This window comes from Tubulanus polymorphus, chromosome 6 (genome assembly GCF_964204645.1).
Source record: "Tubulanus polymorphus chromosome 6, tnTubPoly1.2, whole genome shotgun sequence".
NCBI classification, from domain to species: Eukaryota; Metazoa; Nemertea; class Palaeonemertea; order Tubulaniformes; family Tubulanidae; genus Tubulanus; species Tubulanus polymorphus.
The window spans coordinates 5,468,832-5,613,010 of NC_134030.1; the positions used below are offsets into that span (position 1 = coordinate 5,468,832).

Here is a 144,179-nt window from a genome sequence, read left to right on the forward strand (position 1 = left end):
GGCGCACATAAATTTCGTGTTAATGCCTATAAGTCGTTTATTTATGCGCTCTTATATTTTCGCGCCACGTTTTAATGGACGCGGCCGTCTACGGACCGGTGCGTAAATTGCCATCTCGATGCCGTGAATGCGCGCATTAACGAGCCGACAACACCCGATTCAAGAGCGCCGGGAAGGATGATTCAATACGCGCCGAACCCGGGGCGGTTCGAGGCCTCGGAAGAAACAGCTTTATTGTGCAGATCAAAGGCGCCGACGACTGGTTAAACACGCTGCCAGTCTAAACAGCTTTGTGTTGTTTCAATGGCTTCGTTCAAAATAATAATTCACGGCAATAAAACTATCAAGTCGGGCCACTATTTTCGACACTCGGGCGAACGCCCGTCTGAATGACAGTTTCTTTTCTGTGTGATCCCGAGTGTAATTGGGTAGAAAGAACCCTCTCGTTCGAGGCAGACAAATGCTCCTGTCAAAAGATTCAGCTTATTATCTGAACGATGAATAAATGAGCTCGAACATCAAAGAGACGCCGACAACCAGTTCCCGTCGACGCATCGTGCACTAAAAGACACCAGAGAATATTAAGGCTTTTTCGCGTATCGAAATTAGAAATTGGCAAAGCAACAAAAATCTGCAATGATTTTACAGTATTACTAGCTTAATTCGGATTCTTCAATCATTTCACTCGGGTGACATTTTTGCTCCATTTAACCTGGTAACATGTAGACTATTATTCATAATTTGGGTTCAGCTCCACAGTTCTGAGTTAAGATTTGACTCTGGGTTAACTCATTGAAAATGAACTTAATGTAACGCTCAGAGTTAACTCTAACTCACAACTGTGGAACTTGGATTTGACTTAATTCGGAGAAATCTGGGCAGGCCCTATACAATGAGTTATACCGTATTCCAAAACGTCTTCAAAGAAAGGATGAAACATTTAAATTCAAATAAACAGTCGTTGTTCGAGTATATCGTGTTCAATTCTTATAAACCGCTCTTTTCAATACAATTCGATCCGTTTTAAATTTTAGCTGTTTTCGGTAGAATTACTTGCATCAATAAGACGTGATATGAGATAAATGCGCATTAGATTTGCTCGCGCAAAGAGCGCGTCATCAATCTAGTTGAACAATTTGCGAGGAAGCTAAGAGTCTACGATGGGACTTTTCAGCGATGGCGGCATCCGCGCGGCATTTACTGGAAAACCTGATTATCTCAAAAATCAATAGACAAATGGGTCGTTAATCGATATTCGATAGTGACGAAGGATGCCATCATCGGCTGGTGTCCATCGGCGAGCCGCGATCACAAACAGCTAAAAAATTCGGTCGGTCCTCGAAAAAATCGATGATCGAAAATCCGGACTCGGAAAAAATCGAGAAACCGAAGTCGAAAAATGATGACGCGTATATCAACACCGCCTTGGTCTGTGTGACATACGCTGATCGGGCGAATTGAGCCCTGACGGATGAGCGCACCAGTTCTGGTAGACACATGAGAGCAACTGAGGTCACCGCAACATCCATAATAAGGGCATTATCGACGCGGCAAGCCTTTGATCTGAACGAGCGTCATCACTCATATCGTAGACTGAGTACAGATTCGCATGAAAGCCGCGTTGAGCCGTATTAATGTTCGCCGTGTTAGTAAGTTGCAGTAAGTTGCGGATTAATGAATAAAGAAAATATATATTTTCTCAGGCGACGTCGCTTTAGCGCGACGTCGTCGTGTCAAACCGAGCTCGAGGGAAGGGAAAAATTCGCCGACGGGACCTGTCGCCCTACCTGGCGATAGAAAATTTAACTACAAAGTTCACCTGCGCGCGGCGAGGCGCGGGAATTGCGAAAACAATTTCGCCAGGAAAAAATCTTTTCAATAGCAATTTTTAGAATTTACGTCAGCTAAAGGGAAGGGTTACTCTGTCATTGTTTACCCATTGAATAAGAATAAAAAATTGTGTTTATTATCTATAGTTTACCAGTTTAAAAAGGCTGCATACATAACATATAGAAGTCAGATAAAGCGACATGAATTTGAAAGAACAAATAAATCGTTTAACATCGCTTTTTCTAGGAAAATATTTTGAAGAAGGCGTATGTTATTAGTCAGTTTTTCGGCATCTTTTATGAAAAAGCCAGCCTATACAGGCTTACAAGACAAATACGAAAAAAGAGAAAAATACATTGATTGAATATACATTACGGCGGTGCATTTATGAGTAAGGTTTATCGAACTCCTAACTAATTTCAGGGCCATGTTTCACCAAAAGGTTAAACTCTTGAATTGGATTTGATTTTTTCATTGATCCGGTTTATCGATTTAGGAGCGAACTGGACACAGAAATCAAACAAATGAGACATTATTCGCTTTGATATCGTTCACTAAACCAACTGCATAAAGTCCCGTGGTTTTTAGTGGAATTTCTTTGCTGATATCGAGTGTTTTATGGCCGCTCGGTCGTCAGATTGAGCGGCGAAAGAGAAAGAAAATGTGAGACTGGGAGATGACATCGTCAACGCGCAATAAAAACACAAAATATATGATAATGGCTAAGAGCTTTAACGGCCGATATGAAAGCGATCATAATAGACTAGTGGCGACAGGTGACAAATCGCGCTTGTCACCGAGAACATCAAGTAAACTTTAACTATGACCGATATTAATTACCGTATGACTTCGCTCTCGTAAAATACAACGTCACGACAGCCTATCAGGGTTGTTACGTATAAGAACGAGTTCGGTTCTTCGACGGGATGGGATTACTATATGCGACAAAGTCATGAAAGCCGTGTTTTCGTCGTCGTCGGTATAAGTTTGTTATGATAATCGTTATTTTTTTTCCGTCGAAGTCGACCGACCGACTCTCTACTACGGCTGTTAGGCGGTCTACTTCCTCGGTAAAAAGCGCCGGCGGTGTCGTGGCTGATGATCAGCATTACGTAAGCAAAAGGAAATCGTGTGGCGAACATGGCCGAACAAAAGCATCGAAGTTTGGTAAGTTCAGTAAGTTACGATTTATAATTAACTTGAATAGGTGGCTAAGGATATCCCTCAGTTTTGTTGGTATATGGAATTAGGTATTTCTCGACTCTTACGAACTCAAATGACATGCAAATCATAGCCAGATTAGACGCGGTTGTCAGCCACATCTCAACCAGTGCCAACTTTATATCAAACCCCGTGCTAACAATTTCTCATTATCAAACAAAACAACGGGGTGTCGAAAAGGCGTCGGTAGGTAAGGCTACTTGTCAAGCCATGTCAGTTTATTTGATGGATCGATTGTGAAATAGCGTGTAAAAAGCTCGGAATGATTACTTCGTTTAACATGACAGAAATTGACAGAAATTGACAGATCCCACTCAGTATACGTGTATTTTTGAACGTGATCACCGGTGAATAATATGTATAGGCCTGCACATGAAACATTGGGCGTAGTCAAGAGCCGGGGTTCAGAACAATTCCGCTAATGCCTTTTCTTTAAAGGCCGACTCAAATGGAGGTCCAAAAACCCACCGGTTGGTACCTGAGATTTGCAGTGCAGGCCACATCCCACTAGCAACTAGCAAGTGGTAGCCGGCGAGTATTCAGGTCATTATAACCTTTTAAACTTAACTCATTTCATCTCATCTCAATATTTAGGAGGAGGGCCTTCAGATTCCTTCTAATACCACATAGCCTACATACATTGTTTACAATTTAAACTCAAATTTTCCAGGTCCGCTTTCCAAAAATATGAAAAGTGATTATTTATGGTAAACGTATCGGGTTTCAAACCTGGTCGCAATAGCTTGAACGCTGAGAAGTTTCTTTTTTTTCTACTTTTTTCACGGAGATCACTATCATTTTAGTAAACGCTGACGCCATGTCATGTTATTTTTCTCCATCGATATTCTGATTGTCATGAAATCCGATCTGTCAAATAGCGACAGGCCCAACACAGCTGCACGCATGCGCTGTAACAGTGCATGGCTTTACCGGTCGGTATTCGACCTAAGCAATCTTTTTCCCGTGAAAACTTTCAAACTGTTGATTCAAACCCTTACCTATTTTCTCAAATTCTCGGGCGTTTACCTCGATTCTTGTAGGGTTCCTCATCTTCATATACACTGGGCATTTGCGAATGTCAGAAAAAGTGGACGGCTTCGAGTCACTTCGTAAACGAACCTAATTGATTAATCCACGACCTGTTATAGTCCAGAGCCTCGCGCGTGTAGAGAAGTTACTGAAGACAAACATGCATCGTGTTTATGTTGCATCTTATACATACTTAGCACATGTAAAATATTACATCTATCTATATCTAGAGATGAAATTGGGTCAAACTCTACGCGGACATTCGCGATATCAAACGGTCAATGATCGGCATAGCTGATGTATACACTCCGTGTAGCCGCATACCGTCACTTCATAATTACTAAAAATGAGATGAAGATACTTCCATTATGATAGTTAAGTATCGTATCATTTGTGCATGTATTTCTTCAAGTTAGATCAGTTTCAACGGTAGTGTATATTCAAAGGATCATTTTGTGAAGTGAATTTACGGTAGCCTATAGCTTTTCAGTAACTACTTTCCAACTTCTTGGACCCAAAGCCATTGTTATTGTTAAGTTTTAAAGTCGACAGTTCACTGTGGTTCAGACAATGGTCGTAAAATATTTTTCACACGTCTTGACTGATCTTCAGTCGAAATTGTTCAGTTTGGCACAATTGGAATTCATCAATTAAGAAAGTTCATCCAGTTATAGCCGCTGAGTTAGTTGTACATCTTCCGATCAACCTGTATAGACATTTATAGGCATTTATATTTTTGCTTTCCCTTGAAAAAATTTGGAAATAGTTGAAATTAGTTCATTAGATACCATTAGTTTATCCAAATCTCATCTCAGACACAACTTGGCTCCTACCGTAAATCCAAATCTTATCACAGATGGGGTCCTATCGTAAACTCCCCTTTAGGAGTTCATGATGGCCTGTTACGGTTCTCGACACTTGTATATACACGATGTATTGTTATGGGCCTGCCGTCTTGATGTTGCCCCTTGAGGCTAGAATCGTACTTCACGCATTATGAACATAAGACGTTCTATGTCTCACGGTAAGTCAGGCCAGTCACCACATGTTAGTCGGGCTATAGCCTAATAAAAATACGTTTCAGATATAGTTATACGGAGAATTCGTCTTGTCGTCCAGTCGTTTGGTTTACCGTTGGTCCGGTGTCTTGGGCATATTTTTGACCTTGTCATCCTTGGCGAAACAAAAATTGGCGAAACAAACAATACAGAAAATTAAATTGAAATGAAATTTTAGCGACTTTTTTAACATAAAGACTCCAATTTTTAATCGATTTGTGTCTCAGCTGACCAGTGGTTAGTTAATTTTTTTACTCGTTGCTGGACTCCGCTGATCTGTAAGACGAGGGGGCGTAATGCTAGGTTTCAGTAGATTAAACAGAAGTGGCCATCAAGCGCGCTGGCAAACCGTTAATTCTGTTTAAAAATCGCGACAAAGCCCATAATTTTGCGTGATTGTCGTTTATGTGTTTTGAACCTAGCGCCTTGATTGGCCCGCGCGTTCCATGTGATCGCGAATGCCTAAAAATAATGCCTCATATCGGTACATTACGAGCACACTAAATCATAGAATAATTGCCACAAAGATACCACGAGGAATAATAATCTACTTGTTTTATGTTTCCTGTCGGCGGCGGCCGTGATCGGCTCATTTCTACCGCGCAAATCTAGCATTCTTGCCGAGGATTATCTAGAGTACAATCACCGTGTTGTCTCTCATCACACAACGTGTGCTAAACGTATCACCCTCGCTTATTACGGCATCTATGCGCCTGATTTTACCGGCGCTCATTTCTGCTCTATGGAGCTCTTTATTTTTCACTCGTCCAATCGCATCGATACTGATTTTTCTTCAGACGATATGCGGCGATATCGCTCGGAAAATGATGGTTGGGTTTTTTTTGCAGGGTGGCTGCCGGATCGGAGAAGCGATTAGTTATCAATTACGAGTGCCGTCAAGTGGAATATAACGTAATAATCGGATGTTATCTGGAGATGTGCGGCTATATTTTTGAAACGGGGGGAGGAATATCGGATATCGCGATCTGTTGGATGTATTCGTTCGTGTCGGATTCGAAACTGGATTTACGAGTTCGACCAATGGAGACCAGCGCCAGATTTGCACCTTACATCCTGGGTCACTCGCCATTGGTCGACAAGTCGGATTATACGCGTCGAAGAAACCGAAAGATGACGTCATCGACCACCTATCCCTGGGGTAAGTTCCAAACTTAAATTCGATACTTGTAAAAAGCGAAACTTTTGAGATTTCGATGTTGTTTTCAGCGTTTAGTTTCTACGAATTTCGCCGGCGATTAATCGATTCGCAATTCAAATGTCGGCGCCAATATTACAAACGCGTCATGCAGCCTGGCGTCCTGCATTTGCATATCGGATTTTGTATCCAATATGGCGGCGGTGACTAGTCTGGTACTGTAGTCGGCAATTATTGTTTTCGAGACGCAATTTTCGACGGCTATTTACAGTCCCAAGAGGTATGGTAATACGGCAATTAATTACCGGATGTTTTCATCGATTAGCTACTGATAATTGCCACGTACTGGCCTTACCGCGGCCATTAGTCTGAAAGGTTTTCGGACGTGCGTCGCATATCTTATCGATCGAAAGTCTATCGAACGTTTATTCCTTTCGGAAATTTATTTCTTGTTCCGTTGTCGTAGTTTTAGTTATTTCTAATTTTGCTCGTTCTTTAGAGAGAGAAAAAATACGAACTTCTTTTCGTGACCTGATTTTAATTATTTATTCAACATCTGCGGGTTAGTAACTTTACTTGTGGGGTGCGGGTCGACACTTGACCCAGATCACGTTTTATCGCTTTGATGTTTCCCATCCCCTGATACAGACACGTTTATTGCCCAATAAATCGCCGGCTACCGAACGCATTTTGACGGCTACAGGCCAACTGAGTGCGCAATAAATTCACCCGCTGTCTCGGTCGCGCCGAAGCCGCGTTGATTTACCGCCACAACCTCGCTTTCGCGTCGGCGGCCATATTGCCTATTCTCCTTATAAGGCACCGACAAAAGAAGCCGATGCCGACGCTTAATGACTAACTTATGCGGCTCTTTGTTGTTGTCAATGGAAACGAACACTTTATATGCAAAAATCGTAACTAAGAAAGGTCGCCGCTTTGACCCGACGAGATCCTAACAGCTCTGGTATATTTATGATGTTAAACAGTTGCTATCTGGTTCGTTTTTGATGTTTTCGATAATTTATATCCGTACTTCCGTTTAGTTTTTACGACGCGCACAGTGTTTAGAAAATAACAACTGCGGCGCTATTAACCTTTGAATTATATTTCGGCTTACGAAATTTGAATATTGTTACCAAGGCGATGCCCGTCTATCGTGCGAGTCATTGGATCGTCGGTTAAGTTATGCGGCGAAAACATGTTTTATTTCAGATATTTTTATGTAAAAACGGCCGGGTTAATTATGACAGTGTATTCCATACTTATACCGTATGTTATATCTCGCCCTCGTCCGTGCAAACTTTATATGTAACGTGACGGTCTAATTTAATTCATCGCGATTTCTGTCGTTTATAACTATAAATCTAAGGCGGACAGGCGCTCGCTTCACTTCAAAAGAAACGACTCGCGTTATGAATACGTTTTTCCAAAGACGATCTACATTATCAATTTTTCATAGTCAAAGATCATACGCGCCGCCTCGGTCGCTCGCAACAATTTGTAACCAGTCAATTTTAGCATTTGTATCTCAACGCCGTCGAGACCGCGACGAAAATCGTAGAAAAAAAGAAAAATTCTCTGAGTTTAAAGTTGAGAAATATTCTCTTAATGCATTGTGTTATATAAGTTTTTCAAAAATTCTTAAGTTGAACTAGATACGAATTATAATCTATGGCTAGGTGAAGAAAATTTGATTAAAAAGTGAAATACATTGGCCATTATTTAGTAAAATATCTTATATATTGAACTACGTATTGTGTGTGTTAGGTTAAATTTTGTCGCAATTTGAAGGAAATAGAGACATAATATATACATTTCTCATGGCTGTTTTCGTTAATCCTTACACGAATCATTGTCCAGTAAACGAATTATAGAATCGCAAATTATTGTGTAAACCTTGACTTGATTCGTTTATCGATGCATCGACGCTTAGGTTTGACAAATTTGTAGTAAAATAGAATGACGAAAAATATCTGAAAATTCGGCTTTATATGTTACAGTGTTCAAACGCGATAACGTATTCGCGAATATAAGAATGAAAATGTCCACTGATATATCACATTTTTGTCGGCGATTATTAATGCGTGTTTGATTCTATTTGGGTTGCGCAAGGGATTCAAAGCCAAGAAAAAAAGTCGAGTAACAATTAACGTCATGTCGTAGATTATCACGGCATGGACTTCGTTACATTCTATAACGATGACTAGGGCGATGGGAGTTTGAAAGGTCAGTATTTTAACCCGATCTGGGCGGCTAACAGATCGTTACGCAGTTAATACGTTCATTTATATCGACGGCTCTAACGAGGGTTAATTAGCGATTTCTTTACGCGTGGTCAGTGAATGTGTCACTATGACGGATGTTGCTAATCCGGCCCGATTTTCCTAACTCACGCCGTCGTCTCTCGCCCGATCGGTGCAGTAATATACTCGGAAACTTCCAGAGCTCATTTCGCTAATAGTCGGACATATTTGTCATGCGTTTTACCCCGTTTTCCCCTGTCAAGCGTTGGCCCCGGACGATTTGTTTCGACCCCTCGATGATGGGTTCATTTTTCACGAAGGCTTTCGTGACTGATGGTCGTAATAAAACGAGTATTCGGTCCGTGTTATCATCTCCACCGGCCTTGGCAGAAACCGATGTCATAATACCAACATCGATTTACCATCCAAACAAATACAGTAATCATTTCATGGCAAATATTTGAATGAGCGAATTTTTCTTCGATAATTGTCCCGGAAGTGCTTATAAAAATCTAGCGCCGCCTATGGGATATATCTCAAACTAGCGCGCGATCGGCGGCTTCCTTTGATCTGATACATCTGGTGGTGAAAACACGATCATAATCAATCACCAGGCACGGCTCAAGACAGAAAATCGATTGTTCCATCTTTTGATATATCAATAATCGCGCGTCATCTGAAAAGAACTGATCTGCGGTTTCTGAACAGATGTGACTATCACGCGTACGCGTTCCGACGCTGTTTTTTTTTTAATGGTGACTCCGACAATTGACGGTGTCGCCACCTGTTGCCATATGACACAAACGAATAAAAACAAAAAATTTGCAATATACAAAAAAAGACATTTCTCGAAAGAAAGCAAATAACTTTAAGATTAGTACTCAGTGTTTACGAACTACACTTTGTATTGGTTATTTCATGGTATAGTATATTGAATGTTCGAACTTTTGAACTTGCGTCAATGAGACATTTTTAAAAGAATTTTTTTTCAAACTAGTTTGTATATGTTTTATCCAGAATGGTGTATCAAATAATATCATTACTAGGACACAAAGATATAGGCCCTAATATAATTTGTCTTTGGGTTCTCATGGACGCGATTGTTCATTTTACTCTTTTGACGATTCTAAAAGAAAGTACGAAATTGAAAATTTGCATGTTTATCGCATTACCCTGCTACAGTAGACATGTGATATACTCTTAATATCACGGGATATACAGTTCAAAAGACAAACAAGATAAAATTGGAAGTCTTTTGTCCAAACTAAGACTGATCTCAAATTTATGGGGCCATAAACATCACCGTCGGGCCGCCCACAATTAAATAATTCCATTTAACAACAGACGTAGAATAATGTGTTTTCTCAAAATACATAAATATTACCGGTCAGCGTGCCTTATGGCGGTGAAGTTAACTTACTGACGCCTTTTCTAATAGTGAATCGGGGTCTTCCTGGTCTCCAAAGAGGCTGCGGTCATTTCTTCGGAATATATATAAATATGTGCAATCTTATAAAGGAATTTCGAATCGGAAACGGTAAGAGTTTATCAGAATTTCATGTTTTTCGGTGGATGGTGATAATGCATTTAGGTAGAACGTTAAACATATTAGTGTCAATGATACTATAGGGATAATCGGTGTTAAAGTTCTTGCTTTCGAGGTTATCTTTACTATTCACGCGGATGCAACAGAAACTTTTCCTACGGATATCATTTCATAAGTTCATAATGTCCATAATTTTTGGTGTAATAACATATATAGTCGCCGCTTTATCGATTATACATGTATACCGACTGTACCAAATGACAAGAACGTGTATTAGCTATATACAATTCAATAATTCATCGGTATGCATTCGCAATTTACTTTGATGTTATTTATAGTCGGTTTCTGACGATTTTACGACATTTTTATGGCCGCGTGGTCTGGCAACTTGTACATGGTCCGACACCGATACTGTGTTACTGTCAATACGTTAGCAGACACAGCAAATATGCAAGCACGTTATTGATAGGATATGTTCGGACATAACGAAACATTTTTAGAATATTTACATTTACAATATGTGTCTCATTGCAGTGGATACAATATTGAAGGTAATTATATCAATACCGCACATTCTCAATTTATTGTGGTTACTGATTCAAGATTCTGATTCTTGCTACAAAAAACCTCAGAAAACAAGACTGCCTCTCATTAACTAACTATGTAATGAATAGCGTCGTTAATTAGTTTTTTCTAATGGGTATTTTACTACTTAGCAATTCACGATCTAGTGACCTTGGCATTTGTTGTACAGCGGATCCATAAAACAGAGCAGTGTAAATATTTCCAGCGTTGATAAGCAGTGAGTGATACAGCGCAATTTGCCGATATTTAGCGCTATTTCTCTTCACTGGCTGCTGAACTATCGGCTGAACTGTCGTGCTTCCTAGAGGCGGTCGTTGTACGGACACAAAGACTCGGTCATTTTAGCGCTGGGTGCAGTTAAAGGATGTCGGGGTTGTTTGCCGGACACGTGAGAGACGACTGATCTTTTCGCCACGTTGACAGAAACGATTTTGACACGAAACGGTTTCGGCCGTTCGGAGCAGCCGACCGCCAAGATTTGCGCACGAGCATCTACCCTGTAGATCCGAATTTGTGTATATATTTTCTCATACAAATTCGTGCCTACGGAGAGTCTGCTCGTGTGGCTGAACAACTCACGACTGTGTCTTCGAAGATGGCAGTGAAGAAAGATCTAGCCTTCCCTAACCTCGACGATTACCGTGCTCTGATTTCGAAGGTCTTACCGAATTCGCGTGTACCCCGAACCTTATCCCGCTCCAAATGTTCCCCGAGAACCCAATCGTCGCTAAAACAGTGGCTTCTTTTTTCATGCATTATGCTAATTACCGTCGGCGTATCGTTCACGGTGAACTGTCGAGATCCATCGCCATCTATCCACAAATCGTAGAACTGACGACGAGGAAGAAAATCTTGTTAGTTCTCAGTTTTGTCGCTTTACCGGAACGGTGGCGCTAGTGGCTAGTTTCGCGGGTTATCGTTTCGTTTTTCGCGGCACGTTTTGTTGCTGCTAATTTCGAGGCCATTAAAATTCACAATTGAGTAAAGAAAGTAAAGTTTGATGACTGCAGGTGCGTGTCGCACGTGTAATCGCTCGACAGATCTCGACAATTTCCATTTGTTAAATGCGATTATTTGCTGATGTTCGCGACACAAAAGTGTAATTACTGAAATTGAGCCCTTATCAGGGATGTAATCGTTGTTTCTTTTTTAATCTGAAAGCTTTTTTGTCGGGACCGTCCAGGAATATCCATAGAATGATAAACAAATTATTCATATTTCCAATTTATTAATAATGATAATAATAAATCCGTAGACTCAAATATATTTTCACTAATCGTCAAAATATAATATCTCATGAATAACAAAAGTCGAAATAATTCATACAAATAGCTTTTGTGTTTGTAAGATTCAAAATCCCCGTGACAGGTGATAAGCTTACTGAGAAACCATCTTTTAGCTTTTAGCTTGGTGGATTCTTAGGCAGTTAAAAACATTTTGAGCGATTTTACGATCGTTTAAAACATTATTCGCATTAAAAACAAGTTTCACGCATTCGATGGATCGAATTATTTGAAAAATATACATGATCACGTTTCGTAGCATTTCTCGAAGTGAAAGAATCGGAGAAAGTCCCCGTTTCGCTTTGACATGTGTTCCGTGACCGAGGGAAATTTGTAAGACGGATATCTTACTAAATGATCGTACATGATCGAATAAGGAAAAAAATACGTCGTAAACATAAATCAAACTTCCAGATGGTCGTATATGATAATAGTATCGGGAAGAGCTGAGCTATCGTGACACCTTTATTCCCCGGTTGCCTTAATGTCTTGCCCACCGGCACTTAAGAGCACGCACGTTTTAAAGGCTTTATTTTTTTTCAATTTTGTTGTCAATTTAATTCGTACCGAATCCTTGCCATCGAAAGGGCTGTAATTCAAAATCTTTTTCCGTAGATATTATATGAAAAGAAATATGAAAATTCTTTGATAAGTTTTTAGATACGTATATACTGTAAAATCCCACAATACAAAAAGAAGAAATGTCTGAAAGATTTCCTTGAAATGTAGTTTTTCGATTTTATTCCAACTAATAGTCATCTTCAGGGGCCAGTTGCTCATAAATTGGTTAAAGATAACCGGCGGATAAATGCCATACTATAACGATGAACTTTCATTTCGATGTCAACTATCGACTGTATAAATCTAAACAACTTTTGAGCGACTGGGGCCCCTTCTTGACTACAAAGTTACAAATTTAAAAAAAAGGTTTTTCAAATATAGACATTTTATCCAATTTTCCGTGCGTTTTTTTTTTACTTGAAGTATACAACTTTTTAGTGAAAAGAGCATCTTTTTCTCGGCTCGTTTTTAAATTCGGTGTCGCGCGAAACCACCCGGTGACACAACGCGCCAACAACGCGATCAATCTGGATTTACGCGAATAATTTTCAGACGGGAACCCGTTGTAAATCGCTGATCCGTTTATTCGCTATTTATTATCAGCTGAAAACTGGCGATAAGCCGTCTCCTTATGGTTATAAGTCATTTCACTGATTTTCGAATTCGCAATAATAAATCGGCAAAATCTAATGGGGATATTATGATTAAGGGTCGAACGACGATGACGGCATTGGCTCGGAGTCGCGCTGCGAACATGACGGAGAAAGTGAAGATTATAAGATAAACACAGTGACCCCAAACCCGCCTATTTTTCATAAATGCTTCTTAATCAAATAGACTTTGGCGTCGAGTTGTTCTGATGTGTCATCAACCGTAAGACATTGAGACAATACGAAAAACTGGCGTGAAAAATGTCTTTAAAAGTTATCGAAAGATAGTAATAATGACTTTTGTAATATAAGAAAAACATGATTAAAAATAGATATAATAATAAAAACGCAACTATCACAATCTTCATGATGATAATGAGTTGTGATAGTTGCGTTTTTATTATTATTTAACTATCTGGATACTCTTCCGAAATTATATAAAGATAGATATGTTTGAAAATCATTTCTTCTGATGCGACAATTTAGAATTTTTTATTTTGCCCACGCATTGTAATCAGCGGATCAATCTAAATTCGCAAATTAACTTCGTAATTGTAAGAATCGTAATTAAGGTTCATTTTTGCTCCCCGACGCGGCGCTTCTGAATAGAATTCAAAATGAAAAAAAAAACGACGAAGTACCTAGGCGGGCGTTTCGTGCCGAAGTGATCAACGAAACTACGACGGTTAGAGAGCCTAATCAATCTAGTCGAAGTAATTAAATCTTGCATTCATCGTGCAGTAAAAAAAATAAATCAAACGAACGCGTTAACGAAATTAAATGGTAAATTCATCAGATTTTACCGTTCACGTCCATTAGAGGCGAATACGGTAATCTCGTAATTGGGAATTCGAAAGTTTGAAAAAAAAGTCCTGAAAATTTAATTTCGCTGTCGAAACGCCGGGTTTACCTGAATACAGGAAGCAAAGAAGTGAGAAGTAGCAAAAATATAAGTAATAAAAAAAACATTCAAGTAACGCTAGACGAATTAAGAAATATAGATATATGTAAAAGGTGAATGAGACGAACGTTATTGCCAACTGAATTTTAACCGTGAAATATTTGCATCTTCGAATTTAGAACTATCTTGTTACGAGATTTAACTGTTTTAAAACAAAAATCATAAAAATATGATTCCAGAATTATTTCCGTGATTCTTTGATTCTCGATCGCAAAATGATGCTAGTTTTTTTTTTTGTCGCGGCGCTATATCGTGCGGTGTCAGTGGGTGGTAGGATTTATGTTCGAAGTCATCGCGACGAGAGCCGATTCTTATCAGAAAGTTGATTTCTTTGCCCCCGCTGTTCGGAACACTTGATTAGAATCGGATATTTTCGCTTCAAATTAATATAAATGGAGGCAATTTAGAGAGTAACCTTCGTGGATGTGCCGGTGTTAAAGGTTGAAATATCGCTTCCATGTTGTTATGTAATGTTGTCGGACTTAATGCTCGAATAATTATATCGTAGTCTTCAATTTAACGACGACAGTTGCCGCACTCCGGGGAGACTTTCCGGGCTTTCACTTGGCTTCCTGAAAATTATAAATGAAATAGATTACTGCCCCGATTTAAAAAGGAAAACACATATTTCAATTTCTAATCGTCGGTGTTGCTGTCACGCACCAGGAGTTAAAGGGATTTCTTGTTGAACTTCTTTCTTATCGCAGCTAAACTTAGCATTAATTTCAATTAAATCTGTAAGTTTGAATTAGGTTTTAAATGACCGTCTTTGTGGTTGGCATTTGACTTTAAAGAAATCGGCGAAGCTTTTTCGTAATAACGTCGTAAATAATATTGTAATAAACGTTATAATACTGAATTAAAACGAAGGCGAAAGATTTAACTGCTCGTTTCGAGTCTCCCCTCGGAAAACGAACCTAGAATTTTGTTCTGGCTTCTGTATTTCAACTGAACATTTTTGAGGGTGATATTATTTCATTGCGAACTGTTATTCTATAGTTTTTATACACCGCCTAGATACAACAACCGGCAAAATACTCGCACGTTTCGAAGGAATTATTTTCAATTCGCTCTATACGATAATTAATACGTTTTTACGTCGCATTGATAAATCGATTGGTAATTTTTCAGACTGTCTCTTTCTCTCTATTTCTATCTCTTGGTCATTTCTTGTGTGAAGTCGCAACATTCGAAATAAATTACGACTAACTGCTGTTCGCCGAGTTTAAAATTTCTATTTCCGCTATTCAACAAAAGGCACCGCTTAACTGTCTTCGTTTGAATGGAATAAAAGATGCGTTTTCTACGCTCGCATAAGTATGCTTATAAATTGGTAGTGGCTGTTTGTGTCGTCGTCGTCGTCTATGCGCGCTTTGATCTGGGTTACTATAGCATATACTCAAAGATGCGGCCGTTCAAGAGTCAATTCATGCTTTGAAAAGTGCTGTCCAAAAATCAGCAGTTATTAATGAACGTGGTGCGTAATTTAGCAAATCTATTGACGACGCTGTCAACCGAAGTTCGGAGATCTAAAGCGGCCGCCAGCGCCTCGCCGTGTTCTCTACAGCGCTACGAAACTCGACCTATTCGTTGGTGAGGCTTTGTAACGGCATAGAATATTTTATTTTATTAATGATATAACTGTTGACAGTGTATACGGAAAGATGTTAATTCATAGTAATTTGCATATAGCACGTTGGTGCTTCGGTTTCTTTTTAATTTCGGAAGGCAAGAACATTCGTAATGCCCGATTTCCAGCCTATGAAAATGTTCATTATTTTTGCTGCATAGATGCTAGGATGGAAATGATACTAATTCAAAATACAAAGTTTCCATCTGTTCATTCTACAGTCCAGTTCTTCCTGGATAATGAAAAATTAATTGAGACGAAAATGTGTACATTTTCTGCATTTTCAGTTATAGAAATGTTGTTTGCGATGTGAATATCTTTGAGTACAATCGTAACTAAAATACTGTCAAATGTTGTTTGGAGTTTTCGCAAATTCTTCTCTTCAGATTTTTCCAGTAATTTCGAGATTATGTGACAAGCGTTGCTAAAAATATTCGCCGCGCGAATGAAATCCTTTGAAGTATTTTTTTTTCTTGCGCGTATACAGTAATGAGCCTGGACTGGCAAAGATAATGTAACCGGCCGTTACAGTGACACTGAGTAAATTAATGTGACCCATTAGTTAGTGTTGGCGCACCTGCCTGCCAGACACACACACTTTATCGGTCAACATCGTATAGAAAACCCACCTTTCCACCGCTGCAGGAGTTCGATAAGACCGAAGCGCAGATTGTTAAAAAAAAAACTTTTTCATCTAATTTCTGGTTTCATGAATTTCTTAAATCCACCGAGAACTTCATTTCTCCCGCAATATATAAATCCTAATGCATTGCTTCTGTTTACGAAGCTTTTCGCGAGCAACCCCAAATTGGATTTTAGAATTGATAACCTATCTTATAAACTCAATTAGATACTAAAATTGGATGTTGCACTTATTGAGAAAAAAAACGCTTGCGAATTTCAAAAGTACGAACAAATATGGAAAGATAATTTGTTTCCGCAAATTGGAACGATTTGCATCAGCATTTTAAAAATTCTAAATATGAAAATAAATCGTGACATAGATCGAAGAGATATAGTTAGTTGTTATTTGATTTACCCTGATCTGATAGTTCCATATGATAAATGACTCGGAGCAAAGCGGCCACGAAAAGAATTTAAACGTGTACGAAAATATTGAAAATGTCACATTCGTATTCATTATTTTTCTCTTCGGAAAGAACTGATAATTGAACAATTCGCGCCGAATCTTGGTGATATTTCTCGGTCGTATATTTCGAGGCTTTGAAATCTTCGGATTAAACAATAATTTGAAAACGGTTTTCAATCTATATACATGACACCCAGTGGTCTATCAGTAGATGTTCAAATATTCTACTATTTAATTTCCGTATATGTAAACACCTCTGGGTCTCTTCTAGAGATATAATTACTTTCACCATGGATGTATAAACTAGTTTTTAAGTCCACGTTATCCTTTATTGGCAAGAGCCATTCAAAGCGCCAATCACACCTAGGTGGTGCCCTGAAATATGCCTCCATATGTGCTGAAATGACCCAGCCTACAAACAGTCAGTTGCTTATGAGTGACAATTAAAATGTCCACGGGCCAGTTGAACAGAAGTTAGTGAGTGGCGATTAAAATTGCATTGTAATCATGGCATTTAACGATCACTAGACTCTAAACAAGTTTTAACCATTTATACCATAGTGTTGCCACGGTTTGTCCGACTTTAACCAACTTTTGAGCAACTGGCCCCCGGTGTCGTGTTTCGTAGGGTTAAAGTTGCAGTTCCCGCCGACACGCGTCGTGAGTCGCTGGCCGTTATACAATATACTGTACGGGTCGTTGGAGGCAATTTACACATTAGTTTACATCACAATAAACACGGCTTTGTGCTGCTCGGAAATCAATTCGAATGAAACTGCTAAGTGGGTAATTAACGTGACCCGTGATATAAACAAAATAAATCATCTGAAAACAACTCTTTTTTAGATATTTCAATCTCGATGACTTAATTGAACACTCGGGACGCTGTTTTATAGCGAACGTAATAAGAAATCGTCGCCGGCATCGCCGCTATTCCCGCGCAGGTTAATTACCTTTCAATATCGAGGAGGAATTCTCCGCAAATAAATGATACCCGCGTATATCCCCGCGAAAGAATCTGAACTGTGATAGATATTGCGAGTCAAGATTTCTTGAATATGCGAGTAACGGTCATTCTAACGGTCATTCTAGATGGGGCTACACGAAATTGAGTATTAAGCTCTTCTCGAATTGCTGTGAAAGAAATTTGGTTTGTCATGTTCTAATCCTTAAAAGAACAAACAGTTTCATAATTTCTGATACATCTTTCCCGATCCTACAAACAACATCATTTTAAAACATTACATTTTCGGCAATTTTTCCGAGACTCGATCTCGTATTCGAAATAACGACTCGCCGCCGTCGTAATGAAAGCCGTGCAGCGGGCGTGAGATCAGTGAGGTGCATATTTTCCACTCATAGCTGATCATTAGTCATTCTCATCTCGCCGACCGATTTGTTCATTGTGTGTTTTCTCGTCGAATGATAAGAGGCGGCGAACATCAAAGGCAGACGTTTTTGTGCTCCCGGTGGCGGCTTTTCGGTTACTTTTGAAACGATTCGAGAATAAGAATAGCGTACACGAATAGAATACGCACAAAATACAACACGGATCGGTATACAATATACGCAATATACGTGTGTCCCAGTCATTTGCATCTTTCATTTCGTCTAATCAAAAGAAGTTAGTGTACATTGTAGTAAACTTTCAGTGCGGACAACAGCTTTAGTTTTTCTTGACAACGGACTTTTTAATCAGACCGTCCCCGGTACGCGGTGTCTTCGCCAGAACGTATCTGGACGTCGGCCGATCGTTTATCCGGTGTCGCCTTCGCCAGAATTGATTGGTATTTACATCAAATATTTGCTGATACTTTGTCATCGATACATTTCAATGAGCTGTTTGGCGGCCGCACTGCTGGTCGCGTATTCTGACCTGGTGTTGTGTCGACGGACAGACAGACTGAGGCCAGTTCTTTGTCTCATCTGTGATACACTTATATTTGTCAAGTGGTCTATATATATATATACTGGTGAACAAAAAGTGCCGCAGTTTATACATAAATGACACTCGGTTTGTCCAGATTTCGACCTTTCATCTTACCCGCAAAATTACGATTTATTGGCGTTTGTCATTTCTAAATCATTCGCGGCTGATTCGCAGTCATTTCAATTATTTCAAAGTATATATTCCCACCTGACGATGGCTGGGAGTGGACAGTCGAAACGTTGTTACTAACAAAAATTCAAAATTAGCAGATTTCGTACTTTTTCGTTTATATTGTGATATTCTATTGCATTTTCTGGTTTTATTCTATGCGCTGTACGTACTCTGCAGTATAAATTCTATTACATTTTTCTATTCGCTTATTACGACTACGAAGTTAGTTCGAGTAAAGCAGGGCTAACAGGACGAACAGGGACTTCCTTTGCTTCGTCGAAAGAGGCAAAACTAAACAGTTTTCGCAGAGTTAAGGTCAAGGTCGCGCCGAATACAATAATAACCCTACGTCATTATGGAAACGTTATGTTTATGATATGAGTGAGATTGCTAGGAACGTGCGTTGCACCTTTCGCGTACTGATTATCAATCAAGACCGGCCATAAAAACGTCAGTCCACGAGGGCTAGTCTGCTATCCATCCAGCTTTATAGACCCGCTGTGCTGAACAATGATACGTTTTAGTGTCCTTTCGTTCATTTCAATTAAGTTGATTAAACTCTTTCTCTATCAATGGGAATCTAGATTTTAGAACGATTTTAGAAAAGAGCGTTATTTATCATCATTTTTTGCGACATATTTCGAGATTTCGATGAGTCAATATTGAACATATTCGACACCGATACCGACACTGAAGTCGCGCATGAAAATGCCGCAAGCGAAACTGTTCATATTTGCGACGGCGCTATCGGTGCTGGTTAGTTGTTCCTGGACGAGGTAGTTTGTCAAGTTATGGTCGAGATAAAATTTTACGCGGGTTACGTTGACAAATTATTTTGCCGCCTGTTGCGTCCAATAACGTAAAGTCACTCGTATCGATTTGTGTTATTAATTTCACGGATATGATAACATCATTACACCGTATTATATGTCCATTTGTTTCTTTCGCCTCGCACATGTTTTTCGACGTGGACCGAGCCGCAAACGCGTCCAATCTGATTGCCATCGGCACGATGTGAATTAATTTCTTTTTACGCAACTGCCAACTTGACTCGTGCAGGAAATATCGGTCTTCCTGTTGGCATAGCAAAGCATCGCGTATGATCACAAGCCACCGTGTAATATTGAAATCACTGCTTGATTTAGTGTTTGTTTCTTATCTTGTTCCTTTTTGAAATACAACAATCTGTTGAATTTTAAAAATGTTGTTACTCGGAATCTTAGATATTATGACATTTTTTCTTTAAGTCTACCAACACAACAGATTTTATTGCGGCTTAGTCGGAGTTGAAATACGATCGTAAGCGATATCCAATTGAATAGTTGCGTATATAATTCTATTATTACGTTGTACTTTCCCCGCATAGATCATACTTACTAACAAAGATATTATCGATAATAACGCATATATGTCATCGAGATTTTGAATACGTTTTAAGAGCGATTTTATGCATAAATTAGAAATAGGCATCTTGATTGGGACGGGTAACTACGGGACACACGTGACTTTGACAAGCCGTCGCAGCCTTTAAGCCGGACTCGAGCCGATCTTGAAACACTGTCGCCAAACGCCAACCGCCGAGCGAAGTGTTCAAATCGAGAACTAGAAGTTTAGAGGAAATTCGAAAATGTTATAGTGCTGTGCGGTACGCGTGGATATAACAGATAAATCTCTTTTGCATCATAAATCGTGCCGGAGCAATATAAATCGCAAAAACCATAAAACTAACACAAACGATACGATCTCAATGAACGGTTGACTTTTATTATGGCATCCGTGACACATTTATGACCTGATTCGAGATAAAAGCGGCGTATATGAGATATTAGTATCGTCTGCGTATATCTACGAAGCGCTGCGAGCTCTTTTTGCCATTAACTTCGGATTCATTTCATTTTCTACGTTTGCGGATGGATTTTAAGCAAATTTAACTGTTTTCGTCGCGCGCCGCTTACACTTAACCTTCGTTTTGCCGCAAAAAGCGCGTTTCAAGAAGGTCAAAGCTGTCAATGCGTGATTGATGCGCTCGGGTCAAATTTAATCGTTTCCATTGGTTGATTTATGCACGTGACTACGTAAATCTACATGTGGGGGCGTGGTTATGTTAACTCGACAACGACAAGTAGAGAGAAAAATTATTCCTACTCAATACCGTCAAAATTAATGACCATGAGTGGGTTTTTGATGAACTCTACTCCGTACGCGGATCCTAAATTTCCACCGAGTGAAGAATATTCGCACCACAACTATATCCATAATCAAGGACCGGAGTATTTTCGGCAACAAGGGGAAAGTAATCCGTATAGCTATTCGCATCATGCGGAGAATGTTGTTGGAGGCGGCCAGTATCAGGAGGATGTGAAGGATTCGTACGGCGCGATGCCAGGCAACTATGGCTGCTATATGCACGGTTTAAACGGGCTGCCCAGGATGCCTGGACCGGACGGTATGTCGATGAACTGTAACATGGCCATGGGCGGCATGAACATGGAAAATCAAAATCCGCAGTCGTGTGTGCAGGGTAGCAATCAACCCGTAATCTACCCGTGGATGACCAAGGTTCACTCCGGTAATTCAGGTATGTAAAGATTTTTCTACACCTCTTCTTACCGAGGGCTCCCGGTTCCTTATGTGTGCTCCTGGCACCTCCATCGCCTTCTATACGTTCAAACGCACGCGTCAGGGGAAATTTATGTCCATTATGGGCCATAAAATACATTTTACTGGGGCATTTTTTCACCTCGAAGCTAGTTACATAATTACAGAGGCCATAATCGTAAATCACCCCCATCAAATGGCTTTCGACACAATGACGGGACCGCGTCTAGGCTATAAAAACGTACTTGATCGGTACCATCGAAATGTATGACAATTTGTTTTAGATAGTGTCATTGTTTTGTCCCGTTTATGCATAGTTGATAGCTGGGTATATACGATGCATACACAGACGGAGGCCGCTGTGTTACGCTGTATGCGCGACAGCGAGATCATTAAAAAACGTTTAATCGGAAAGAAATTAACCCCCAGTGAATAACGAAATGAAGACTGTCAGTATTTTTTAAGCCTACGATTTGTTGTAAATTTATTTGTAAAACTGGGACTGGTGGAGTACATGAGTAAGTGGGATGCTGGTGTAATGGCGGTGCTATGCGGGTGACTTGTGTGAGTAAGACTTTTACGCAGGAGCTGCAATCAGCGGTTGTTATAAACCACCGAACTATCAGCTGTAATTACATTCAATATTGGGCATTTAAAATCGAATTCATTTTCTGCTACACAGCATAAATGCACAACGGTCTGATTCGCTTGAATAACACTCTTTACCAGTAATCTGTTTGAAAAGTTTGCGCATTTTCTCGTTACTGTTCAAGATTGAACGCCTTCTCAGCAACTACGAAACGCAGAAATGCCGGCTGTTGGGATTTAGTAGTTAATGCTTTTAAACTTGGTCCACGCAGTTTAGGGCTTGAATGGATTTTTAAAATCTGCATTGTTGCTTCTTTTGGAGTTTTCTATCCTGGCGTTGAGTAAACAAGCTCATTAATTTTAGAATTTACTTTCGTCACATCTGCCGATGAAAGGATGAAAATGTCCTCCGTGTGCAGCTGCCTCTGTACGTTATGACATTTTCGGGGTCTGTAATTATTGTTGATGACAGTCGCCGACGGATTAGCGGGACCCGGTTTTCTTACTTACTCTAACGGTTCAATATCGCATATATATATATATATGTATCATACGTTCGTTTGAATAGGTTAACGCTTAAAAGGTATAATAATGATAACGCTTAAAAGGTATTAGGCTGGCGCAAATGTTGGAATCATATGTTCGCCACGTGAAAAGATTCCGAATCAGCTGTTGTTTTATCGACGAAAAAGGCACAGACAATCCGGGATAATCGACAATCAAAACGCAATAAGGCACGACAGATCCCGATATTGATTGATGTCGATGATGTAGTGGTATCCCGAAATGACGTAGTAGGTATGACGTAACAATACGGTAGTTTAAACGTCTTTTTGGATATCCGAATTCGAGACGTGATCATAGATAGAATTCATATCATCTATTATTCGGTATATATAGAATGCAGACTACTAACCGGGCTTGCCCCGCGCTGCATATAGTTTTCCGATATTTTCGTATGTCACCATATGTTATATCGTGGAATATAGAGGGTAATAACCATAAGACGAAACACTCTGTCCGTGTTGTAACAACGACATAAAAAAATCCCACACTAAGAATAAGAAATTGAGTCTGAAATGTTACTTTTACCCATTAGTTTATTCATCTTAACTGAAGTTTACATTCCCATCGTTAATTCAACGTTTCGACTATGTCCCGATAGTCATCTTCGGGAATACTAATCTTGTGACAAAAATGTGAAGCTTATGTACAATCCAATCTCTTCAGGGAAACATTTCGGTCTCTATATTCCGTTCTTAATGTGGGATTTTTATATAATAGGGGGTCATTCAACCGCAATTCTTTCATTCAGCATCTACCGGCGAACTAGATTTTTTCAATGTCCATTCTTCTCAAATGATGCGATGCATTCTCGTATTGCCACCATCCCGTGCGTCTCTCCCTCTTTACATTTCCCATTTCCGGATTTCTCATCTTCTGTTTACGTCTTGCGCGGCGCCGGGATCCGAGCGGCGGTACGCTACGTGCACGGTTGAAACATCAAAGCAAAGCCGCCTTGTACACGCTTCCACATTAGTGTTTTATTGCAGGCTCATTATAACCTCATCAAACTTTGTTATGACACCGCTTGACCCAAAAAATATCCCCGAGCACAGTAAGCCATTCAACGAGTAAAATGATCATAATTTTATTGCCTGGAATGGCCATTGAAAGACCGGCTCATTAATCTGTTAGTACCGTTATACACCGGGACAGATTGAAAAGCTAAAAGATCAACGTCTCATAAACGATCCCAGAATATGAGAGGTCTGATCCTGCAGTTTATCAAAAACACACCAACGCCGATCTTGATATCGATTACCCGCGCACATATACGTGGAAAAAATATGTATATGCTTTTAATCGTTCGTGGGAAAGTCGACAGCAACTTGTTGACAGGTTTGACGCGGTTTGATGTTGATGAATGACCCTCCCGAACATCAAAGCTTCCGTGTGATACCTGCGTAATGCTGGAAACACTCGCAGTAGTTTCATACTGACCTGATTTACAGGAATGTGCAGTATATACTCTGGAGGAAAGCTGCAGAAATACTGAACACATTTTTAATTCGCGTTGTCAGAGTCCCAACTTTTCATTGCGAGCGTCGTTGTGGGTTAGCCATAGTCTTGTGGGATTGCCAGATCATCGCAATAACCCTAATGGAACCAACCCATTACAGTAGACTCCGCTCGAGTCGGATCAACTCGGATATTCTACGGAATGTTTCGTTAGAACATTATTAATGAAATACATAATATCCAACTAAGGATATCGGCAAACTCGGAGACATTTTTACGGTGCCAAAAGGTCCGACTCGAGTGGAGTCGACTGTAAATATCGATCAAGTTCAACAAAGTGACGCGTATAACCCCGAACACCGGGTGATGTAATTAAAGAATTTATAGCTGCAATTCGAAGACATTACCGACTGGAAGAAACGATATCTTAATCCTTTCGGGCATACACGCACGTGCAGCGTGAAATAGAATAATAATCGCCCTTTCAATATAGAAACAAAATAGAGACGTATTACACTACGTATAGCTATAACACAACTCGTGATAAGAGGCCATAAACTATATCAACTACACCGAGATATTATTGATTCCGCTGTTATTGCGTTGATATTATTGTCGCTGATTCAACATTTTCATCATTAAATATTTATGAGTCGGATGAGATTCACAGGTTTTAGGATTATCCGATTGCCCGCGTAGATTTGTCTGATAAACCGCTTTTGTCGTTGCGAGGATTTTTCCGTCGTCTTTTCTCTAAGCACGAGGTGCCTGGATATAGGAATACTCGGCGGGTAAAATCAACACTTGGTGGCAATATGCGAGTCCATTCTTCGATCGATTCAATCAAGAAAAAAATGTTCTCAAAACATAGATTTTATTTACACCTCACCTAACCTAATCTTGTATGTGGCACGTTGAGTGTGTGGGTTGACGTGTCCATGTAATTTCATTTCATTGAGAAATATATACACCCTAAATTTTGATTTCTTATAACGATATGGTTGCGCGCAAAGATTCGATCTCGGAACCTCTTTCTCTGATCTTTTCAGATCGTCCCACCACATCCATTCGGCCACGTTCACCCATTGATTAACGCCATGCTTGACCAAAACTCATCGGGGTCATACCGAATTCATCGAGAGACTAAGGAATCCCCGCTGCTGACGTCATTCGTCTGGAAGGGAAGCCTCAAATCAATGAAACACTCCGTCTGCGTTGTAACGATATAAGATCATATCCCACAATATGAAAGAAAGACAAATTCTAAAAAGTCTCGTAAGACTTTTCTACTTTATCCTAATAGTCATCTTCGGGAATACTGTTCGGTGGCTGTCGAGACTAAATTGACACTTACATTTAGTTATTCACACGAGGCCATGAACTCTTGATACGTATTTAAAGCCTCATTGATGATAATCTGGCTCTCATTTCACTGCGGCAACAGGTGTATTTTTTCTCGTTCGGGAGATCGAAATGAATTTACAATTGAAGCTATACGTATTTTCCGTACATCCTTTAATTGCTTCTGGTGACATGTCGTCATGATTGATCAGTACGATTCTCTACACCGAAGCCGCGTCAAATCGGACAGTTCTCATATTAGTTCACGTCGACTCTTCGTCAAACAAAGAAAATATTCGCTCCGCCATATTTGAAAAGTGTCAACGGCGGCTTAGACTATTGGCGATTATTTTTTATTTCGGAATGCGCTGAAAAGCCGCGGATTAACCGAAAAACCCCTTATTGAACCGTCGTTACATTATTGTCTTTCAATTGAGGTCGATTTCGCATGTGGATTATTTCCGGGGTTTCGACCTGTTAGAAGGCTGGCTGTCGATGCATGCGTTCACTTCGGTTACGTTAGTTTTCAATAACCGAAGATGTGCGAGTCATTCCCGCGTGATATGACTGAGTTATGGATCTCCGTAACAACTTAATGTAGAAAAAAACACTACAGGACACAAATCTCTCCTTTGTTCGATTGTGTAACGTCACTTCCATAACCGGACACCGGACTTTTTTACGTTTTCCTCCAAAAATATAATTAATGATATAATTAGTAAGGGATTATTCAGATCACGCGTGGGTCGGTCTAAGCCCCGGTTCGATAAGTGTCCTTTATGATGACCCGATCCCCGAGGAGTTATCTTCACTTGACCGACGGCTCGCCCGTTAATGCGATGATGAATATTTCAGTCCCTCGGAACAATAGCAATTTGTCGACGACGACCGGCGCTTAATTCAAGTCCAGTGTCCGGCCCATTATACGATACCTCTTCAGACCTGTCGACATGTGATCGTAAAAAATCACCGACGACGCCGGTCATCTCAGGAACTAATACAGATTAAATCAGGTCGTCGACGTTAATTCAATTAAAAGAAATCGTATTTACATTTACGAGCAATTTGATACACTGTTCCCATGTCATAACTCTATCTGTCATGCGTTTCCTGTAATATTGAGTACATCGGTCTAAAATGCATGATTCTCGAAATTCCTTGCTGTAGATTTTGAAGGAAAAGACTTTTCAGCGGACGAGACAAACCTGATGTGGATTATAGAGTTATAATCATTACGCCTACACAGTCTGTTACGCTTCACGCCGTTCTAGTCATGGGTGGTTAAGTTGCAGTACTTTTCACTGCGTTCGCCGCGCCGCCGCTATACGTCGGCGCAAGCTCCGCTTTAAGAAGACCCAGTCAGACGTACATAACAACCCCATACGGCAACGATATCAAAAGAAACGAGGAAATCTGTTCCCGAGATATTGTGTCATTTCGTGTCGCCGGGTGTTTTGATTAATACTTCAAGAACTCAGCCCCCTGATCGTTTCGACCGAATCGTTTCCAATTTAGCGAGCTGCACACGTTCATGCCCGATTTGAAAGTCGATACAAAATTCAGATCCAATCGGAATTGTCGGTGTGATGATTAATTTTGGACGATATTTCTATGCAAATCGCGATTGTTGTTTTGACAGTATTTCTGCACGATAAGTTATATTATAGTACATGTATTTAGTATTTTCGCCTAGCGTTACTTGATAAATGTAAAATTAATTCAAATTTCACACTTTGCAATCTGTTTCGTCGTTCTACGTGCAACGTATATATCTTATCGTTTGGCGCAAGCGACAATAAGAAATCTGGTGTTGTAGCTAAATTGCAATTTGGTCACACGTTTCTCGATTACAATACAAAACCTAATTTTCGCTTTTGTAGATTTCATAAACTGGTATATTCATAAATAAGCACTTTCCATTTCTGAATACAGAAGTATATCGTCGGTTTTCCGGACTGTTCTGAAACGGGAAATAATTGACACCGAACCGATTCTGCGTCCACAATTACGATGAGATCGTGAATAACAAGCATGTTTATCTAGCACTGCTTCTGGTCGTATGACAAATGTCCAACCGACAGGCGCACAATGTCTTCTGTGGACTGCGCGATGATTAGTGACTTACGGAATTTAACAATTTCAGACGCACGATTTCGAATTTTACAATGCAGCTTTCGAAAACAAATGGACGAAGTCGGATTATATGTCAGATTATTAATGCCTTCTTTGCGTGCTAATTGGGCGAGGTTCAATTCGTGGTCTAACGGTCCCTTGTCGTGGTTTTGTCTTCTTCAATTTTAATCATAATGACTCAATATTTGAAATACGTGCATGAAATTAAGGCTCGTTCTAAGATCTGGCCATTGATAGCCACAATACAGTTTTGCACGATCTCGATCATGTAAACATGGTCGGACATTCTATAGTTTCGCTTACCGTCGTTTTCTGATCGGATAATTAAAGTCAATCGCGGAACAGTGGAACTATTTCAACCTTGGACTAATCATGAAGAGAAAAATTTCGACAATTATCAAGGAAAGCTAACAGAGCTTTTACGTTTCCACTCAACTTTATGAGCTATTTGCAAGACTTTGTTGACAATGACTCGCAGAATTGGTTGAAACGTCGATGCCTCCTTGTTTTTTTCTTCGTGATATTGTTATGTTTTTTTCTGCAATCGAAATATAGGCAGTCACTTTGTCAATGGAAACCAAAGCTGTTTATTTCTATGTATATAATGTATACACGATGATGGCCCTATTCGTGGCCAAACTGTCACACATGCAACTTGAATGACTGGTTGGAAACTTCATTTTTAGCGTCTTATTTTCTTTCGGCACTGATAAAGCTGATAGGTCTCGGGTTTGTTGAGCCAAGCTGTTGACGATACTACAATAGCGGCACTCTTGATGGCGGCAGCTTTGATCGTTTCCTTATTAACGGAATCATCTATCCAGATCTATGGGCTGTGTTGGCATGCGCCAGTTGTATACGATACGATCACGAGCAGATTATGGTCCCGCAACAATAGTTGCTTTCTCGCAGACGTGTGAAAAAATGCTGATATTATGAGCTTATCGTCACGAGATATCTCGGCCTGCAGCGAGATCACTCATGTACTACAAGATCTCAACGGGAGATGGTCATATCGATATAAAGAACCCATGGTAGTGACCTGGTTGTGAGTTAGAATTAACTCTCTGAATTGAATAAAGTTGGTTCATTTTCAACGAATTAACTCTCGAGTCAATTTATAACTCAAAACTGTGGAACTGAGTCTTTGAAAAATATCATAGGTCATTGTATGCTTTGCCTGCGGGTCTTCGCATTAGGCTCCACATTCGGCGGTGAAGCCCTAATAAATGTACTTGACTAATGTTAACATTTCACCCCATCCAAACGAAAAACAAGGTATATAATAGTTCGGCCCAGAAGGATTGACCCCATCCACCGTCTTCTTTGGTAATGAGGGTTTATACCATGTGCTGAATTACATTTTTTGCAAATAAAACTCTAACTGCCAAAATAAGTTCTTTAACAATTCCCCGAAGGATTAACCCCTCCCACTGTCTCCTATTGAATTCGGAGGGCTCCATTTAGTGAATTACCTTCCCGCCGGTAAATCTGTAGCCAAACCGATCAAAGGATGACGTCACGATACATTGTCACCGACTGACAACGGGACGAGGATAATAGTAACGAATGATGATCCGTTAGTTGGCGACTTATGTTCTCGTGTTTTCGGTGATTATCATTGTGTGCACAGCACGAACCGTGTTAGTAACCACATCAATGAGATCGCGACACGAGATCACGTAATTAATTATCATCGAGTATGGCCATGCTTGAATCCCCGGTGATTCATTATTTGTCCTGAAAATACTATCTATCCCCCGTAGACGGTTTATCATCTATCCGTCGGTGCAATCTTTTTTTGTGCCCGCTCGTCATGACACTACAGACGCGCTTTTTCACAAATAAACTATTTTCCGGTTAAGTCAGTTCAATGATCATCACGATTTGTGTGACAAATTTTAAAATCATATACCGAGCAACACTATGGGCATTATCAGTTATGAATACGTTTCATGTTTCCTTGAACTTCTTACGTCAGAGGCTAGAAAGAAAAAATCGCTCGCCTCAAGGGTTCGAGCCCCAACAAAATCCAAATTCCGAGGGTTTATTAAAGGAATTCGATACGTGTATCTAAAATGTTGTCATTCATTTTATTTTTTGTTTTCAGACGGCCACAGTAAGAGAACGCGAACCGCCTATACTCGCCATCAAATTTTAGAACTCGAAAAAGAATTCCATTACAACCGTTACCTAACTCGCCGACGGAGGATCGAAATCGCGCACTTACTCACGTTGTCCGAGCGACAAGTAAAAATATGGTTCCAAAATCGACGCATGAAATGGAAAAAGGAACACAAATTACCGAACACTAAAATGCGTTTAACGGACACGACGGACCTGCGGCCGCCGCAACTTACGGATTTATCAGTGGTCAGCTGCGGTCCCCCGGACCATCGAACAGCCTTGACTACTTGACATTCGTTTCATTTCAAAGAGATAATAATATTTATTATGTCATCAACTTCATTGTCATCATCATCGTCATTTGTGATCTCGGGTAACCAGTGACCTGTATGTGTATATATCGTATATATATATATATATATATATATATATATGTAAAAAATATATGTATAAGTTATTAAAAACTAAAAAAACGATCGTCTGTGAATTCGTGCGTGTAGTGTATCTCGTAGAATATAGATGGCGTTCCGCGTAATGCGTGGTTCGAGTTGAAGAAGCCATCATTTTAGGCGCATACGTAGAACTAATCGGCGATTTCATCGATATGAAATTCAATGTGTACATATATGTTGTCCGTGTGTTTTACTAGCTCGAAGCTGAGTACAAGTTGGTTGATAAAGTGTCCAATGAAGAATGATAAACGCTGTCTCAAACCGCGCACGACGAAGGCATCGCTGTGCCTGGTTGGTGTCCGCGCGCGAAAGAAACTGTTCGTTTCGCGTGTATTACGCTGAAAATCGTGATTTTATGTACTGATGAATGTAGCGATAAAAGCCCGGACGAAAAACGATAACATCTGCACGGTGACGTTTCTCGATATGACTCGGCGCCGTCGTCACTGGGGTTCGCGTGTGACTCCACACCACTTACGCGCGCGCTTTCCCCGAAGACTACTTAGGCTTAATAGAACATATATATATATACAATAACATAAAGATGGCTATCTGGGGGCTATATCATTCAGATTCAGAAAACATTGCTAACGTACTTACGTATGATAAAACCTATAGCGTCACAAATATTTTTTACAATGGTTGAACTGAAGATAGTTTTTTATTTTTGGCTATGACCTGTAGGACCAGGTCCCCATAGATACGCAATACTTTCATTTTTTTTCATCATTCTTCAAACAGTATATTTCGCTTTTGAAACTGTGCTGCTTACTCTTTGTGTCATTCGGTTTTCGCACATTTAGCGGATTATCTCGTCGAGCGCTTGTCGTGAAAAACAGCGCTGCACTGATCTAGCTGCGAGCAGGCTAATCCCTATATCCAGCATCGACTTCTAAAATACCTAAATCCTCTTTATATATACACTTAATATGGCTTAAAAGATCAGGGTGTAAAATGTATAGAATTTAGTCTAGATTTTACTGATTTCCGAGATGTTAAATTAGTTGACTTTATTTTCGCAGATTTTATATGTTACGTCCTATAGGGTACGATAGTTATCCGTTTTGCATTTAGATTATTTCGGATCCACTTCTCTGACACTAGCTGCGTAATCTACTTCTATCGTGTATTTTATCATACTTTTTTTTCATTGGGAATGTATAGTCAGTTTTTCAGATGTTTGTCACGTTGCTGCTCTCAAGCCACGGCACCTATAGAGTCGTCATATTTAGCAATACATGACCAGGAACATGGGTCGAATGTCGTAATGTGGTTAACTTTTTTCAGTGTTCAGTGAAAACCTAAGAAATAGAATTTATGCACTCGGATGACGTTAATGAACTCTAGCAATTTCTACCCATGCTGTGGCTTGGTATTTGATAGTTTATAGAATAAATGAAATTCGTCGTTCTCCCATATCTCGGAAAATCTTTCACGCTTTTCTCGCTGAAATATTCGATTTGAATTCATTTCTATTTACTTTTCTACTTGGCGACGGCGGCCCTCATTCGTGGCTGGTTATAATTTCAATTGAGGGAAAAATTGTTATTTTATTTCCATTTCTTTTTCTAAATTGCCCCCTCCCTCTCCCTTTTATTGATGTCATTTTTCATAATTTTCGTTTCATCTTTAAACCAAATATACCGGCTGAAAAATATATTTGAACGGGCGAGTGCGAACTTCAAAATCAATCATCGCATTTGATGTGTGAAGTAGTTGTTCTTATTTGATTTTCGTGAGGCCGAATATTCATTCGGTGTCGCTCTGTCAGTGGCTCCGTATTGTTGGCGGAACATGTTATGTCCAAACTTTTCGCGAGGCAATAAATTTTATGATATAATAATACATGTAATTCACGTTGATGCAGCGTCCGTGTACTCCCTGTTTCTGAATCATGTCGCCGTTGTATATTTACGGTAGACTTCGCCAAAGTCGGATCTTCTGGGACCGTAAAACGTGTCCGGCTTGAGTGATATCCGAGTTGGATATTATGTATTTCATAAAAAGTATCGCAAAAATATCTAAAAGAAACATCTGAGTTGAGAGGTTATCCGAGTTGATCGGATCCGACTTGGGCGGAGTCTACTGACGCGTAAGCGCGGACATGACCTGACTACGACTACTTCGTATTTGAGAGTAGTTTCTACTATTTTTAAGAGCTCAACCTACTCCTGAAAATATCCTCGAACTTCTAGTTCATTTTCAATTAAACTACTACTATATTTGTGATGTCAAATTCCTTTCATCTTTTGGTGAAAACTATTATATACGATTTGAGATATCAGGAAGCCTGGTCTGATGCACGTATAAACTAGAGAACACCATACTCGAGTCCATTGTGCATGCGATGTGAAATACATACCCGAATATAACGAGTGATTAGTGCCCTGTCGAGAAATTACCTTGCTTAGGAATAATCTGTGGACCATCGAGGTCAACACTCTAAGCGAAACATACTTTGTTTAACCGTTTGAGCGCCCTTACTGTAAGATTGGGTGTGGTGGTTGAGCCTAAGATTGGGTGTGGTGGTTGAGCCTAGTGCAGTGATGTGTATATTTATCAGTTAGTCAGTGCTCTGAAGGGAACTGGCGATTGGGAAATATGTAATCTCATTCCAAAACAAAATATGTCGCAACATCGATTTTTTTTTCAAATATATCGTGGTTTTTAGGAGTAAATATAGATTTTAATGTCAAGTCAATGTTTACAAAAATAAATATGTTTATACAAAAATATTCGAGTGTTCGTATGCTGTTTTTCTCTAGTTGAGGATTTTCTACACGAGAGTTGATGACGTAACACTAATGAGCAACAATGACGTCAGCCAGGGTTTCATGAGAAAGTTTAAGCTTAAAACAGTTAAGTTCGAATTGTTGTCCTCGGCGAAAACATCGTCACAAACAGCAACTAAACCAAAAATTTGAGTTTCGTAACCTAGTACTCTCTAATGCACCCTGAACGTCACAACACAGCATCAGCCTGCTGGCCTTACCCCCGGGATAGCTAAAATCAAGTCGAGTAGTGAACGCCCGACCCATCCAGACCCTGACCTCTATTGAACTTCTGACTGGTCGCAACCGGAAAAGCATATAGCTGCACCGGATATCGAGGTTGAGAAGTGTGTCTATTGTCCATATCGGTAAATTATCATTATACAAGTTATCACGGTCTTAGTCGTCGGAAACGCTAGTTTTATTACCGCGTTCAAGTCGTGATTGTGAATTTATTTGTAATTTTCTATGGCGCTGCTGGTTCAGTGTGATTCATGTGGAGGGTCTCGTCGCGGTGAGAGGTTAGATACGTTATCTATGTGTATTTGAGTTTGGTCATCGATTCGATACAGAACGCATATTATACTCCCTTAGAGAATATCGATAAAATCTGAGTTGAGTTTCAACTCGAGCTATCCTAATCGTTCGTATTTCGAATTGAGTTATAATCCTTCGGCCATGGAATCATTTTTATTAGGCAAATATTTGGTTAAACCATCTTATTCCATGGTTAAACCACGATCCGCGAAACAACTGCAAACCGAAAAACATTACTGTTTTCAAACATTTATAGGCATCCTGAATACCTTTAGGAAATCTATTTGCAAGATGTAGCGTTGAAAACCTAATACTTATATGCATACGAACATGATTTGGCTTCCGGGGCGTCTTGGAAACATGAAAAAAGCTGTGGTTTATGCGTTGGATTTTACGATGGAACAAACATTTTTTCTTAAAACATATCATTACTATGGAACAAAGCTTTTTAGTTATATTTGGAATTGGGCACGAGCAAGCTGTCAAACTGCGCACGCTGTTATTCCCACAGTGAACTCTTCATGAGACAGCGGTTTCCTTTGATGTCATTAGAAACAAGAAAAATTGAAATCCGTGCGCGAAATAATTAATCAAGACCGGTTTTGTTTTGTGGTCGGAAACACTATCATTCAAGGAGAGTCGTTTTGCATTTGAATACGTCCAGACCTCGGTCCAATCAGGGTGATCATTATTAGAATATCGACTCGTTTATTGCAGTTCCGAGCGCTTTACCGCCTCTTTTTGTGCGGACCTTTCGAACTGAAGATAAATAATCGTTATATTTATCACGTTTCGCGTCGTTAGAATTAATGCGTATTAATAAAGGTCATCCCCGGTGAGTCTGAGTCGCTAAATCCATCGACGTTGAAATGAAGTTCACTTTACCAGCATTTGGACTTCGACGCTGCATTCAGTCTCCCCTTTGTCTTTGTCCATTTAGAACCATATTCAAAGATTGAAAGTAAAAACCATGAACAATTTTTTATCATTCACGAATTTGCTGAAAATTTCGCGCTCTTAACAACTGTTTGTGTGGGACGGCATAAAGGAAAGTAACTGCCAAAATAGATAGGATTGATCTTGAATGATCTTATTCCTATACAAGTGTCTCCCTATTATAGCACTACAGGTATATCAGATTTCTCCGTCTAAAAGTGTTGGAGCTGTCAACTGGTTCTGGATCCAATTCCACAGAGATTATTTGTAAAATTTGACTCTAAAGTTAAAACATTGAAAATGAACTGATTTTCAGAGTAAACCTTTACTCACAACTGTGAAACCGGGCCCCGATTTTCAGCATTTTGTTGCTATTCTGATTTCATTTACTCGATGTGTACAGAAATATGAGATATGTTACTGATGGTGTTAAAGTTGCTCGCTGATTAATTTTCTTTCATACGTTTATACTTCAATTAAGTCTTCCTGAAAACAATTCAACTCGTTACTGATCTGTCCATAGGTTGATAGCTCTATAGCGTTGAAACAAACCCCCGAGAAAAGTGTCTTCAAATCATTTCGAGACGGCGCTAACGTCATCCCTTATTGTCGATATTTCTATATTCGTGCGCCCTGATATGATTGATGTTTGTTAGAATAAAACGAAGGGCGATACTTCGCGAAGGGGATCGCGGCGGCCGATTTATCTTACTTGAGTGCGGTTTCCACCCATTAGATGGTAAAATACGACTTCAAAGGTGCCGCAGCTTTCACCGGAATATTTCTCAATTCCAATATGAATTTTAACATGCTGACGCGCCGGAATGAAGATACGAATATCGGTCATATCAATGTTTATACACATTTCTGAGATGAGCGTCTTTCCGTGAAAGAATCGGTCACTGTTTAAACCCATTTCTGAGGCTTCTCGTGAACAAAAATTATTTCCTAGTCATATGTGACCGTCAATTTGTTATCGTTATAAATTGAGAATTGTTCGATCGAAACCGATACATTTCTGTTGATGGCATAATTTGCATTGATATGTATCAAAAGCAACAGAAAATCCATGAATTCTTTGCCAATATTCTATCAATCTATCTACCACTTGAAGGACACTGAAAACAAGGGCTTGTTATTTGGATGAAATTTTGAGAAAATCTACGCTCCCGTTTTAGCCATGTGGGAACATGATTCCGAATTCATGGATATTCAAAATGTGTTTTTTTTGTGTGTGAATGAAATCGCGTGAATTCGCAAATATCATTCTTGTCGAATTACGTCGTGAATACATTAATTTTAGATATAAATCGTGTACCACGTGATCTGAATTGTACGAGTGTTACTTGTGTTATGTAAAGCGTGTTTGCGCGGAAACAATCGACCCGCTCATTGCGCGGGAACTCTATCCGAGATGGGCGCGAAAAAAATAAATGTCGTTCGTCGGTGTTGGATTGAGATTACACACTCAGTGGTATAGGTGCTTTTTATACTCACTTGCCAGTAGCGGTGCGACGTGGCGGAATTAGGCGGTAGGATTTCCTCGAAAAAAATCATTCTCCCTCGAAGGATGAATTAAATCAACAACTGAATTCATATCAACGATATTAGGGTGAATTTTATTGTTTTTTTTTTTCTTAATCGCTGGCTCATTTTACAAATGCTGTCATTTTTATTTTGCCTCATAAAGGCAGATGATGCAATAACAAGTGTGCTTTTTCATGTGGAGCTTATGAGAGACTGGACGAATATCTTCGAGGAGACATTCGGACCGAGGATTGAATCTGGGAGACCGAGGAGGTTGACTCACTTAGGTTCGGTGTCGGATAAATGATCACATGATTCATTATGTATTTTTCGCCGAATTTATTCGATGGGGTGACACGCTGTGGGTGGAACTAGCAATCGCCGATTAAAGGTTCGGTGATAATATCGAGCATGTTTGATTGACCATGCTCAATCTTGTATTTATATGGTTTCGGGGTCCACGAGTCTGACTAGAATGCATCGAACGTATATTTTCGGCATTTGATCAATCTGGTTCGTATATATCTGCAACAATTTGATTTGCACACAGAAACCGGCGTCGTGTTCGGCGCGGTAATTCGCTTTCACCGCTGAGGTCAAGCTGTCCATTAGGCGATTTAGTAAACGACCTCGATACGTATCATTTCTGTAAATACAATGCCGCAATCCGCGCACCGATCTGATTGAAAAGGTCGTCGCATAGATCTGCGGAAAAATTGCGATTCGATTCGCGTTTCGAAACGGTGTTTAATTGGCCCTAGCTCCCATCCGTCTTGCGTTGTAAATCCCGACTTGATGAATCTTTTCCTTTGACAAGGTAGATTCGGCGCTCGTCTAATTTATGAAGACAAATGTCAAGACTAAAACTTCAGCCATTACTTCTTGATTGCATTTCCTCGTCATCAAAGTTTTGCCCTCTGAGTAACCACTTTGCGGCCTCATATCTTAAGAAGTCATCCGACGACGCATTCCCCTGTTATGTATATTGATCGTATTGAACGCCACCGGCGCGCTCCATCCAACGACGAATTTTAACCGGTGATTTTTTTCCGGCGTCGATGACAACGGAGTTAATTACGAAGCGTCTGCCTCGTCGGCAGAGAGAGAGAGAGATATATACACGCAGGAAACGACAGCGATGCTTCTTCGCCGGTATTCCCAGTCGGGGTCGATTAAAATGAAATAAAATGAAACAAAAGAATTAGTTGGTTTTAATGGGGCGCGTGAATAATGATAAATCACCTGCATTTACCGAGAATATGTCGCTTCGCGATCTTTTTCATTTCAGAAATTGTTACATTTTTCCCCGTTCGTCGGTAATTAGAAATCGACGAGGCGACGATCGATTTTGATTTAATGAAGTGCTCGGTCTAGCGCATGCGGTGACAACGGGAAAGTAACGCACCAATCCGCCCGAAAATTAGACTGAATCTCCCTCTTGTTTTCGAAAAGTTTTCGACGGCACGAAAGTTCATTTAAACACCTACAGGAAATAAAGATTAATGGGTCTGCCGCGCGTTTCGTGCTCATCGACAAAGAACAATTAACGTTTTTTTTTGTTTTGCGTTTTTCTTTTTTAATAGAAACGAAAAAAAAATTGATTAAAGTCGAAAACTGATGCAGGAAACTTTTCACTCAGTTATTAGCGGTTTGAATTCGAATCGAAATTGTTTTTGACAGGTTTTTATCAGCTATGCTAATTCACCACACACGTGCTTAAAACGGATCGATCGACAGATTGATCAAAACTGTCGTTTTTGTTGTAATTACGAATGAAAATAGAATAATAACATTCAGAACTTCCCGCAAAACTCCAGAAATCGTTCTTTAAGTAAATATCGAATGTATAATTCTTATTTTTAGGCCTTTGGTTTACCATGGCGACTAGGATGAGTGGTTTCGATGGCCTACTTCGTAAATCGGTAAGTATTCACTTAAGAAAGTTATACGCCAATGGGGAGGGGACTTTTTTATGTGGACAAAAGAACTGGATTAAAATCAAGCCATTTTGAAAAAAGATAGGTAAGTAATCATATAGGAAACTTAATACGCCGATAGGGGCTTTTTGTAGGCGTTTTGATGCTGTCAAAATAAGGAAGATATTTGGAAAGTGGATGAAAATGAAGGTTTTTGGAAAAAAACTGCTAAAAAATAATGGAGAAAGATTTGAAGGGTTACTCAATTGAAAACACTTACTATGCTTTATGGATTTCAATCCTCAACGAAAAAATTCGTATAGAAGTTCCCGGTTTCTCATAATTTGTGCTCTTTGTGGAGAATATACATTTTTTGCGTAAAATCTCATCTCGACGATGTGAATAATAGCCATGTCCGGACTCCTAACGGCAATTCGCCGAACTAACCGCGACCCGCGCATTGCGTAACCGTGATGAAAAGTTGGAAAATGACGAATTGCGAGCATGACGGCATAATTAGTATCCATGGAAACAAAGTAAAAACTACTCAATTACCACCGGGGAATACGAGAAATAAATAATTGATAATGGATTTTTAAAAATCTTGTTTTCGACGCAGTTCCAGCTTTCATTAAGGGGAAATGCTGAGGGACTCCTAATGACGTTAAGTGTTAATGGTTTGCGGGTTTCACGTCTTAATGAAACACACTGGATCGACGCTCAAAAAATCACTTTCAAGTTTCGTTGGCTGGGATTTTAAAAACGCTCGAAATTGATGGCAACTAGCCCACGCTTATTTTCCGAATGGTTTCAGCGCAGTCGTCGGTCACCAGGCCTGTCACGTAGCTTTTCAGTGCAGTTGCAAAAAACCAAATAGAACGTAAGCACACTCATGTGTTATATGAAAGGTGATTTTCGTTGAAAAAAATTTAAAGAATACCTGCTGACCAAATCCAAACATTATATGTCATCTTATCGATAAACGAACTTTCAAAAGTAATCAAACATTCGCATAGACCTAAACGCGTTAACGAACGAAAATAAGATAGACTTGAAAAAACGCAAATATGTTTTTCCTCAATTACATGGCAAATTACGTCGCTCCGACTACAAATTGTTTATGCCCATCACGGATTGTAAATAACTCAAGCGGCCGGGACACAATTTAATCAAATCGCACTATTTCATAATCTCCGAGGAATCGTTTGCAGTCGTTGACAGCGTTCAGAAATCAAGGTTTGCCGTGTTGTTGCGAATCGTATTGGGGATTTTTTCAAGGCTGTATTCCCGGCACGATTTGGTGTTAGTTGATGGCGCGCGGCATTTTTTCGCAGTTTTGAGAATTTATTCTTAGAGAACGTAAATCATTTGAAAATATTCCATGACAAATCTTTTTCATTGAAATCGGTATACCGATTTCATGAAGTTAATAACTGAATAAGATCTTTCGCTTTGCAAGAAAACTTATATATATATTTCATAAGATGCTGACTGAGCGTGGATATGCTGATGTTATTCTTTATGAGAATAAATCCTTCTATCGAATTAGAATTTGAGAAAAAAATCGTTTCTTGCTCGTAGAGTATATATAAGCGTTTGTGGAATATTACTCGACGCAAAAATAGTTTGCCTGCTGCCTGTTGTTTACTTTGAACGTTACGCCATCAGATGGCAACTGCTGGAACTAATTTGCACTAACCCAGTTAATTTTCTCGAAATTCCCACTGTTTTTAATTCACCCGTAGTTCAAGGCCGTGACCAAAATTATTTCGGTTATGATCATCGTTAACATTCTATGTATATATGATTAAATGTAATTAGAATTTTTTAGAACGTAAAAAAGAAATTAGCCTAATTGCGAGCTGATATAATTGGTTCTATGGTTTAGCAATGAATATCAGCATTGACCTATTGATGTTTGCGCATCTTCAAGACGTTATTTTAGGAATGATCATGATTATTCTGGCGAAAAATTAGGAAAAAGTAGTCCCCTTATTATAATGTCTGACAAACTGACAGCGATGTTTCAGGATTTTATCACCAGATGTCGCTAGTTTGACGACACGTCGAGGCTTTCAAATTCAAATTTTTCCGTCGCATTAAAAACGATCATCAATTGATGCCTGTTTGCGCCCACCTCTATTTAACATTTGAATGCGAATTAACATAATGTCTGCCCATAAATTCATTAGCTATAATGCAATTTAATGCGTTTATTCTTTAATTCAAGAGGTCGTAGATTAAGCTAATTTTTCAATGATGAGTTTTGAGGGAAATGAGCTGTTGAAAGAATAATGTTATCTAGAATCTATTCTAAGAAATTTAACTATTGGCACCAATTCAACAGTTTGCGTAATGATCAACTGGTATATAAGAATCATTATAAAACAACCATTGATGAAAAACTATGTCTGTGTTGTAACGATATATAGAGAATCCTACAGTAATAAGACGAGAAAGATGAAGTCCGATAAGTTTCCTTTAAGCTAGTAATTCATTCATTCGACGTATTGTTGGAAGATGATTTTTAGGTTAAAGTCAAAGATGTCGAATTATCATATTATCATATTTTTCATATAAAACAGTTAACAAACTATTGAATGTATATCTGAGCCAATATCTTATTCTTAAGTTTCTAAGCCTTTACTACTGGAAGCGTTAGCGAACAAATTCGAAATGTTGTTCTTAAAGTTCTAAAAGAGCATTTGCTGCATAAAACGATTAGATTCCTTTTTCATTCAATTCTATGAGATGTTTTTTCTTCGCATTGGAACTTTCGCTATTGTTAGCAATAATTTATATGAAGAAGAATTTATTTTACAATCAATAAAATAATATCACAATCAATGAATATCATCATTGTATTGTATTTTATTCGAATACTGCAAAATTAGATGATATCAATTATTTCGATATATATCATCATAAAAAAGCTCTCAATTCAGTGATTGTTTCGGTGGTTGAACCATTTCATACGGTATCATAGGCATACTGTTTTGAATAATGTGTTTTTAAACGGCCACCGGTATAAAATCGAAGTAATAAATTTAACGATACATGTTTATCGGGTAAAATATTATAAATCTTCAGGGCACTAGAGGTAGAATTTATAAGCGTGTCGGCCGAGAGGTTATGAAAATATTAGCTTATAATGGTTTCGTAATAAAGCGTCTTTATGGGCGATAAATAATCATTCAAACACTCAACAGCCATTTGATATGCGATATAAGTAGTATTTAACAGGCGACAAATTGTTCTCTTGATTTATTCACATACGCAAACTTCGATAAATAAATGATTTAGAACAAATCGAAAGCTTGTCAGTGTATACGTGTAATCGCTTTTTACTTTCTCTCGTAAAATAATAGCGCGATGTTTTATGGTGCAATAAGATGGCGGATTGATTTAGGATGGCTGGCTACCGGATTTCCTCATAGTGCAAACACATCATATATCAAAATACACATTAAACGCCGTTTTATGTTGCTATTATTCAAATTAACGACCGAAGTGTCAGGCTGGCTATGCCGTAGTGCTGAACTCAGTCCTATGCCGTAGTGGTTAAATCTTCCAGTTGATTTTCAAACAAATCGACCGCATTAGTAACAGCCCAGCACCTTACTGTAAATTAGTTCTCTAGTTGTTGCCAGAATCGAATTAGTTCATTTTCAATTAGTTAACTCTAGAGTAAAATCTTATCTGATGACTGTGGAACCGAACCAAAATGTAGAAATTCGACGAAACATTTTTCTTTTTTGCTGATATACAACTGTCACATCGGGAAACCGCTTAGTGTGGTTTCTTATTCTTTGCTTGGTGGTATACAAAGATTTTTTGGTTTTCGGAAAAACTTTCTTCCTAATTTTCACGTTCCTCAACTAAACGACGTTATGTAATCATTATGATAATGATGTTGATGTTAATTTCTACATAGCGCCATTCTCTTTGCAGACTCGCCTAGCTATGCTTTACGTATGACCAACAACGGATTACAATATGAAGCGAAATTTTCTAAAATCGTTCATTTATGTTACTCATACTTGAGAATATTGGTATTCATTATTTTTTCGAATAGAAAATGTAGTTGAGTTATAAGTTCTACGTTCTAGAAAATGAATTTAACTTGTTATCATAGTTTTCAGCGGCGTATCTGGAAAATATTCTTTATCCAATATTAAATTACTGAGAATGAAATCATGTCGATGAATTCTTGTCATCAAAAACATTCGTTTACATATATATGAGTGTACTGGCAATATTTTGTCTTTTGATTTAATTCCAATAATTCACGATACCGTTTCGTGAATAAAATACGAATTTGATAATTAATTATTTCGAAAATGATTTCTAAGCTCATTTCGTGCAGTATCCTCGTACAATGACGCAATCGGTTAGAAGTTTATTCGTCGAATTATTCGCCACGACATCGAGAATTAGAACTCGATTCGCGAGAATGACTGCGGGGACAGAGTTCTGTCAATCGAAATCAAGACGGATAGTTATTCTATCGTTGTTTGACGTCTGATTTTCCGTGCGATAAAAGCAAGATAAAACCGATGTAACGCAGTGGTTCCGGCTGATTAAAATATGCACTCCAAACTGTTACATGAAATAAATCAACCTTCATTGTTTATTTCGCATATGAAAATGAATCTGGGCAGGATATTCAATAATTCATAACTATTAGGTTTTGAGAATTCGTAGCATGAAGTATACGCCATGAATATCGACTGATTTACCGTAGCTTATTAACTCGATAAAACTACGGAGTTTTTTCTGTCTGCCGAACGTTTCATATCGAATAAACGATGCACGCATGATACACCGATCGTTAAGAATAAAAATGAAAAAAAACATAGAAAATAATTGAAACATAACTCACTGGAACGCTTTGATACGGCTCTCAATTGGAAAAACGGCAGTTGTAATATTCATAGTTATCTAGGTTGGTTTTCGCCCATATGGCGTATTCGAATGGTATGAAAATGAATTTCGAAGTACGCGTGGAAATTCGATTCGTATTTTGAAACGAATTTTCGTTCATTAAAAAACGCACTGGAAAGCCATGTTCTAAAATACGAATTTCTGCTTTGTTTTTCTCGAAATTCTTCGGAAGTATCTTATCGTAATTCAACTTACCCCCAAAACGGGGTTTCATACGAAAAACATCATCAACTACCGAGTGAAAGAAAAATTACGTAGTAATATTTGACGGAGAACAAATTGTCCTTACCTCGTGCTCGTTTTAAAATTATAATCTTATGAAATAGTCCACGTGTAAATTGTGTAGTATTTTCTAGGAGAAAATCATTGGCGAATGTAAACCGGGGCATTCACCGACAAACTCACGAATGAAACGGATTTCCCTTCAACAACCGAAAACGGAGACAAAATGTTTTTTGATAAATATGTTTTTGTTTTATGCGATAAATTTTACGAGCTTTATATTATCTTCTGTGTATTTGTGCGTGTTTGAGGGTTGGAGTCATTTATTTTCTTATATTGCCAGATGCAGCATTTCCGGTCGAATCGATTTATTTTCCGCGTTTTCCCGGGACGTTTTGGTGGTGGGCTCCGTCGGACGGGGTTCCGTCACAGGCTAATAGGCTAGACGGCCCTTTCAAGTTGCCGAATTCTGAGTTCACTGTCGGGTCTTTTCAAAGTAATTGCAGCCATAAAACCAGTCGGCGCCTTTGTAGTAACGAATTGACAGGGTCATCAACTGAGCATTATAAAAAGCATTTATCATCGAAGTCAAACTGGCTTATTTATCATTGAAACTAGGCTATAGTGTATAGCTCTATTCGCACCGTTGCCGAAAAGGACGTGGATCCTTCTCATAACAAACACAGAGAAAGTACGAATTGTTTGTGTTACTAAAATTGATAGTTTGAATGTGTATAAGTGGATTGTGTGCATAACTGTAAATTGGAAAAAAAGGAATGAGCGATTTCAATACGATGAGCCAGCCAGCGATGTGGTATAAAGCTAATAAGGAAACGAAGAATTAGGGAATCTCCAAATTTGCTCTACTGTTTAGGCCGTAAAACCTCGCTGCATTCACCGCAAATCTTTGAACCCAATGGTCAAAAACAAGCAGAAAGTTCACGAACTATAATCGTTTATAATTCTGGTGGTTTTATATTTGATGCAAAATAGAGTTTACACGAATGTCTTTGCAATAGCTTTCACAACTTTATCTTAGGTAAATCATTCGCATCGTAACAAAATTCATGCTTTTTTGTCGCCTGCCAAGCAAGATTTCATTTCCATCAGACGTGCTGATGTATACTGATGGGAGACATCGTGAGTCGTTAGTTGAGGTGTTTCATTTGTGTATCTTTTTGCCTGTAAAATGGTCGAATGTTCAGAGAAAGCCCAGTGACACGTAAAATCTCGGCAATAATGAGATGTATATGAAGTGTCTCTGAGCGGACATCAATTTGTCCTCGGCGCACGACAAGTTCTTAAATATTTCAGTAGATCGTGAATAGTGGTTATACCGTCTTTGACATGATGACCTTGCCTCAATTTATGACCGCTACATTGGGGATTTTGTAGTCTTGCAGTCTGTATATCCTCGAATACTTCCGTTCAATACCCTATTCCGCCTGGGCGTAAGACTCTTATCTCAAAGTATTCGGGTCCCATTTAGTCCTTTTTCATTCTATGCAACATTTTATAGTGTAGAAATAAACATTCATGTAATTCAATTGTGATGTGCTTGCTTATTTTCTATCGTACATCATTGTAAAGAAGTAAGTAATAAACTACTGTATAATAGTATACTATCTATGCGGTAACCAGCGTTCGGAAGTCATTCATGTGGGTCCAGTATAAATCAAACTTCGAAACTTTTGTCAATCGCCAAATTCTTCCACGGAAATGCCGCCAATACGCATGCGTAAACCGTCGAGCCGGTGCATCGAAATTTCCAGATAATCTGTCTTACTGTGACTGATCATGCAAAGTTGGCGCGAACCGGTTCGATTTTTAATTAAGATAAAATTGATCGGGTATAAGAATCGGCCGATTGAGTATGCGGTGGTGGCGGCGGTGCCTTTGATTGTCGTCAGATATACCGGAGGTTTTGGCTCGAGTGCCGCCGTATTAAGACGTCAAATATGGGGGGATTTGCAATGATGAATTTCTCCATGTGAGATTACGTAGCTAATCAAACTTATACCGATAGTTTCATTTGCCGAGGAGAGAACGAACGCCGCTGGAAAAGTGATTGCCAGAATTTGCATACGGAATTCCTTAGCGAATATCCAAAATATCAATCGAACTTTTACGCTTTTTAAGTCAGTCCCTTCAAAGTTATGAATGATTTTATGTGTATCTACAATCTCCCGGTTCCATGGAGCTCAGGTTCCAATTCTACAAAATTCTACAGTTAATGAGTTAACTTTGAGGGCTCAAATTTGGTTGATTTTCAATGAGATGACTCATTTCTTGAGACAAATCTTAGCTCAGAACTTTGAACTGGGCCCCGGAGTTAAGAGAACCGCCGAAAGATTGAAGATTATTCAGAGATACCCAAGTTTCTGATCTCGCTCAAGAAAGTCGAGATTCCAACATTTGTCTTGAGTGGTTGATCGGTTTTGATCTTATGACTTTCCAGTGATGAATTGCCGGCTACGCGACCTTATTACCACTAGAGCACGTCCATTGAATGGACACCCTCGGAAGCTCGGTCAGTTTTCGAAAACGAAAATCGATGAAATCCCGCGATGAAAGTTTTTCGCGAATTATCTTATCCGTTATTACGGGTCGAATCCCGGTGACGCCAAACTATCTATCATGATATTAGTTGTTCGCTGAGTCCTTTGATCAGCGAAAACACTGCAACCCGGGATAATGAAGGTATGATAAATCGTGTCATTACAATCGATTAGCACTTCACCGTGCTGTTTCAAAGCTTTGATAAATATTGTGTAAACTTTCGCGGCCGCACCTCGTTCGAGAAAAAAAAAACGTCTACAAAGACTTCGCGAAAAAAGTCAGACCGCGGTGACCTTGAAAACTGGCGCACTGGAAAATGCAGTTTCGGCATCAGATTTTGAGACGAAGATAAGCGGAATGCGAATAGATCAAACGCGGCAATATGGCTATACGTTCCGCTCGCATGGTTGGCTCCGAACGGGATTATTTCACGGTCGATCGGTTCGCGGGGAAATGAGATGGGATCCGATAAGTTCTGGTCAACGACTGGGGCCTGAACGATAGATACGGCCGTTAGCGAAAATGTCAATATCTCGAAGAAAAGAGGAAATTAATAAAACTACAGATATCATTTATGCGAGCGAACAAAGAGATCGAAATGGCCGAGATTTTTGTCGAAGGCAGCCATATTTTTCGGGAGAATTGATGTAATATCGAGCTTGCACATAAACAAAGCAACATTTATTTTCGGGTGAAAATAAATCTGTGTTGATTTCTGTCGATTTTATCAAAGCTGGTAAAAGACGCAACATTCGAAAACAGTTCCGCGTCTTCACCAACTGGCGGGGAATGGGTGCCGTCTCTTTTTTTCTTTTCTTCAAAATTCCACTCGAATTTCTGTGTAAACCGTACCACTTATATTTCTAGCATAAATCTCGCGCATTTTAGCTCCATTCACGGCGATCTTTCACGTTTTTGTCGTGTCGAATAGATCCGAAGGGGCTCGGTATTGTATCGTCTGGTTTCGGGACCGTTTCGCGTCGGTATTCATACTGTCACCATGATTTATACATCATTATTTAACGTCAGATTACGACACAATTTAGATGATGTTTTTATGTTTAAAAGAGAACTACACAACCGCCGCAGGTATTCGTGCTATGATCAATATTCTTTCATTTCATTCCCGATAATACTACGGCCAGTCAGAAATATCTGCGTTGTTTTGAATGCTATGCGACCGAAAACAACTACCGAACTATATCTCATCGGAAATCTGTTTTACCTTTGTCGCAATCGTATCATATCTCATCAGATCTGATTGAAGTAAAAGAGAATTGTTTAAATCCGATACCTGATACTTTACCGGCTAAAGCTTCGAAACGGGAAACGGGTACTGAAGTTACTATGATAATCGCCTCTTCATAAGTTTACTTTGAATTTGTGGCACTCCCATTCCACTGACCACACTGCCAAGTTTCACTATCCAGATTGTTTACGAACTGTAATTAATCTTGTCTTGTACATAAGAAGTTTTTCCCAATTCATCATCAGATCGAGCAATCAAGGGTCCCCGCCTGCTCTATCGCATATCGAAGTCATCATCGCTTCTTTTCAGGTCGCCAGATTCTGCCAGGTTTGAAAATGCAAGGAAAATACTAGAAATTCTATTATCTTTCGGTTCTGTCATGTTCCAGAGTGACCAATTCAGCCTAATTCCCAATCTTGTCAAAATCTTACACGTCTTCATCATAGATTATCTCCAGAGTAAAATGATCGCGCATCACACCTTGAAGTGTAAAGAATGACCCCGCTTGTTGAAGGTGAAATACGTACGTACTTTCCTTACAACACTAACCAATAATAAAACATGAAATCACTGGCTACTTTGTTTCACAAGGTCCCTTTCAACTAAAATAGATTGGACGGAGAAACCATATTCTCTTTGATTAGATGTTTAGAATACATAAGATTGAATTATACAGCTCATGACAATTTGACTGTTATCTAAATTCGATTCTTTGCGTTATTTTTAAGTCGGATATCGACGCGTCATTAATTACGATTGTAATGGCACAATACGTCATTTTCGACTCAATTGCGGCAATTTGCTCTTTTAACGTTAATACTTTGAAAGTAACAACGCATGCAAGTTTTCTTTTTGTTAATTCTTGAAGGGAACAATGAACGTCTACAAGATGGTTCCTGTCCCGATGGTGCCCGTTACTGAGCGCGCATATATCAGAGGCTAAGCGACAGAGGTAGACAAGCTGTTGGCGAAATGCTGCCAATCACAGCTGTACTGAAAACACGTTCATGCTTTTTTGTATTTCACACCGGTTTCATCTAATTTGTAAGTGATCCTTCCCGAGAACGCGGCTCGTACTGCGTATTCGAGCTCCGCTGAATTTTTGTGATTTTCTTTGGAATAACATCTAAAATCGATAACTGGGGAACTATTTCTACGCGTTATATGATGACGTAGTACCATGACGTCACTGCCCGTCGCGATGGAGCTCTTTCGGGTCTATATTTACAGTACAGTTCCCAGGGATTATATTTTACGATAAAGTCATTTTTTCTGAATCACGCAAGAAATGCCATTTCAATCATAAAGCGACCTTTTCTGGCAGTGCGCATCGAACCCGCAGATGCAACTCCGGAAAAGCGGCAAAAACACTTGTCAGAAGACGAATGCGCCGATAAAAAATTACTCTTTTACCGATGCGCGACTTCAAAGGAAAACGTGAAATGCCGACGCTATTGCTCGGGTGAAACATGCATATACAACAAGACGGCGAACCCAATCAGATGCACGAGTTTTTCCCGTTGCCAGGCTGCGTTAGTTTTCTGAGTGATCGATGGCCAGTCTCACTAATCATCGCGATTCATTCCATTTAGACGCAGCGGCAAAAACCATCTTTCCTCGAGCGTTATTAGCATAAATAACTCGTCTTTCTTGCTCAGTGATTAATATATTGGGCATTGTGGCCTGAATGCAAAACCGTTTCTAGTATATACGCCGAATAGCCCGCCAAACTTTTAATCCGGTCCGTTGAAGCATCCCTAGCAGAGGGTCTTAATAGGTTTTTTGCAACCAATCCCACGAGACCTAGTTTAGAGTTTAAAGTAAACTAGAGTAAACTCATCGAATGCTTTCAAGTCGAACACAAATCTGAGAACCATTACAGCAGAATGTGACTTGAATTCGTTTGTCTAACTTTGATTATCTAACTCGACCAAAAATCATTGGTCCCAAATAATTCGAGTTGATTCCACTGTAATATCAACTCACAACCAGTGGAACTATACCCTGTTATTTCAAACCCTGACAGGATGCCTAATTGGAAAGTTTTTATTTACACTCCACAAATTCTATGATCATTATACTTGATGATTAATCTATGCGATATGTAACATGTTGCTATCGATATGGATCGATATTGATGTCATTATTATTATTGATATCGAAAATGCGATAGGGATAGTCTACTAAACTTTTAATTTCTTTTTAAGATGATCCACATCTTCGCCATTGGCTTAGTCTACCAGAGAATAGAATTCGTTGCTAGTTTTGAGATTGTTGGGTGCTTGGCAATTCAATCCAATCATTCTTTATTCAGATGCTTTAGGTTACAAAAACGTATCAGCAAATCATACCAATAAAAAAGTACAAAACAAACAATAACAAGCATTGGCAAAAAACAGGTACAAGGAAAGACTAGAAATTGTTACTAGAATGAACAAGAGGGCTCCTATTGAAGTTGCCATAATTCTACAAATGGGGAAAAGTGATTAAAAAACTGGAATTCTTGAGATCCGTGGTTTATAAGAGTCAAATTGATAATGAAATACGGAATTCCCTCGAGATTTATGTCTGGTTTAAGAGTACCAAACATGGCGGGGATTCCATGCAATAACTGGTACCTGTACTGGAAACCCACCCCCTCCCTCCTTTCTAAAGATATGATTATTTCAGGGGTTTTGTTGGGTGTGGGGACGGAAACCACTTCAACGTGTAGCTAAGATTCTGGCCTAGCAGCCATGAACTTAGATTCTTTCCGGAATTCTCATGGTTATATATTAACTTAACTCTCGTTCTCTTAACTCTTAGACCTTGGAATAGTGGGCTTAGCTATGTAATCAAGTTGACGACTGATTTCAATGAATGATTCAACTGACTTTGCAACTTTCGTACCCCCCTGACCATACGACACTAAGACAAGGAGTCCAGAGTCCAGAAAATTTGAGATCGGATAATTACTTTGTAAATACCACTGTGGCTGTTGTGAGTTCCATATTCATTGATAATACACTCATTCACACACACACACACAGAGAAAATGTATCTTCGTTTTGTTCGCCTTTCGAAAAAAAACCCATCGGATTCATTTCTTCATTCGTCGTCGCTCGATGGATTTTAATCTCACCTAATTAATGGTAGCTCTTAATCGAAGCTCGTACACTTCACGCAATCTAGCAGCGGATTACCTGCGCCTGAAATTCGCACTTAACCTGATCTTATGTAATCCCAGAGATTTTCAACTAAAGCAAATGGAGCCTTTTCGCCTCATAAATCCGCGTCGCCCGGTAATAGATCTGGCCCGTTTTGTCGGCACGAAATCATCGCCGCATTTTCGAGAACCCCGAAGCGTCAATTTACCACTAATTGACCCGGAATAAGATTTTTGCGCAACTTTCCCTCGGACCCATTTATCTTTGGCAAATTTGACGAGCTTTTTAAATTCTGATTTGATGATTCAGTGGCACATGCCAATTACGTGGTTGATGTGTACTCGATCAGGCCCAGTTTGCGTTTAACCAATCTATACGAGTTCGAAAAAAGTTTCGTGACTTTTTGATGGGCGTGGGACTCCCCAGACAATAAGCTACTGGCATACAGCTAACTCGCTTGTGATAAGCCAGCTTGATAAGCACCACACCCGACTGGCCACCACAGTTATAGATGCTGGTGTCATTACATGTCACAAACTGCTGTAACTATCGCTACTGCTTAAAGGTGTGTGATAATGTTCGAATCTTAAAGGGCTGATGTATTTTTCATCTGGTTCTACCTCGGGAGATGCTTTTTTCTGGTAAAAAAGATTCAATTTTTGGATTAATAAACTGCCCGGGCTGCGGGCCGAAGTTATCATCCTTTATTGCGTATTTCTGAATGTATCGGTTGAAACGCTGACCACAGGTGATCAGTGCTGGCGCGTGTGTGGGGAACATCTTCTCAACCGAAATTTCGCTTGCAGCTGCAACATTTATGAGCTAGACGTTATATCAAGTTTTCCAACTGCTGCGAGTCGGTTCTGTTCACCACTTTCAGAATAGTTTAATGCGATGTTTGCGTGCCAACCGAAAGCTACACCGGCATCTTAAGACACGCATCCAATTTCCTAATGGCGGCTACAAAACGGTTTTCCCTAGTTTTCATCTCGCTAAATAAAATACAAGGCTAGGTTATAGTATACACCACGTCATCCGTGCATACTCTCCATAAAACATCGCTCTCTCTCTTCTTGTTACGTTACTCTCAGATAAGATGTATATACCTGGCTTTTGTTTTTACGATGGCATTTCCAGCATGCGAACTTGATTTACGAATTGCAAGTGTTTACCGCGGTGAAATCCTACGAATAGTGTTCTATGCAAATGACTTGAAGTTAAATTTAGAAAATAATGAAGGAAATTGCGTTTTTGGGACCGAAATCCAGAAAAAAAGGCAAAATAGGGCTATTCAGGGCTATGGTAATTCCCGCCGATTTGTGTTATACGACTTATTGCCGGATCTTTTTCAGTCAAGGGGAACTAAACACCTGCGTAGTGAGCGTCCTTTTTGAAGAAAAGAGGTTGTTCGACGTTGACTTTGACGAGGCGTCGAACGAATAGGTTTTTTTGTGTATATAATTCGGCTGTATAAGATCAGGTGTGTCTTGGCTGTTACTGGCAGCGCGTGAACTCCCTTGACCCCTGGCATTTGCATGCGCCATATTTGAACGCGATCCGAGCGATCGCCCGAAGACTTTGCGCCGGCGAAAAAACGCGGCCAAACGCTCAGCTCAGCGAGAGACGTATAGTGTGAAATCGTTTGTGACAAATCCATACTTCCACTAGTTCGACTCAGAAAAAAACGTGTTTTCGTCATCTCGTAGTTACGCGTTTACTTCGACGAGGAAATCCGACTCCCGACTTCATCTTGCGAATAGCAGCCGCCCTGCTGTGTGCGTAAGGTAAGTGGTCACAATATATCGTGTGTACTCACTTCGGTCATTAGAGGCCATTTATTTTCTTGAGAGATCAAAGGCACCGCGGCTCGAAGGGCGGGTTTGTTGTCGATGATAAAACACCCGGACCAGCGGTCTGTCGACCTTATGAATTGCCCCTTTCTCATCGTCTCGCGATCATTTAATACCGATCGGCCATTCTTGTGCATCTTTCACTCATCCATCTACGGGATTAATTTTTCCATAAAATCTACATTTTTCACATCATCTAACGATGCGCCGTTATTCCGGTGCGCTTTTTCGGTCCTTAGGTCTTTCAGGAATCGGTGTTCTGTGTATATGCGAGTTTTTACACACATGCCTTCCATGTTATTATACTCGCAGCTTTTTGCTAGCAAGCTTCGTATATATACGCTCGTGTTAAATCCCGCGAGGGAAATAAAACACACATAATTTATTGGTTTCATGGGGAGATAAATGTATTTCTATCTGCTACCCTAACAGCACAACAAAGCTCCGTTCTCTAATGGCGAACTGGTACATTTTTCATGTTGTCAAGTGCGGGATAACCCCGTCCGTTCATCGCTCTTCGAGCTCTTATATTTATCGGCACTTGAGTGTCCATTTATTTCAATCGGGTCGAGATAGACTTATTTTATGGTTTTGTACTTTAGCTATACGCGAAGATTGTTATTTATAATGCGGGGAAAACATGCTTCGGAATACGTGTATATTCTAGCTAGTTATTCTGAATCTGAACTTTACAGCTTGAAATATGTTGCGTAAAAACTGCTAAGATACATACATGCATAAACATAATAATTACTTTTCCTCGTCTGTGTTTTTACCTTTATACTGTCTGGTGAATAATCTCTTGTTTTCTGTCTAACTCTCGCGTCAATTGCAGCCGTTACATGATATATTTTGAGAACGTATATGAAATATTCAGATGAACTGTGATTCGTCTCAACCGTAAAAAAAAACCGTGTACAAAATTATGAAACATACGATCATTTATCTTTATTGATCGATTGACGTAAATTTTTTTTATAGATGTTTGGTACTCGACAAGCGTGAGTATCGTCGGTTATTGCGAATATGCAGAATTCGATGTATCAATCTTGCGATTTGAATGGGATATAATTACTTTTTTTCGTTATCAAATTCACTCGACTACACTCGATAATTCGAAATCGTTGATTTCCTTCCGATAGATATACGACTATCGGAAACGAAGTTTTTAGAGTCCACGATGTAACACAGCCCAATGATAGGAAAAGTTCTACTATAAAAAAAGGAATTAAGTCGTAGTACATGAATGAAATAAAACGAAGGGTTAGATTAAAAATGATACCTTGTTTCTCGTTTCTGCTGAGCTCAAAAGTTGACACGGCCAACCGCTTACACCCTGTACATTACTTTTTTCAGAAATCATGATCAAGCTAATCAGACTCGGCAGTTTCTGAACTGATTACAAATTTTATTGTAGTTTACAAAATCACCCTGCCGATTAGGAGAAACAGCGTAACATTTCATTTTAGCCTCAGTAAACAATACAACAACAAAATGATGCACATTGGAAGATACTCAAAGTCGCAGCGTCGTTTGTCGAAACTGATACGTCGATAGTTAGGTAAATATGCTAGCACGCAAATGGCCGCCATTGCCAGCCAAGCATGTAATCATTTTGTCTGCAGTAGTTGCAACCGGTAATAAAATATCCGATCCTGTAATTCGCGTTTCATAAATCGTTCTATGTGATGATATACGAATTCCCTGAAGCAGCGCAACGTAGATGTTGTTTATATATACTAATTCAGAGTGGGTGAAAATTTAAAAAAAAAAAACGACCATTGAATTAGCTTGAAACGCAAGCTGTTGTAAAAATAAACGGCTTTCTAAATGAAAATCATCGCCCGTTGTCACGATATCGAACATTTTATATCGTTATTATGTCGATTTTATCAGCACGCCAAAATGGGTGGTTCGAACCCCGGATTATGATGATTTTGACGGCACGGAAAAATTGGATACTTGTAACGATAGTTTTTCATTCGTCTTAATTAATGGATATTAAAATCTTGTCGCGTATTTCGCCTTTTAAATTATGAAAAGATAACAAAATGAATAGGAAAGTTAGACAAGCGTTTTGCTTCAGTTTAATATTTCGTGACTCGAACGTCTCCTTGGTGATCAATTCCAGATATTGACCTTGGCTTCCGCTTTTGGTCCGTATTCCAATCAGCTCGAGACACAGAAAAACGCAGCTAATCAATCAGCAGTAATTGACAAGTGGACCCGGGGATTAAGGCCAAAAGGTGCCTTTCTTGTCAGCGTCGCTGTCGCATTTTCGCGAGCATCACATACATCTTCGTTGTCATGTCGTCGTCAAATCTGTTGCAAGGGACGCCCAATAGCCCCCAGAAACCGAAAAGAATATTTTTGCAATACCGCCTTGGCAATTCGTGTCGGAATGGGTATCTTGACAACTTGTACAAAACAAAGAGGCATCGAAGGAAACAGTAGTTAATGATTTTAATTGTTTTTTTTTTGCTTATTGAAATGGAAGAAATTGAAGCAATAAGTTAGATTTTGTTTTGATATTATAGGTTCATACATAGAATGACAAAATAAGGACATTGAAATGTATGTCTCAAAGATATATCTCAATGATAATGCTGGGTTATGTGCCCTCGTGAAATAAATACAATTCGGAAATTTTTGCTTTGTATACAGGGCCGTACATAGCAGAAATTTTGTAGTACCCTTTTTGCAAATATCATTGTTATATCCAATAGAAATCTAATGTAGAATCCTTCAATTGGGACTGACATGAATTTTGTCGTAGGCCTAACAGAGTTTTTGTTAGGGCATAATATGAGAAGAATCGTTATATCGGTTTTTGACTTTTTCTGGTTTCTCTGGACGAATGCTAGGGTACGTTACTGGTATATGCCTTTCAAAAACCTTGGTTAAAAATTTAATTTCTTAGACAAGTTATCAGTTGCGTGCACGCAATATTGACACAGCTGTGGCCGAACGCGTGGTCCCAATTCACTGCACAATTATTCTATACAAAATCTATTACATGAAATTACGAAAAAAAAAGATACTTGCTATTAATCATATGTAAATCCACCACTTAACATTCGGTATATCGAAATATATCGTGTATGTATATATGTCAACTGATAAATGGGACATACATCGCATCCATACCTAGTCCGTTCAAATAGAAATGACGATAATGTTGTTTTATCAACCCCCGTGAAATTGAAAACGCGGTAAAAATACTGTTGAAAAAACAGATTTTGTCAAGATAAAATGACAACTTGTTAAAATAGAGAAAAATGTTTTCAAGGTTAAGCCATCAAAACGTTTGCGATAAGGAATGATTTAAAGTTATTTCTGAATTTGGGCAAATTTAAATGAATCGATTCTATTGTCAGCTCGTCAAAAATGTTGTCTATTGGAGTTGGGTTGGCTTGCTCTCCATCCGCATAATACTGCTTCATGAGGGTTACTTGGGGGAATGCCGTTTGAATGTAAAATACCACCATTAAGGCGACTAAATAAAACAATATGAAAAAGCACACAAAAAAGGTACGAACACAAAGGAAGAAAACTTATGATATTCATTAAATGTATTCAGTAGATTAAAATAGGTTTTGTCGAGTATAAATGTATATACATTATTAGCATATCTCATATAGTCATCATTAGCGATATAGTTTACGGAATTAGGTTGATTTTTTCGAATATTTTGAATACATTCGGTCTATTGTTCGTTCAGCGCGCCGCCATTGCCGCTGTTTATGCATGCAGCAGACATCCCTCGCGGATGAATACCGCTACGGAGCCAATCGTTCGACATGCATGGAACCTGGTGACCTGACGGTTACACCCCGCGCTCGGCGTCGGTAAATCGCCGCAAAAATCGATTACGCTCGACCGCCGTACTTAGCACGATTCGAGCGTGTATTTACGCGTCACAAATAGCGTCTTCGAAACGGCCGTAAATTTGCAATCGACGACTAAAACGGTGTCCGGTATATTTTCGTAGAATTACGGACCGAGTTCCCTAGTAGCAAATCGATTCGATTCAACGTCAGCGACTCGGTTTCTATACATTAACACGTGTGCTAAAGGGTCGGCCATCTTGTTGCCTCGAAATCCTGATAACATGTTGAGTCGTTAGAGCAGACCCGATATACCTGTAGAATCGAGCTTCTGTTTCTCTGATACACACAAACCCGGATCTACAGGGTACATCGAGCCGGCGGTTTATAACGGTCTGGATGCTGCTGGTGTCCGGTAAACCGAAGAAATCGTCCATTAAAGCGGAGTCGACGCGATCGTCTGCCTCGGCAGATGTACATTCCAAACCGAGGCTGACAGCTAGTCTAGCGCGTTGACGAACGTCCATCTCTTTGAGCATGAATGAATCACTTGGAGGCGTTCAAACCCACACTCGAGCGCTCGCCAGAAAATAGTTCTCCGGTTTTTTTTTCAAACGATTATCCTCCTAGTTTCGAAAATCGCTCGGACCTATACTTACAACGCGTCCGCCAATTCCAAAGTCCCGGCGTACACTAAGCGCTCATATTAACGACTGAATAGGCCTCGGTTGAAATTTGACCCGGCGCGAATTTTTTCCTCGCCCCGACATCTGGATTTTGACATTAGATATAAATGAGCCCTACTTACGAACAAAGCGTCGAAACGTAAACACAGAATTCATCCAATGATGAATATAAGCTGATAAACTCTATAACGTGGCGAGGTTTGAATTGCAATTTCTGAGTTCTTTTATTCTCCTAGACGAAGTTCATCCATGCGTTCGTTTTACAATGTACCATGCGTTCATCTCAATGTGCTATATACATAATGCGATAAAATTCGTCGTGTATCCAGGAGCAATCCCGTGTATGTCGCCACGTATATCATAGTCGTCAATTTCGGCTACCTGAAAATACAGAAATAATGACATTTCATTACAATTTACCGTCGACACGTAGATACTATCAATTAGAAAACTGTAATCCTGTGTTAAACTGATGAAACTATTGCGATATCGAATTCAATCTGGTTCGAGAATTTTAAGAATTTCAGATCGAAAAAATTATAATCAGAGCTCCGAACGTTTGACATGCATACCTTCGACGGTAACCTTCGTAATGCGGATACAACGAAAACGTCCCTGCTCATCTGACGAGCTACGCTTGTAATTTTATAACCCATATTTTATGTGTCTGGCAGCAAAGTTCAGGCCTGGGCTAATGCGATGTCGTAAAAGCGGCCATTGTCACGAGTAGGCCTTCCCGCGAGCAATGTTCATTTAATTAAACCTAAACAAGCTTAAATGGCTGTCTTCTACTAATTCGAATGCTAGGATAATTCACGTGCGTTTAAAGACGAACGGTCGGTTATTATCATAAAATATGAGCCGAGCGAGCAATAAATTCAAATTACGCCCGGCCAGCAGCGGCGTGTAAAATAATCCATTTATATTAATTGAACCCATGGTTGATTTTTGAATCGCAATCTCATTCTTCGTCGTTTCGCGTGAGACTTTCTCGATGGGAATGAACGAAACGGCGTATATGAAATTGCATTCGACTTATCTTCAATAAGCGAATCGTATCATTCTAACTGTATTCTCAATTTCTCAATAAGAAAATCACTCTTATGAATTAAATACAACAACATTTCTATCTCTTTTTAAACAAGAAACTTTCATACAATTACTGTATATGATAATGTGTAAAAAGGGGAGAGGACATTGAGCAAGCCAGAAGGCTGTACTCGAGTGGAGATCCATTATACCCCAAGAAAGATAATTTAGAAATAGTTTAAGATGACACTGATGATATCAACAATAAGCAAATGAGAAAGATGAAGATGATTTGATACAATCTAATTATCAGGATATTCGATTCGTTTTCAAATTCTAAATAATGCATTTGTTTAAGATTTCGTTATTCGTGGAATGCGAATGAAAAGAAATGCCGGTAAAGCAAACCTACGACAAAACATCGATTGTCAACGAGCGAATTAAATTTGTTGTCATAAAAAGATTCCGTTCGCATTCTTTATTTAAACTCGTAATACGTTTATGTGCTGTAATAAAACTTTGCCCGGGCAAGTCTATACGGGCAGAGGGTAAACTATAAACACCGAGTCCGGGCGTTCTTTATACGGAATAACGGTATAATCTATTCAAATTGTATTCATTTCGAAAAGAAATAATTGCTAGCAATATAAATTCCTATGAAAGAATCGGGGTCGAACCGGTGATGAGTTTGAACGGTTTTACCAACTGAACCGCAATTAGACCTAATAAAATCCCTGACAAATTCACCCTTGAATCCCACAAAATACCGAAACAATGGTAGATATGTCTCCACACATTTTTTCAAATACATCGTCTTATAAACTAGAAATTTAAGACATCTATGTATAGTGTTTGTAGTTATATTTCCTATTGAAAGGAATAAAAACAAATTTGATTTACATTCTATCGGCAGTAGATAATAGTCGCCAGTGTAGAGAGTGTGTAATAGCTACTAAAATATTCGTGAAAAAATATGGTTAGTTTAAAAAGTAGTTATCCCCGGGAGAACATAACTGCGGACCCACGTATGTGAAATTGGCGCGTTGACGCGGGCCAGGTCACGCTTGCCTGTCGCGCTTCATAATCACCTCCATTACGTCAAAACCCCTGGAGTAATTTCTTCTGTCGCCTCCGGAGAGAGAAAAGTTTCGCTACGTAAAAGGCTAATAGGGTTTTACCATGTCGAAACCGATCTTAGCTCGTGATAGGATCGCCTACATGCAATATAATCTACTTATATTTTCTCCCATTGGATTTGGATTTTTTTCAGTCTTTTTGACGCCAAATACTCCGCCACAAAGTGAAATACCGACGTAGGTGTAGGTGTAGGTGAAATCGACTCCATGTTTCTTCTTTTAGGTAACATATCTAGCTATAGAAATACCTTCAAGTATCTAGGATATCTCTTAACTAGAAATAATAGCCGTTTAGCTACGAAAAGATGGACCTCACTAATCACTATCGTCTCAATAATCTTTGTTCCTTTCAATTCGTTTCCGATAAATTAACGATTATTGAAAAAGTACAATCGGCGTATAAAGTATAGATACTCATATCACTATGATATAGAGAAAATATACCGTATGATTATAGCCTCATTATATAATTAATCGTATGCGTTTTGCCCTGTAACTTTGTGCACCATATTGCTGCAGACTCTTTTTGATTCCAGGCACTCTAAAAAAGAGGTAACTTCTATAGTCATATTCCCAGTCAACATATGGTGTTGGTAAAGACTAGTGCATGTTCAATTGCTCAAAAGTTCGTTAGAGTTAAATGGTTGATAAGCCATATATTTGATTATTGGATTTGTATTATGGCCATGGCATTTATCGACCAACTCGAAATCAATTTTTGAGCAAATGGACGCAGAAACGTTTAGTGCTATACTTTTTAATTCAATTCGATTCAAGTATTATTTCTAACTTATCGGTTACTTCTTGAATCGCCTAATTTAACTCGGATTTAGGTCAGAATTTATTTTCTCGTCTTCGATTGTTTCAACTTAGTCCGAGCGGAGAAAAAAATGACTCGATACTGCGGCGATTTCTGCGAATTAGTCAACACTCAGCGCCATACAATTTTTATTTCTCTAACTTTTCTCTGTACGGTGTATTTTACATGCTAGATTTACGACGAACACAACCAGGAGGGATCCGGGTCGGGCCGGATTTATTATCTTTCGGCTGACAGACGTGATTTCAACGATATCGACGGAAAATTAAATCGCGTTTTTCTCGCAATCTCGCTTGTTTATATTGCTACCAGCGCCCAAACACGCTTACGCAACGCACACCGGCGGTGATTGTGACAAATGAGGAAGAAGGTGGCTGTGGGGAAATGACTCGGAAGCGCCATCGGGTGTGCTCGAATAACGCTGACACATTAAACACGAAGTTTCCACCAAAGTTCGAATAAGTTTTTTTTCGCCAGCACCTTATTTACCGCCGATCACGAAACCCCTAAATGGATGGAACTATACGACACAAATTGTGAATACGATTTGACGGTTAAAGCGCAGCGAGAAAAGTATAAACGAGACCTCGGTTTCTGCCACGAGTTTGTCATATCTTTGTCATATCTACGCAGGATTGGAAAATCTGACGGCTTATAGCCCGTTATATACATATACAAACGCTGTTAATTGCTCGCTGTTAATTGTCATTCGGTTCCATCGAAAAAACTGGAAGGTTTGCGATAGTTTTTAATGTTTCCGTTCTCCGGAAAAGCCACTTGATATCAAAGAAACGTTCGGGCTTTGATTTGTTGGTTTTTACAGCTCGGTCAACTCGAGTGTATACAAGAGTTATCCAGTGTTCAAATCGTATCTGGAAATTGCAATAAGTCGCATCCTCGACACTGTTTTTTTGGAAAACTTTTTCACAAGGCCATAAATCATTGACGCGTGATAAACCAACTATTGAATTGTTCTCAATGAAACTACAATTTTTGTAGCGACGACCGAGCGCAAGTTAACCGTCGGGGACACACTAACGACTGCGCATTGCTATTTAGAGATGAAATCCGGGGGATTATTCAAATTTTCGAAGCCTTTGAAACTTTCGGAAATGAAAAGCATGCGTATGGCATTCGTGTTCGGCGACGGGGTGATGGTTCCACGAGGAATATGGTTTTTGAATCCGTGTTTATGCAAAGAGGGCTTGCATTCTGTATCTACGGCGAGTGATTAATCACCGGCAACTTCAAAGACTTGCCGCTGTCAGAGCGATAGTAATCAGCTAAAGGCCCTGTCACTGCCGGCGTAAAAACTAAGCCGCCACTGTAATAAAATTGCAGTGCAACGTTTTTCTACCGAAACTTTACACGATCGAGTCCAAAGATACTTGTCACATGCACATGTGGACATAGAACATGTGTGACCATTAGAAACTAAGCTTGTGAGGGAGGAAAATTGTATCGCGTTTTGTATTGATATTCATCTTTTTCGAACAAAATGCTTCTTCATTGATCTCCGAATGAAGAATAAAGCATTGTATTCGGATAACATTACCACAGATATGCCTATAGGTTACACAGGGTGATTTCGAATAACTCGAGTTTCGGGCTGACTGAGAAATATCTCAATTCGAAGTTTAGCCTTGGAAAATTCTATCCGAAACCGAATTCAACCAATTATCGAAACTAGTATGGATTACCCGGGGAACGTCGTGTGGGATTTAATGGAGATGTCAATCAAAGCAAAGGGAATTAATTTGCATGGAAATTAATGAATTACATCTATACCCTAAACCGTAGTCGATTAATCTTTGGATTAGGCGACGAACGACTTGTTGTAATTGAAGAAAGTTTCCAACCGGAAATCCAAAATTGTGTCGCAGTCGATCTAGAAAAACTGCAGCGAGGATTTCTTCTCAGCGACCGTCTGCCCCTTGTTCCCGCACTGCATAACCATTTATTCAGTTATTCCACGACGCTCGGTTATTTTCAAAAGCTTTTCCGATTCTCTTACAAAGCATTCGAATCCGAAGATCACGAGCGGCTGAACGAATAAAAAAACCTATTTAGGATTCGACGTCTGAACTGATTTGTCAGCTCTTAATTTAAGACATTAAGTTTAATCGATATTCTTACCACAGCACTTTCCCCGATTTAAACGATCATTTTCGCATCTATATCATGTTAAAAAGGCATCAATAGCTGCGGCGATGGCTCTGCGTGAGCTTAATTTAAAAAGTAAACTAAATAAGCAATGAGCACTTTCAAAGATTTGAAAACAAGTGGAAGTCGTCAGTGATAGCGTCAGTGTTTTCAAGAATTTTGAATAGAGACAGAAAACCTGTAAATATTCCATCTTATGTTAGAGAAAATGGTCGCAAGGCCATCAATTTTTGTCTTATACAGAAGCACCTTCTTGTGAAGGTCAGACTCTTCGTAGCTGTAATCTTTATTACATACTAAATAGAAATTGACAGTTGCACAAAGTGTTGCAACTTGACTCGATCAGTTTGATCGATTTCGTCGTGAAATTTCGTATCTTGTTTTCTATCGAACTTCCGTCTCACGAGCAGCGACGAAAGCAAAGGTCGTGTCGTCGGAAGGCCTTCGACTGAGATCACGCGAAGAATTCCTAACAACAACCCGCTTCAAATATCGCGTATTCCGGGCACGATTGTGACCTCTTCTGCTCGATAAGAACCAGCAACAAGAGCTGATCGTGCATTACCTGTCAACTCCTTGACTGTGGTCAAACGCGAGCCCGTCCCAGCGACAAAATAGCGCTGCAATGAATATTGGATCGCTAAAAACGTTGACAAGTTGCCGAGGTTGTTTGTTTATAAGATCCACAAATAATGACGAATGTAATTTGACTTCGACAAAAAGAAGACCAGATTTTCGAATAGATTCGAAAATGAGCGTAAAATGTACAATTTGTGCATGCGATTGCATGGAAATACCGTAGGCTCAGGAGCTATCAAAATGACCCCCGATATCTTCGGGGAACTTGGCACCTAAATGCGTGAACTCAGGCGATCTATCGCGGTAAACTAAAACCTTTAGTTTTTGATGCTAGGTTTACCGCAGTGTTGACTTCGTGTCACTGCGGTGCAGAAATCAAAGATCACAAGCTACCGATTCTAGAATTTCAATGATAAATCAAATAGACATATGATTGTACAGTAGTCGCTGCGGTTGCGGTAGCCTACTTTCTATTCAACTTTCGGAAGTATTTGTTTATTTTGTTTTATCACTTGTAAATGGTATTCTAGGCAAAGGTATATAGAACAGAAAAGATACAATATACATATTTGTGCATTCTTATCCTTATTCTGGGCGCCTTACTACGGTTATACTGTGGCCATTCGAGGTATATCTATAACCATGGACTCAACTCGCGCTTGATTTTCAAAACGATGATCGCGGTTCAGTTGATAATATTCTTTAGTCAAGTGCTATTTACAAAGAGCCGATTTGTTAAGTACACATTTAAAAACATCGGTACGCAGCGACTTCCTTAATCATCTTCTCAAGATTGCATGTATCGATTTAGTATTTCCGGCGTGGAATCAAATATTTATGACTTTAATCAAAGTCAAATATGCGATATGTTCAAGTTTATAACGCACGCATAATTCGTGCTTCAGGAACGACGGAGGAAACAGGATGCGATCAGAATGATATTCGTGCTTCCTCTGTCGGGAATAGTCGAAGAGAAGTATCCTGTATCCATGGTAACCTACCGTCGCTTATTCCCATAAATTAACATGAAATCGACATCAGATCATTTTCTGAGAGAAGATATCGCGTAAAAACTATCGTCGTTGCCCCCGGAGAAAGTTTAATTATTCATTGTAAACTTATAGTATTATCAATTCTATCAATGGATTGTGAACTGTGTATCGAATAAAACACTACCTATTATTCTAACACATACTTTGGGCAGATAATTTGAAATTTCATGAACTTTATCGATGGCTAATTCTACGTATTCGATGAATTACTTTTTTCGACGAGAAAAGTTGGTGAAACCACTAAATGTTCGGGGTTAGGTTTAAACTTAGAATTGCAACCGCCAGGATGTAACTAGAAGGTTTTCATTGGTGACGTCACAGTCATTGCCGTGCTGCACACGCTGATCGATCATTTGCTTTTAATATATGAAAAGAATATGTCACCTTCGATTGGTGTCGTCGCCGGGGGATGAGAGAGTGGGAGAGAGAGAGAGACATGTTTGTAATAAGTGTGAAAAGTCTCCAACGCGACACGAAAAGCGCTCTTCCCATTCCTAGTCGGCTTAATTCCGCGTCAGTTCGTGTCTTTCACACGTGTTTCTGTCTTTCTTACCTGTTTTAGAAGCGAAGTCCCTTGTGGCAACGGCACGGACCGACCACCGGCGTCTTCAGTTCGACGGACACACCAACGTCGTCTACCACAACCGATCGCGAGTCAGTGTCATTTACGGCAGCGACTCGGAGGCTTAATCGCCGACGCTCGATAATAAGGTAAGTCACTTCGGTGAAAGTTTTCTCACTTTTCTATACTTTCTCAAGGTTGATAGAGTACCGGGAGTCTCGACCTGCAAACACAAATTATCGATAAGGTCAAATATCTCCGCGGTTTGAATCCTATGTTCGCGAGTTAGGGCAACTGTCGAGCCCAAAGTTGAGCCGGGTTCACCCCGATAAACTTATACAAAAAAAACTCAACATTCGTCACTTCGCACGACCATACTCCGGCAGTAAGAATGTTTGACACGTCACGTGACGAGCAAAGCGACAAGACGATCCTTTACGAGGCGGTGTTGTAGGCGATCAATTTGAATAAGAAGTTATTTTATAACGCCAGAGTAATAGTAAGCTCCCGGTTAACTACGTTAGAGCGGCTGATTGTCGAACCGTCGTTTGTCTTCGCCGGCAAGGTAATAAACGTACTCACTATATCTGTTCTGTCTAGTAGTTTAGTTTTTAGATAACATTAGTAGGAGAGCCGTTGAGATGTTGTAAATAACCCATTAAATATCGTGTCGGGGCGGTTTGCAAAATTAATGCCTATGAGTTATAGTTTCTCGGTGAAAAATGGCGTTGCAATACAGGCGCGTGAATCTTTGGTGTCATTAAGGCTCATAAACTAGGAAGTTTAATGGCCTCTAATTGTTTACGTCGTCATTACGCCTTGATTCGGCTATTACCCTAAACACTAATGCAATACGTCATAACTCATTAAGCTTCTTTCCGTTAGTCTAGTCGGTCTCTACACACAGCGCGTCCCGATAAATGTAGATCCCAGTTCGTCTGCGTGGCATAAATTATGTGTTTTTTTACAAGGCATTATATATCGCGACCTTTTCTCTCTCGACTTTGACAACGAAGTACAAGTGATAAATCTATATGTTTTGTCGGCCATATTTGTTATAAATGTGTTTTAATGCGTACACGCTGCTGTACGCGTTACAAATAGATATGAAACGAACTCGCTCGTTTATTACAATCGAGAAACTTTATACGATATCAACATCTGTGTTCGAATTCAATCTTTATTTCGATAGATATCTTAATCACGTTCACGATATGAATATTTAGTAGCGACTTAGTCTGGTCTCGACAATATCTTACCAGTAAATAAGAACAAAAATATCATATTTCATAGACTTTGTCAGCGGGTTTTCCTGAAATCGATGTGAACGAGCAATTATTCTTCGGGAAAGAACCGAATCTTTACGAATGGAAAAAAAATCTTACAATTTCATCATCGAATTTATTTCGCTTTTTTTTCGCTTTTTAAATTACTTCTGCGTTTTCCCGGTAGGGGGCAGGAGCCGTCAGTATTCGCTGGCTGCGCTCTTAAGATCCGCCTCGTCGTTTGTCATGATAAATTCGATTTTCCAATGACGTTTTCTGGGCGTTAAATTGCAAGTGGCGTGTCAACTGTCGGCACGTTGAATACATTTTCTCTAGCCTCGAGAATGCGAGGTCGGCATTTTATGTTTGAATCGTCGATGAAATAAAAATGGCGTATAAAAAGCGTATTATGGTATGAAATCTATTTACAAAAGATGATTTTCCAAATTCTGCACAGCACAACCCATCAGGCTGTATTGAATACAATTGAAACGGTGAGGTAACCAACCTCCAGCGATGCTGGAATTTTGTGTCTAAAAGGTGAATAGATCCACAGTTCAAAATGCAGATTAAGACGCAACTGCTAGAATATAGATATGAACTGATACAGCTCAATTTATGAGGATAGATAAGATTATAACGATGATGGTTAAAATAGCTGACTGAAATGCACGCAGCAACCGGCGGCTTTAGTTTTATGACTGTGTCTCGTGGCTTGCCAACCGAGCGAAGACGCCTCGAACCGAGCGGCATTAACCAGTTTACGGCCGGGTTTATCTCGCGGCTACCGCTGACCAGCCATGTCCGACATGAAGGGCGATTTTACGAGCAAAGCCGCGGTCGTAAAACATCAGCACGTATCGTTCATAAATAAATCATACACACTGTATCCACACTCAAGGTTGCCTGCCCCCTCGCTATCATGAATCATCACGATCCCAGGTCCCTAGACTCGCACGCGGCCTTGGTTGCCAAGTCAGGTCCATCAAATTTAGCGTTCTTCTTTCTTCAACAAAGAGCTCCTGAATATGCCTTAATTTTAACCACAAACAATTTACGACAGGCAGACGTTTCTTATTTTGAAGTAGATATACCTATTTAAGCAATATCAAGGGATAAGATAATGACTTTCTATGTATAAATGTGTGTATATATGTATGTATGCATGTATGTTTGTGTGTATGTATGTATGTATGTATATGAATGTATGTATTTCTTAAATTAGGCCCAAAGGAAACATAAGTTACTCACTTACTGCAAATCTCTAATGAATAACAACAAACTTCGCTTAACTCGGAGCTACGCGACGTCCGAGTTGGATAGGAAAAAACGTTAGGAAGTGAGAAAAATGATTTAGTTTTTGTCCGGTTTGTCAAAAGTTCGAGTTGGCCATATCCGAGTAAGGCGAGGATTACTGTAAAATTTCTATAGAAATATCTATATAAATTTCCATTTATTCCACCATACTTTTCGATATTTTCTCTGGAAACAAATCACTTGCTATTATTCTTATTGAAAATTGCGCGAAATTCAATACGCATCGAGACAATCCCGACAATATTGATGAAATCCGGGTTTAACTTAACGACGTGTCAAGTAAATCCTCGATTGCAATTAAATCGGAATTGCTTAAAAAAAGTCACGATTGACTGGAAAGTCTTGTTGTCAATTTGTGGTTTTGTTCTGTGGAAAAAATTACCAGTGTGAAATAAAAACGACGGCACAGATAGAGAAAGAGACGTATAAGGTATTATGTTGTCATCTTCTAGAAAAATTAAAAACGTCAAAATCAATCACAAAATTTCGGATATTCGATATGGGGAAGATTATAAAAAGTGATTATCTCGATATCCGCGCCAATTTTGCGCTCAACAAAATGAGATATAATGATCAATGTGTACAATATAGTCCGCACTCTAATGGCGCATTCAGCTGTATCGTCTTAACTCTCATAATCCCAACTTCATCCGTAAATGAGTTATTACACAGAAAAATAATATTACCGTCAATAATTTAATTTGTTCTAAACGCGCCTCGAATAGACAGGAGACTTAACAAAAAACCGAATGCCTTTCAATTAATTCCTCGGAATTGTGTCATTTTCATCGCGATTGATACATCGAGAAAATCCCCGCGATCACGTGACGTATCTATACCTCGACAGCGATCTTCGCATACGGTTTTCACTAAGACAAATATATTCAAAAAGACTGACGGCAATAAGTGAGTAGAATTGACGAAAATTCCTTAAAAGGCATGTATAAGGAAGGCAAGTTTTATACATGGACTCCAACACGAGTTCATCGTTCATGTAGATGGTATAAAGATGCAAAAATAGGCTACTGCGGATGTGAACCGCCCAGTGACCTCTTCTGACATCGGGCGCCCTGAATCCGCCGCTCTTTTCATTTGGCTGAAGGTCGGCGAGCTCTTTGAAGATTGCGCTCTGAATGCGTTACAAGATAAATGATCATCATTTGTAAAAATATCTCAGACGCTATTGTACGACCGGTCAAGAAGCACAATCGTGCACGGTGAGATAAGTTCCCCTAGACGGTCGTCACGCGGGTGAGAGTGACAACGCCCCCTTCAGTTCGACAAGGCAACCGTTTGACTTCTATCCATATAGTGTCTGTTGCGAACGCCAGGCAAAAGCAATGACTTATTTGCTATATGCAATAACTCGAATTTATACATTATTTGAACAGTTTTATTCCCAAGAAAACTAGGATTTGGGAGTAAAATTGTTTAGTCTCTATAGCTTAGTCTTAAAACACCGAGTAGCTTTGCCGGCCTCTTCCCACGTTCCGCAGTTTAGTCATGACCGTCCCAGCGTGTTCGCTACACCGAAACTGAAGTTACGTCATTTCCCTGGTATCCATCAATGAGAACACGGATTATGAGATTGCAAAAACGACTGTCGTCGTCGTCGGCCGCTTTACTGTCGATTACTCGTGTAATCGGGCGAAGACTAGACGACATTATAAAAAATAAAACTTGCAGCAAGAAAAAACTTTCAAGCTTTCGTTCTAAATTAAAGACGCTGTCTGAATCCGTAATGACTATAATGAAACTTCAGCGTGTGATCGATAAACTAGCGTTCACTTTTAAACGGACACCAGTTGGCTGGTACGAGGCAGGACAAATGTCATAGGAACAGCGTGGACCTTTAAAACCAAAAATATGCTACATCAATGACTGACATAACAAGATCTTAGCGAGATATATGGGGTGATTCAGAAACGTATCATTAACCAATGGTCACCCGGCCTAAATCCTGGTAAAAATGTATATTTTGTGACGGGGAAGATTGTAATCTGGCCTATCTTTCAGATTGATTTGTTCTCGGAAGCAAAAAAAAAATAAGCATACGCAAATCATTATTCAAGCGTCGATTATTCGTCGCATTAACACTGACCGTCTGGTGCTGGCGAAGTGTGATTGAATTAGTTCGTCCAATATTCCTTTGTTTCTCTTTAGTTACGTCATGCAAAAACATGATTACAACGACTGATGACCAAACGACTTCAGCTGTGGGATTTCGTCCGACGGCGAGTAGTTGATTTTTCTGTCAATTAATCTGCAGAAGATGTCGATTATTTTGCAGTATCGTTTGTCGTCGTCGTGTTATTCAACTACTGCGGGTTTCAGTCTGATAGTCTGTCGCCCCTCGGCCCCGTACGACCGTGAGGTCTAGACACTCACGATTCAAAGGTGTGATGATAAAGTGATGTTCTAAACACATATCGACATATATAATACACGTGATTGTCTAATTCAATATGAAAAAATTCCGCACTACGAAGTGCAACTAATAGAGGATTTTGGCTCCAATGTCTAGAGCATTTTCGATAAGGTTTTTCGAAATGGCTCAAAGCGTTTGAGCCAAAATCCTCTATGAAGTTTACTTCATATTGTGGATTCACATTTTACAACTTTGAGTAATGGCAGAAATTTGAGTCAAATTCTCTATTACATTTACTTCATATTGTGGAATCACATCGCTTTGACGATCACAACTTTAAACAATGGTAGAAAGGTGTCTAAAGGGGTGCAGGGTTTGGACCGGTACTCGCATCTGATGGCCATTTCAGACACAGAGGCAAATCCATCAAAATTGATGGGATCAAAGATTTGAAATAAGGGTTATGTTATTTCATCGGTGACCAATGAAAATCATAGTGCATGTATTCGTTCTTTCTATCGTGTATGAAAATCGACGAATTTTCTTATCTAGAAACAACAATTATACTTTCGCTTTTCACGATGAAGAAAGGCAATTCATCACGCGTCCGTGTCTGTTTGTATACTGCCCGAAGTGATTTTCGTTGACGAATTAATTTTACCGACGTAATCGGCTGGTCATGATTAATGAATAGGTCACAGATTGTCGACTGGACATGAAATAAGAAATGGGCGAAAAAAAACGAAGGACAATAGAACGGTGTTCGACAAGGTCGGCTACTGTGTCCACTGACGTCTGCCTTTGAACACAAGGTAGGAATAAGCTCTAATAATTTCGATGAATATACAGATTTTGGATAGCGGTTTCAGCGAGGTACTTCACGGTAGGAAATGTTGATTATCACGTTTAGTTTTTAACTGCGGGGTTCAAGGGGTAGGTTGTGTGGGCTTCCGTTTGATACGCGTTTTTTTTCGTCAAGATAGACCGTCTGCTGGTCTGTTTAACTTACGGCCTACGTTATTTGAAGTTCACTAACGTGGATTTCGATTTAAGGATCTTAACTCGCTGAATGGATGATCTAAGTAAGACGCGGACTTCATTCCGAATAATGAATCAGTTCCTACGTAAACTGGTTGTAATCACGTAATGGGTTAACACGAATACACGGATCCGCCGTGTTTGGCGAAACGATGCGGGGTAAACAATCCGCCAAATTGAAAACTTCAACAAGCAAATAGGCCAAAACGAAGCAAATGAACCGTCGGCAAGACATCAAAAATATTTACAAGCATCTATCTTCATCTGGCGAATTAGCGTTCGTTTCATCAGCTGTCGCCGGCGCTCAGGTACCTGCTTCGATGTCACCGACTACTAACCGCTTCTACATGATTAATAAATATTCCAATTATCTAAAACTTCTGTTTCGTCATCAATCTTAATTCCACCAAAATCACCGATATATCATATTTTGTCATTGTGAAATAGGAGAGAACAAAACGTCGACTTTAGAAATCTAAACCGCTGTCTTTCGATTACATTTTTGTTGATTTTGGCCGGTTTTTTAGGTTCCTTATGTGTAGAGAAACGATCGAATCGTCAACTGTGTTCAAGCGTTACAGATTCGCAGACGATCAGCCCCTGTGGGATTATACAATCAATTAGGTTACACAATAATAACGTGTCGTGTATGGAAAATATCTATCAAATCGATAGGCTCATGTCAAATCTAAAGATCTTTGAAATAGGGATGCGCTCAAGTTCGATGTTCTCCATCTTAAAAACACGGATTGTTTTTAAATCCAGTTGTTATGGATATCGGGAAAACTATTTGACGTAATTGGGATATGGGCAAAATGCTTCTTCATAATTACGCGGCCTCCTGCTTGCACCGAAACACACGATATTACCGTCCCGACATCAAATCTGTGAGATTCCTGTAGCGCAATCGTTTGTCATTCAATACATACATTTTCAAATCATCGAATAGAAATGAAGACTCGATGTATCATTCAATTACGATCGCTTTTCACCGATGCAAATAATCGACAACCATCCGTGGCAGAATACGAGAACTTTCCGTCGAAAGTAACGCCGTATATTGTATTATATGTGCGATCAGATTCTCTCTAAACGTAAACAGAAGACCAGATATGATTGATGTTATGCAGATGACCACGGTTTCAAACCAAGGTCAGAAAAAAGTAATCATCGCCGCGAACACGAATTCGTAGACGCGGGAACATCGGCGGATCGGTTCGGGACGTAATGATCGTGACTTCTGACCAGGGATGTATCCCGGGGAATTCTATGGAAAGTAGGATGATACATTCACCGCGAAATAATGGCGAATAATTCCGATTGTGAGCCGGCATCAGGGAAGATTAATGATACGGCCACATCTTTGCACCCTTCGTCGGCTCGGTTTAAAAGGACGTTTCACAACATCATTAGTCAAAACGACATTATAATGAATACCACGCAGCAGTTTTGCTTTCAAGTTTGCCGCCGTTACAAGGGACGTTGTTCTCGTGCAGTAGTTAATACGGTGACCCAACTCGAGTCGAGTTCCTTCCATATACGCGGCCACGGTTCATACACGATTCATCATCAATCTACTTCTCAAAAGTGAAAAAATAAAAATAATCCCCCGTTCGTTCGGACACGGTTTTGACAGGGATGATAGGCGAGCCATATCCGATATTACAAATCCTAGTTTTGTTATCGCGCTGCGGAAAAAAATAACTACTTCCAGCTAAATGCACCGTGAAGAAAATTCGCGAGACGGAGTTTTTTTTCTGTAATTTTCATTTTGGGTGGAACTGCCATCAAACAGTTTGATGAATGGGCGACGTTTTGGGACAATTTAGTCACGTATGTCGCGAGTGGGAATTCATATTTGTCAGAACCATGAATTTTGGATTAATTCGCGAATATTGAACGTAATTTGCAGCTCACGTTTTTTTTCTGCGCAAAAAGAAAACTCGCTGCTCGCGAAAAACCGCGTTATTTGAGCTAAGAAAATTCGCAGAAAATAACGTTAACTAAACAATGCTTGCTACGCGAAGAAAGTTGCGCAAGTATTGCTAGTTCACGAGCTCCATCTGTCAATTGACACTGGAACTAAATACGTAGAAACGATCCAGTCGATAATTTTCAAAACATTAAAATAGCTCTCTTTTCCTACACCGAGTATAGCAGCGAAATCGTATCAATAGAATCACGATTAGACTTTTCAACGATTGAACTTAGACTGTTTAGTAGAGATTTGAATGCAGAACTTCAGGACTGTGCCGAATTTCGTTGTAAATATTCAATTTGAAATAAGGATTATCATTTGATAGATTTATTACGATTTGATTTATACGTATTTAGGGTTTCCATTAAAAGCTCACGAGAGAGGTAATTGATTAACACGCATTTTTACAGTTCCTCGTGAAATAGAAATTGTTGTTAGGGGTTGAGGAATTTTCATTAGAAAACTCTCGATAATTGATCAAATCTACGCAAACTAATCATTTATTTTATGAATATCTCACCATATCATTCAGCGAATAAATGAAGATTCATGGGGGAAAGATTCCCGCCTAGAAACTTCATGAAAATCTTATCAAACTATCCTCGAGGGAAACTACAGTTTTGAAATGAACGAAACAAAGCCACAGAAAGTCCTATCGTTGACCCCAGTTTTTAATCATCTCCTGACTCATTTTATGCCGTTTTGTAATAATCTACATGACGTTCATACAAACGATCATATCTTACGTGCGTTAAAGCTTCAGTCGTTATCAACATTATTCAGTTTTATAGAAATATCTACAGAATTCAAGGATTCCACCAGTTTCAATATTTCATTCCACATGCAAATTGATAAACTAAAATCTTATGAAATATTTTCCATCTTTGTGTTGTAAGATTAAGATTTTATGGCAAAAAAAACCGCGATAAAAAGAAAAGGTCAGCGAAGAATATATTATTCCTTCTTGAAACTACATCCTAAAGAGTAGAAAAACCTTAGCTTAATTTCACATAATTACTGGCGGTTGAAAAACAAGCAAACTTCGTGGATGGTTTTGGAACACATTGGAATGACCTAATAATCACTTATCAATTTCTGACAAGTTATAAACGTCGAAAGATTTTAATTTTCGAATGACCTGGTTTTCATCAGTTGGCTATCCGTCACAGATGTTACGGTTTATCGTGTCATAGCCGTTAGCTATTAAGGCTCGCCGTGTTGCGAGCATCGTATTCATGCCGAAAGCTTTTACGGAAATTGCATTCTGCCGAAGTCGTTCGAAAGTTTTTAATTCTAAAGTTTCGTTTCGCGAGAGCGTTGGAGAAATGAAAATAGATGATTTCAGGAAACGCGGAACTGACATCACGAGGTGGTCAAGTGGGAGAGAGCAAGAGTTATGAAGATAATTGAATTTGAACACGGGAAAGCGAGAGAGAAAGCTCCTTCCTCGGTGAGTAAGAATTCATCCCGGCTTCTCGGATAAGATCGCGCGCCGAGACGGCGAATTTTCGACAGGATAAATCCGACCGACAAAATCGGTAAATTAAGTCAGAGGAAAAATATATTCAACATCGCGAATCGTTGGCTTTAGTTCAATCTACGAAGGATTACCCGGCGCTATGCATGGTCTGTCAATCATACCCGGATCTAAATAGCTATCAGGCATGATTGACAAAAACGAGAATTCGGTATAAATGCTTGATTGCGCTGGCTGCGAGAGCGCACAAAAAATAGCTTGTCCTGCAGGGAGTTGACTTTGTAGATGACTGCATGGTGATGACTCAAAAGCAATTGACGATGTTAGCACAAGATCGTCCATCCGCTAATTATTGAGAGTCGGGGATATGATAATACAGTGTGTTCATCGCTGGAAGTCAGAGTAAGCGCTTAGCTTAGTGGCTGCTGAGAACAACTTACTGCAACAACCAGCTGCCCACGGCTATATTGGGTTAACCGCACGCTTGGGAGTCTTCTGACCAATCGATTGTGTCGAGACTCATCGCCGCGAGACGGTTCGAAAAAAAACTCTATAGAGTCCGGGGAAAAAACCCCGAGAAATTCTACTCAGCGCCGTCGCCGCACCGTCGTGTTCGACTGACGTGGACTGAAAACGCACGTGCTTCGTTTTGCGAGGGTAAGCTAACATCGCGGTGACGTCACACGCGCGGGCGAGGGATTTAACAGGTAATCGGGGAAAAATCCGACAAATTAGAACGAGAACAAATCAAAAACAACTACGATTAAAATACAATGAGTACGTACCAGATGGTGAGGTAATCGCGTGATACAGCCACCGACGAGGATGCGTTTCCACTACGCGCGCTAGAAGTCGACAATTGAATTGTTCAAGGTAAAAATCCGTTTATCGTAAAATCTCAATTTTATTGTGGCGTGTTATTCTAGTATTCCTGGGTTTCGTGTGGCGGTAATCCCTACGCGTTCCGATAAGAAACGAACGTAACAAGCGTCTTGTTAACAATACCGACCTGGCCACATTGCGCATCATATTTCTATGTTGGCAGCCTATTTATTTTGTCTTAGTTGAGTCAGTAGTCAGGGCCCACTTTATGTCGGCAATAGATATATTTTATAGCCTTTTTCACAGAGTCGTTTATGATCGCACAAGTCGTTATAGTGCTCGTTTAGAAGCACTTAGCCTGCCATGGGTCATTAACATTAACATATTATAATGAGGCGGCACGTTTGAACCTTCGAAACATTAATCACCACGCGTCATGAAGATAGGTTTTTAACTACTAGCGAAGTTCGCAAATATTATGGAATCTGTTAAGTCTGCGGTGTGGTTTGCAATATACATCGAGTTCAGGTCGTTAAAATGCCGGCGTCTGAAGCGCTTTTCGGTGCTGTATATTCATATTTTCGGGAGAATTTGACTTTCCACCGGTGAAAGTCGCTCAAACGGGACGTTCGCGCCGTTTGCAAAATTTGCCAACTCGCAAATTTTGTGGCCGACTGAAAATATTTAGCGGTAATATATCGCATCGGTGAAAAGCCTTTGTGAAAAAAGTAGTTTAGGCGCGTTACAAATGATAGAATTATTTGCTAGTCAGTTCATATATATCTTCATCTGTCGCCCGATGAAGCCTATTCATTCATTCATTCATTCATTTCTACAGGATGCGATTTATTATTTTTTCGAACAAGTTTCTTCTTGCATCCAACAGATGTCAGCTGCAGTCGACCGATTCGGTGGACAGAAATTCGGCACTATTCAAGCGAATTTTCGTATTACGAGGGCATTTTTGAGGATCACGCCGACTTTTTAGAATAGATGTTCATGTATCTGCTATTTCCGTTCGCTGGTCTTCATCGGCTTGAAGCCGATACACGCTTAAACTAGTTACAGCATCGTTATGTTTCCGATTAAAAGACCTCGAACAGAATTTGGCCTCGGGACTTTTCCGTGATAACGCCACGAAACCCGAAGGCAACGTAGCTCGCGGTTTAGCCTGGATATCGCGTGGATATCTTCTTATTCAACGTTGCATATCAGTTGCGAGAAGGTCCGAGATGAAAGATGGAATGCAGTGGTTTGCGCACAGTAAATATGTTATATTACACAAAGGACTCCACCTTGGTCGTGGGCAATTTCAATTCCTTTCAAAAGTTTTGATTTTATACTGGTTGGAGCATAAGATCATATCATCTTTCCTGTTAATTTGATTCTGTAGTATAATTTTTCGCATAAAGGTGTCGCAATGAGTATGCAAATATCATAGTTCGCTGACCTAATAATATACTTTAAAAAGATAATAACATTCGCCGCCATTTTGAATTTCTTTTACTGAACGAGCTCTAGAAAATAATAATAAGAATTCTTTTTTATCTGATAACACGAATATTTAAATTATGCATCTGGATTTTAGTCGATCGACGCCCATCCACTGTTTCTCCAGAAACCGAAAAAGATAAAATATCAATATTGAATATGAGGTGTCCCTCACTAAAAACATATTAGTCTTTCAATAGTTACAAGCCACAGTAATTCGCCTACGTGCGTTTTAGCCGCCAGCGGGTGAAGATGCTGTGCGTAGCCAAAACTTCAAGTCTTCATGACTGATCTAAATCAATTTGTATTGATTATGAAACTTATTTCATTACTAATTAGTATGAAGTTAAATCATTCGACTTATGATAGGGAGGATGATTGCGCTGCCACTACCACCAAAGCCATTAAGTCACAACTGTCGCCTTTGATGTGGTAACATACGCTTAAGTAGTCGTATTTAAGGGGCTTCCTGGCTATATTTCTGAAAAGTATCCCCTTAATCCCTTTCAGTGGGATAACTGCCAATTTTAAATGATGAATGGCTGAAAGAGGAAACTCCTATCGTGTTAACCAGTGACAGTGACAACATGGCGACGAAGTCATATTTGCATACGGTTCGCGACAGTCGGATGCATGCACGTCAAACCATGTGAGGAAGATAGGTGACGAAAAACAAACCGCGCCGCGAGAACTACGTTCCGTGACGGTCGGATTTTTTTCCAACGCCAAGAGCCGTCTTATCCGTTATATGCGCCGCGTTTTCGACAGTCCACCGAGGAATGTTCGTGCAGAATTTACATTGAATAATTAATTATGCATTAGAAAAGGGAAGAAAGTGCGTAATGCGGCGCGTTACGCTATCGGGCACATACATTTTGAATAATACGTCGAAAATTCAACCTGAGTAAATCTTATTTCATCTCTATTATGCTAGTCGTATAAATGTACGCAGAACATTTTCCATTTTTTCCGAGAGATTGCGGATATTTTTGTATAAATGATTTACCGGCGCGTCTGTAGTTGCCTCGTCGCCTATGGAAAACAATTGAGCAGCCACATTTTGTTCGTACGAACGACTTTCGACAATCGACAAATTTCAGTCGACACAATGACACGGTAAATGACTGTCATTTGACAATGTGAGCCCCTGTCACGGCACGGCAATTTGCAGCGCGCCAGCGTGACTTTTAACTTTCGAATAATCTATAATTGGAAGTCGACGGATTGACGTGCAAACAGTGATAGTTTGTATGTGCGCGGTCTGCCGCCCGCATTTACGTTTCGATTTTTCTCCTGCTTGTCTTGTGACACTGTCAGGAGTTAATGTTTGTCGGTTTGACAGTTTTGTACACGGACTGAGATTTCTGTCTCGTTCATCACTATATTGATATCCCTATAGCCATCCATCAATTAGTGCTACTATCAAAGCACACTTTTCCGCGTACGGCGACGCATCTCTCCGCACGCTTTGTTTTTACGGGGAAATTGAACAATAGAAACCGTACGTAACTTTGTGCGAGGCGAAAATATCGGAAACTCTGTCGCACATGGTCTGACGGGTCTTTAACCATGAAATCTGAAAGCAGACCATAGGGGGACCTTACTAAGGGGGACTGAGAAGCAATAGCCTGTCATGCTTTCTGTGAAATAAATTTGAACTTGAATTTGAACTTGAACTTGAACCTGAACAGGCGGTTATGATAACAAATCTAAGCTCTGGCTTTAGAGTCCATGATTTAGGTAAGAGACATTGTTCAGAGACAACGGTCGCTACTCGATTAGGTTGAAAAGCTAGTTCCGCATTTAGAATAATTAAAAGAAGCTACAAATTTGGTCGTGTTTAGTTTAAGCGCGAAGGAGCGAGAGGAATCTGAAAAAAAAGAATCGCAACTGACTAACCAAAAACAATAGGCTTACAGTAGTATCATATCTATATTCAGATGTGACCGCGATACGAATTGTATAGAACAGTAAAATGTGGCAGCTTGCCTGCGCGTGCTGTCTGTCTGTCCGTCTGTCCTGTCTGTCTGTCTCCGATATTGCGAAATAATGACAAAAAAACAATCATATTCGCGCTCGAAGTAACTGTCAATTAATCCAGTGTCTCCATACAAAAACATCAATACTTCCAGCAGAAGTAAAAAGGTTTTCGAAATAAATCAGTCGTTACAAATCGGTATTTCCAAAGCTGTTGCTAGTTGCTTCTTGTATTAGAAATGCTTTACACACAGCTATGGAAATTGTTTTGAGATGGCATTTAAGTACTGATACGTAGAAGAGGACGGGAAGATTTCAGACATGGGAGTAATTGATAAAAGCTTAACTTCATGTAATAAACATTTCACATTGTTCAACTGTAGCCACATGGATTGTGCGACCAAAATATGTTGTTCGGGTATTAGGTAACATTTTCATAAAACTCGTAAAGCCGCATGAAGCTATTTCAGTCGGTTTGTATCTTGAAGTCGATGATTATTGTAGAGTAGGGGAATTTACGCTGGATAATCTACCTTAGTTTTAATTACAGATTGCGCGGATCAATCACTTTCTCGCGCCCTAGTTTCAGCTCTTATTAGCAGATGGCGCTAATAGTAGCGATGCTATAAATTATTTTCTTCCTGATGGTCTCGTTGTTTTAGAGTCGATTTAGAGTATTTTTCAGACATTGAAGGATCCGGTAAAAAAAATAATGAAAATTGTTGAACCTTGGAGCGATATATTCAATTCTCAATCTCGCATGATATTGATCTTCGCAAAATCATCGGTTCCTTGAAAGATTGTCGTGGAAAAAAAAATATTAAAATTGTCTATGACGGTTTGACTATTTTAAAATTGCATACAATAGCGGGTTCTATTGACTGTATACGTAACAAGAATGCCGTAATATTACCAAAATTTCCATTTTGAATATGGTCATTTATCAAATAGATTTGAAATAAAATTCCAATGTCATCGGTAAGAAAAAAATCAGGCTTCGAATTGTGACGAAAAATATAACATGTTCCCAAATATTTTCAATCAGTTTTTCTATCAAATCTCCGGCAAAGATTTTTTTTCAACATATTTTGATTATGTAAATTACGCGTAACGGTTGAGTCGCCAACAATATTACTAAGAATTTACAAAAACCGGGGCCCTGATGTGTTTGCCTCATGCCTAGACGAGGCTCCTCTGTGGTCCCCTTCAAAACCCCGTCTATTGTAAAAACAATTCGTATTAAGATTATCTCTGCGATATGTTGAATCAAGGCGATTTTTTTTCTAAATGATATTGGAATTTTTTTTTTCAAAACTTCACAAAATTTATGATAAATGACCGTAATCATAATGTAACTGTAACAATCTAACCGCATTCTTGTCAACAGAACGCGTTGAAACATGCAACTGTAAAAAAAAAGTCAAATCGTCTTGCGCGATTTTCATTATTTTACACGTCGAACCGAACCGGGAAATGAAATTTCGATATCTATTCATTGGACAGCGCGGCGAAAAATGCGCAGAACACGCATTAAAAATATTCGTCATCTTTTCGTTGGGTTTCCATGACAACCGTTGACGCATCATACACGCCTTTTCCGCTGTCAGAATGCCGCCTTCGAGTCCCCGAGGATCGCGCCGAATCACGCATGTCAAACATTTCGAGGATTTCGCCGCCGAATTTGAGAGATGAGCAAAAATATTTGTATGTATCTCGAAAGCCCGACTGTCAGCCGTATGAGTGATCGATCGTTGCTGGGGGTTTCGAGTGACGTTCGAACCGCACGAACAGTTTTTCTTTTCGGATATTATTGATCAAAGATAATATTAGCGAAGACAATTTCGTTCGACTCGAATCGCTCGAATATCGTTGCCCGGGGGAGTTCGGCGAATTTCCCGACAGTCTTACATTGACGAGAAAAGTTTTCTCGAATAATATCAACTTCTACGATTATAGTCGTTTTTGCTAGTATCGCACAAGCCGCGGTCCCCGGTCGCTCCCGCGCGCGTTCTGATGTCGTTCGAACATTTATTTTATCGTACGCAAACTCATTTATCTTGCGCGTTAGAAAAAAACGGCGTATTACAAATATTCCTCTTGTTTATCGAAGAACGACGTATTGACAGTTGGTAATTGAATAAATACACGAAATACTACTATATCTAAACATACGAAAATTGAAATTTGTGGTCGTGTTTTCATCGAGCAAATCTTCTCCACGTTCTGGCGAAATTCTGGTATAGTTCAGCGGGAAGAGAGCATAATAATGTGCTCAACGTAACCGCGGACAAATCGTTGGAGTCCATGATGCAACGTAGCTGTACTTTTTCAATTTTCAATTTATAAACTTGCCCTTTTTCAATGACTTGCTCACAAAACCACCTTATTACAGAATATAACGAAATTATCTGAAACTTCGTCAACTTTTAAACTCCCAGGAGGAACTCACAGAAATTCAGTATATAAAAAAGGTTTGGAATATTCTGTTTGAACTCGTGCCATCTCTTAGAATCAAATTATTTTGTAGGTACTCTTTTCGCCCTAAGCAAAATTGCATTTTGTTACCAATTTTGATTCAAGAATATTAGAATTCAAATCTGAGTTACTCTTTTGAACCTGACGAATTCGTCTAACACCTTCTAACAAAATTCGATCCAATACGAATTGGACTCGAATAACGGTCACAAACGATTCAAAACGTTTTTGCGAATAAAATATTCAGAATACTAAGCGACATAATTTGAGGTAAAAAAGGTGAAATTGTTTGACATATTTGAAACAGAAAATTATCATAAGCTGAAGATTCTAATACAAATGTTCTTGTATAATTCATACTGCACCAGATGTTTGTTTCTAAATTTCATTATAGAGAACATTTTTGATCGGGAATGAAATTATGGAACTGGGTCGAAGTTCTACATATGAACATAAAGCTTAGTAATGAACTATATGTCGATAAGTGTTGATAGTAAAATTCATTTTATAAATTAGACCAAAAATACATGTATTTTTGATTAGACGACTAATAGAAAACGAATACGATATTCAACGACATCGCTGACTTTTTCGAATATTTTCCGATAAATCAATTAATCATTTCGTCCCTCAATTTAGTTCAGTTGCAATGTTTGAAGACATTTGAAGCTGTATTTTAGGTAGATTTTCGGATTTTATTCCTGTTTCCAGAATTCGATCTCGTGCCCTTTGGTATTCGGCATCGGTGATTAAGTAAGATGAAGCGCAGATAATGGCAATAGCTTTGCATGAAGTAATTGCTAAAAACCACTAATCCGTAATGAATGTATAGAAAATCGATTAACATTCGCCGATTTCGATCGCTCAGTCGGGAACTATATTGTCTGGGCATTTATACTTAGCTCGGAAGTGATGCGTCAAATTAAAATGGCGGCCGAGATGATTGACGTGCCCTACTTTCACCACGCAAAATAGATGCTGAATCATGGCGTCGAAGAAGGATTTGTGTCCTATGCTATATATGTGTATATTTATCACTCTTACACGATTTAGGACACGAATACTATTGTGAAAGATCATTATTATCAATTGAAAGATGGCGCCGAGGCTTTTCAAATTACCACAAAATCGATTCGATTAACTGTGATGATTGCCCCGACGTTAAAATGTTTAAATCAAGTTCGTACGTGTTGTGATCGTGAATCCAATCATAATTCGTGACTTTTTCTTTTTAACAAACTATTCAGTAAATCGAACTCCGTCATCTACGGCGGGGTCGATGCCGTGATTACGAGGATTATTATCTAACTTAACCGAACTATTATACTACCAAGCCTGCGATTTGAAATCTTTAGTAATTGCTCGGATTCGATTTGAAATTCTCATTTAATATAAACCATTACTACGGAAGCTATACCAGCGATTTATCGAGAGAGAAGCCGGTTTTCTATTATTTTCCTTATGCATTTGTTGTTCTTTGTGTGCGCAAAAACCAGCTCGCAAACACACTCGCTCAACAAAGTGCATTTGTAGGTCCACATCGCTGTATCCCATATGTTTTTGTTGCAAGTCAACATCAAACGAACCGCCGGCAATTGAAAACGGTTAGGTGATTAATTATACTGCGCCTTACTACTGACAGGTCGAGGGGACCGTCTCGGCAGTTCGTAGTGACACCTTCTAACAACAGATGTCGCTGAACGAGCTTACTACCAAAATAGACGCAAAGCCGCCATTACTAAACCGACCAACTTTCGAGTTGATTAGAATATAATTCTTCAAATTGACATTTTTTATTCATCAGAATCAATTCGGATTTTAAGAAAAATCCGGTTGTTAAGTGCTTGCATTTGAAATAAAATGATAATGCGTCATTATCTCTTCAGTCGAAAAATCTGAAAAAAATCAACAAAATGCACGAAAGTCTTGTAATAATTTTGCCCACTTTGCCAATTGAAAGTACGTCGTTCACTTAAAAACGGATATAATAATGAACTAATCTTTGTCAGAATTTACCGTATTTTTTCGGCTCATTCCTAAAACAATTTGGAGCCATGAATGAATTTTTCATGAAATGCGTAATTTTTGCCCGGAAATATGCCCGGCATCTATGGAATTGCCGGCTGACTATCGAACCGGAATTTCAATCCGAATTAATTGCCATTTACATCAATTATCCGGAAAACCAATTTATTTCGATTCCGAACCGGCGCAACCCGACGGGTGCAGGCCTAGTTCAAACGTACGGTAATCATATTACGATGAGAAATGAATCCAATGGGATCGATGATGATGATGATGATGCAAGCATCTAGGCGAGCTTTTTTTAGAATAAATTATAATATTATATCAGAAAAAAAACAGGCAAATATTCATTCGGGAAAGCGAGATAACTTTTCTCGATTTATATGTATGCATATATAAACAAAAAATTCGTCCTCAAATTGACACCCAAAAGGTTAGAGTACTATTCGCCACAATAAACGCCATTGTTGTACGTAAAATACGTATGTACGGATCATGCTTCTGTAAATTTCAAAAAGATGAACCTTTATAACCGAACCCCGTCGAAACATGTCAATACAACGTGCTACCACGAGGTGATGAACTTTTATTTAATTAGATCCATTGCACGAACAAGCGTCAATTTATCGTTTCATATCAGATATAGCCATTGATGTTACCGATTTTAGAATAGAGAAAAAAAAACTGCTAGACGCCTTTCTGAATCGTGAACAGATCAGACGAGAAAAAGTATTCGATAGTTTTCTGGATTAGAATTGATTCTAAATCGTAGCCAAATTATTCGCATTTAGGGAACAAATATAGATGACGAATGGAAATAGAAAAATGGTTAGATAAATTTCATAGCAAAAATATGTATTATATTCATTGTTAGTACATTGGTTTTGCTCGTTTTTCCATGCTCAAAATCTGAGGTTAACTTTGCTAGATTCTGCAGCAAAAATTTTGCAGACTGGTCTCGTGAAGGAATTTATAATTCGGGATTTTTTTGGGGAATATATCTGAAGCGCAAATAAGCATTGGTTTGTATTACGATCGTGAAGCAGGGTTCGCCTATAAACCAACGGCTACTTTCATTAATTTACAAATCGATTACTTTTACGATACCAAATTATTCCCCGGTAGAAATATTCTCAACGACACCACGAATTGAGAAATGATATTAACTTGAGAATTCCTATGGTATATATTCATAAAACCACAATAGTGATGAAACGATGACTATAAATTCTGTTTTCCTGACGTAATAGCTATTGTTCCATCACTATTTATATGAGTTTCAAATATACCGACTGCAACTAATCTTAACTTATTTTGAAATATCCCATGGCATTAATCGAAATAAAAACAGGCTAAATGATATAGTTTTTTGGTAGTGCAAAATTCTATTTAGATTTGCTAGTTGATGCCATGTATTTTTGCTCAAATGTTCTGTTTAGTAAAATAACACTAAATCTGGTAATAATAATAATAGTAAAATATTCTAATAATCCATTTTGTCCATTCTGAATTGATTCCCTTTTATTACATCTCGTTTACATACTTCGCCGATTTCGAGTACATTTCCAAATATCGTAAAAATATTTCCTGGGTCTCAATATCATCCGTTTGAGTTTCGTATTTTAAGAATTCATGTTAAATCTAATCATGGACTCTAAATTCGTTTAAGAGTCCATGATCTAATAATTTCCTACATGTATATAAAACTCTAGGAAATGTTCTGGTGACTGGTTATAAGATAGAAATACTACGAAAAAAGCCTTGTATATATGCAATACCGAGGGAGCAACATTTTTCAAAGGTTGACATTTTGTAACGGTCACCTTGTGTGTACAGACCGAATATACGCCAAAGTCCCTTATGGTTGCGTTTCGTTAATTCGTCTCATTTATCATTCGGTCGACCCTGAGGCATTTGGATGTTAATTTCAATTATGGAGGACCCTCAACGCGTAACTAATGATCTCAGATCTGGCTTTGATGTCTGGCGACCAAACAACACCGAACGAAACTATGTCAGACAATGGCGAAAAGAAATTCTAAGATTCTTTCTATCTTCGACCCACCAGATTTTTGTGTTGAACGTGATGCGTTTACGGTTCTAACCACATTATTTTCGCATTTTTTGTAAACAACGTGAGCAAAAATCGTACGTCATTATATACCAAACGTGTACTAATGTAAATGAAAATTGAACTTTCAAAAACAGCAGATTTACGAATCTATATATCCACGTACATATGTTTGAGAATATGCACATTGCTTCGTCTGGGATGAACATTTTACATAATTTTCATTCTGTTTTTTACCGTATTTCAACGATAATTTCTTAAACCTAAACCTTCAGTATTATGTAAGTAATCCATGTACGGTAAATCAAAGTATTTTGATAGTTAAGACGAAATACTTCCAAAGGCTATGTTCAAAAACACAAAATATGAACCCTTGAATATTGGTCGTATATGTTATTTTCAGGATCCAGCCCTGTCAAAAGAAACAACGTTCTTCAAAAAATACACATATTCATATTTTTCGATGGGCCCGAAATCCAACCCTACGCGATCCTTGAAAGCCGTACGTGTTGTGTAGGAAACGCATTATTCAGAACATATGGCTGAAACATTATCGTTTAGATAACGAATAAGTCGGGCCGGTGTTATTTGTAAAACATACATAAACCAAACACATTTCAACTCGTCAAATAGATAACCGAGCCCCCCAAAAAATATCATATCGGAAAATCTCCGCGACAGCTCGTGCGGCGCATGCGCGCATATACATACGACAAAATAGGTGATTGGGATTCGTTTGTGTTTTGGTATAGCTCGTCGATAACCCTTCAACTTTGACATCGAATGACCCCGCGCGACGACGCGTCATCCGGCGAATAAGCTTTTTGTGAGAAAATCTTACCTTAGCGGCGTGGACGTCTGCTGCAGTTTGGCTGCTTGGTCACCCCCTCGCCTGCCCGGAACAAACAACCTGCATATGAACTAACAACCATTATACTAAGGGTACAATTACACCATATGAAACCCGAATCTTTACACAACGTGTGCGCAATACGACGTTCTGATTGGTCTGCGGTTTTTGTTTCTACGACGTCTGGGTAATGTATCAACCACGAAGAGGTCTATAGCTTATGTGTGATAAAATACCGCAGGCCTCTCCATATGGCCTATATTAAGAGTCGGCATACCTTTGTAGTAGACTCGGTAATCGTCTGAAGTTAAGTGGCCGGTGTCAAAGATTGTAACAAATGACCACGTACCATTTCGAGACTGGGACAGAATGACAAATTAGAGGCTCTGATTAGTTATGATGCTTTGTCCGCGACTGTACGTAACAGTGACATCTGGTATCGACCTGGTTAGACCACGTAGAAGCATTCCCTCGGCCTCGTCAAACACCAGTTTGTTCTGTGATGTTTGCCGCTTACCATTACTGCTATAGCAATCAACAACAACAACATGCGTGGCCTCATTAATGCGTGGCTACTGTCTGTATCATATGATACCAGGTTTCTAAATACATGGATACTACCGTCGAGATTAGGTACACGTAAACCTAACGATTTTTGTAATATGATCAATCATATGCATCTATAACTCATATAAATATATAAAGCAGCAATATCTATTCCTTCTCTAATAACTGTCGCTTCCGTTTGTCCTATTTCGTTCTGGCTTTCTCTACACAAGGGGAAAAAGCTTCGCTATCATTGATAGGCCATTTACAGAAACCATTACTCGCCCGTCAGTCGCGTTTCAAAAGTGCACTGATACGTGAGACGGTATGAGATATTGGGCACATATGCCCCGCTAAGTGTAGCGGGTCCTCCGGAGACCGGAGCTGTCAACCTTGCGGTAAGACCCGATGCTTTATTTCATTAATACGATTACGCAACTGGACTGCGCTGCCGTTTGGGAAAAACGTGAAGACGAGATATAATTTCATTTATACGCTCCTGACAGGCTATAAGCCACATGCGCATCCTATGCGGTTTTTTTAAGAGACGAAAATATTTTCCACACTCTGGCGAACCTCCCTAGCTTCGCATTATACCTATATCCTTATTCAAGAGATCATTTTCTATTCATTTACATATTCATTTCACGACGACTAAGACCAGCGTGGTTGGTATTTGTGTCACACATGGCAGTCGTTCGAAGAATGAAAAAAAAAACAACATATCTTTACTACAAAAATGGAGTATTTTAAACCGTGATTCCAGTAAATAATCATCATATATTTTTCTCGGATTATTGGTTCTTTCGCGAGTTATGCAACAACAAACGTCGTCGTTGGGGAAACTGAAATGCTAATGGAAAACTCTGTCGATAAAAAGATACGTGTAATTCGTGTATAACTGGCGAGCACGTGAGAAGTGCCTTCACGTGTTCACGTGTAGATAATTCTGCAATGGTGAGATAATTTGACGTAATTAACGATCAAGTTCTGGGTGACTGGGAATTTCGCCGATCGTGTTGAGAATTGTCTTCTAAGATCCGTAGCTCGTATATTCGTTCGCGGTGAATCTAACCATCCGTAGTCGATTCTAATATAACTATTTAAATATCTATATGAACGGGATTTTGAGGTCCTTTTACTAAGCTTTCGGATGATTGTAACGAAAGTTCGATTTGCCTTTTTTAACTTCGTGTTCAAGTAAGTTATGTGAATGAACTGATATAATGTAAAAACTTCGATGATTTCTGCTTCGAAGCCTGGATAAATCATTCTCAAATTTTAAACTTGAGTAGAATGTGTAACCGGGTCTAGAGTGATAGATATCTCGGAATATTTAAATGACGGCAGTTGTTGCAGCATCAGCCTTCAATTCCGTTATCATCAATCTCTGCGCATCGTTTTGAGTCGAACGATTTTGCAAATAAGGCTGCGTGGCAATTACAAGGGTCGGGGCTTAGCTTTAAATCTGCCATGGGGATTAAGTCAAGTGAGGCGAGCTTGAGTGACAACAATTCTATTTGACAATGACGTCTCTTTGATAGCAGATCGCACAGATTGGCCTGCTTGGTCAGCCTCCCGGGATTTACATATTCTCCGGCCTCCTAGATGTTTTCTCTTGTCTCGGTTTTAGTGGTCGATGATATTATGCTGATGGGAGTTGTTGTTGAAGGCCGTATTGGGCAAATAGATAACCGTCGAGACGCAGTTTCTAGTTAGAGAGCGTCGTCATCAACTCTAATATTCGAAATTCGGATTTTTTACTTTAATCGCTAATCGAGGTAGGAATTCCATTGAATATTTCATATATCATTTTGTACGAAGCAAAACGTGGTAGAAGTTTCCAAGTCGTTTACACCAAAGTAGTATGTTACTTTCGTTTTACTGTAATAATGCTCTGTTGCCTTGCTCATGATAGCCTACTAGCGCCTTCTACCGGGTTGCGTCGGCGATTACGTAATGAGGTGGCACGGCTGTATGTCACGTGATACGGATTGCGCGCATCGAGGGAGTGGAAAAATGCTTCAAACTAATGCCTAGACTGAAATTACATGCATAAATGTTTTTCAGTCTATTCTCAAATGAATGTTGTTATTCATTAGTTTGTCGGTCTTGTGTGTCTGGTTCATTTCCATTTTAGCCCAGTAATAGATATACGGTTGATTCGATGTTTTTGCACGCTACTCGAAAGCAGCTCGGCGAGTATGCGTCTGTGGACAGAATTACGTTAAGATCCCGCGGGTTTATCGTGGGTTGGTTTTGCTCAATCATGTGTAACTTCGAAGACGCGTCGTGCATTATTCATCCGCAAAATTTGCCCCCGAACCCCTCGTGGCTTTCAGGTCCGCGCAAAGTTTCAGCTTTTTCGTTTTTTATGCAAAATTGACACATCCGACCGGACCAAAATGCCCGGAATCGTAGAACTCGATCAACGACACGAAATATGAAATCATTTCTATATCATTCTTCGGTTAGGGGTGGTTCGAAGAGATAACGAGCCTCGCTAGCGAGGATGGTTCGCTAGCTATTATTTCGATTATTTTGGCCGTCGAAGCCGTCGCGATAGAATCAATCTGATTACGACTGATACGACGTATTTGATCGACAGGCGTATTTAACTGCGCGGAGCATCGGCAAACGGACGGACGCACTGAGCCACATTTTAATGTCCTATCCATCATAACTCTGGAATTGTAGACGAACGCATCGAAGTATGTGATATGGCGGAGATCGATTCTGATATTTACAGCCTCCGCGCTTTCTCATCAGACCGAATTCTCTTTGATCGAGCCGCCATATATTAATCCGTCGTCGTCATCGTCGAATAAGTATTTTTTTTCGACTATAGTCTTTACTAAGCGGTCGAATAAACAGAGCGTGTTCGGTAAGACACGCGATGCGTAGAGAAAAACACGTCTTACCTGAACTGAACTGCGATCGTAATATTCCGAAAATGCATCCAAAATCGCAGTCTCAATAAGATCTCGAAGATAGTAATATCCAAAACTGATAATTTCCTTACTATTATTTATTTTAATCCGCACACGTATACATCATATATGTACATTACAATATATATATATATATGAATATGTTTTTCTAATCCACAAAACGTTTAAACTGAAATGAGCATTGCATTTTACGCGCAGTAATCCGTTTTATACCACTACTGATATACCGTAGCGGTGAAATGTGCGAATGCAACGGTGTTATTCAACGAAATGTGGCTTTTCATCCCTTTGGCGGTGCATCTATCAACGCTAATGACTTTCGAGGGGAAATTTTTGACTCGGGACGTAGTTTATATGATTTATATCTATGTTTAGATAATTAATGGTGCTTTGATGTCTTGTCGATTGTTGATTTTCTTGGCCTCTTGTATTTTTCAGCAGACGATTTTCATTGTGCGGTGCAAAGCGCTCCCATTGGCTGACGGCCATCACGTGACAACGAGCAGACGACGCCGGACCATGTGTTAACTATGTCTGACTTCTGCCAGAATGAAATCAATTTTATAAATCGAGAGATGCAGAAAGGCTACTACCACGACCCTGGACAGGGATATGCGGGCTATTACGGCGGAAATGGCTACGCGTTCGACGGTCCCGGGTACGGACCCGAACATGTTCCAGAAGGGGCGTATCGTGCCTCGTGTTACATGCAAACACCGCTATCGCATACGATCCCGGCTACGTGCACCGAAAATGGGGTCTATCCGCAACATTACAACGCCTCCTGTATGCAGGACGCGACCAGCAATGGAATTGTGGCCGGTGCCCCGGTGAATCAAACCCACGCCGTTACAACGACGACGAAGGAAATTTACCCGTGGATGCGTGAATCCAGACAGAACGCCAAAAACAAGCAGCTTTCACCTGTCGGAGGTAAGACAACCTAGATTTATGTTGTATTATGACAGATGACGTCGATTAGGGACCTAATGAGGTCATTATTATCTGTCAGAAACCTACTAAAAACTACTCACAAGCCGCGCTGGCGTGTTTTATACAAAAACTCATTCATCGATAACCCATCAGATGGGTGAAAAATTATAGTAAAATTCCGACCAATAACGTGCGCCGGTTTTTACTACGGTTGTAAATGAAAATCTAGGGCACATGTCACTAGCCCCATACATCATGCAATAGTGAATCAATAGTCGTTGCAGTGACAAACAAACCGGTGGTCCATCCGGCATAATAAATTTTGCTACGGCTTTGTGCTAATGGATTTATTGGACGTTTATTGCGCGATGTAGTTTACGAAATGTTCGGTTAGTGTTCGTTCTGCTTCTCATGCGCATCGCAGTAGCGTGTGGAGCGCGGCGTAAACGACGATCCGAGGACCCGGTTCCAGCCATTCGCATCCGTCCGGAAGTTCGTAAAAGACGGTGGCTAGGTCTGGCGTAATTTACCTTTGATTACCGGTTTACTGGTTTATTATAGGGGGGATGAAATGATTTATGGTATACTTCATTGTGTATCATAAATCAACTCGCCAAATTACGGACATGACGCAAATATGATTAAACTTTACGTTTCAAAATTGCCTTATGTCGTTTTATGAGCTGCCAATTTTCCTAAATCCAGCGTTCGCCGATTTGCTTCGAAAACTACCGCAGAATAACAATTCTCTTTTCTAAATTATCATTTGACGTAAGAAAGTGACAAGATAAAGACGTAGCCTTATAAGAACCAGCACACGATAAGTATATACGGCTACCGAAAGCACGCGAATGTTGAATCAATCCTGAGCAACTGTGTGATACAGTATTAACGGGTTTTTAGCGTTTTCCTATCATATCAAGTATGCAAACAACCAACTGCATGATATTGTGTCCCCCCAATAATGGAAACATAACATCGTTACGAAACTAATATAGAAACGGTGTACTCGGGAGAGAGGTATTTTAACTGGGATGGCATTCCCTCGTCGGCAATCGGTGAACGTGAAATGCAACATTAATTAAATGAAATTTTTCAGCTGACTCAACCAAACTTATCCAGCCAGATCCGACTAAGTCGATTTGGAATACCAATCTTGGCGTCGCGCGAGCCGTCCATTAAAAATAAAGCTCTCGGCTAGCTTCTTCCCGAACGCCTGGTTAAAGCTTTACTTTTCGTGCTTTATTTATTTTCGTTTCTTCGATTCGGGAATAACACGAGAAAAAATGCCGACGCAATTTACTAAAAGTTTTTACGAGACTCTTGATTCAGTCAAGTTGAGCGCGTACACAATGCACAATTACACAAATGAGACAAATGGTTTTAAAAATTTGACATTTTGACTAAATTGAAAACAATAGTTCATTGCGCTGATTGCGCAAGATTTTTTCAATCCACTCTAGTCACCTGGCCAGACAATGCAGTTATTCTAAAAATTCTGATGAAAATAACGCCGACATCGGTGCAGAAAAAAGGCTTTAATCAGGCAAAGAGGTTCGTTAACACCGAATGCTTCTCGGTGTCGTGCCATTCAAACTCATTCAAAGACCATTTTCTTGCGAGTAAAAGGATTAGGCGCCTTAAGACGCCGCCTCTATTCATCTGTGATCAAACAGCATAAAAAGTCAAGTTTCGTGACCGGTTCGGTCTTTTGAAATCGCTCCGAAAAGTCAGCGATTAGCTAGGCGAAGTCAGTTAGCCTGCGCTGCCTTTGTCGAGACACGTGTTACGCCCGAATTTCCGGATTCAAACCGCGATTATGTCTCTTTCATATACTCAAATATTAGCCGTTTCATACGTGTATATTTGAAACTCACTGAGATAGTCTTTGAGGCTACGTCATTGTAATGAATTGGTAATTGACTTACCTTCACAAAATACGTAATTGTCACGTATAGTAGGATCTGATATGGTGCACAGCCAACCCCATGACTCGAACTGTTTCGTGGCTCTTTCTTTCTTCATTAACGTGTACTATACCTTTAAATACTTATTGGATCACATTTCAAGAATTAATGACCCGCCAAACTCTTTTTTATACTTCACTCGTCAGCATGACGGTTGATTTTGTGGGAAATGCGGTATCGCATTCAATGTATCGGTTTCTCGCGAACCACAGGTACATTGGAAAATAATGTAACAAGTCGCCAATATGAAAGTAAACAAACAAGGAATGCAGATATGGACTTGGTAAGAAACCCAAGAATAAAAAAAAGAAAAGCAATTAATGAATTTCAATGTTTCGACTATGTTTTCGACGTGTATAAACTAATACTGATGATGAATATCTCCAAAACGAGCACAGACAGAGTGTTTCATCACAATTATGGACATGTCCAGGGCCCCAGTTTCAATTCAACGAAGGCGACTTCACATTTCATTAGTATTAAAGAAGTTCGTTCAGACGACCCCGTGGATGTATTAGGTTATCCTTGAGAGGTGTCTCGGGTCCCAGTCAGTCGACCATCATATACTTGTATCGGTCGTGTGGACGTATTTTATACGATATCGTTAGACTACAACAACGCCCTGGGGCCAGTGATTTTATAGACAACGATCGACGCCAATCTCAGTAAATAATCAAACTGATTGCAATTGTCCTCAGTGGCCAATATTCACCGGATTCATGACACAATTTACAAACATAACACCGAAGTGGCAATTTACAATTACGGTAATTGTTCCCCGTCGAGCGATCTGTTGCCCCCAGGTGCCCGGTGCGATCACGTCCTCGTCCACCAGTGTCTATTGTATATACATACACGATTCCACGATTCCACGGGTTTCGTATTAATCGCCGTTGTAAGGATTGCTTTCATCCGAAATGGTAGCTTTTTATTTCATACGAAATAATTCCGTTATTCACTTTGCACATCGACGTTGCTACCCACCCACATGTTTTAGCCGCTACAATAAGTTAATCGAAACGGTTAATTTGTTGCGCATCTTGACAAGGGAACGTTTATGGGATTTGAGTTTCCAACGGGTTTTCGTTCAATTTCATTTTGATTTCCCTGTCGCTCGCACCAATCTGCCTAACATTTGATTCGCTTAATTATCGATGTTTCTGCGGCACGTTGTACAACAGTTTTTTGTTGTTATATCTCGATTTGTAAATGGAAATGCTTCCTTCGAAGCTCACCTGATAGACAGTTAAATCAATCACAGATTTGTTTTTCGAAATAGAATAGTCATCGAGACAAGAGTCCATGTCGAGACGTAGTTCAAACGTCCGTGTTCTGGTATGATCACTCTTTCCATTAGAATTGGTGATTTGTCTTTGAGATGCACCAACTACTAGTTTCTACTGCTCCCAAAAGTATCAGAATACTCTTAAAATAAAAATAACTTAGTTCATTATCAATTAAACTTGCATTTACTGGTCTACAACTAAGACGCGCGTGTTTATGTCCCGCGAACCCTTTGCTGACACGTCGTTTTGGCAAACTTGCTATGACTCAAATAGATGGGTTTTCTTTTTTTTCAAACTTTCTTCAAAGATTGAATAACGACGATGGCAATACTTCTGTCCAACGGTTTCTATAGCCGTGTAGTCGAAAAAGCAGCAACATATGGTAGGATTTAGAGAACACATTGCGCACAAGTGGTGTTGCGTATACCAGTTACGTCACTGTTTCATAATCCTATAATGAAAATATTAACAATGCACGTGCCTGATATTATGCCACGAGCTCCAGGTAAACGGGACCAGTTGTTATAAACGACGCCTGATTGCGTCCGTATGGTTTAATTAGTTGTTTAGGAAAGGATAGCTAGGCAATTGCACTGCCTCGATTAATTCCGATAATTCACATTCGTTGAAATTAACGCTTTGTATATGCTAGAATGAAGTCAAACTCGAGTTAGAGACCATGGAACACCGGGTGCTTCATCGACCTAGAACCGACTGGGCTTCCAGAACTGATCGCTCACAATGGAAATCAGTGAAATTTACGTGTTTCTAATCGTTCGCTAAATTCTGAATGTCGAATATTCATTATGCCATTTGACCGCTATAATTCATCCACGTTTTGCACGTGTTCGCAATGAGTTAGAATGGGTTTGATTTGCGGCATCGATGGACGAACAATTTTATTGCTTTAGACGCTCTCGTATAAGAAGGTTATCCGAAGATAATTGCAGCCGATGCAACATGATTGCAGACTCGCGTCGTGGGTCAGTAGTAATTATGTCTCGGCCGGGGCTGTATTTCTGTCGGTGCGGAACTCGATTACATATGAAGCCCTTTCTTCTCTAAGTATATACCTTTCAAACATCTGCCAGGTTCGGATTCCCGTGCTTTACATGTCCATAGCGTATGGCGTGGTCAACCAAATGAAGTATTGCATTCTTTGGATTGAATATCTCAAATACCCGGGATTGTTCAAGTCTTCCAAAATCGACGTAAACAGATGTTAGTTTGATATTTTTCGCAATAGATGTATAGGAAAAAATACAAAATCTTGTAGAATAAAACGCTGCGTTTGTGGTATAGTCATTTTAGCGTGGTGTAGTCCAAGTAAAAACAAAAGCCTTTGACCCGTAATGTCGAGAAGCCCATATAGTTTGTTCGTGTCGGGAATTTTTTTCTTTAAATCTGAACCATTATTAGCTCCCTCGCATATTTCGGGTGCATCTGTCGGTCAGTTCAAAGTCAGATGTTCGCGCCGAATGTTGATACATCAACGGGACCGCTAACAAAGCATTCGCAGAAAAGCCAACATGTCATAAGTGACTTTCTTATAATAAGTTGATAAATGATGTACCAATTACGGCGATGAGAACAGATGCCCGTATCATAGCTACCGGGTCAGGATCCCACAGCCAACCGAATTTTGGTCACCGCCTTGTCCGCGTTTTATGCCTTTTTAATGACCGCGCGACAAAGGCCGATTGCTGTTGTGAGATCTAAATACCATCAGTCAAACGTGTATAACGTTTGCTATTCTTAATCCTTAATTCTCGACTTGGTGGCGATTTCTTCGGCTGACCGCTGCAGATCCCACGGGCTTATTCGACTACGCGGAAATGTCCGAATTAACAGGCATCGAGCGTCGATATTAAATCCACCGCTAATCCCGCTGAGGTGTTCGCCAAGGAGAGTCGTTATCCCCTAGACGTATCGATGATACGCGTGTAAGTCCGGTTAATGAGGTCTGTGGATAATGTTTATTTTACTGGCGTTTTATGTCTCATCGGACTTATGGATTCGTCTTTTTCCGTCAGTGGTTGTTCGTGATATATATCTCTTTGCCGGATCTCTCCTCGTGTATTGAGAAACTTGCACCGAAAGATCTACTGGGATTTTTATTGAACTGCTTAAGCTGACTCCAGAATTCCAACGGCTCACGATATTCTACATGCTCTTAGAACAAATGGTTCTTCTGAAAACTTTATGGGGTTCTTGGCTTGCCTATGTGGAGAAACCCTTAAAGATTTTTCAAATAACCTGATCGAGTGGGCTCTATGTGATTTCTATAATCTACAAGATGGGATGGAATTTGTGAGCTCTTCGAAGGAGCCTATCACTTAACAAAGAATACCTCAAAAACCGCAAATAACTCATTTGATAAGTTCTTTAAAGAATTCCCTAAGAACCATCTGTTCCAACAGTGTGAATAGACATATTCATGTCACTAATTTCAAGTCGGGTCGTGGTCATCGTATATTTAAATCTGAATTTTCATTTGGAATTTACCACTGAAGACGTGAACTTTTTACAACCGTTCGATTTCGAGGTTCATGTTTGAGTGAGACAGCTGTTATTAGCCGAATTTGAATATTCAATCCGTGTGATTTGACTGTCAAAGCGATCAGCACGATGATTAATAAGATCGAACTTTGACCCGATGGAATTAGCATCAAGGTTACGACGAGGCGTTGCCCTTGAGTCAGCTCACGGTGTAAATTCTTTGTACCACATGCGATGATAATTATATTCCAAAATGGCTTGTGATGATTTTATCAGAAATTGAGACAAAGTGACTTCTCGAGATCCTTCATCGTCCCAAATCATGAGAGAATATATGTTTTGCATATTATTTATATTCGTTATATTACAGATACAATTAAAAAAAACAAATTCATTCATTCATCCAGACATCATCAACCCAAATCATGGTTTTGTGGTTCATTTAACAATTAACACATTGCCCCCAGTAAAAAGCTTAATTAACTTTTCTCCTATGTTTCAGACGGCAACGGACCACCGAAACGTTCCAGAACGGCATATACAAGTGCTCAGCTTGTAGAATTGGAGAAAGAATTCCATTATAACCGATATTTGTGCCGACCGAGGCGCATCGAAATGGCAGCTTTACTGAACTTATCCGAAAGGCAGATCAAAATATGGTTTCAAAATCGACGCATGAAATATAAAAAGGACCAAAAGCAAAAACTGCTTATGGAAAAAATTCAAATAGAACAGAACAGCATAGGTGGCGCTAGTGGACCACCGGACAGTGTCGAAACTATGGGGAATGCGAATTCCGGCTCGGAATCGGAAACGGACAGTTCGAGTACTCCAGTGCCTCAAGGGGGAATTCCATCGGAACCGGGGTCAGATGCTCGCGGTAATCCGGACCACGGTCAGAGCCCGCCTAATCGATCGCCTAACATGCCCTGCAGTACACAACAAACGCATATGACCGGTGTCGACTTGCCGAAAGGACATTATACCGGCTTGTTACAAGACGAACGACAACTACCGAATTCTCCAACTGTCGAGCATCACCACATGAATGCCAACTATGGCATCCAACAGTACAATCAGAACATGCCGTCGAGCATGCAACAAACGGACAACATGTCTCATTCCACTACTAACGGTCCGCTTCAAAACATGAGTTATATGAGTGGTACCGGGCTAGGACCTGGACCGGGGCCTATGCACCTGCCTATTCAGCAGGTACAAGCGACAGATTCGAATGGATACTACTTTAACAATTCCGTCTCGTACTCTCAGGGAACTTATAGCGTATCTCCACCGAAATTGACGCATATCTAAGAAGAAACGTGTAATAACGGTTAACGACAACAACGACTTGTATGTACGAGACCATAACGTTCAAAACGAAACCAATTATCATCAAAATACTCAAATCTATCTGATCGATTATTGGCCGGCCATATATTCAAATATTGGCCTCGTATTTCTACTGATCTGTCGTATGTACCTCCGCATCCACCAGTTAGCCTGGTTCGAAGAATTCACGATGTCATTCGGCCTCGTTCTGCGGGGCCGATATCATTAGGCGGCGAGGGTATAATTTATCAATAGAATGTAAGAATAGTGATCTCTCTACTGTATAAAATAATGAAGAAGGAGTCTTTTTTCTGAAGTCCTTTCCGTATGGTTTTGTATATATGGCTTCTTAATAGTATTCTCAACCCGTCGAGCGTGTTCTTTTGCATCCACGTATAGTTCGAACACAGCCAACCCTTGACGGTTCGAAGTATAATAAAAGCACACAAGTATTTTGTAAAAGTAACATCTCTGCTCCGATATAGATTTGTTATTTGTGGTTTGTAAAAATCGTCAAATATGCTACAACGATATGGAACTTCATAAAACCTTTGGGAAATTTTTGAAAGCCTGTGTTTGTGTAATTCAGAGATGGATAGTTATTGTGTTTTGATGTAAAATGTATGTATCATAATAATGCACATTGTAATGTTTTGTCTGTGTATCCAGGTTCTATATACAGGCACCTTGCCTCTAACATCTAAAATTGAGTAATTTACAACTACTTCTACAAATATGGCTTATTATCAATTATCCTTTTAACACTACGTATATCTTATCGTTTTTTAAAAGATGATGTTTTCTTATTATATAGATTTTCTTGTTTCTATTCTATATAGGCTACCAGGGTAAACTTAGATACTTTTTATTAGTAGACACTCTTATTTGAAGATATACTATTTCCTTATGTTAGAAATGCTGAAGACTGTTGACTTAATCTAATGTCATCTGACCATTTTAAAACGATTTAATTGTATTTGACGAATTCTATTTTGTCACGCATGAAGTGTAACGAAAATTATAGCTGTCAAATATGATGCTTGTTGAAATTGAATACTTCGTCAGATTGTGTTGTTGTTGTCGACTTCGACTTTCACTTGGGGGTAAATTTCTGAAGAAAAATTATCGTATTTGACTTATCCGCTCGGGTCTTCAGTTCAGTAGTTTTAGTAATTATTCATACAGGGTAGGCCAAAATGCAATGGTAATAAAGGTTTTTTATCAAATGAAAATTATATAGATTTATTTAAGATGGAATAAAACAGGGTTTATTATCAGAAATAGGTATCAATTCCTTGGGTGATTTTCGACTTTGAGTTAGTAGGAAGATTTTACAACGGCTAAATGAGGCCAACATAGATTTTATTTATAGAGCAGAAGTTGCTATGCTTAGATGGTCTGCTGAACAGTAGCGAAAGGCTCCATATTTCCATTATTTCTATGACATCTGATAGTCCATCACTCTTATTTGGTATCATTTCAATTTCAACTTCAGTTCCGTTTATGACTGTTGAATATACTTAGTGCAAAAATGCTGTATTAGTAACAATTTCAATTCTGGACAAAAATCGTCGAATATAAACTTCTTTTATTATTCCCCTGTGAATCAATGCATAGCTGGGGAACTAATAATTGCGTTCCCATGGCCGAAGAGCTGTGTAAATAAAAGATCGTATAATCATGGTATGATTTTGAATTCTCTAGATGTTATAGAGCGGGTAGGACTTGCATGCGCATAGGATTTTAGAATCTTAAAATAGATAGATTATTAGCTGGGCAGTTGAGAGTTTGGTATTACAACCACTGGTGTTACATTTCCCTGGTGTAATCTCCGTCACCAAACGATTTAAAGACAAATAGCAATAAATAAATACCGTATATTCTATAAGCATAATATGAACGTTTACTCATGGTACACGTTCAGGACCCAGGACCCATCATACATTATCAAGAGATTCGTTTGAATTTTCTCAGTATTTCCAAGATGATGAATATGAAGCAAAGCTGGGTCCAATAGTGCAAAGTCTCTCGACACTGGCAGCCTAATTGGCATAATATAGTGAATGCAGTTTTAAAACTATTGAATTATCATTATTAGGTAGGATTTTTCACATAGATATTTTTGTCAAGGCGCCTACCTCTCGAATGACCTTTGTATATTAGATGATATATAATGTATATTAGTACGTGTAAATATGGGATCATAACTTATTGAATGATAGGTTATTCCTTATGTAAATTGTGCGCTGTATGAAATGAAATTTACTTTTGACTTGCATCAACGACGAGGGTTATCTAACATACCAGAATTTGAGGTACACTTATCGATAAAATGAGATGTATCTATAATATGATTGTCACCCAGGCAATTTCTAGAGCTTGGTTCGGAAGTTTTTACCAAAATAGGTCATAGCTCTGCATGGAATAATGATCACCCAGTCTGACTAAGTTTCAAAAACGTTAAAAGCCTTGATTTCATTTACTTGTCGATGACCGTGCTTCGTTGTTTCGTGCCGAAGCCTGAATTAGAAATGAAATGTCATTGTATGCGTCGTTCAACTAGCGACTAAAAATTATGTAGAAATATTGTTGTAACTGTGAAAATGAATGTTAGTTCATGTGTATATGATTATATTTATCTCGCCATTTTTGGATTTTGTGAAGACAACAAAACTACACATTATGTACTGTGGAACCCTTGTGTACAGTGAACCCAATTCGTAAAGCATATATTCGTGTATGAAAAGACGGCATTGATGACGGACCGTCGATTGCAGACGTTGTGTGTGTATTTTCCTGGTTGAATTTGGTATGATTCAAAAATGTTATATCCGTTGTTTATACGGGGAAAGTTCAAACTCTTCCTCGTGGCGTTAAGCTACAAAATCGGGTAGGTCTGGTGTTGGCATTGATTTTGCCAGTTACCACTTTCTCTGCCAAAATGGAAAAATTATAAATTGAACTCCTCAGATATCATCAGGACAACTTAGTGCCGACCTTTTTCATCGTGCCTCTGTTCAGAAATACTAAACTGCCAACAACAAGAATGTCTTTACTCAATATATGGCTTAATTTCGATGTCAAAATAAATTGTTAAATTTGATAAGCTCTGTCCTTTTTACTGTTTACTGTTCTTGGTACAACTGTTTCAGGATTAGAATATTCATTTTATGGCCAAAACAGTAGCCTTAGATTGTATTAGATTAGCAGCCTTAGATTGTCTTTATCTGAGCCCTCGAATCCACCACAGCGCCGGGAACGAGGCAAGGGCTTTTAAACTGTAAGATCTGAAATCTGAATACGAAATATAGATGATCGGTCGGATTTACAATTGTAAATGTCGGTGTTGGTTTTCCTGGTTTTGGTATACACATTTCCTCAGCCTGGACCGGCAATCGGAAGTCTCGGAATGTGTTAAAGTAAACCAGTCATTCAACTTGACAATCATCGACCCGGCATAGATGATGGAAGATTAATTAAAGCATCAGCATTTAGCTTTCAATGGTCAAGATTTTGATCATCCATTTTGAAAATCCATAGTTGCTGCTAGTTCTATTCTATGCGTTGGAAGAATAGATGACTAACCAAGGTCATAATGTGCTAGTTCTGCTGAACAACATGACATCGTGTCCGATTTGCCCCCGATCTTTCATGCCCCAAACGCCCTACCATCGCTGAACCCTTCCCCTTATGACATTTGTCTTGGAGATTGGCTCCTCTATCATCGCCTGTCTCCCTTCGCTTTCATATGATAATAAATATTCTTTTTAATCTCGAGATTGGCTGTTTTGCAAGTTTTATCACGGTAACCCCGACATGATCTGTCAATTCTCGGTCTCTCAATCGTTTCTTATGCAAATTTACCCGATCGCAAAATTCTCGAAGGTCATTACCGGAACACGGGCTTTGCTGCCTAGGCTGTGCTGCCACCATTAGGTGAACCCAATCACTAATTTTTGCGAATAAATAAACATTTTTAAAACTGCATGTCTATTGAGCTTTTCATTTGTCGTGGCGTATAATGACATGAATTTTTAAGATAAACAGAACACTCAAAATGATTTCGTAAAGACAAGAAATTTCTAATATATATACGTGTACATAGAGAAAGCTTCACTCTTGCCGACTCCGCACATAATGAATTTGAAAGAAATTATCAGATATTTTCGAGAAAAAAGTATAGTTAATATCTGCATTTGTTTTGAATCTTATGAATATTCAATGAAAACTGAGCAATACCGAACCGCTGCTGCTGCGCCTATGTCTTCCACCAAAAATCGATGGAGAGACATAGACATATATATGTATCCATATTGAATGTACAAGGACCGGCAGTGCATACCAGATAGACAATTCACGATTTTGTTCACGATGATCGTCGTCGCAGGTAAGACGTTTACTCTCCTCAGCGACACTTCCCTGTTCTCCTGTACAATGCTGTTATCTTAACTGTTAAACGAAGTATATTCAATGCATTTTATTTGTGTGTACTAAGGCTAAACAAAAATGATACCTTGTTTCTCCGCAGCGGTCGGGTCATTTTTGTAAAATATGATAAAATTCATAAACAGTTCATTTCTATAGCGGCCGGGTCTGTTATGGTAAAATTGATCACGATTTTAAAAAAAGTAATGTATAGGGTAGATAGGCGGCCGGCCGGGTCAACATTTAAGCTCAGCAGAGCGGAGAAACAAGGTATCAATTTTTTTAGCCTAAATGCACAGTTTTGTGAACTGTTCAATATGTATGGGATACAGTTTATAAATAAATCATGTGTAAAATCAGTTTTACCTACATTTTTTCAGTTATGTTTGATACATGTACAAACATAGATTTTATTTCTATTTTGATACATTTATGTTAGCCAGAACCAAGAGCTCGCCCTCGACAGGCAGGGTCGGTTACTATGTAAAGTTTATTATTTCTTTTCGCTGTCTTATCTCATATGACCTAGATTTATTGGGATGTGGTCATCGTTGACCTATAATATCGCGCTGGCAGTGATGTAATTCATTGTGCCTTATATCCTCCTTGTACAAATGGTGTATCAAAACTACTGTGGACATGTAGCTGTTCACACGTAAAGAGAAGACCCAGGACTACCCTGTACTGTAGGCCTATGTGGTTGGCCTATATACTATGTGGTATAGTCTCACACCCACCTTAAAAGATTGAAGCTGCGAAAAAGCTCAAGGCGAGGGGAAGCGAAGGTAAGGTCGTATTTGTAATGCTTTGTTTTGAGTCTTCATCAATTGTGCCCTGTGGCCAGTTGCACAGTCGTGACTTAAGTCGAAAAGTGGTCTTAAATCTTAAGACCAGTCTTAAGTTGTTAGATTGGCTATAGAACTAAGTTGGTCTTAGACTGGTCTTAAGTCTAAGCCATGACTATGCAACCGGCTCCCTGGTCTGATAAATCCCAGCCGCAGCCCACTAAGTTTCGATCTCGCTTTCTGCTTATGATTCACTGTACAACCCTTAAAAGGAATGTTCGTTGGTCATGAAATCGACTACGGCGCGGGTCGATACAAGTTTCTCTAAGTTGATGAAATCTCTTACGAAAATCCATCATAGCGTCAAAGAGATAGGCCTAATCGTTACTCGGCGGAATGTGTGACTTGCGGACAAATGAGCTTCGACTTTCAACTGATTTGACCTCGAATTATTTTTCATTCAAATTCATTTTTCATGAAAGGGCTGCGAAGTGTATTATCAGCAAAAACAGAGGTGTCGTTGCATAATCAGGAACGGTCTGATAACGCCGTAACAACGATAATCGCCTCGCGTACATTGCATCACCGTGACAGTGAGCTAGATTTATTTGCCAAATTCATCACTACATGGGTCCTGTGACAGCTGTACTGACAGGAAAACATGTTCCTGCGCCTACGAACTGACAACCGACTCAAAATCAAAAATTAAATCTGGCATCGTCGACTTCACTTTATGTCAATTCTATTCTTGTGTCATGCAAATTCGATTTTATGACTGGAAAACATCGCGTGAAACAATAACTGTCATTTTCACCGACATTCGTTCGGAAAACACTTAGTCACGGCATTAAAGGTTAAACATATGAAATTTAGATTCACTTGAAGATTTTTTTCACCGACATGAAGGCAATAATATTAGCGTCGCAAAAGATGTACATTCGTATAGCCCAAAGCACTCGGCCAGGAAAAAAACGTTATGTGAAAAACGTCTTTTCTGTTTATACATTGTAGTTTGATGTCCTTGTACACGGTGTATGCAACGGAGCAATAGAAAAGATACACAGGAAGTGCATAAAATGCACATAAATGTATATGTATTCAAAGGGACCTCAGAAAGGAGTGAAACTTTGGAAACCTTACGATTCCATCTACATCGATTCCATCTACATCCTAGCGTCCACTAACTAATCAGCAAATATCATTAAACCAGCTGAAAGAGCGTACACGAAACCACAAAATCTTAATTAAACTGGGGTTACTGCACGATTCCGTCTTGTTTGACAAGATAAACCATTTCGATCAATCGGCAAAATCTCCTACAGCAAGCGGAAGAAAAAAAAACATCGACTCGGAGACGACTTCAATTGGCGGCGAATCTCTTTGATGTTGCGTCATCGTGCGTTACTCTCCCCTTGCGACGCAATCAATCTTAGATACGGCGAACGATGGATCACTGGAAAATAACGACGGAAAGCCAAACGATTTTCGTGTAATGTTATTTTATTGACAACAGTCCATCAGAATGAAATGATTACATCAACGTGGTACCACCAACACTGAGCTGGTACCTGACCATTCAAACGGACCTATCATCTTGGCGTGAAAGAGGCATTGAATCAAACCGCCGTGGGAAACGGACGTCATCGAAAGCAAGATCTTTTGCTCTAATCATTTATTGACCCCTCTGCGGATCATTAACAGGACGCCTTTTGATTCGATACATCGGGCCGGGCATTTGATCTAGATGATAGTATCCCTCGGGCAAGCCGGCGAAACGAATACCGGGGTCGGTGGCCGCTGGAAACTGGACCCGGGATTGATGTTTCTAGTGCAACAGGACATTCTACTCGTTTTGCATTAGAAATTTGACATATTCTCATCTTTGGTTACAAATGGGGATGACCTAATTTGCCAAAGTTCACCAAAAGACGCATTTAGTCTTGATCAGTCCAGACAACATAGGCGTAGTTTACGCAAGAAATACTCTATATTAAATGAAGGTACAGTGTACGCTTTTTGCGGATTTTATGACCCACCCGAAACCCCCAACCATCACTTTGTATTAAATGCATCGGAGAAAATGAAACAATGCGTCCCCGATGAGTTCAACGACAGTAACGTTTAAATGATTGATGATGACAAGAAAACATATCCTGTTTGCGTCAAACATAGTACAACGTAAAAATGTACGTTTTGAAATATTAATCCCGAAACATGTCGTATTTCGAATTACTCCCCGGGGAAGGCACCGAAGATGCGAACAGCGCACGTTTTTCGAATCACACGTGAATTTTCATCAGGATTCTAACGTCAATGAATTGAACGATAATGGATCGTGGATCGAGACAACACTTTGTAATGAGGAGAAAAATTATTTTTGTTCCATAATTTTACCAGGTTTCCACATGGGGCCCGTTAAAAAGTTAGCTGATGCAAAGATCGATTTAGCGTGTTTGAGTTATGCTTCATATCCTACTAACAAGCTGAAACAGAATGATGTCTCCAATTCTCTGTTTTAAGCATTTTCAATGGGCAAGGAAATTGGAGACAGACAACACGTAACAAGATGAAAGTCGATGGAATTGGCTAAAAATCTGCGAGTGAAGTATCCTGGGAGTTCGCTTATCACTTGAAATCTGATCGAATATTCCTTATAGACAATCCAATACCGTTGAGTGTACCGCGGGACCACAGGCGGTCTTGTCCCTTCCGAGTGAATACGTTCTGCTATATGTAATCTTTTAGCAATTGCCTGAGCGTGGAGTCGAACCACGAAACGGTGCCCAACGACAAGGGAAGCCGGTGATAAGAGAATCCCAGAAGACGTTCACCGAGAAGATAACGACGATTTCGGAAAGAGGTATAAAAGAAAGAAAACACCGTCATGACTTCTGAGTTTAGGCATCGTTTTGACTAGAGCGACATATTTCCCGGCCTAATTTATGAAATAATGTACTCGTTTATCGACAATCATCAATTTCTGTTATCTAGACAATGGCGTAGATAGAATCGTTTTATCTATGTATTTACGTCAATTAGGCGACATCTTTGACACTGTTGTGTTTTCGATGAATCGTCAGTTTTTCTTATTAAAATTTACGTTATCCACGTCGATCATAATATGTATCGCGCGCTTCGGGCCATTGTCGTCGATTCAACTGCAGTTTGCATATTAATTAAAAATCAAACAACTCATCAATCAGTTTTTTAACTCGTGCAGGACGTGTTTTAAATTGATGGATGAACATAATTGTTCGTGACTTTGATGAGGGGGATAAAGAGACAGTTGTGAGATTGTTTAACGGTAAATCTGCTACATTTCGCTATAGAGTTTTAATGGATGGAGTATGAATGTCCTTGAACGAGTGATGAATGTAATAAATGAAAAGCAAGGCTACTATCGATGTCAGTGGACCCCAACGCGTCAAACCAGCCCGGTTGATTATACTGTCCATGGACCCCGAGTACAGTTACACCTTGGTGAACATAGATGCAACTGCTATGTCTATACCAAATATATGTACATATAATCTCAAAGAACCAAATTCCAAAGTCTAATGGAACGTTTTTTATTTATACTCTCTCATTCAGTGTGTTACATGTATTATTAAACACCTTCTTCGGCGTTGATGACTAGAATTCTTGTCTACGCAATGAATGACTTTTGGGCCAACCGAAAGCGTTAAAACGTAAGAAAATCTTCTGATTTCGACGTCTAATTTCGATAAATTTACGCCGACGACGAGTTCTTCTCCGGGCAGGATTGACAGCGCATCATATCGATTTCCAATGCTCATCCCCCATACGTGATTGGCTTGTCGAGTTGATCGGCTAAGACAGTTTTGACATGTTCGCTTCGGTGTGACATTTCTGAAACAAGAACCAATAAAACCGTGTGCACACGCGTGTTCACTGTGTCATGTTTGCTGGAAATACTTCATTTTCCCTGCGAGAAACGGCGACGATCAGCTGAGTGAGGTATGTACACGGTTCTTTTTTTATCGTCGTGTCTCAATTTTTCTACGCGTCATACTAAAATAAGGCCATTCGCCGATAGGAGGCGTAGATTAGTTAAGAAGAACCTAATTACATGTATCATGTTACGACGTAGTGTACTTTTACATCTAATCGAAAAAAGATGTTACACGTCTGAGAAATACCGAATGCAGAACTTAATATCACTGAATGAAGAAGTCCCACGCCAGAATTGATAATTAAATTGAATTAATGATTCTGTTGTGGGACTTTTTTATTCAACCACAATTTACACGGATTCGAGTGTTTTATTCGACTACTGTATATCATAACGCGCATATTTAGAAAGATATTCTGAACTTGCAAGGCACATAAATGTTGTTAGTATGACTGTAATTGGAGGCCACTTCGATTTCTATCGCACTCGTAATCGTTTCTGGATTGGCATCATTTCGAATTCCCGCCATTATAACCCGGATGTCTTTGCATTTATGATGAGCCGGTCCCTCAAGGTCAGATTCGGCAAGTGGCGATATAGCTTTGTGTCGTCACGAATTTTAAACCGATTTGACTGGCACGTAATACGGCCACGTAATTGTCGTCTTTTTGGCAATTTTTATGTCAGCTTAACGTTTATTATATTGAATTTAAAGAATTTCATTACACGTATAATGTCTATGGATTCATACTCCGCCTCCTTCCCATATAGCTGTTATCTAGTTTTTTAGGATGGATTTCAATTGTTCCTATAGCACCATTTCAAGAAGCACAGGCATGAATTTATAATGCTAATTCTATTTATTGCAGCGTTTTTTATGCCCATCGATCAATCAAACTTTGACGGCCGTCTATCTAGAATCGCAAGGGCTGCCAGTGGCTATCAACCCGACGAAATCCCTACGCATAGTGCGGTGAACACTCCAAAAGAGTGTTTTCCACATACTGGCCATCCGTCAGACAGGAAGGTTGCAAAAAGTCTCAAGGTGAGTAAGAAACCTTTTGTTTTCGGACTCCATCGGCATCTTCTATTGTTTACAACCCACTCGACTTGATCTAACGATGGAATGTTGTCTGCACGACACTCCGCCCTTCGATGTACTGCTCCTCCTTCGCAAAATCAACTGTATTTGCGTTGTACTTACTGTTGTGTACAGATCAGTGTGTTCGTCTCCATTGTGAACAAACGTTCAAACGAACCGATGCCACGTTTTCGATAAGTCCAAATTTTGGAGTTTTTTTTTAAAGGAGACCCACATGCACGTTTTATGTATAGAAATTGTATAAGTGTATCTTAAACATTTATGACAAATCAACGTGCTGTCAGGCATCCATGGCCATGAATTAATGCATGTATATTCAGAGGTTTCTTGCGTAAAAATTGTAGCTTTTATCAATTTTTCTACATGAGTTTTAAATATCTTCTGTAGCTGGTTAGTCTTTACAACTCATGGTTCACGAATCATGTGTATCATAAGGTGGCACCGTCAGGCTCCTCAGACACAGATTTCCATTTGTGATGAATGTATTTCATGGAAATCGCAATCGAAAGTTTCTCGATTGTAAAAATGATCATTTTCCCATTACATGTATCATTGGTCAATACGTGATTGCCCGTGGACCGTCCTCTTAGGAAGATGTGTATCGCGCCTTCGCGCACGACGTCCAGATTGAGTTGACTTATCGGTCGGCGCGTACCTGTCACCTCGATGGCATCCCAGGAGAAAGATAACCCGTTGACCTCGCCGCAAAAGGCTATGAATCTTATGCTCGTCGTCACCGCGTTTTCGTCGTTGTCACAGCGCATCTCGCCCCAGCGCTGAACACCGCCGCAATTTCATCGTTCATTGCACATTAATCGAAAAACGTTCACCGATGCGCGCACCAAGTTTCGTATCGCACCTTTATGGCGGGCGCTGATTATACACCTTCGTGATTGGTCGATTCGATACGATGAATACTAATTAGACGAGTTCCCGGATGTTCAATCAGGCCACTTCCGTCGCCCAGGTGAAGCGAAGTAAATTCATTTCAATTATTTACCGTGTACTGTCGTGCGTGCATTGACGAAAGCTTTTGAAAATGATTGACAGGTTTGATTATAAACGGCTTTTAATTAATGTATACTGCTCAGCATTTTCGCGCCGTTTCATCTAATCGAAAACTATTTTGATTCAAGTTTTTGGAAGCTGAAAAACGCCCCAAGGAAACTCCACCCTTTGTATTCGAGTTCAAGATATTGAACCTGATTATTGGTAAGGGTTACAACGTTGTAACATGTTGTATGCTTTCAATATGCGGATATCATTCTGATCGGAGCGATGGGGAAACTATTCCAATCGTTGCCAATACTCTCCTTTTCCGTCGGATTATTTTATTCGACGGGGAATCTTCATTTCTTTAAGAGTGATTTGCTCGTACAACTGAAACCGACCATTAATCCGCAATGCGTCCGCTCTGGAGGCTTGATATAATACACGCCGTGTCCTCGGGGGGGCAGAGTAACAAGGAATAACCCTAATCACCTTTATTCGTTACCAGTCCTCGGGAGAAACACATAAATCTACTTTCGTTTATCAACAAATGTCTCCTAAGGCCGGCGTTAAAAGCTTACATTAATTTCATTGACCGATTCGACAATGGCCGCGAATTGGGTTGGATTTACAGTAAACGCGTTCCCTATTGACGTTTAAAAATAATGTCTTACTCATTAAGACTCGTGTCCTCCGCTGAGGCGTCATCTGGTCCTAGATATCCCGATAGATGAGTATTTATGCAGTGAATTCTAATTAAAGCACTACTTTAGCGCGAAAACTTCGAGAACATGCAAAACTCCCTTAGTTGTTGATAACCAATCGATTTGGAATTCTGTCCTTTTTCTAGATGTCGTGAGGGGCAGATTCCTGATGTGGATTTGCGTTTTTGTTGACGTAAATCTCCTCGGGAAAGTTATCCTCAAAATATCCTGGCGTCGACTAATTACGTATCGTATTACGAACTAGTTGCGCGATCGCTCACATTCGCGGATGCCGCTATGACATCCAAGTACGACGATCAAAGCGAAATAAACCAAACAAATGAAACCCGGGAGAGACGCCGGGATCGAACTTGAACACGATTCTGCGTGCTCTTGAAACTGCTGTCGACGCCAGATTTTCTATTAATTGAACCTCGCAACTGCTGAGGTTTAATCAGTCTGTATTTGGAGAAGAAAATGTCTCTACGCGGGTGAGGTTATGCCTCTTGTCCTACTTTTTTAAGTACTGCGAAGGTTACGCAAGGTTAACCCCCAACGCACACTGCTTACGACAACTTAAATTGCATCATTAGCCCCAAAAAGAGCAAAAGCGCATCCCTTCGCGATAAAACTCTGTCTAATATGAAATAGTTGAAGTAATCCGTCAAATTAACGTAACTCAGTGAAGGAAAGCGTGGCAATTAGACTCCAATTTGTATAATTGAACTTTATTAAGTCTTGGCAGTCTATTATTATACAGGAGCTAGTGAAAAAATTGTGCACGCGAGATGCACGGCGACGACGACGACGGCAGATAATCGAATAGGGAGTAAAAAATGTAATCGCTGCAAAAAAAGTTCTCTTCCCAATTCGAAAACCATACGAATTCAATTCGAAATGATGGATGTTCGCAATCATGGGACAATTTGATACATTTCCGTTGCAGGCTCGTGAGCGACTGCGTTGTTTTCAGCGGGAGAGACGCCGGGTCAGGTGTTTTCTCATCCGACGAAAAAAGAACGTCTCTCTCTCTGTTTCTATCGCCGGGACTCTGCAGCTGAAGTTTTGCATATAATCTACGAAAATTTCGTCGACGGCGACGGCGAGTGAGATCGACCCGCAGGTGTCAACGAAAGGCAACTCATTTGTAAAACAATGCATATAAATTAGGGACTCGTCGACTGAGCGGCCGTCGCTGATACGCAGTCACTCGAGGTTCCCATCGAAATAAGGAAATAAGTCGGTGTCATCTCAACAAAGAATGACCGAGCGGTTACCTTAAAACTACGTGTGTTTGGCTCATCAATCGTTCAGTTTTAATCTGACAATTTCGTATGTGTCAAAGCCGTGTCAAAAACATTCATATCGGTTGCGGATATAATGACCAAGGATGGGAGTCTTCCTTGGAAAATTATGTACATGTATGCAAACTTCATTGACGCGGTTAAACTTAAATTTAGTTTCTGAATGCTTTTGAAATCCAGTTCAGTTCACTAAATACCCTTGGAAAATGTTTAAAACTGTCTAAGCATTTGTCTGTTTATCATTTCTCTTACTTTCCTAAATGGAAATCGCCTTTCTCGCGTTTTTCACTTCTTCAAACGATATTTTGCGGAGTGGCTTTAACTTAAGGCTCGTCATTAGCTATTGATGATGTGTACCTTATTGTCTTATCTTCTGCGTGACTCATTGGACTGGTCACCGGATGTTTATGTAATTACGGCTCACTGTATAAAACATCATTCAATCTTTTTTGAGCGATCACTTGCGCAATAAGTCCATGAATGTTTGATGGTTCGCTTTTTAGTTCAGTCACTCGTGCAGCGTCGCCTGCCTGCCTACTCACCGACTCCGGTGATCCGTCAAAATCTCGCGCATTAAGGATGAAGTAACATAAATTTTTTGCTGAAACGATGATGATGGCACTCGATTGTAGCTTGTCTAAACAATGGATTGTGTAATAGGCAAAGTTGCATGTCTCTTGTCACATCATGTCAGTTTCGAACTGGTGTGATAACATGCAGGATGTCCCTTTTTGTATTGTCCAATACAATACCGAAAATCGACGTATAACGAAATCGTCATTCGTCATCGAAATTAAATAAAGGGATCCCGTGATCTTGGTTTTCAATATTTCAATTCGCAGCTGGTTGATAAAAGACCTTTTAAGGGTTTTTTCATTTTTTTTTTTCATTTTCCTATACGATGAAGCAGTTCGGACAGTTCTACAGTCGCGACGCTTGAACTGCAGGCAGAGCCGGGCGAAGTTGATTAGCGATTCATTACTGTACGCATTACGTGTAACATTTGGAAGATCACGGTGTATGACAAACATTTATCAAGCGTTATCGATAAAAAAAGATGCCCTCAATAGACGACACACACGTAGTCACGCATATTAAAATCGATACTCGTCATTTTTTACTGTACATAATTTTGTCGTTTGAAAACGAGATGGGAGTGACAGATGTCTGTATTTGTTAGAGCGTGCTTATTAACATTAATATATCGTAGTATATAGTATGTTTGGGACGTTTAGAATAGAGTCCTTCGTCACATTTCGATGGTAAATATTTACGCGCATATTTGCGTATGAAAATCGACGTGAATTGGTTGAAGAATCCAGTGTAAACTTACCGGGTACTACGTGAGTATCAACGCGTATTGTTTCTAGATTAGCATTTATGGAAAAAATTCATTTTAGTCATCGTTGTAATGATTTTACTACGATACAATAGCCGAGGCATGCAGCTCGTTCGGGATCTTATTGCCAGATGGCGACACTGTCTCAATCTGTTTGAATAATGAACTGTTTATTATATGCTTTTATTGCACCAACTCATTATTTCGTATCATTTGCTGATATTTATATGAATTATGTAGAGGTATTTTATATTCGTTTATTTTCGAAAAATTCCTAAGAAATATTATTGTATTCGAGCTACGCTGTAATATTTTCAAATACATTTTCTTTATATCCTACCTACACTCCTACATATATACTCGTGGGGCCATTTTTCAAAAGCGAAATAATTTTGTGATCGAAATATGGTCTGTGTTTAATTTCGAACATCCAGGACAAACTCTGAGGACAATGCTATTAATGCAGACGCAATACCCGAGACGTTTCATTTAGGATGATTTACGACAACTCGTGTCGTTGGTTCGACGACGAATTAGATTTATCATCGAAAATACGTAACTATGTATCGAATTGGGGGGTACAAGGATATACACAAGGGGTCAAATGGTTTGATCGCCAGTCGCCCCGGCGTGGTGAGTCAGAAAGGTCCCTCGATTGTGGTACGCATTAATCATGTTCCGGGTTCATTGGTTGTCAGTAAAACCACCCATTGGTAACGAACATGTGACAAGGGACATATGAGCGGATGCGTAGGCCGGTTTTTTTTTCTTTTTCAAAATCGTCCGCAAATGGAAGTAAATCTTCGAAGCCAGATATTCGAGTTTGTGTATGGAAATCCGGGTTCGATTTGTATATCGAAATTTTTCAACACCACAAGATATTTTAGAGTGGTGGCCATCGCCTCACTTTTACATTCAACCCTCTGAAAATCAGCCACCCCTGTTAAAATATCCACTGCCCCTCTATGTATTAAGTCGATGTCAACATTCTATCAACGCTTACAACGAAGATTGCTCTGTAAACTAGCTGGAAAATAGCTGACTACGCCAAAATTGAGCTTAATTTTCTGTATTTTTGCGGTAGCCTAAAGCTTAGCTACTTCTCAGCGGCCTTAATGTTTACACTGGAAAATGAATGCAGCCCCTCTAAAACCCCAGCGTATAGAGGACACTGAACATAATCTACATTTCTAAAGGAAAGTGTGGAATTCTCGCGATAAACATATTGTTATCTTTCACCGAATGGCGTATATCTGCGGAATCTTCATCTGTTGTATAACGACGGTAGCACATCGACCGTGTTGCCGAGCCCGCGCTATCGGGGCTGCAACGACGCCGCTATCGGTCCATCAATCGTCGCCGATGTCGAAAGACTGACCCTCGGTTTAATTATCTTCACTTGTGAAACACAACAACTGTCAAGCGACTGGAATCAGCTAGTGACACCCCGATACAAGGCTAACTAACACCGACGGTAATGGCCTGGCACGAAAACCGCCGAATAGGAATAACTTATTAGTTTGCTCGGCACGACATTTTGACAGTTACGAGGCCTGATAAGAATTACAATTTCAGCACGGCCACGTTCTGACACATCGATCAACTAGTTCCAAAACCTAAGCCTACAATTCTGCTGTTGACGAAGACACCGGCTGTCAATAGCATCATTATCCAGTCGTATTTCGGAATATCGAATTTTGCATCATATCACTTCAAAATGCGCCGATTTAGAACGTGGTTATTCAAAAAAGCATTTAATGCGTCTACAATTGGCTGTTTTGCGTTGAAGGGTGTTAATTTTCGACTCGCATGTTGTCCGTCAGTTCATTTCGATCGGACGAGAGTCGAACAGAATGAAATCAGCAGATTTCACCACTCGAAACCTTGACTTTTTCAATAATGCATCGTTCGAATGTAGTTTAACCAGAAAATAATCGCCGTCGAACGCCGATAATGTCGTTCGAACATGTGATTCGGTCATTTATTTCCACCTTACGTGTCGGACTTGGCACCGACGTTTTCAATCATTCGTGATTCTGACATGATTCCCCGTCTATAAAAACTCGGCCGCCGGTTGAATTTTTAAGTTAAGTTTCTCGCCTCGAGGGCGTGTAACGATATATGGTCACGATATACCACCAGCGCCCGAATATATAGAAATACCACAACCGAGCTTTATTTCTGTTTTGGAAAAGAAAAATCTCACGCTCGTCATTTTGATCGTGTAACCTTCCTGATCGAGTGGGAAATTTAAGTCTCGGTTCAATTTCAAGGTCGACGCGGGGCCGGATAACTGTCGGAACAATAGGATTCGAATTACTAGTATAAGTAAGTATGATTAATGGTAACCGAATGTAAATGACGTTGTTTTGTCGGCTCGAATACATTTCCCAAATGCGACACGGCGTGGCTCGGTATGGGATACTTTACATGTATTTATCGTGACATTCCAGCTCTCTATTTTCGATTTGATTGATTTGCCTTTTTCTATATCAATCTAGAGTATAATTTGATGGAAAGGTTTGACAGAAACCTGTACATTGTTGCCTGCTTTTGTGAAATAAAGTCACTCGTATCGACTATGAATATTTCTAAACGCTTCAGATGTGGGGATGGCTTTGATTTTTTCATCAGCCAATTATGTCGCTGATTGAAGTGACTCATCCTCGTCTGTCCGGTTCATCAACGCAAAATTCCATTGTCAATACTCCAATCGGGGTTTAATAATGGTTTCCATGGCGACAACATCCGCGAGCGTGACGTCACTGCGTTCCCTCCCCTGCGAGTGTGCGCTGTAATGACGCTGCATTCATATCAAATGGCACTGGTGACGGAAGAAAGAATAGTTAAGCGCGGCCGCGTCATGATCGCGGCATTTGAAATATTTAATAACTGTCCGTTCGGTCTTGTCAGGAACGCTGTCCCATCTCCGGAAACGGCCGTCAATCAGACGAACTGAACGCAGGCAATGTAAAGCCGATTATTCATAATTATTGCGTCGTGATTTCTGCAGAACCATCCTTCACCGGAGTCCTCCTTGTCGCAGACGCCGTCACATTCTTCGAATTGTGATCGGCACGGGGTAAAAAAATCGGTCGAGTTTTGTGCCCACACGTCGTTTGCGACAGACAACAAAGAAAACAAACCCCCGCAGAGATTTTTCGACATTTTATAACATCGAAAGCCGTACGTTTTCGTGCTCAGATTCACTTTTTTGAGCGCAAAATATTCGATGATATCAAAAATTGCTGTTGAGCTAGTGAAAACACTTGCCCCTATACCAGCAGTGAAACGGCTGGAATATGAACCCTTTGAAGTGACAGATAAAGTAAACCGTTGGCGTACATCTGCGGCAAGTTACTGTTTGAAGAGAAAACCAACCGCTGCAAACCGCAGCTACGTATATATAACAGCTGCATATTTGCTGTACTAAATGAAAAAACTGTCGCGCCATGTTGTAAATAAATATCATCGTCAAACATCGTATGATCTTCACTAGTCATATAGTGATAGACGTAAGTCGAAGCTCGGAGAACGAAGAGAAAATATGTACAGATCGGTAATAAACGAAGTCCGAGTTCACGATCGGAAAATACGTTTGGAAGTCAGAAATTATTTTGCTGTTGGTCGAGTTAGGCGGAAATCTGAGTAAGGCAAAGTTTGCTATCGCGAAATGGATTCGAGGGAAAAGCATCGTTATATTTTGCGCAGATCAAGACCCGAGCCTTTGAAGCGATACACCGTGACCTACATTCGCGTTTAAACTTGAGAAAACGAAAAATTTATTGGAACTTATTTCTGAGATTACACAGCGCTCGATGATTCGTTTTGACTTCGGTTTTATAGTTCGGGGAAAATCTTTAAAACGACCATCCCGACTTTTGTACATGAAGTTCGTTGAAATTCCTTCGCAGATGGGTTGGAATTTTGCTTTGTAGCGAAAATATTTCGAGGCGCTCTTTTCTTTTGGCTGGACCTTGGAGAGTCGCAATATTTAAACCATATATCATCGCCAAAGTTGACAACTCGCATGAAAAGCCGACCTGTTACGGTACGGTGCATAGCTATTGCGGTCTTGGTGAAAAGCGTTGACTTGGTGAACTCGAGACACGATCCCGCATAAGACACCTTTGTAAGGCAACCTAAATGCGCACAAAGCCTAACAAGCCGTCAAAGATTTCACCCCGAATGGCGTGTTCACCTTCAAAGCGATGCCGTTCTGATTTGATACTATGTCAGTCAGAAAGTCGATCGCTTAGAGACCTAGTGGGGTGTGGGACACCTCTGACGGGCTTATGCGATTAAAATGTTCGCTGAAGGCCTTTTTATCGCGTTTTATATTGGCCACCTGTATACTTTGTAGAATGGCTCGGATAAAAAAGCAGATCTCGAATGTAGATAGAAAATGCTTTGAAAATGCTTTTTTAATTCATTTATCAAAACCAATTTGAGTAAAACGTTTAAACCACGTTAATAGTTACCCTTTCACAGAATCATGTGCAGAATTTTTCGATTTGAATCAACCCGGGTTTTTTTTTTCATTCGTAATATACGAATGACCAAAAAAATTCATGACGGAAATGGATGTCTGAAAATCAGTGAACTGCGTTTCTGGTGGCATTTCGCATCATTTCCGGAGTTCGTTTCGATAGGTTTCGTTGAGGTGTTCTTTCCTCCAGACGGTGATAGTTAGCGATACTATCGCAACCGGTGACTGGGCGAAATGACAGGACTTAGCGATAAATTAACAATAGACCATCAGATTGACTGAGATACGTATCGGTGGTCAGTCCGGATGCAATCTTAATTCCTCGATCAGCGTCGTAAATCCCATTGCAGGTCGGCATTTTATACGAGCGAAAAGTTCACTGGCTGGACAGGTCAATGAAATGTTTCGCGCTAGAAAAGTTTGGAAAGTCACCAGCAATCACAATTCCATGTTGACTACAGTAAACCTCACAAACCTCGGATACTACCAACTCGGACAACAACAAAACTATTTTGCAACTTTCTGAAATGTTTTTATTGGACTTCGCTTTACGGCCATTTTGTCGATCCCTGTATGAGTTAGACAAGGCTTATTGTTAGTGCTATATTTCAGACAGTGTTAGGATTTGATCTTTAGCGTAGATTTGATCGAAGACGACTTTTTCATCGATATTAAGTCTTGACTCAGACGTTGACTTTTAAGCCAGTCAACTTTTTTCAACCAGACGCCCGTCGTCGGTGTCGGCGGCTTCTTTTGAAGAAAATGATAATTCGCGACTGGTGATGCGTCATCCTTACTCAACGTTGCTCTATCATTTCCTGCAATGTTGACAGCTGCCCGGCGTTAAACACTGCAGTTATTACCCGACCGGCTTTTGTTTTTTCTCTTCCTATCTCTCGTCTACCGTGAGAATCAATTTCTAAATGACCAGTTATCTTCGCAGCATCCGCATCGTTCTGTCTTTGTCTCGGCGAATTGATCAGATCAGTCGTCGTGTTGCATCGAGTCGTTTTTGTACGAATTGTCTCTGATTTCAGAACAATGCCAAGTTATACATCGACACCTTTCGTATGTTGCTTTATGCGTTTGCCAAAGCAGTTATCAAATCTTAGAAATCGAATGCATTTACTCCGCATTCATTTATACCCCAAAAAACAAAAAGAAAACAATGCTTGACAAAAGGGACAGGACGGTCAAGTTTTTTTTCGAAAGACCACTTGCAGTCTCTTTCTCCGCTCTCTTACGCATGCTTTTAGGATCGCATCCCTACGGATATTTTACAGTGTCAACACGCCTGGTTCACTCATTTGAGCGGAAAATGAGGATTATTCCCTTTGGCAACGAAAGCTTTTCACGCCGGTGAAAGTTGGATCGCGTGTCATAATGTTATGACATGCTTGATAACGAACGAAAAACTCGCCACTCAGACATTCAGTCTTTAATAATCTCGGCCGAAGGCGTTTTCGCGTATCAATCGATATGTTTACGATGGAAAATGACAGGTCGCCCTGTTATTCTGGTGACGCTGCACGTTTTAGTCACTAATCAAGAAATTTGAATATTCTTCCTTATCACGCAGCGCGAGACCGACTGAGTATTCAACTGTGGCCTAAATGACGCCTCAAATCGCTCGACGAACCCTCGGGATTCTCGTTTCGTTTGCCACTTCGAAAACAATCATGAAGCTCGAGTTAAAAATGTCATGGTTCCTCGGCACGACTGAGTGAAATGCTGGTTTACTAAAATATGTTCGTGACTTCCCTTATTAGTTACGCGATCTTATAGTTCATCAATCCAGCTTTCTGCCTTTTATTTTGGTGTTGTTTGACGTCCTCGATTGTAGCGAGTTCCTGTGAACTTTCAAAGACATTTTGCATGATAAAATCTGCATTTTGTGTTCGCGGAGAAAGAGATATCGATATGTATCGATATGAAGTCGCCTGGAAGTGACTTAGTTTTTAACGACGTTTTCGCGTGCGGTCACGAACGAGGAAATGATAGGTTTCAGTTTCAATTGAAATCGCATGTTATGACCATCAACTATTATTTGAATATGGAATACATCGTCGGGTATACTATAACCCGATTGTTACCTTCAAATATACGTGGCTAATTAGAAAATGGCTAATTTTATGAAAATTACATGTTCGATAATGGCATGATCCTTGCTCTATGCCTTAGATCTGCAGGTGTTCTATAGCTTTGTGGCTTTTTACTTCTTTGAATATTATTTTCAGTTTATGAAGAAACATCTCATTTAAGGTGGTATTGCCGTCACCAGCCATCTGGTTATTTCATAGTTTTTCGTTGTCATGTTTCAGAATGTAAATTACAAGATTCGATGATTCCAGTTAAGGTTTGCCTCTGGCTATAGTTTAAAGGTTTAGAAATCTGAAATCTTAGAGCAATTTATCCTTGTCCAAAGTGTGAACTTGTCACAAAGACTAGGTGGCTTACGGGGCTGCACACACGACAGATGTACCGGCGATGAGGGCGTTTTTGCCGGCAGCCCTGCCCGTTGTCTTGCTGTGGGCCATTTTAACGGGAGCCGCCAACTTCAAACCTACCGCGGTCACCTTCATGTGAAGGGTGCAATTGTCGACCAACTAGCGACTGACACGACAGAGATAAATGAAGTCTAGTGTCGCTCTCAAAAGAGCGACGGGGTCATTAGCTAACCTGTTCCTTTCATGACTCCCTCGGACGCCCGCGTCGATATTCGGTGCCTGGGAAACATTTTTCTTCACAAATCCAGTACATTTTCGGACAGAAATTTTCCTTTTTAAATAACGGAAAAAGACATTCGACTTTTCGACTTTGTCACCTTGAAATATTTTGTCCACTTAAACCTGCTTGTAAAAACAAGGACGTAGGGCAAATATATTTTCTCCACGATACTCATATGAAATGGAATAGAAAGTACTTACGGATGGTCACACTGAAGTACACGTTATCCTATATAGAATGTCCGTTCATATCTTCGTGCTGAAGACGTATCAAATGCCGGTGAACCACAACGTCCAAGATGGAAACAGGGCTCGCCTGTGTCGGTCGGAAGTATAAACTACGGCTATGTTTTGTCGGCACTTTGAGCTTGGTAGTAAAGAGTCATTAATTTTAATCGTACTTGATAGCTCTGACCCTCATGATGGATGATCAACCAAAGTGCCCCCATACAGCTTTTTACACATATGGCACAGTATTATCCCGTGCGAAGCGTAGAATAAGGCCAAGAATGGACCGAAGTTCAACAGGCGGGAAGAAATTCCGTTTCTACGGAATTTCGAAACGTTAGATTTCTAGGGCAGTTTCGCAACTGGGAACCATTCGTTGATGACTGAAACTGATATTTATCGGGTTGGATGCTTCATGAACAAAACCATTCGAATCGAATAATTCTGGTACTTGATGGCGAGGGGCTCGTTTTCCTTGGCCTAATGACTTCGCCAAGAAAACAGATGACGAATTGATTCAAAGGATGCCGAAGCTTTTTTTCAAAGATAAACCAACCGTTCGGATATTCAGAGCGTATAGAGACAATAGTCGATTCTGGGGGGATGTTTTAGGGCTTAGTGAATAGTCGAAATAAAAGCCTGTCGCTCAATAGAAAATCGTCAAAATCGCTTTTAAACAATGGACGATTCGGTTGCGATCAGGGAAGATAAATTACCGTTCGATGCAGTTTGCCTGTACGACGTGCGGATTTATATATCGAGCTCGCCGATTAAAAAGGCATCGGTGTCACGGTGACGTCGTAAAAGATGAAAAATGAAGGCCCTACCCGCATGGGGCCCGGTGTCTGTGCCGAAGTCGCAATATATATGGCCGAGTCGATAGCAAGACAATAAAAAAGTGGTCGTTACGACTTGTTCGATGGGCGCCTTGCTGTCAAACCGCAACTAAACTAATGTTAATGACCGTTCGCGTTACGATGATAAATGTCCCACGTTTGAAACATAGTCCCTACTCCCACTCTCGTTACAAACAGTTCGCCAGGAAAGCAAGCACCGACACGCATACCACTTCGTAAAATCGGGGAAAATTATAACCATCGCTCGGTATAGTTGGAATAATACCGCCTCATTCCTCGTACATTCTCTAATACTAGTAGATGCGGGGCTTCGCTAGTTTTTGTATAGTAACGGTTCGTTCGTGAAAAGTGTTCGGAGATATCATTATGAATAAACGTTTGCGTAGATATATCGATAGATACACGTATACAGATATGGATATCCTACAATGGGAGCTGCGCTTACATCCTCTATGATGATGATGGCGATGATGGCCATCGCGGTTGTTGTTGTTGTTGTTCGGTAAGTATGCGGCGAAAAGAGATCGACACGTAGTACATCTTTTCGTGTTGTCGGTCGACAATATTCGGCTACGAAAATTGTTGATCGTATACTCTTGTAGAATCATTTTCAGACCGATCGTAGAATAATAATACACGATGATTGAGGGATAGATAAGCTATTGGATCATGAGAGAGCATGTGGCCGGGTATGTCAGCTTTCTCGTATCTCATATGCCGTTTGATAAAGCGTATTGTAACATTTGGCCGATGGTTCCGCGTTATCTAATCGATTCGTCGAGAATTTTGATAGATATGTAGGCGAAACGCTTTGATGGTCAGCCGGCCCTGTTGTACGCGCCGGTTTATATTTATACGACTATGATCATAATAGCACACACGTGCCCCCCGCGCGAAATGGATTCATATTCTCGTTTCGTACAGGTGAAAACTAATTACAAGTCGTTCTCGATTCTATAATATCGAGTTTATGAGTTTTCCAGGCACCGGTTAAAGACCGGTATTGCATCATCGGCACGCGCGCGGTTAATTAACCTTATCTAGACGTGCGAATAAGCGCCTTTGTTCGTCGTCGGCCTAGGCGCGAGAAATAGGAAAGTCATTCACAGTTATATCGTGCAGAACCAGATTATTCATCATATTATGGCAAATCAGAGTTCCTTTTGATTCGCTATAACCGATTGCTTTCTAATTTTCTTTTTATGGAATTCCTTTTCACAAAACAGCAGAGCGCGCTAAATCTAGAAAAAATCATATCTAGGTAATGTTCGGTATTATATAAGCGAAAAGAAAAGTACATATTGGCGGACTACCTGACGCTGTAGTTGCGCCGTTACAATAGTTCGGTGTCTCAGTCCCAGGACACCGTAAGCCATTTGATTGGCGACGTACAGTCCGTTGTCTAATCCGCGCGGTTTATCAATAGATGTGATCTGCAAATGGGAGAAGAGATAATTGTAACTAAAGCGTACATTTACTGACGTAAACACGAAGCCAATTGCCTGAATATGGCGATATGACTTTACGATATCGACCCACATTCGCGTGGGGAATCGAACGCACCCGTGAGGTTTGTTTTCGATAAACCGCTGACCAAAATGATCGTGTAAGCCGTAGGGATTCGACGCGAACTGGCTTATTAAACCACGGTCATCTGTGTATATACATGTATATTGTCGTCGAAGTTTTCGAATTTGATTTCAGTGCTGAAATCGAATTAAAGTTCAATAAGTACTAAAGGTCTGGGAACGGTCATGTAGTCCGGGCATGTATCAGCTGTTTTTCTGATCGATGCGCCAGATTGTTTTTGCCCGCGTTTCGCGCGCGTCGAAAACAGACGTCCCAAATTCCCCCGCCTGACCCGGAAATCGAATTATATCACCGTTTGAAAAAGTGACGTTGTCAAAGCGGCCAAAGCTCAATAGAAACATCAGAGGCTGAAATCAATTAGGCACCGTAAATAGTGAATGGACTGCACCGTGGAAATAAGCCCTAAATGGATTACGTTGTTGTGATATTTTCTTCGCCGGGGCTTCTCTGCGCCAATATGGTCAAATTTGATCCGCAAATCTGACAGTGTAATTCGAACGAATTGGAATTTGTGGCAGAATCTACGGATCATTGTCAGTTTTGACATATTGGTATATGGCTGTTGTTGGACAGTGAATAGTAAAAATTGGCATTTCAGATAAAAGACGCCGTTGAAAATATCGACGTTCGTCTGCTCTTTCCGGCAATTCCTTGTCATCGTCGGGCGAGAAAATCTCTTCCAATTTCCATAATTGGTTATTGCTCGATTTAGCTTTAAAACCGTTTCGTGTGTGTTCGACAATTCGGACAAAAACGTCGACAGTAATAACGTGGAATTTTATGAATAATTTGAAATGTCACTGCAGCTGAGCCACAGGATGCTTGTCCCACACATTTTTTGTCTAGGCTTTTACAGAGATGGCCTCCAAACACTTTTATGCTTTTGGCAAATTACGAATCTTCTACCTTTTCGATTTAACTGTCAGGCTCCTCGAAGTAAAAGATTTGGCATGTTCGATACACTGTAAAGCGTTAGTATGCCAGAAATTCCATATCTTTTTCTGGAATCGAATTGTTTTTCTATCAATTATAACCGGCGACGCTGGTCGGGCGACAGCGGCGTCTTTAACGGATTTAACGCCGAAGCCGAGGAGATTTTCGTCGGGTGCATCGACGCAACCCCGAATTGACCTGTCGATGATGAGAGTTTGCAGAAATTCCCATGTGTTTTGTGAATATTGCCGCAAAATTTCTCGCAAGCTTTTTCGCATTAGCCACCTCGAAATTGATCAATTAGATGCCGCGACGAGTCCTATTTTTCCAAGATGAAATGTTTCAACAAAAAATAGATTTCATGATTTTCAATTTCCATCTGTACTTACAATTTCAATATATTCCACCTATAAAGTAAACATCATTTGTCCTGTCATTCGGAGTATATATACATATAGAAATCAGACTGCGAGATTTTATATCTAAATAAGCAATTATTCTCAAGACAAAATACACATTTACATCGTCATATATAAAACCGGAGTGCTTTTGACCTGTCAATTAGATATCGATATTGAAATCTAACATGAGTGCTAATTGTAATGGTTTTTTGAGTGATATTGCAAATCAGGGCGTGTATTTATATATCAAATAACTATAAATATTCGTATATATTGCGGTATCTATATGAACATTCATAAGTATGGCACCCGAGGCGCCCATATGCCGTTAAAGTAACGGTGTTATATGTGGGGTGTTGCCGTTAGGTACTCGGGCCGTCAGATCCAATTTAAATCAAAACATTTACCATTCAAATCGACGCAATTTTCTCCAATTGTCAACAACGTTTCATACAATTTGAATTAACGATAAATATTACGCAAACCGATGACCTTTTTGTGTCATAATTGTACAACTAAACGAGCCATTTACCTTTGTTCGTGAGTCGAATTAGCCATCTGATCGGTTTAGTATCCAACGGCGGCCCGATCGCCATCGGGTATTTTGGGTATGATTCTCAAAAGAAAAGTTACCCATTGCGAACGCGTCCAAATTGCCTGTATATTCCCGATTGTGTATCAATGACAGTTTCATTGTATTTCCGATAAAGATAAAATCGTTATACATGTTTACGATAGATGTTGCTATGTGTATTTTGTATCCTCCGCGGTGTGTAGATGATAATTTCAATTTTTTTACTTCCACTATAAATCAGAAATTTTCTGTTTGAAAAATAAGAAACATGATGTTCACCTGGGGAAGATCTAAACACTACTGTGGTGTAGAGCTCCCGGGTATAATGGCATTTTTTATTTGGCCGTCAAGGTTTTAAAGTGTATATGATTTGTGAGAAGTCATTAGGCGCTCTCTTGTCAGAGAATGAAAAATAACAAAATTATGGCCCATAATTGCCTGCTATAAAGATAATGGGGTCAGCGAGAACATTAAGGATATTTTTCATCCGAGATGTTCATCTCGACAGCTCGGAGATATATGACCGACGGGGAAAGCGTAAAAACGCTAACGGTGTTTCGCAAGGTCGCGTTATAGCCATATTTACAAATATGTATCGCCAAAAACATGTTATGATTTCGCGTGTATTTACCACGGAAGTTACACGCAATGGAAGCCGCACTTGAATCGACCTGTCAAACAACATAAATCGGCTGCATTGATTGGCTGCGCGGCCGTCATGTGATCGCCGACAATCGTTGAATATCATTTAGCGTTATTTCTTGCGCTTGTGTATGGAGTTAATAATGGAAATAGGCTGTACTACTCCGCGTGTTCGATTCCCGGGGACATCGTATAGCGCCGGGTGAATATTTTACCGCGCAGTGCTGTTTAAATCCTCTTTTTCTCTCACTATGCAGGAACTGATGGAGACGGGTTTCATAAACAGTCGACCCAGTATGGCCGAGTTTTTGACGAATGTGGCCGATTTGAACGGTTCCACGCAGGTCGGATCATCAATCACGCCGGAGACAAACGTGCCCCCGTATTGCCAGCCGAGTTTGGACAACGATCGGGCGAAAAACGCCGACACGCCGCCGACCAAAATTCCGGAATACCCTTGGATGAAGGAGAAGAAAAACCAACGCAAAAATCACATCCAGAACGGCTTCGACGGTGAGTGTTTTACTATTGTATTTTACTACGTTCGCCTCTCGGCAAAAGCTATGATAATAAATTACTAGCGTGTAAACCTCCAGTAAATTTATGGCGATGAATGATTAGCTGCTAGCTGCTGCTTACCTACCTGGCCAGACGCCTCTTGTTGCTCGGCATTAACAATAATATATTACTCAAAACTGTGACATCAGTGTCATGGCTTGGCAAATCTGTGCGTTGTGTGTGGAGTGTGTAATATTCTATGCGCGCGGCAGATAAAAAATAAGACGATGTTTGTTTTTCCGCTGACACATCGCCGGCACTGACAAAGAGTGATGGCTTCCTTTGATGTGGCCGCGCCGTGTACTAGAGCGGCCCGTAACGTTCACTATACGGAAAAAGTACAGACATTCTTCGTCTTTTAATGTACGTCATTTTTGGGGCCCTCGTTCCAGACAAGCCATATGCGCGGCCCCGACGTAATTGACCCAGATATGTTCAGTTTTTATTCACACGTCTGCTTTTGTGCCTCGTGATTTATGGGTTTTCCTCTCCCCCTTTGCTTGTGATTTGTAGTTTTATGATGGCCTCTAAGTGTGATGAGAAATCGGCATGTATTCCGCTGTATTATAACTGTGTCGGTTATAAATTCACGTTTTCGACTTTCAACAGACATTTCCATAAAACCCACTCGTAGACGTAGAAACATGCATATACAATAAATGCATCCTGATTAACCTAGATTATAATGAAAATAGGTGACTTAGAAATATAATATCATTGTCGAAGCTTCAAATCCCTCAGCCGTCACCAGATGCAATATCTTATGACATATATCACGTGATGTATCAGCTTCTTCTGGGGCAATAAAGTTCTAAACTTGAAAATAAATTCTTTTCTAGACGACTAGAAATATTATACAGGAATATTCGGCGCTTTCAGCCGATTTAATCATGGAATCTAAAGCGATGAAGTCCACGATTTAATTAAACTCGTCCTATATGCGTATGGTGTATGGTGTATTATGTATTTTGATTTGATTTCATTATTCAAGGCTTTGGCTTAGCTGCAGCTTTGCACTTGTATAGAATATTTACATTCATAATTAAGGCTTCAACGGTGACATCATGGTTTTTGGTTTTTATGACACCTTGTTTTCAGTGAACATTTTGTTAATTTATGCAGTGATCACGAAGTCATGACATTATATATAGGCCTATATAGTTCTTAGGCGATTATCACAAAAATATCCAAATCAGTATTTATTCAAATATGAACTATTCGAATGAATTAAACGCCATTTTTCATATATTCTATATCCAGACAGACAGCAGACGTATTTATGCAGTTTTGGAAAAGTATTAATCGCCCTTTTGTTGTACCGATGAGGCCGTGGCCTTTTTACACGACTATTTCTATCGAAAAGTGACTTTCAAATCGTGGAAAAAATATTCGCGTCGTTTTGTGATGCTTCAGTTGGTTTCAATTGGAAATTCATTCCGCATTTTCGGATTTTAATTCGACTTCTGCCTGAAAGAGTCGGGGCCGATTTTTATCTCGGTTCTCGGATTTTGTTGTCGATTTAAATGCTGGCGGAGATGCTATCGGGAAAGCTGTTGAAATTCGGTTTTCGTCCTTTTCGTTAATTGGCGATTACTGTTCGTTGATAAAAATCGTAACTGTGAGTGGCATTTAATTTAAAAACCCGAGGCGATCTTGATCGGTGCCACAGCGGTCAACGGTGAACTTCAAGCTGGTCCCGATGTGACACTCCACAAATCAAGCTCTGATGCATTACATTTAGACAGATTTCGATGTTCTTTTGCTGCCAGCCCGTGAAGTTTTGATACGTTCTTATGAACTGAATATATACGATACAAAATTTGTGTATCATTTCATTCTGTTGTATTATATCCAACCATATCTATCAATACATATCTTTCGAATAGCCATCATATTGATAATAATTGTATGTTCACATATGCGGTGAAAGCAAGGTATAACTGAGTCACTGTTTGACCACTCTGACTTACGGCCAGTGACCAATTGACTTTGCAAGGCATCCTTGATAAGTCGGTCGCTATTATTTCGCCATTGATAATTCAAAGCTTTCGTTTAAGACTTTCTTTCCGCGTCAACGCATCGGCGTTATTTTATCCCTTTCAGTCGCTGTCGAAGGGGTGTTACCGTCCAACTCGAGGAGCATTGTCCGAACCCAATCGGTTTTCCATTTTTGAAACAGCGTCTAGATCGATCAGTGAGTCATTTCGGAAGTTAGAACCGTGCCGTCAAGGGACCGTGTCTGAAATCATAAACGAATCGTCTAAAAAGTCTTTCCCGATTCAATTTCCTCGTCATAGCTAGTTGCTTATATTAGTTTGGACAACAACTTCAAAGATGGCGACATCTGATGAAAGCTTCGCCGATTTTTATTCATATGGAAATTATCGCCAACGTGTAAAACATGGTTTATTAATTGCGAAAAATATTTTCTAACCGGTCCCGCGAAAACGCCGTCTTAATCCAGTTGTAACCGGTTGGTTAGAAAACAAGAAATGTGGTGCGGCTGCAACCGCAGATATTTGACGCATGGCTGAATGCTGCAGTCGTGGTAAATAACGATACTTTTTGAATGGATATCTCACTGGTTAACAGCGAATATTTCACCGCGTTTCTCTGAACCGACTGCGTGTCGGTTCTTAGTTGTAAACACGACGGCCTTGTGCTACTCGATCGGCCTCTTCAAGAATAATGCCAACATCTTCCGCCCGGTGGCGGACGAGTCGTATAAAGATGCTCTGGACCAGCCAGATTTTTAAGGCATTTCGCTTATTTTAACCCCACCGCTGCAAGCGGGACCTCAGACCAACGTCGATATCACGATTCGAAATATGTTCCTATCTAATGGCGACATTCGGTGTTCAATAAAAATTAGAATACAATGCAGCACCCAGCTGTGGCATGTTTCGGGATTGTGCTTGTAGTGTAAGCGACGGGGTAAAGGGTCTTATGGCAAAGCATGACACGTCGACAGGTTTCAGTCTTTGTATTTTTATCCAGATGTTTATCGATTAACGAATGTATTCGTTTCATTAATTCGCGTTACGCGTCTTGAAATACGCGCATCGAATCAATTGATACTTTACAGGCGAGAGCTCGTTATAACTATGGGAAACGAAAAACTAGACCCCAACGAGGAAATTCGATTACTATCTTACGGGATGTAATTAACTTCCTTCACGAGGAACAACTACGAGGTACCCTGTTGTGTTCAACCTTGGAGTAAACAAGGTTCAACCCTCCCTAGAACTAACAGATACTCAAGGGCGACACCAAGTTCGTCGCAACGAGGTCCCGCCGTACTTTGACCAGATTTCCATATTCGATGTAACCGATGTGTCTGTCACGCACTCGCGTGTTTACAATCATATCAGTGAAATATTATCTTAATTACCTTTAATACGAGTTATAATGCGCATATAAACCGCCGGTTTATCGGTGTAAAATACTCGAAAGTAAACAGCTAATACTTTTCCAAATAGAGATATGCTCGACACGCTGATATCGTTGGTTTTTTCACCAACTGATTTACGAGCTGCGTATCACAATGCGTATCGGGCGATGTCGACGGTAGGGGTGCGAAAGATTTTTTATTTTTTTATCGTGCAATGATCCTCCATATTATTTCTTCGCTATCTTCATTGGACCGCGATAAGAGATTCTGATGCATTCTAAATGTGGAGTTGAATAAGTTCAATGATTTTATGAATTACCACATCATAAAACCATACGTCGTTATCTGCATATATGATTATATGATGCGCATGAACATTCGGTATTTCACACAAAAAAATAAGCTGTTTAAACATGGCTCCCTGATCGTTTATCTTGTTATCTCAATCGACGTTTGGTTTACACGCTCACGTATATAAAAATGGTTTGCGTATCAAAATACGTGATCATTATTAGCTGCACGAAATCCAATCCACGACACGAAAAAAAACCTGCCTTTCCGCCTTTCCATCTCTACAAGTTTCGAAGTGGCGACTAACATGTGGAATGGGTACATCTTGAACGATATACACTTGGAATATTTGACCAGAGACATCGAAAACTACGGACTCATAAATTGTGGTAAAAATGATATAATGTACATCGCCTTAATTTCGTTATCAATCGTATATGCATAGGCAATATGTATATAAGGCATATTAGATTATCCGTCGTGTAAAAAACAAGTTTGATTATGTATTGGAGGGACATGTATAAGATCTATATATCTTGATACTTGTTACTTGTTTTGCTTGACGGAATGAATATATAAGTGATGTGACTAATAGCTGGTCATTCATTCCCTGTGGATTTGACGATCTACACTGAAACCGATGCGAATCATACAGCGCACAATTTGATATAAATCCCGGGGTCTATCAGTGAAATGTTGGCTATATTACGTATCTACTAGAGATCCTTATCAATTGATGCAAATTCGTATTGCTAACTACACGAGCATGCATTACTTTTCATTCGACAGAGACAACACATTCTCCAAACATGGACGACTTCGACGAAATGTTTTCGTCCTTAGACTATCTCCGTGAGTATACAGGATTCTTTCTGATTTACGTGTATGAAAGAATAGACGAGTTCGTGCCATTATGAAACGTATCATTTCACTGTTGTGGTATCGTGATTCCGTTACCTTTTGAATATCTGTCCTTTCGGTTCATTCTTTACTATTCATTGATTCAGATGTGTGTTTATTATGATTTCATTCTACAGTTGTACCGTTCGTCGACTTTTTAATCAATGTTTTTGCCTCCGTATGTTCGCGAGTGAATCGTGATTTTACAACCGAGCGCTCGTGAAGGTATAGAATTATCAGGGCGAAATCAGCTAGATTAAATTTCTCGTTGGGTGTCAGTCGTTTGAATGAATTTAATCAACGATCCGCTGTAAGAATGGGAGGGAGTTCAAGGTTATTTAAATCTCAAGGGCACGAAGGCACGTAGGTATTTCTCTTAAAAGGTTTGCAGTTCTTCCTGGCGTATAGGTAGCCTTTTGTATTCGAGGGATTTGCTTGCAAGGAGAAAATGAATCTTTTTATTCAGTGTACCTTCGTTGACTTCTTAATCTCCCCACCACAGCGGGTCAGGTGTTGTATTTTATCGTTTCCTGGCAACTTGTCACCTTGTTAAATCCGTGCTATCTATACGGCATTACGGATGTGATTATGCGTTTTAACGGTCACCGGGATCATGGAATGAATTTAAATGATGTAACAGCTGCCTGCACAGTATTGTGAAGTGTATATGGGAAGATTTCTTCTTGATACTCGAAGGTTTTTGTCGTCTGATTTTCCTTCATTACCTGTTTATTTCGTGTGCATTAGTGCTTTTATAGTTCTTTGTGCGAAGCGTTTGATTCACCTGAGACCCTCCACGATATGACTTTTGTCAGACCATGGACGTAGATCTAGTTTTGTCAGACATTTCTTCAAATGTTCTTCCCAGCGTTACTATTTTGAACGGCGCCGTATTTTACACCACATGGCGGCTCTTGTGATGTGTCTTGCGGTTGTTTTGATCTGTTTCGATGCGAACCGTTATGATTATCCGACTCGACCAAATACCTTTTCGCAACGCGAATTGACAATTAAACCGAGAACGCTAACAGAAGTCTCGGACATAATCTGATTACGCACACGCTGTCGGCTTCGTTCTATTGCCCTAAGGCTGGCGATTTTATCGGACAATAACACAACAAAGTTTACAAACATGCCTAAGCAATTCTTTGAAATTCATGGGTCTTCGATGATTTGAAGGTGCTACATGTCCTTCGGCGAGCGATTGAGCCGCCCAATGCGTCGCTCGTTTGTGATACGATTGTGTCAAATACGAGGAATCGTTTACACTCACCCGCCCCCTATTGTGCGCGCAGATATTGAACACCTGTTTGCCCCTATCTTCTAAAATAGCGTTTCAATCAGATTCTATAGGTTTTAGTTCGGTGTATCGTTGCTATACGGATGTTTGGCCGCTCCAACGTATAATTTTCGGATTGGCTGGACTTCATGCGAATTCTTGATATTTTGGCAAATCCATGTATTTGTATTCCTTCGTCTTTTCATTGTGTTTTTTTTGTGAACGCTCATATAGCCGGCAGCGGTTTGATCTGAAATTCACATGTTATTTATTCAGTCCAGTCGGCTGTATACGACGCCTAATACATAATTCTGAAATAGATATTCTTATCACATCCACGCTATCCGTGTCAAGGAAATGGAACTGTATTCCTGAATTCATATTTCGCGTTAACATCAAGGTAACATTTGCATATTTATGAACGTGACGAATCGACTCGATTGCCGCCGCTGTATCGACTAGGGTACAATCAGATCGAAGTAGGATAGTTACTGAGCCGACTCCAGAAATCAATGTCTGAAAATTGGATAATTTCTTCGTCGTATTAAGATGAAAATAATTCATCTAATCTCAACCAGGCTAATAACTCATTCTTAATTGTAAAAGAACGATAATTTTTTTTCAATTCTATTCAGTTCTTATGTGATGCTGGCCTTGGAATGACGCTCTGGGATTCATTAGTTTATGAAGGCCATCTAGCCAGTCCGTGTTACTGATTGACCAAATAAATGTCTCTCTTCGGCGGCTTATCGCATTAGCATGTGGCGTGTCAACTAATGTAATCTCGCGAACTGACAACCGAAGCCAGCCGTGATGTTCGATATAGCGAATATTAATCGGGCTTCCCAAAATGAAGTTCATACTGCGATGAATGCCAGAAGACCTTTATACAGTGACTTGGCGTCAGTGTCGTTTCCTTCCGTCAACTTCCAGCCTGTAAATGCGACGTGTTTTTTTACTTTATCTGTCGTTCGTTGTCTCAGTGTGATAAGCCGTCTAGGTGGCGTTTCGCTACCGAAGATTACGACGTAAAATGATTGACGTACGTCCGTCAATTGTCATTCAAAAAACGCTGTTAATTAATCTACTGATATCAAGGGAAATCTGAATAAGGAGGTTGTGTCAGTTGATTGCGAATAACCATATGGCATTTTTGCGTCTGTTGTTTCGTTTATGTGTATGAATATAGAATTAAAGACGTATTTAGTACCGACGTAATGAGCGTTTTTACTGAAAGACAGTCGACGTCTTCAAGACAAAGTAATGGCGGCTTTTTGCTATGGTTTTATTGCGAGCATAATCGACTGGGAAAGAGTCCGTTCTGATTTCCTCTGCTCGCGACAGATTCAATTTAAGCCGGGTTTCTGCGCGCTTTCGGCGTGATCTTTTTTCTCTGCCGAAGACATCAAACACTTCCCGTAATTCCTGTTTTAATTTAGACATTGTCCCGTTGATTCGCCATCTACGTCCATCAAATCCTCCGAACGCGCTATCATTAATTGAAGTTGACGTAATAATGCACGCTCTAAAAGCCGGGCATGCGCATCGGGCAGATCGGTAAGCCGCTCAAATCGTGTGAGTTAATTGAACTCCGATGTCGTTGCATTTTCTCATTTTGGATCGTCGCAAACTATAAGACGTTGGATTTTTAATATTCAAATGAAGGAAAATCCCCGAACTAAAGTTATAAACTAGAAAAGTAATTGGTTTTTCATAGACAAGTCACTGTCTTTTTCAGTTGAAGCGCAAGAGCATTTTGACATTTCGACTCAAATCTATATAAGCCCTTTTCGAAAACAACTTTTCTTGAAAATGGTTCATATCACTTGAGTGGAAACGTCAAAATCATCTTACAGTTTTTCTTCAATTCGGATGCGTTATTCGTAAATAGAAAATCGATTGTTTTCAAATGTGACCCGCGAACGTTATCGCTGAATAATGTCCACCATTTTGAAAGACATTAGGAATACGAATCGTTGTTTATCCCTTCGTATTTTTTCTGCAATCGTTGACCATTGACATGACAAGCACAAGTGCAAGCGCGACAAAGCATTCATCATTTATAGCTGCCAAAATGTCAAACGCTAGGTCTCAGTCAGTAGTTCTGCTGCCGTGGACACTAGTCCGGTGATGATGTAATTTTTCACTGATTTCTCAGGTCATTTATCATAGTTAGTGACGGGCACTTGACCATTTATGACCCTGGGGGATAGTTTGGTCATCAGTTGTGCAATGTTCTACATTAAGAACAACACAGCATGAAATTAACTCAACATTAATGTTAATCGAGTTTTTTTCTATTATGTTTTGCAGCCCATGGACAGGCTCAAGGTGCCGGAGGTAACAACCCGCGACGACTACGCACGGCGTACACGAACGCACAGCTGCTCGAGCTCGAGAAAGAATTCCATTTCAACAAGTATCTCTGCCGACCGAGGAGGATCGAAATAGCGGCTTCGTTAGACCTGACCGAGCGTCAGGTGAAAGTATGGTTCCAGAACCGACGCATGAAATACAAACGACAAACTCACAACAGTAACAAATCTTCCGGCGAGTCGGTCGATGGCGAGGAGGCGGTCAGCAATTTAGCGGACAGCACAACCGAATCGGCGTTAGGCGACAACAAAAGTGATTGCGATGTTAAGGAGAAAATGGAACCACCTTCCGTCGAAAGCAATAACGAGTCTCTGAAATCGCCGAATATTCTGGGTGATCACGGAGAAACAGTGGCGTCGCCTGGTGATACTAGTTCGAATGGTCAGGCGTCGCCGAAATCTGGCAATACCCCACCGGACATAGCAATAAAGTCCAGTGACGAGTCAGGGTTTAATACGGACAGGGAAAAAGTTGCAATTAATATCAAGCAGGGTAGCGCGAACGGGGCACGAAGTCCGGGCAAGAAAAAAGAGTTGCCGCGTACAACAGCGTCGCCTATCGACGAATCTTGCAAAAAGAGCGTATTTTCAGACATTAACCTTTCCGCGTATCAACATAAACCCGATATGGGCAACATGTTTTCACAGGCCGAGAAATATCAAAGTTTCGCACAAGAATATCTACAAGGCAGCACCAGCCCCGGTCCTGCTTTTAGTCAATCAGTTTCTAGTCCCGTTACGTCGTTTTCACGGAATACTGCCGCGGAATTGGCGAACTACCGAGATTTCAACGGTAGCAACTTTCCGGCTTCTGTCGCGTTGACTTCAGTGACAGGAAAGTCGCCACCGTGTCCCGGCATACAACAACAGCAGCAACAGCAACAGCAGCTGCATAGCCTTTATAATTTTCCTATCAGCCAGACGCCGCGATCTCAGCAAAAATCACCGAACCAAGGACAAACTAATTCGGCTAATCTAGTTGGCTCTCATGCCCAGAACCATTTCAGTTATCTATACCCACAAACTGTGTACGGAGCCTCGCCGCCGTGCACGAGTCCTACAGGACAGGCAATCGGGCAAAGTTTTTCCGGGCAACATTCGTTGGACAACAACCAGGCAGCAGCTTATCAACGATTCTCGCAGGACGCGTTCGCCAAAAGTTCTAACGCGTACTCGGGCAACGTTGCTCAGGTGAACGGGCATTTTGTGTCGTCATCAGCGGCCGATCACGTGATCAGACAAGTGACGAACGGTCAAATGAACAATAACTACACTCAGGGTGCGAACGATTTCATTTTCAACCAAAAGTATAACTCTCAGAATTATCATCATTTCAACTACCACGCCAATCAGACCGCGTGCCAACCTAACCAAATCGGCGGAGAGAACTACGGCCCGACTCCGAACGGCGGTGGCGGTGGCTCTTACGCCGAGATTACGCGCATGGTGCCCGGAAGCCACGGACATACAGTGACGAATAATTACAACAACGAACAGATCGCGAACTCGAGCTCATCTCCCGCTTTGAACAATAACGAATGCAGCCCTGGCACGTACGTGTCGTATTCAAATTACAACAACGAGTGCCCCATTAATCAAATTAGTAATTATGCACCGTACGCGACACCGTACACAACGGGCTTTTACCCCGAAACTTGAATACACACTCACACCAGCTATTTACTGCTTAATCTGGAAAGTGGATCGGACACAAAAGATGTCCGATTTGACCGATCTGGACAAGCATGTCTATTTGTCGTCGGTTCGTAAGACGAGGATGGTCGCCATTGTTGAGTCGCATCGTTGTCTTGTAAAAATTAAAGTGGTTCGGCCGTTATTGTGTCAGACAAATTGAAGTACATCGAATCCATCCGTCAGCGCTGTAGCTATTCCAAGTATAATATGGCTTATCCTTTATGTCAATTAGTGATGGACACGAAGGTCGGGTATAAACGGTCCTTTCGAAGAAACCGCCAACAGTGACTTTGCCTATGCACACTTCGTGTATATCATACGCTTAGATACGAATTGGTTGAATTTAGAATTTAAGATATCTCGCGGGAAATGCAATAAAAAAGCAATAAGCGCCATTAATTTAGCATATCTTTAAGTCCCCGCACGAGAGAAAGACTACGTTTTTGGTTTAAGCTATAGGCATTAGGCATTTAGGTAAACATGTTGTATGAAGTCATTAACTTGTATAACATGAAATACCATGTTTTTTGCTACGATTAAATGTATTCACACGAACCGTCAATATGCAACTCGCGTCAACTTTGGTGGAAAATAGGTCTGCTGTACATGTACATATACAGTGTATTTGCACCACCTTTCCTTTAGAAAATGTAAACATATCAAAGAGTAAGATTAATGGGTACACGGTCAGTTATTCATTCACATTTTTCTCATTTTTACCGACAAGATCTTTATATATATGTATATAAATATACGGTATATTTCTATGAGATATTCGCGAGATTCTCTGTGGAAATACGGTATTTGTAATGTATTTGTATCGTCTAAATTAAACAGGGTTCGTAGTGCAAATGACTGAATGAAAAATAAATGAATGATTAAAAATCTGTGTATATTTGGAGGATCTCTGCAGGCATTTTGATGATGGTAGAATGTAGCACGATTAATAATACACGCATATTATATATCTGTATATTATTATTGATGTATTGCGTTTATGTACAATATTGAAACCGTATTTGTAAATAATTTAACACTCATGATTTAGTCACGTGACCACCGAGATTAGAATGGAAGAGCATACCGTTTTATTTATTAAAAGAAAAGATTAAAATTCGAAAATATCTAAAATTCTGACTTGTCTTTTTTTGGTTTTTTATCAGTCGCCACGTTCGCGTATACATTGGAAACGGATGTAAACAAAACGTAACCGGTATCTATGGACTCGCTTGCCAGCGGCTGGTACGTGTTCGTTGGTTTTCTCAGCCACTCGCTTTTATACGATCCTCTCGTAGAGTAAACGATTTTAATTATTTCGGTTTCAAACCTTTTAATTATGCCTACTTCAATCAGCCGCCATTGCCGCTGCAGCCATCAGTCTCTGAATGTTCGGCTGTAAACTAGGCGTGACAGGTTTCGTAATTGAAACTCGTTTGTTTGTACGTCGCTGTTTTAGAACTCGGATTAAATAACGAAATCCGGATGAAAGCGACCATAAACAGAAACCGGAGATTGTCAAACACGACGACAGGTAAATCCTTGGTCTAGTTAATCAGCTGTCAGTTTTTCTCCCGCTGATATTGTAAATATTATCGAACTGAGAGGTAAGCAGGAGAGCGTATAAGAAAGTTGTCTTCGCCGGTTAAAGGTTTCATCAGCTGTTAAATGTTTAACAATCCGGAAAATGAGTCAAATAAATCCTCGATTTGAAAATAGAAATATGGCGAATTTTTCTTTACGAATATGAACACACATGTAATTTAGGTGTATTGATTCTGGGGCCCGCCTGTTCCGAATTAGGACTTGCAGCACATGTTATTTGAATGAAATTGCAATTGTTCTGCTATGTATCACATTGCAAAAGTCGGTGGGTCGGGCGTCAGTTGTTGACCGATTTATTTCCTTTTGTTTTTTTTTCTAATACAAACATACCCATGTCGATATCATAATATGTGAGCAGCAACTGAGCTTACGTAGTTCCTGCTTGGAAAAAAATCGTTCCCTAATCACCCGTGCACCCTACACAACCGAAATCCAAGATGATTTGTTTGAGGGTGGCTTCATGGGGCGACGAAAAATGTCAATTCCGATCATTAGATGCCTTTCTGATGTCGTTAATCATTTCTATGACTGTCTCGAGAAATATCTGCAGGGAAGTCCACTCGTACAAAGCGTTATGAAATACCATCGTAAACGAACGAATGTCGTAAGCAGCAGCAGTAAGAGTGAACTAGTGAAAGCTTAGAGCGTATTTTTCTAATAAAAAGTACAGCCTTTATTTTCTAATGGTTATGCATTCATACGAACATTAAATATTCACATTCTACTCACATATATAACAATTAAATCATTTGACAGCTTGATAGCGTTATTCTGTATATCTTCAATTTCACCTGAAAGTAAATAAGAAATATTTGCATCAAATTACACGTTTGACTTTTCCAACAATTACTTCTCGTGAACAGATAAAATACAGTTTTATTATGAGCGCCTGTTTTCGACCCAATATGAATTGCCGTCGTTATTTGCTGTCTTGTCGTTGCAATTTGTATCCGACCTCGGGAAATTTATCAATACGAAAAATTGAGCGTGTGGTTGCGGGCGTCACGAATTTGCGCGAGATAATTATTTTGTTACGATATCGATGTGTATAAGTTGGACAGCGATCAAAAACACGAACGTTCTCTTTCCCGGGCGGGTATTACTTATCGTACCATGGCCGTCTTATAAATTGGTTTACTCATGGAAATATATCGACCAACGGAAGCAATTATGTAATCAAGGAAAGGTCTCTGCGCCTGGTGGCTTGTGACAAATAGCGAGGGATTTCGTCCGATTACCCGGCATAATTGGATGCACGATGCGCATGGCTGACTCATCTATTGATTATAAAAAAGAAATTTGCCCACGCATTAAAGATCATTTTTATGGTGCCCGAGTCCGGGCGTTGTCGCACTGGGAGTTTCTGGCCGATGGCGACACCGTGCGACGAATATCATAACTAAAATAGACGAAAGGATAAGCCTTTTTTGATAGAACTTATATCGTGTATTTAATTAACAGGTGTTCAACACGTATTTGACTCGATATTATATATAATTGAAACCGTGAAAAGGAAATAAATGAAAATAGAAATAGAAGAACTTAAAACCTGTAATTTCTATTCGGCAACATCCTGGCTGATGCGTGCACTGTGGATATATGGGCGTTTGTCAAAGTGCTGTCAATCAAAAGTTATTCCGAATCATAAATGACTGTCATTCCTGACCTGTCAATCAAAACTTTCTCTTCCGGTTGAATACCATCATAAACGTCGTAATGGCCGCCGTGTCACAATGGTAAACTGTCACATGTCAGTAGCGATTGTCGGTAAAAAGAGCGGTTTTATTTGATCTGAGCGGCAACTGTTTTCCTGTATTTAACTCCTCTGATTCGGCCTGTATGATACAAATTAAACCGTCAAAAGTCAGCGCCGGATAATATTAATACAGCGCCGATGACACAATATGCAGCTTTCAAAAGTTTAAACACCGTTATTACTGCCAACCGGATGCGCGTCAGCATTTCGCATTTATGCAAACCGTTTTTACCAGATTTGAATTAATACCATCCGAGTTTGAAACGTTACAATATGCATTATCGAGTTTTCAATCCTCTAATGGAAATATTTCCCGCGGATGAAAGTTCGTTTTGTTCATTAGAAACTGTATTAATGATATCGAGTTTTGCATCATTTTAATGCTTCAATTAGCTAAGTATTTAAAAAGGTCGTTTCACTTTCCGATATTATCCGTGTAAGTAAAAAGGAATACGTTTTTGTCGGAGCGCCATACGCATTGAAAACTATCCAATCGTTTTTGAATTTGAACCCTGTCAATTTACGGAACCCGCGCCGAGCGATTCGCATTTGTATCAGCGCCTGATTTTCATTGAGTTGTTTATACCGGCTCGCTTGGCTGATCCGCAAACCAGCCAGCGCTTTGATCTCACCGCCGAACCTGTACTGCGCATGCTCTAATCAGAATGACTGATGGATTCTTGATTGGCTTCGATCGGAGCAAAAATTTCCAAATTGATTTAAAAAAGAATCGAACGTGACGCATATATTCTCCTCAGCGAGAATGTCCGTGTTTGGTGTTGTCAAATTACATTAGTTTCTTTGGCGAATTTATGAACGAATGATTCATAACCAAGCTTAACGTAAATTTATTTATGATTCACTCCATCAATAAAATGATTTTGCTAAAAAGAGGTTCCAAACGCCTGACTGGGCCGTTTTGTGGTGTCCAGTGCTACTATGTGAAAGTCAAATGTTCACTCAGTTTCAAAATTGAAAAACTAAATACTATCTTTTCAACAAATTTTGTAGCTAGGATGATGAGGCGTTTGTTTTGACTCGCGAGGTTGAATCAACGAATAGTTCTAGAACAAGTTTCCGGACATGTCGAGGATCTTACCGTCGAGATGTATATGATAATTTTCCAGTACATCGACTTCGGCGTTTATGAATCATTTTACTGGCGTTCATGAGTTCCGTGGTCAGTGCGGTGATTATTCATCCTTATGTTGGGTCAAATTATGGATTTCTACATGGCGTAATAACCGCCGTCGGATTTTCTATTAGATTCCCTTGGACTGTGAAATAACGATATGACAGCATCAATGGGAATGCTGGCACATGAAAATACAATAAAACCCGTCCAGGAATCCGGGCTCGTTATTCTGTAATCGGGATCGGATCAACTCATGAATATGATTTCGGAAATGTAATCTGCAGATATGTTTGCGGGAGAGACGGTGAGAGTGACGTCCTGATATACAGACGTTCGCCAGTCAATTTAGCGCGTAACCGAGACGTCTGGCGAAGATATTGCCAAATGAAAACCTATGCCGCGGGAGAGGGGGACAATCTATACGAAAACTACCAGCAATTATCTCTATTATCGTTGAGATGATAATTGCTCGTAGATGAAACATAACAAACTGCAGGCGCGATCGTGACCGCGGTACCTGAAACGTGACGCCCGCTGCAATAATCTAATATTGTTGATAACGTTTTAAAACAGCGACCGGTTTAATTCTTCTTACCGGCTGAAATTAAAATGCAAATGTGATTAAATTTCGTCTGACGAGTATAAACTGCACCACGTCGCATCGTGTGTCATTGCGACGATCCTTTTATCGTAAATATGCAACGTCGACACCGGATTTCATTTTACGTGAATGAGTCTTTATCAGAATGGCGATCGTAAACTATGGAAAATCGACAAAATTGTCTAATCCGGTTACGGAACGGAATTTCGTTTTATTGGGAGCGCTGTCTATACGGCACAAAAGAAGCCGCTTAAATAGAGACAATGTGAAAAATCCTTTTGTCTAGCGATAACGATGCAACTGTTTAGCGACCTGCTCGCGTTGTCGTATCCCCTATACCTGATACGGCGTAACGAGAATGACAGCTCGTGCGCGGATTTTCGATTCAAACGAATTTCTTTTACGGCGGAAGAATTAATTTCAAGGCCGTGAAAAGAAACACAGATTGAGTGTGATTGAGCGATCGACGAGAAGACCTTCGAAATAATCGCGACAATCTCGTCGAAATGTATCATTCTGCCCCCGGTAAAAAAAATGATATAAAATTGCTGTTTCGAAACTCATTAAATTGTCGTTCGGTCCACGGGGTAACATTGAGGTTCACTTGTATCGAGTTTAAAACGAATTAAATGTGCGCGCAATGTGTTTGAAATGATTCTGATATTCACCGCCGAAGAGAAATTGAATTCTCGTATCATAGTATTTTCTCGAACTGATGACGGATGAGGTGCCAAACTTCGCGTGACGAGGGGAACTCCACGCGAGACTTCACCGGACAAACGTCACCGTCGTTAATAAATGCAATGCATCAGACAATTCGTCGAAATTAATAATTACAGATACTGAAATAAGAAGAACTGCGTGGACTTGTGTGATACGTGTAGTTTGACAGTCCACGACCGTGCGTTACTGCTGCTGTTCTCGTGCTGTAGTGTGTATTTATTATAATAACGTAACGGAGACGACGATTGTGAAAAGTGGAGATTTCAAAATGAAAAACGATCGCCCGATCGGCTGCAGCGGCCGCTGTCGATGATCGCGTGATGATAGATAATTAAAAACGATTCAGACACACACTTGATGATGATATGGAAATGACGAAAGAAGCGAAACGAACGAGATACATGTTGAGAAGCGAGAGAAAGAGGGAAGTCTCGAAAGACCAACTAGACGAGGAAGCTCTATAGCGTAGATGTTTTCAACCGCTTACTTATTGTGTTTATTTACCTGAATGAATGCCAGTAAACATTATGGATGCAGCTTTACAGATGTAGATAGACTTCGGAAATGGCATTGATATGTAATACGGGTTTTATATAAGGATTGTAATCTGTTTATCTTATATACGCTCATCTCAGTATTTTCAGAGCCAACACCCCTTACTCACTTTCACCCAAGCTATACAATAAACTCATGCTACTCATTGATATACTTGAATTACGGTTTGTGGAATTAGTAAAAGGTTTCTGTCAAGCTCTAATGATCCCCAGCATTACTGAGTGCTTCGACTAAACGTTTAATGTTCATAGATGTATATATCGTATCAGATTATTAATTTCCATATCGTTGCAATCAGGCGTTTATGAGGATGAAGCCAAGGTTAAAAAATAGTCGAAATGTTATTTCGTCATTACCATTATTTCAGTCGGATTATCCATCATGATATACGCATGATTGTCAGTTCTTTCATGCAAGGCCCCGCGTAGAATTGAACGTCCTATTTATAGTCGATCTAGTAAAGGACTTAAAAAAACTTTAATTGGTTGGAAGTTCTAATTAAATGACGTCATCGGTGAGTGAATACGGGAGGGGATGGCAGGTCGTCATTCGATTGGATCTATAGTTCAAATCTGAATTTGAATTCTCTGCTGACCTTTTTTCATCAAAGGGATGACATTTATAATTCGGAGTTTGACAATTGCGGCATGCTTTTGAAACTGCCGACGTGAGCCTTCGCGATCGGAGATTGTATTTGAATTCCCTAGTTAATTATAGTTGGGTAACTCGGCGGTGCCTGTGGTGTATATTCGCTATATCATCGGGTTTGAAATTAAAATTATGTGATTATGAACGGGGAAACGTCTGATTGGAAAGGTCGATACGATATCTGCAATATTCATGGCGTTTTTATCAATTTTGTATCAATCAAACCGTTCCTTGTTCGAGCTTTGAAAATTAATCCCGTACGCTGGGGACCAGGTCGGATGAAAATTTATACCAAATGGAATTCAAATGTTCGCCTGACGACAGAAAAACAATCTGCGAGCTTTCGCATTCATGACAAAGGCAGAGCGAAGGGATCTGGCCTGCATCTACATTTCAAAAGGCAGGCTGATCAAAATGGAGGCTATTTGCATTTTTTCCGTATTCATGTGTCCATCGCTTTGTTGAAATTTGCCTAAATCTTCGCCGATAGACTGGATAGGTAAACACATCCAACTCTCTCAATGACTGTTATGTTTGACAGAGCTGTATTAGAAAAAAGAACTGTTTTGTTTTTTTTTTGCAGAATGATCCTCGCAAAGATTTGGTTTGGAATTGCGACTGAGAAATTAGGTCGTCGCGGCAACTTTGTATCGAATCAGCGACGAGTTTTTAAAATTCCGCAGGCGCTGCTAGACATCGGGCTTGTAATTACTGTCCTTGTTGAGCCTCTATAAGCCTCGTGAGTCAGTTCGTTCGCCGGCCCGAAGGACTGATCCCACTACTACGCCTCCCGCTTTGCGCGTTAGTCACCCGGCAGACCATCAGCGCCGATAAACGGTTTCAATATATTGGAAAAGCTGAAATGAAATGCTGATCGTAAAAGTTCATTGTGATGCCGCGTCAACTGAGTATTGACACCGGTATCCGATGTATCAATATTATTATTGCTTGACGGAGTCAGTGACTTGAATAACTAACTAGAAACATAATTATGAATGGGAAACATGTGGGTAACCGAAGATTGAATGTCCCTTTGGGAACTGGCGGGGAGTATGTGTGATGACGCGTTGTACTAGGTTATGTTTAGAGACTCGCTTAGAAGTTCCCTTCGGTGTCGACACCGCGTCGATGTTGTGCATACTTAAGTGAATATTTGATGAAATAGATTTGAATATTCTCTCCTTCTTCATTCGGGATGTGCTAAAATATTTGTTTATCCGAAAAAAGGTGTCCGATATACAAATTCGGCGCGACCGTCCATACAATCACGACTTCTTTGAACTATATTCCCACGAAGTCGAGCTCGATCGCAGCGGTAAAACGTCGATGCCTTACCAATTTGACCCATACTTTGAAATTCGCTTATTGGTTCAATATCATCGTCTTCAATGCAATGTATACATACATAAATGCGATATGATCTCGTTGAATGCGGAGACGAGGAAATCGAAGCAATGCAATCAACTGAGTTATTGCGGATCTTGCATTGATCCAGGAGACTCGCGATTTGTGATCTTACCCATTTGCGGACAGTGATCTTTCCTAATCAAGTCAGCCGGCGATGTCCTTTGTATCGTGGGCCGAGCTTGAAATGATGTTTCCGTTGCGGTTCGTGAGCACGGCGACTGTAGCCATGATGTGGTCGCACCGTGGACTCTAAAACGTCCGTAGTTGTAGACACCGCTCACTGTTCCCTACAATATTTTGCCGGAGATTTTCTGTTATATTTTCAGTGCACCTTTACTTGTGGAATTGATATATTGCCGAAGACATCAAGCTCGCTGGGTGACGTGTGGGAGAAATACAAAAATAATGCGTCCTTGGGAATGAATGAAACGGATGAATGGTTCGAATAAATGAAACATGAAAAAAAGAATTCAATCGTTCAGAATTTATGCAAAACAGCTCAACCCCGTTTCCAGAAACCGACGCCTTAATCGAATATGAACGAAACGAGCCATACTGTAAAATGATTAAATATATCATAATGAGTATCGGTTAGCTGTTCCGAGTTCCGTTATGAATACCTGTCCAGACTGATTATATCGTTGTAGGGAACGCTCGTGATCTGTCAAATGATTTCAAATTGAAAGTTTCAATTTCAACTCGAATCGTGAAGCATACAAGGCGTTCTGCATCAGGCGTTCATCGAAACTATGGGAAATTTAGATTCCGAACGTCAAAATCATTAAACTCGCCGCATCGCGTTTTTTGATTTGTTGGCTTGTGTTTTGTGACAGGTCAATTATTTTGAAAGTCATCGAACAAACGAGACTAGATGAATTGAAGTTAAACAAGGTGAAAAACGCTCCGGCGATTCGTCGCCATCCAGTTGCGTCGATTATCATACGCGTATCAGTCACTGGCAGACGAATGATACTGCAGATACGTTTTGAAGAAAAAAAACTAACTTGAAAGTTCATTGACGCCTTAAAAACTCATATGTGCTAAATATTGTCCAAAATAAATAATGATGAATTATATGTGTTATTATATGTGGTTAAGGATCAATAAAGTTATTTTGGAATTAAATATCGATAATTGAATTAGAGTTGAATTAGAATTTACCAAAAATAAAATAAGAATTATGAAACATATCTAATTAGAAGATAAATGCTATAATTCACAATTGCGATACATTTCGAAACGCCAATACTGATGACGTAGTACACATCCACACACCAGAACGCAGGTATCAGTGTATATAAACATTATTGTAACGGTTTTTACGGCGTCAAAAAAAAACATGCTCTACCAGAGACAGAAGAATAAACGAAGTCGTGATGTGGCGAACTTTCGTAGCTCATTGGTGTTGAACGGCTCGTTGAGAATTCTTTTTTCCGTTAAAAACTAGCGGCTCGGAGCTTTGGTTTTGATCCCACTATATTCACTTATCGTCTTTAAGGGCTAAAGCCAAACGAAATCTGCTGAAATGTGCGTGTTTCGGTTTGATAACTCCTATTCTGACGTTTGTCACAAAGCCGACGCGAAAATGTTCGTGATTTTTTTACAATTTATTGTCGACGGGAATTGTTAATGTTTACAACGGTCTAGTAGCCGCCGATTGACAGCCATGTTCCCAGACGGGCACCGGGGCCTCGATTCGATGGTTGCCTCCGTGACAACATGAATATTGCACATTTTCTCGCGTATTGCATCGCAAATAAAGCATCTTATAAACTGGACGGGTATTGAAACCATCGGAAAACCTCACCCTTCCCACGCATACAGTTTTAAGATGAGCATATGTTCGAGAATACATATTTTGATAAGATTTAAAAGAT

General features: G+C 39.9%; 3 protein-coding genes across 7 annotated transcripts; all 3 read left to right on the top strand.

Annotated features, from left to right (window-relative positions):
- Nucleotides 1-21,113: 21,113 nt before the first annotated feature.
- LOC141907256 (homeobox protein Hox-B4-like) lies at nt 21,114-30,121 on the top strand. Its single transcript, XM_074796848.1, has 2 exons — nt 21,114-21,522; nt 29,737-30,121. Exons 1-2 carry the CDS (start codon nt 21,114-21,116, stop codon nt 30,042-30,044), a joined length of 717 nt encoding a protein of 238 aa, XP_074652949.1. The 3' UTR covers nt 30,045-30,121.
- A 7,739-nt stretch (nt 30,122-37,860) lies between these two features.
- LOC141906654 (uncharacterized) lies at nt 37,861-97,035 on the top strand. Of its 3 annotated transcripts, none has more exons than XM_074795930.1 (3): nt 37,861-37,898; nt 88,806-89,300; nt 95,555-97,035. In XM_074795930.1, the coding sequence occupies exons 2-3, from the start codon at nt 88,898-88,900 to the stop codon at nt 96,364-96,366; spliced, it is 1,215 nt and encodes a 404-aa protein (XP_074652031.1). In that variant the 5' UTR covers nt 37,861-37,898; nt 88,806-88,897; the 3' UTR covers nt 96,367-97,035. The 3 variants fall into 3 exon arrangements, with proteins under 3 accessions (XP_074652031.1, XP_074652033.1, XP_074652032.1); XM_074795932.1 differs by lacking the exon at nt 37,861-37,898 and adding an exon at nt 63,756-63,865 and having other exon boundaries at nt 88,809-89,300; XM_074795931.1 differs by lacking the exon at nt 37,861-37,898 and adding an exon at nt 63,793-63,865.
- Nucleotides 97,036-119,713: 22,678 nt separating this feature from the next.
- On the top strand, nt 119,714-134,953 carry LOC141907416 (uncharacterized). 3 transcript variants are annotated; one of them, XM_074797049.1, is made up of 3 exons: nt 119,714-119,748; nt 123,644-123,899; nt 132,119-134,953. In XM_074797049.1, exons 2-3 carry the CDS (start codon nt 123,650-123,652, stop codon nt 133,837-133,839), a joined length of 1,971 nt encoding a protein of 656 aa, XP_074653150.1. In that variant the 5' UTR covers nt 119,714-119,748; nt 123,644-123,649; the 3' UTR covers nt 133,840-134,953. The 3 variants fall into 3 exon arrangements, with proteins under 3 accessions (XP_074653150.1, XP_074653149.1, XP_074653151.1); XM_074797048.1 differs by lacking the exon at nt 119,714-119,748 and having other exon boundaries at nt 123,109-123,899; XM_074797050.1 differs by lacking the exons at nt 119,714-119,748; nt 123,644-123,899 and adding an exon at nt 127,867-128,015.
- The last annotated feature ends 9,226 nt before the right edge of the window (nt 134,954-144,179 follow it).

Excerpts from the sequence above, each read along its gene's own strand:
- LOC141907256 (XM_074796848.1), top strand. The coding sequence starts at position 21,114 with ATGAGTGGGTTTTTGATGAACTCTACTCCGTACGCGGATCCTAAATTT. Across the intron at positions 21,523-29,736 it reads GGTTCACTCCGGTAATTCAG|ACGGCCACAGTAAGAGAACG; the intron begins GTATGTAAAGAT and ends TTTTGTTTTCAG.
- LOC141906654 (XM_074795930.1), top strand. The coding sequence starts at position 88,898 with ATGTCTGACTTCTGCCAGAATGAAATCAATTTTATAAATCGAGAGATG. Across the intron at positions 89,301-95,554 it reads GCAGCTTTCACCTGTCGGAG|ACGGCAACGGACCACCGAAA; the intron begins GTAAGACAACCT and ends CCTATGTTTCAG.
- LOC141907416 (XM_074797048.1), top strand. The coding sequence starts at position 123,638 with ATGCAGGAACTGATGGAGACGGGTTTCATAAACAGTCGACCCAGTATG. Across the intron at positions 123,900-132,118 it reads CATCCAGAACGGCTTCGACG|CCCATGGACAGGCTCAAGGT; the intron begins GTGAGTGTTTTA and ends TATGTTTTGCAG.